At 42.0% G+C, this 144,179-nt stretch overlaps 3 protein-coding genes and 1 long non-coding RNA gene across 5 annotated transcripts; 2 read left to right on the top strand and 2 right to left on the bottom strand.

Moving 5' to 3' along the window:
* Positions 1–37,816: 37,816 nt before the first annotated feature.
* On the bottom strand, positions 37,817–43,927 carry LOC135524525 (DET1 homolog). Its single transcript, XM_064952126.1, has 6 exons — positions 43,744–43,927; positions 40,246–41,036; positions 39,787–40,140; positions 39,245–39,435; positions 38,838–39,029; positions 37,817–38,303 (listed from the first exon to the last, which is right to left on the bottom strand). Exons 2-6 carry the CDS (start codon positions 40,972–40,974, stop codon positions 38,114–38,116), a joined length of 1,656 nt encoding a protein of 551 aa, XP_064808198.1. The 5' UTR covers positions 40,975–41,036; positions 43,744–43,927; the 3' UTR covers positions 37,817–38,113.
* An 11,563-nt stretch (positions 43,928–55,490) lies between these two features.
* Positions 55,491–59,449, top strand: LOC135525298 (uncharacterized). Its single transcript, XR_010453117.1, has 3 exons — positions 55,491–55,574; positions 55,988–56,056; positions 58,444–59,449. It is a non-coding gene; the product is annotated as an uncharacterized LOC135525298 (long non-coding RNA).
* A 13,243-nt stretch (positions 59,450–72,692) lies between these two features.
* Positions 72,693–90,282, top strand: LOC135524524 (microtubule-associated proteins 1A/1B light chain 3B). Its single transcript, XM_064952125.1, has 4 exons — positions 72,693–72,945; positions 82,913–82,968; positions 88,283–88,389; positions 88,537–90,282. Exons 1-4 carry the CDS (start codon positions 72,906–72,908, stop codon positions 88,709–88,711), a joined length of 378 nt encoding a protein of 125 aa, XP_064808197.1. The 5' UTR covers positions 72,693–72,905; the 3' UTR covers positions 88,712–90,282.
* LOC135524523 (zinc finger CCHC domain-containing protein 14-like) lies at positions 90,116–137,150 on the bottom strand. Of its 2 annotated transcripts, none has more exons than XM_064952123.1 (13): positions 135,759–137,150; positions 127,464–127,590; positions 111,659–111,729; positions 111,392–111,463; positions 110,574–110,659; positions 109,301–109,407; positions 108,513–108,549; positions 107,990–108,269; positions 107,512–107,600; positions 101,184–101,299; positions 97,741–97,884; positions 96,480–97,637; positions 90,116–93,181 (listed from the first exon to the last, which is right to left on the bottom strand). In XM_064952123.1, the coding sequence occupies exons 1-13, from the start codon at positions 136,398–136,400 to the stop codon at positions 93,126–93,128; spliced, it is 2,985 nt and encodes a 994-aa protein (XP_064808195.1). In that variant the 5' UTR covers positions 136,401–137,150; the 3' UTR covers positions 90,116–93,125. The 2 variants fall into 2 exon arrangements, with proteins under 2 accessions (XP_064808195.1, XP_064808196.1); XM_064952124.1 differs by having other exon boundaries at positions 101,184–101,296.
* Between the last annotated feature and the right edge of the window lie 7,029 nt (positions 137,151–144,179).

The following is a 144,179-nucleotide window of genomic DNA, read 5'->3' as shown; positions in this document are numbered from 1 at the left end:
ATGCTTTTGGTCCTAGAAAATATATTCCGCCTGCACTTAAGAAGCACTCCATAGCTTCAGGCTGGTGCATTAGGGTTCATAATAATGCAAAGAAAATATGGATTCCTATAGATGGATTAGCTAACAACGTCATGAAAATGATGTGTGCGCTTCCATGGGGCAGAAGTCAGTGTTGTTATGATTCTGCATGGCCAGATTGCTAGCAAGAATGACAGGAAAGTACTATGTGGGGAATCGTAAGTGGCTCGTTTCAGCTCATTTAATCTTGTTCTTGATACCATGTCTTGTTTTGAGGTGTTTTGACTGATTTCATGTCAATGCTAATATGGCTCAAATTCACCAGCTAGCTTGATACAGGTTTACAATTTCAAGGAGAAAGAGACCATGCTATTGTAAGAATATTGAGAATATATTACATACATAAAGAGGATTAAAAATAAAATGTGGTCAGATTGTTCTGGATTCAAAACTAGAGTTACATATAAGTCATCACATGTGTTACTGTAACGGTTTTCATGCGGTGAAAGAGAGTCGGACCAAAATGCAGCGTGTAGATTGCGATCCATGTTTAATGAACAAAACGTAACACGAATCTAAATACAAACACTACAAAACAAAGAATGTAACGAAAACTGAAACAGCCTATACTAGTGTAAACTAACACAGATACAGGAACAAGGACACTAAGGACAATCACCCACGAAACACACAAAGAATATGGCTGCCTAAATATGGTTCCCAATCAGAGACAACGATAATCACCTGACTCTGATTGAGAACCGCCTCAGGCAGCCATAGACTAATGCTAGACATCCCACAAAACCCCAAGACAAAAACACACCACAATAACCCATGTCACACCCTGGCCTGACCGGATAAATGAAGAATAAACATAATATATTTAGACCAGGGCGTGACAGAACCCCCCCTAAGGTGCGGACTCCCGGACGCACATCAAAACAATAGGGAGGGTCCGGGTGGCGTCTGTCCATGGTGGCGGCTCCGGCTCCGGCGCGGGACGTGGAGCCCACTCTATAAATGTCTTTGTCCCCCCTCCTCGCGTCCTAGGATAGTCCACCTTCGCCGCCGACCATGGCCTAGTTGTCCTCACCCAGAATCCCACTGGACTGAGGGGCAGCTCGGAACTGAGGGGCAGCTCGGGACTGAGGGGCAGCTCGGGACAGAGGGGCAGCTCGGGACAGAGGGGCAGCTCGGGGCAGAGGGGAAGCTCAGCACTGAGAGGGAGCTCGGCACTGAGAGGAAGCCCAGCACTGAGAGGAAGCCCAGCACTGAGAGGAAGCCGAGCACTGAGAGGAAGCTCAGCCAGGTATTTGGATCCGGCAGATCATGGCTGGTTGACAGTTCTGGCAGATCCTGGCTGACTGGCAGATCTGGAAGAGTCTGGTTGACTGGCAGATCTGGAAGAATCTGGTTGACTGGCAGATCTGGAAGAGTCTGGCTGACTGGCAGATCTGGAAGAGTCTGGCTGACTGGCAAATCTGGAAGTGCCTGGCTGACTGACGGATCTGGCTGCTCCATGCTGACTGGCGGCTCTGGCTGCTCCATGTAGACTGACAGCTCTGGCGGCTTCTTGCAGACTGACAGCTCTGGCTGCTCCATGCAGACTGACAGCTCCTTGCAGACTGACAGCTCCTTGAAGACTGACAGCTCCGTGCAGACTGGCAGCTCCTTGCAGACTGGCAGCTCCTTGCAGACTGGCAGCTCCTTGCAGACTGACAGCTCCATGCAGACTGGTAGCTCCGGCTGCTACATGCACACTGACAGCTCTGGCTGCTCCATGTAGACTGACAGCTCTTGCTGCTCCATGTAGACTGACAGCTCTGGCTGCTCCATGTAGACTGACAGCTCTGGCTGCTCCATGCAGACTGACAGCTCTGGCTGCTCCATGCAGACTGACAGCTCTGGCTGCTCCATGCAGACTGACAGCTCGGGCTGCGCTAAACAGGCGGGAGACTCCAGCAGCGCTAGAGGAGGAAGGCTCTGGCTGCGCTATATAGGCGGGAGACTCCAGCAGCGCAGGAGAGGAGAAAGGCTCCGGTAGCGCTGAACAGGTGGGAGGCTCCGGCAGCGCAGGAGAGGAGGAAGGCTCTGGCTGTGCTAAACGGACGGGAGACTCCAGCAGGGCAGGAGAGGCGAGGCGCACAGTATGTCTGATGCGTGGTGCTGGCACTGGTGGTACTGGGCCGAGGACACGCACAGGAAGCCTGGTGCGGGGAGCTGCCACCGGAGGGCTGGGGTGTGGAGGTGGTACTGGGTAGACCGGACCGTGCAGGCGCACTGGAGCTCTTGAGCACCGAGCCTGCCCAACTTTACCTGGCTCGATGCCCACTCTAGCCCGGCCAATACGAGGAGCTGGTATATACTGCACCGGGTAATGCACCCGCACTGGATACACCGTGCGCTCCACAGCATAACACGGTGCCTGCCCGGTCTCTTTAGCCCCCCGGTAAGCACAGGAAGTTTGCGCAGGTCTCCTACCTGGCGTAGCCATACTCCCTGTGAGCCCCCCCAAGAAATTTTTGGGGCTGACTCTCGGGCTTCCTTCCGCGCCGCCGTGCTTGCTTCGCCATCTCCATTCTCCTATAACCTTCTTCGCACTGCTCCAGTGAATCCCAGGCGGGCTCAGGCACTCTCCCTGGGTCGACCGCCCACCTGTCTATTTCCTCCCAAGTAGTGTAGTCCCGATATTGTTGCTCCTGCTGCTGCTGTTGCTTCTCCTCATACCAAAGCCTCTCAGCTCTCGCCGCCTCCAGTTCTTCTTTGGGGCAGCGATATTCTCCAGGCTGATCCCAGGGTCCTTCTCCAAACAATTCGTCCTCCCATGTCGATACCTCCTTTTGTTGCTCCTTCGGGCGGCTACACTCCCCTGGTTTAGCCCAGGGTCCTCTCCCGTCGAGGATTTCCTCCCAAGTCCAAAAGTCCTTTTTACACTGCTCCTGCTGCTGCCTTTGCTGTTTCTCCTGTGGCTCCTGCCTGTTGACTCGCTGCTTGGTCCGTTTGTGGTGGGTGATTCTGTAACGGTTTTCATGCGGTGAAAGAGAGTCGGACCAAAATGCAGCGTGTAGATTGCGATCCATGTTTAATGAACAAAACGTAACACGAATCTAAATACAAACACTACAAAACAAAGAACGTAACGAAAACCGAAACAGCCTATACTAGTGTAAACTAACACAGATACAGGAACAAGGACACTAAGGACAATCACCCACGAAACACACAAAGAATATGGCTGCCTAAATATCGTTCCCAATCAGAGACAATGATAATCACCTGACTCTGATTGAGAACCGCCTCAGGCAGCCAGAGAGTAACGCTAAGACATCCCACAAAACCCCAAGACAAAAACACACCACAATAACCCATGTCACACCCTGGCCTGACCGAATAAATGAAGCATAAACATAATATATTTCGACCAGGGCGTAACACTTACATAGTCATTTAGAATAAAATATGCCATGTATACAACATATCAACTGTACATGCAAAACAACAAATTGCATGAAGACTCTTAAAGAGATTATCTGGCATTCCTTTTATAATTTTCAGCCATTAGTTCTGAAAGTAGTACTCACAAGCCAAAAGTGGTCCCCAAAAATGTTGTACTTCATCACATATGTGCAGATATGAGCATCATGTCATTGCTCTCTCTCTCTCTCTCTTTCGCTCTGCTGTGTGTGCATCTTTCCAGCTGTCATTCAAATGGAAAGGGGCTAAAGCTCATTGGCTGAAACTCTAATTGCTAGGGGGCTGGCCCACATTGGGAAAATGGCAGCAAACAGCTTCCAGAGAATGGTTTCTTTCAAATTTTGTGGCTAATTGAGTTGACGGCAATTCTGCTAATAGATTATGCATGTATGAACTAAAGAATCAAACAAAAGTTTGGACACACCTACTCATTCAAGGGTTTTTCTTTATTTTTTACTATTTTCTACATTGTAGAATAATTATTTAGACATCAACACATTGAAATAACACATATGTAATCATGTAGTAACCAAAAAAGTGTTAAACAAATCAAAATATATTATAGCCACACTTTGACGTGATGACAGCTTTGCACACTGTTGGCATTTTCAGAAAATAGCCCTATTTGGTAAAAGACCAAATCCATAATACGGCAAGAACAGCTCAATTATGCAAAGAGTAATGACAGTCCATCATTACCTTAAGACATGAAGGTCAGTCAATACGGAACATTTCAAGAACCTTGAAAGTTTCTCCAAGTGCAGTCGAAAAAACCATCAAGCCCTATGATGAAACTGGCTCTCATGAGGACCGGCAAAGGAAAGGAAGTCCCAGAGTTACCTCTGCTGCAGAGGATAAGTTCATCAGAAATTGCAGTCCAAATAAATGCTTCACAGAGTTCAAGTAACAGACACATCTCAACATCAACTGTTCAAAGGAGACTGTGTGAATCAGGCATTCATGGTTGAATACTGCAAAGAAACCACTACTAAATGATATCAATAAGAAGAAGAGACATACTTGGGCCAAGAAACACAAGCAATGGACATTAGACCGGTTGAAATCTGTCCTTTGGTCTGATGAGTCAAAATTTGTCATTTTTGTTTCTAACAGCCGTGTCTTTGTGAGACACAGAGTAGGTGAACGGATGATCTCTGCATGTGTGGTTCCTACCGTGAAGCATGGAGGATGAGGTGTGATGGTGTGGGATGCTTTGCTCTTGACGCTGTCTGTGATTTATTTAGAATCCGAGGCACACTTAAGAAAAGGCTAAGCTTGAGAGCAGGCGCATTATTTTCATTTTATTTGCGATTTGTCAGGACCCGGTTTCGAACCTGGGTCTCCGGAGTGAGAAACAGTCACTTAACCAACTGAGCCACGAATAGTCAGCAGAACCCAGAAGATGAGGCAGACACAGCAGTACTTAAGACGGTGTATTTAATAAAGAAAAAATCCTTAAATACAAAAAATGGCAAATCCAAAAGGTGGTAGGAAAAGCACAAAAAGGCCTCAAAAGAAACTCACAAAAAATAAACAAAAACAAAAAACAGAATACCACAAGAGCGTCACCCGGAATCGACAAGAGTACACAGAACACTAGGGCAGGGTGCTAACATACAAACACAGAGCACAGAACTGAGGGAAACTAAGGGTTTAAATACAAATAGAGGAAACGAGGCACAGGTGCAAATAATTAATGGGGATCAAGGGAAAAACATAAGGACAAAAAGCACAATGGGGGCATCTACTGGCCAAAACCCGGAACAACCCTGGCCAAATCCTGACACGATTTTCAGAAATCGTTAACGTTACGTTATGCTAATGAGCTTGAGGCTATAACTGGATACAGGTTTTTTGCATAGCCAAACGTGAACAAAACGGAGCGATTTGTCCTACACAAATAATATTTTTTGAAAAACTGAACATTTGCTATCTAACTGAGAGTCTCCTCATTGAAAACATCTGAAGTTCTTCAAAGGTGAATGATTTTATTTATTTGAATGATTTTCTTGTTTTTGTGAAAATGTTGCTGGCTGAATTCTAGGCTTATAGCTATGTTAGCAATCAATACTCTTACACAAATGCTTGTTTAGCTATGGTTGAAAAGCATATTTTGAAAATCTGAGATGACACTGTTGTTAACAAAAGTCTAAGCTTGAGAGCAAATATATTTATTTTATTTCATTTGCGATTTTCATGAATAGTTAACGTTGCGTTATGCTAATGAGCTTGAGGCTATAAATAAAATCCCGGATCCGGGATTGCGCGACGCAACAGGTTAACCAACATGGCACCTCAACCCAGTTGAGATGGTTTGGAATGAGTTGGACCACAGAGTGAAGGAAAAGCAGCCAACAAGTGCTCAGCATATGTGGGAACTCCTTCAAGACTGTTGGGAAATCATTCCAGGTGAATCTGGTTGAGAGAATGCCAAGAGTGTTCAAGGCTGTCATCAAGGCAAAGGGTGGCTATAAAATATTTTTTGATTTGATTAACACTTTTTTTGGTTACTACATGATTCCGTATGTGTTATTTCATAGTTTTGATATTTTCACTAATATTCTACAAAAAAAAAACCTTGAATGAGTAGGTGTGTCGAAACCTTTGACTGGTACCGTACACATTGACACATCCAGCCCAAAGTGGGAGGTTTACTTTAAGTGGCACGGTTTGCTGGCCCTCGACTTCATCTCAAGCATAAAAACACCCGTGTCAATATATCCTCGAAACACCTGCTTCTCGGGCATTATCACGTTTATACAACAGGTTAACAACATATTCAAATAACGATTGACATATTTTCATTAAAAACGTTTTTGGGGTGAATTTATTCATACTATTTCATCCTTCCACAAGATATAGTCCCGACACAAATCTACAAATCTAGAGTTGCTACCAAAGCCGGCTGGTTATTCATTCTAGCAGTTCGATTGCTAGAGACGCGACCCAGTCATTCAGTCTTTTTGTTCTGTTTCTATGGACCCAAACCAGTCCTTCTAAATGTTCCATTGCCATACTGTCTGGAAACGTTCTTATCCCTTGCTTGCTAGCTTGCCAACGACAGCTAACTTACAGTCATGTCAAAAAGTGCAACCAGAATAACAGCAAAGTAGCCGTATTTGCATTTGTTTAAGCTGTTTTCTAGTGACATTTATTTGGATACATCCATAACAATGAGCTAATGAGGCACGATTTTGCCTGGCATCGAAAATGCGCTCACTTGTCAGGACACTGTTGTTCAGAGGAGCTAGCAAACAGCACTGCTAACACAATCACTTCAAACTGAAGCTGGAAAGACTGCAAACTAGCTGCACTTCATTTCGTTTGACCTTTTTTCAATTTACATTTCTTTGTATGTATCTATAAAAATTATGTGAGCTAATTCATGACTTTGACTGGTTGAGAAACGCTCAAAAACGCCTGAAAACGCAGGCACCTGTCTGTTTCGTCCCGATTCCTGACACGTTTATTACTGTGGGACAACTGGAGATCAAATCTGAATATTGAAACAATATTGCAAATGTCGAAGAGACAGACAGCAACGTTTATACAAGTCTCCGCTGTTGAAACTAAATATTAGTCTAAAAGAAATGTGAGAGAATGTCTAGATACTTTTTATAGTGGAGATCAAGTTTAGAAAGTGCCTGGCCTCATGGTGAAATCCTTGAGAAGTTTCCTTCCTCTCCGGCAAATGAGTTAGGAAGGATGCCTGTGTATCTTTGTAGTGACTGGGTGTATTGATAAACCTTGCAAATCAAATCGAATTTTATTTGTCACATATACATTGTTAGCAGATGTTAATGCGAGTGTAGCGAAATGCTTGTGCTTCTAGTTCCGACAATGCAGTAATAACCAACAAGTAATCTAACTAACAATTCCAAAACTACTGTCTTATACACACAAGTGTAAGGGGATAAAGAATATGTACATAAAGATATATGAATGAGTGATGGTACAGAGCAGCATAGGCAAGATACAGTAGATGGTCTCGAGTACAGTGTATATATATATAAACAGAGTGGCATAGTTAAAGTGGCTAGTGATACATGTATTACATAAAGATGCGATAGATGATATAGAGTACAGTATATACGTATACATATGAGATGAATAATGTAGGGTATGTAAACATTATATTAGGTAGCATTGTTTAAAGTGGCTAGTGATGTATTTTACATCATTTCCCATCAATTCCCATTATTAAAGTGGCTGGAGTTGAGTCAGTGTGTTGGCAGCAGCCACTCAATGTTAGTGTGATGGCCTTGAGATAGAAGCTGTTTTTCAGTCTCTCTGTCCCAGCTTTGATGTACCTGTACTGACCTCGCCTTCTGGATGATAGCGGGGTGAACAGGCAGTGGCTCGTGTGGTTGTTGTCCTTGATGATCTTTATGGCCTTCCTGTAACATCGGGTGGTGTAGGTGTCCTGGAGGGCAGGTAGTTTGCCCCCGGTGATGCGTTGTGCAGACCTCACTACCCTCTGGAGAGCCTTATGTTTGTGGGCGGAGCAGTTGCCGTACCAGGATGCTCTCGATTGTGCATCTGTAGAAGTTTGCGAGTGCTTTTGGTGACAAGCCGAATTTCTCCAGCCTCCTGAGGTTGAAGAGGCACTGCTGCGCCTTCTTCACGATGCTGTCTGTGTGGGTGGACCAATTCAGTTTGTCTGTGATGTGTTTGCCGAGGAACTTAAAACTTACTACCCTCTCCATTACTGTTCCATCGATGTGGATAGGGAGGTGTTCCCTCTGCTGTTTCCTGAAGTCCACAATCATCTCCTTAGTTTTGTTGAAGTTGAGTGTGAGGTTATTTTCCTGACACCACACTCCGAGGGCCCTCACCGCCTCCCTGTAGGCCGTCCGTCGTTGTTGGTAATCAAGCCTACCACTGTTGTGTCGTCCGCAAACTTGATGATTGAGTTGGAGGCGTGTGTGGCCACGCAGTCGTGGGTGAACAGGGAGTACAGGAGAGGGCTCAGAACGCACCCTTGTGGGGCCCCAGTGTTGAGGATCAGCGGGGTGGAGATGTTGTTGCCTACCCTCACCACCTGGGGGCGGCCCCTCAGGAAGTCCAGTACCCAGTTGCACAGGGCGGGGTCGAGACCCAGGGTCTCGAGCTTGATGACGAGCTTGAAGGGTACTATGGTGTTAAATGCCGAGCTGTAGTCGATGAACAACATTCTCACATAGGTATTCCTCTTGTCCAGACGGGTTAGGGCAGTGCGCAGTGTGGTTGAGATTGCATCGTCTGTGGACCTATTTGGGCGGTAAGCAAATTGGAGTGGGTCTAGGGTGTCAGGTAGGGTGGAGGTGATATGGTCCTTGACTAGTCTCTCAAAGCACTTCATGATGACGGAAGTGAGTGCTACAGGGCGGTAGTCGTTTAGCTCAGTTACCTTAGCTTTCTTGGGAACAGGAACAATCCAAAGTGTAATTAATAACTTCACAATACTCAAAGGGATATTCAGTATATATATTTTTTACCCGTCTATGAATAGGTGCCCTTCTTTGCGAAGCATTGGAAAATCTCCCTGGTCTTTGTGGTTGAATCTGTGTTTGAAATTCACTGCTCGATTGACAAACCATACAGAGAGGCAGTCCTTAAAAAATCATGTTAACTTCATGCGACGAGCAATCCCGTATCCGGGATCCTATTTATAGCCTCAAGCTCATTAGCATAACGCAACGTTAACTATTCATGAAAATCGCAAATGAAATGAAATAAATATTTTGCTCTCAAGTTTAGACATTTGTTAACAACACTGTCATCTCAGATTTTCAAAATATGCTATTGAACTATAGCTAAACAAGCATTTGTGTAAGAGTATTGATAGCTAGCATAGCTATAAGCCTAGAATTCAGCCAGCAACATTTTCACAAAAACAAGAAAAGCATTCAAATAAAATCATTTACCTTTGAAGAACTTCATATGTTTTCAATGAGGAGACACTCAGTTCGATAGCAAATGTTCAGTTTTTCAAAAAATATTATTTGTGTAGGACAAATCGCTCCATTTTGTTCATGTTTGGCTACAAAAAAACCTGTATCCAGTTATAGCCTCAAGCTCATTAGCATAACGCAATGTTAACTATTCATAAAAATCGCAAATGAAATGAGATAAATATGCTAGCTCTCAAGCTTAGCCTTTTCTTAACAACACTGTCATCTCAGATTTTCAAAATATGCTTTTCAACCATAGCAAAACAAGCATTTGTGTAAGAGTATTGATAGCTAGCGTAGCATTTAGCATAGCATTTAGCAGGCAACATTTTCACAAAAACCAGAAAAGCATTCAAATAAAATCATTTACCTTTGAAGAACTTTGGATGTTTTCAATGAGGAGACTCTCAGTTAGATAGCAAATGTTCAGTTTTTCCTGAAAGATTCTTTGTGTAGGAGAAATCGCTCCGTTTTGTACATCACGTTTTGCTACCAAAAAAACCCGAAAATTCAGTCACCAAAACGCCGAACCTTTTTCCAAATGAACTCCATAATATCGACTGAAACATGGCAAACGTTGTTTAGAATCAATCCTCAAGGTGTTTTTCACATATCTCTTCATTGATATATCATTCGTGGAAGTCTGCTTTCTCCTCTCAATCACATGGAAAAATACGCACCAATTTCGACGCAGGACACCGGGCGGACACCTGATAAATGTGGTCTCTTATGGTAAATCTTCCAATGATATGCCTACAAATACGTCACAATGCTGCAGACACCTTGGAGAAACGGCAGATATTGTAGGCTCGTTCAGGGCTTCAAACATTTTGCTAATTTCCTGTTTGAAGTTTCATCTTGGTTTCGCCTGTAGCATCAGTTCTGTGGCACTCACAGATAATATCTTTGCAGTTTTGGAAACATCAGAGTGTATTCTTTCCAAAGCTGTCAATTATATGCATAGTCGAGCATCTTTTTGTGACAAAATATCTTGTTTAAAACGGGAACGTTTTTTATCCAAAAATGAAATACTGCCCCTAGAGTTCCAAGAGGTTAAACAGTATTATTGTACACAGAGTCCATGCAACTTATTATGAGACTTGTTAAGCAAATGTTTTACTCCTGAATCTGTTTGGGCTTGCCATAACAAAGAGTTTTAATACTTATTGACTCAAGACATTTCAGGTTTTCTATTTTAGTTCATTTGGAAAAATTTCAAAAACACAACAAAATGCGGAAAAAGTCAAGGGGTGTGAATACTTTCTGAAGACACTGTTTTTAACCCACTATTTTTGTTGGCACAAAACCTCCATACTTCCATTCATTTGTATGGTTACCTTCAGACAAGCCCCATGGTACTTGTTGGGGTCTTAGATCAAAACACTTGTGAGAGTCTCATCTTTCCATTGAGTGGTCATATTATTCGGACACTACAGATGATGTTGTGAGAAGACCACTTTTCGGGATGTCTCATCGTCTGCAAACATCTCCGTAGCTCAGCCACCTTCTGATGTCTCTTTCTTAAACTGATGTATTTTGCTTGGGATTTTTGTTACATTTTACTTAGATTGACGCACTCTTATTAAACACCTTTTAATAGAGTAATAGCATTATTCTAGGGCAAAATCCTCTAATGAGTGAGTTCGTTCTGTGCCATTAATATCAAGCAAAGCTACCAAAGTCGAGAATAAAATGCTTAGTATTTCAAGCAAAAAAAATGTTGTTTGAAGTTAAACATCAACCCAAAAAAAAGAATATTGCAAGGAAATCATTTTTAATTGCTAGAGTAAATGAATTGAATGTTTACAGTAAAAAGATCAAAATAAACAGTACACAACCCTCTTTCTTGTAAACTCCCAGGCCTTGCTTTTGCTGCCTTTATTTCAGTTACAAGTTTTGGCACATTCATTGGAAAGCAGATGTAGCTGGATGTGGTGACAAATAAACGTGTGGAGAGAAAAATCACATATGAAAAAATATAATAACCACATGAAAATGTTGTTCACATGTTTGTTTTTTTGTAAGGGTTGGCCTTGCCCAGCTGCCTTCCTCCCTCCAACCCCTGTGTCCTGCTCACGTGACATGTCCCACGGAGTGTGCCACTGTGTGAGAGCACACTGACACCTCTGCTGCAGAGTTTGAAGATGTCACCCAGACAGCAAGACATCTGTCAACACAGTGGCTGTACAACAGGGGACATTCTGCCCTGAGATCTATCCTAACAATGGCAGTATGCTGTAGGTTTGTCAGTCACAAGAGTGACCTAGTTGACTAGTTGCTATGGTTATTAGTAGTTGCTATGGTTATTAGTAGTGGCCTTGTTGCTATGGTTATTAGCAGTTTGTTTGAATTACATTGTATTTTTATCATACTATACCTATCCTTATGTGATTAGTATGACATAAGCCTGTGCTCTCAAACTGTTGTGATCTACATATCCTGTTGGCTACATTCACATTCAGGAGACACCCTTAAATTAATATGTTTATGATCCATGAAAAACCTCATGTTTAAATATCATATAAAATATCATGCCCATATAAAAGCTAAATAAAAAAACACTTCTCACAGACAAGGTTATGGACAGTCTCAGATTTAAAACGATTTACAGGCACTTGAGGGAAAGATACATTCAACAGCTTTGAATTATAGCTACATTAAGTAAATTATAGATTTTAACTGCTCCTGCTATTGTGATGACATACTGTAACAGACTGTGTCAGGTCTCTAATCACACATTCTTACAATCAAAGACATCAATTGTTATAGTTCAGGAATAATAAACAAGACGTATGGGTATTGTTTAATGGACATGTGGAAAAGGTCAAGGGGTCTGAATACTTTCCAAAGGCACTGTATAACATATTTCACTAGTCTCTGGTGCACCTGAAAACCGATCACAGGAACAATGACCTATGTACTGATCATATTAATAAACCATGTTGCAAGTGTCTCTTCATTAGTTTTATTTCAGGGTGTTTAGAAGTGTGTAAACCTCGGTTGGTTGACTGCAAACCAGACTTTCTAATCGAACCTGAATATTCAGCTAAATAACCAAAAATCTGATATTACAGTATACTGATATAATATAAGTGAAAATTTCAAAGGACAGTCTTATGTCAGACAATGGAGATGTGTAATTAATGGCATTCCAAATGGACTGATCCTCAACAGAAAGTAATAGCCAAATGTCATAGCACAAACACAGCCTCCATTTATAACAGCTATTTCCACAGATATGATATATGATACATGCACAATTGCTGAGACCTCTCACAGAAACAGAGACATACATGCTGGGGATATCTAATTCCACACCAATCATAAGGATAAACTGCATCTCAAAACTAATACCACCAAGCGTCAGAAATACTGTCGAACCTCTGCAGCAGCATTTTCATTTTCCTGTAATCAAAAACCACAACTATCACTCCGATGTATCCCAAGGTTTTCCACAAGGCTCAGTGTTAGGTCCATTACTGATTAGTATTAACATGCAAGACATGCTACCCCTCAAGACATGCTACCCCTTGATCAGATCCTCCATCAATATGGACTCCGATTTAACTGTTATGCAGATGACACACAAATCTAATTCCACACAAAACCCAACTGCCCCTGCCACCCCACTTTGTCGACTGTCTCTGTGAAGTGGAAACTTGGATGAGCAATAACTTTTTAAGCCTAAATGATGACAAAACAGAGATCATGCTCATGGGCCCCAACTCTCTTATAAAAAAAGCTGGGTCATCTCAACATGACAATTGGCAGCTGCACCATCCACTCCAACTCGACAGTCAGGAAACTTGGTGTTACATTAGACCCCACTCTCTCCTTTGAACGCAACATCCAGAACATCACCAAGTCAGCCTTCTTCCACTTCAAAAACATCTCATGACTTAAACCCTCTCTCACTGACCCCACTGCTGAAACCCTAATTCACACCTTTGTTTTATCACGACTACTGCAACGGCATTATTTACCTTACTCAAGCAAAAACACTGGACAGGCTTCAACATATTCAAAGTTCAGCTGCACAAGTTCTCACACACACCAGACCTTGGGACAACATCACCCCAAACACTCATCAAACTTCACTGGCTCCCAGTTCATTACAGGATCATCTTCAAATTGCCCATGCCCAACTACAAAGCACTCAATGGACTGGAGCCCACGTAACTTACAAACTTCTGCCCCCCTAAACTCCCACCTGTTCACTGCACTCCTCTGACACTGGCCTCCTCACCATCCCTCGCACCAGCCTCCACTCCATGGTAGACCGGGCTTTTAGCAGTGAAACCCTCCCAACTTTGGAATTCCCTCTCCATGTCAGAATCTCACAATCCATAAACATATTCAAGTCCAAACTAAAGACACACCTCTTCACACAGGCTTACCCAGATTCTCTGTTGTCTTAACTTTTGTCCTCTGTTTAGTTCACTTCCCTGGTTCGTCTCTCATCATGTTTAGTGTTCTCCGTGATTAGTCTGTCATCATGTTTAGCGTTCTCCATGGTTAGTCTGTCATCATGTTTAGTGTTCTCCATGGTTAGTCTGTCATCATGTTTAGTGTTCTCCATGGTTAGTCTGTCATCATGTTTAGTGTTCTCCATGGTTAGTCTGTCATTATGTTCTCCGTGGCTAGTCTGTCCTTATGTTTAGTGTTCTCCGCGATTAGTCTGTCCTTATGTTTAGTCTTCTCCATGGTTAGTCTGTCATCATGTTCTCCGTGTCTAGTCTGTCCTTATGTTTAGCGATCTCCATGGTTAGTCTGTCATCATGTTTAGTGTTCTCCATATCATCATGTTTAGTGTTCTCCATGGTTAGTCTGTCATCAGTCTGTTATGTTTAGTGTTCCATGGTTAGTATGTCATCACGTTTAGTGTTCTCCATGGTTAGTCTGTCATCATGTTTAGTGTTCTCCATGGTTAGTCTGTCATCATGTTTAGTGTTCTCCATGGTTAGTCTGTCATCATGTTCTCCGTGGCTAGTCTGTCATTATGTTTAGTGTTCTCCATGGTTAGTCTGTCATCATGTTTAGTGTTCTCCATGGTTAGTCTGTCCTTATGTTTAGCGTTCTCCATGGTTAGTCTGTCATCACGTTTAGTGTTCTCCATGGTTAGTCTGTCATCATGTTTAGTGTTCTCCATGGTTAGTCTGTCATCATGTTTAGTGTTCTCCATTTTTAGTCTGTCATCATGTTCTCTGTGGCTAGTCTGTCATCATGTTTAGTGTTCTCCATGATTAGTCTGTCATCATGTTTAGTGTTCTCCATGGTTAGTCTGTCATCATGTTCTCCGTGGCTAGTCTGTCCTCTGATCTCCATTGTTAGTCTGTCATCATGTTTAGTGTTCTCCATTTTTAGTCTGTCATCATGTTCTCTGTGGCTAGTCTGTCATCATGTTTAGTGTTCTCCGTAGTCTATATCATCATGTTTAGTGTTCTCCATGGTTAGTCTGTCATCATGTTTAGTGTTCTCCATGGTTAGTCTGTCATCATGTTTAGTGTTCTCCATGGTTAGTCTGTCATCATGTTTAGTGTTCTCCATGGTTAGTCTGTCATCATGTTTAGTGTTCTCCATTTTTAGTCTGTCATCATGGTTAGTCTGTCATCATGTTTAGTGTTCTCCATGATTAGTCTGTCATCATGTTTAGTGTTCTCCATGGTTAGTCTGTCATCATGTTCTCCTGTGGCTAGTCTGTCCTTATGTTTAGCGTCTCCATGGTTAGTCTGTCATCATGTTTAGTGTTCTCCATGATTAGTCTGTCATCATGTTTAGTGTTCTCCATGGTTAGTCTGTCATCATGTTCTCCGTGGCTAGTCTGTCATTATGTTTGTGTTCTCCATGGTTAGTCTATCATCATGTTTAGTGTTCTCCATGGTTAGTCATGGTTCTCCATGGTTAGTCTGTCATCATGTTTAGTGTTCTCCATGGTTAGTCTGTCATCATGTTTAGTGTTCTCCATTTTAGTCTGTCATCATGTTTAGTGTTCTCCATTTTTAGTCTGTCATCATGTTCTCTGTGGCTAGTCTGTCATCATGTTTAGTGTTCTCCATGATTAGTCTGTCATCATGTTTAGTGTTCTCCATGGTTAGTCTGTCATCATGTTCTCCGTGGCTAGTCTGTCATTATGTTTAGTGTTCTCCATGGTTAGTCTGTCCTTATGTTTAGCGTTCTCCGTGGCTAGTCTGTCATCATGTTTAGTGTTCTCCATGGTTAGTCTGTCATCATGTTTAGTGTTCTCCATGGTTAGTCTGTCATGTTTAGTGTTCTCCATTTTTAGTCTGTCATCATGTTTAGTGTTCTCCATGGTTAGTCTGTCATCATGTTTAGTGTTCTCCATGGTTAGTCTGTCATCATGTTCTCCTTGGCTAGTCTGTCCTTATGTTTAGCGTTCTCCATGGTTAGTCTGTCATCATGTTTAGTGTTCTCCATGGTTAGTCTGTCATCATGTTTAGTGTTCTCCATGGATAGTCTGGCATCATGTTTAGTGTTCTCCATGGTTAGTCTGTCATCATGTTCTCCGTGGCTAGTCTGTCCTTATGTTTAGCGATCTCCATGGTTAGTCTGTCATCATGTTTAGTGTTCTCCATGGATAGTCTGTCATCATGTTTAGTGTTCTCCATGGTTAGTCTGTCATCATGTTCTCCGTGGCTAGTCTGTCATTATGTTTAGTGTGTTAGTCTGTCATCATGTTTAGCATTCTCCATGGTTAGTCTATCATCATATTTAGTGTTCTCCATGGTTAGTCTGTCATCATGTTTAGTGTTCTCCATGGTTAGTCTGTCATCATGTTTGGTTCTCCATGGATAGTCTGTCATCATGTTCTCCATTTAGTGGCTTTATGTTTAGCGATCTCCATGGTTAGTCTGTCATCATGTTTAGTGTTCTCCATGGATAGTCTGTCATCATGTTTAGTGTTCTCCATGGTTAGTCTGTCATCATGTTCTCCGTGGCTAGTCTGTCCTTATGTTTAGTGTTCTCCGTGATTAGTCTGTCCTTATGTTTAGTGTTCCCCATGGTTAGTCTGTCATCATGTTTAGCATTCTCCATGGTTAGTCTGTCATCATGTTTAGTGTTCTCCATGGTTAGTCTGTCATCATGTTTAGTGTTCTCCATGGTTAGTCTGTCATCATGTTTAGTGTTCTCCATGGCTCCAGGTCAGCTACAAGTCCATGCTAGGTAAAGCTCCGCTTTATCTCAGTTCACTGGTCACGATGGCAACACCCATCCGTAGCACGCGCTCCAGCAGGTGTATCTCACTGATCATCCCTAAAGCCAACACCTCATTTGGCCGCCTTTCGTTCCAGTACTCTGCTTCCTGTGACTGGAACGAATTGCAAAAATCCCTGAAGTTGGAGACTTTTATCTCCCTCACCAACTTCAAACATGTGCTATCTGAGCAGCTAACCGATCGCTGCAGCTGTACATAGTCTATTGGTAAATAACACACCCATTTTCACCTACCTCATCCCCACACTGTTTTTATTTATTTACTTTTCTGCTCTTTTGCACACCAGTATCTCTACCTGTACATGACCATCTGATCATTTATCACTCCAGTGCTAATCTGCAAGGTTGTAATTATTCGCCTACCTCCTCATGCCTTTTGCACACAATGTATATAGACTCGCCTGTTTTGTACTGTGTTATTGACTTGTTAATTGTTTACTCCATGTGTAACTCTGTGTTGTCTGCTCACACTGCTAAGCTTTATCTTGGCCAGGTCGCAGTTGCAAATGAGAACTTGTTCTCAACTAGCCTACCTGGTTAAATAAAGGTGAAATAATTTTTTTTTTTTTAAATGGTTAGTCTGTCATCATGTTTCGTGTTCTCCATGGATAGTCTGTCATCATGTTTAGTGTTCTCCATGGATAGTCTGTCATCATGTTTAGTGTTCTCCATGCTCAGTCTGTCATCATGTTTAGCGTTCTCCATGGCTAGTCTGTCATCATGTTTAGCGTTCTCCATGGCTAGTCTGTCATCATGTTTGGTGTACTTTTGTATACTTATTTTAATGTGATTTTATTGCTGTTTAGCCTACTGATTTTGTTGTGTATTTAAAGTCACTTTGGGTGTCTTTAAATGTGCTTAAAAATATATTATTATTATTAAATGTATTTGTTCCGTTATCACATATCTGATATAGCCTACTCTCATTCTGACGTACTCTCATATTCCACTTTCTTTTATAGCAGGAAATCCCAGGAAACACTTAACAGCGGTTACAGTGTGCTATATTCTTCTTTATCAAATCTACTGTTGACCCCTATCATATAGAGGGCCCAGGCTATCAAATAAACACATTGCAATTGTCTGTTACAGTATCACGTTGGCAGTGGGAGTTGCAACAAAGAAAAAAGTAGTTGGTTCATGATTGTTGCCGAGTTATCCTGATGGTTCAGTAAACCAAAAAATTATGGTTCAGTAAATGTTTTGTTTTTATTTTTTACAGTAGCATTCACCATTATATTCCCTCTGGGGTAAAAAAAAAACACAACAAAGCAACACTTACTGTATATTATACAGACAAATGTTTCCAGTGGGATTGCAGATTGCTTTGACCAAAATGCAAGTTGAAGATTCCACCAACCCTTCTGCATTAGAGAAGACCAGCATGTAATCTCCCATGGGCAGATTCTGTGTGTAGACCGAGATAATCTGTCAGGACGGAATGGGATGTGTGAGATCCGAGCAGCATTACTTCTGGTTTAGGGCTTTTCGTCACTGGTTATTTGGACGTATCAGGATTGGGCCAACGTGGTACTTAAACTGAGTCGCTTCAAGTGCTTTTAGCGTGTGCCCACATGGATCGGAAGGGGGGGCGGGGGGCATTGGCTGAGAGTTTTGTTTTGTAAAGGTGGAGACTTAGTTTTTGCAGAAGTTAATCACGCAGCTGACCAAATGATGAAATATTTTACTTAACAGAGATTAACCTGCATGTAATAACACCTCAGTCAAGAGAGGGAGATACAATGGTCAACCTGTGACGCAGCTATTTTGGGCAGCGCACGCTCAAGGTCAATGAGGCGGAGAAAAATTGTGTGGGAGGTGAAAGAGCATTGGTGTTCCTCCGTGAAGAGGGGAGGAGGGGTGTGATCTGACAGGTGGATGAGAGTAAGGGCTGCTGCTGATGGGAGAGGAACACTAAAAGCCAGAGAAGAAGGGAGTGTGGAGGTTTTCCCTGGTAAAATCTTGTCTGCCATCCTCACAAAGAGAAAGGAGTTACACAAGCAGAGCTTGTACAGGGGGAAAGCAGGGTAAATCTGAGAATTGTCATTTCCTAATGGGGCAATTATTGTCATAGATATGTCATGAATATCATAAATTAATCTGGGTGGTAGAATTATGGTATAATATTTACAGAGTTGAGATCATCATGCTGCCGTACTTGTCTTATAATAGTGTATTGACACAGTTTAACGGCTAATGTCAATAGGTGCCACAATGGCGTACCATAAAATGTAATTATGACAAACATCATAAGCACCACTTTGTACATGACTACATTGTTTTCAGATTATCCAATTGTATTTTATAAGTAATTTGGTGTTGTCAAACCTCTAACTGCCAAGCCTCCTCTCTTCCAATGTCAAGATAAAGCGTTTGCCATGGGAGGACCATGACATTGACTGTTTAAATAGAACATCAGATGGAGAAGACAATTACCTTGACACTTCTCAGTCAATTCTGCTGATCCGTTCATCTCCAGGCCCATGCCTGACTGTGCAGTCCTCCGTCCTAACCTCCGCAGCTGGGAGAGTGTGTGGTGGTCCATCACTCTTAAGAGAGCTGACTGCCAAACCAAGAAAAGAAGCTAAAAATAACCATGGCAATGAGACGGAGTGGGCCGAGACCTCTGACAGGAATAGTAGTCAACAGCAGTCTGTCAAAGGCAATGGAATTGTCAGCTCACAAAGAGCATCCAACAGGGAGGCGGATAAGGAGGAGAAAAGGTGCTCAATATTGTCATACAGTGCAGCGCTAGACTGAACAAACACAAACAGTGGGCGGCAGTCAAGGATGATCATCTTCTTCAGGCAGACCCTGACACTCTCACCTGTCTGTCTGACTCTAATCTTAGAAGATCTGAGGATTCACCCATGGCCCAAACTCACCAGAAGCAAGTGGATGGAGTGAGTGGACCATTAATTATGTAACAGGTTGTAGAACTTTTTCCAGGGTGTACATTTAGCCTGTTTTTCATAGTAGCGTATAGTAATCATGTTACTATTAGAGAGAAAATGCGGTTTGTTATTGTGGCAGTCCATACTCAAAATCCTGGAACAATTGTACATCCATGCCAAATATAATCTAAGAGGCTTATTTAAGAATGTAAATACCTCCCACACATACTATACAACTAACACAAACAAAGCTTAGAATATATTAGACAAATGCTGGTATCAGCATGGAGCACTGTACATAGATTCTAGGAGGGGGGGTGTTAAACATAACAGTTCTTCGAATCGTACCCACATGCATTTCTTTTGACTATAGTTGCTTACTTGATTCTTAATGTTGCTTACTCTCAGCCTCTGGTCTTCGTGCTGGCAAATATAGAGTGCAGTTACATACAGTTTGTCTTCAGATCAGTGTCTACCTTCTGCCATCCAGTGGCACAGTTTATCATTATCGCTTCTCTGCATTGCAGACTGCAGACTGCATGGAGAATTGTGAAATGGCACTGGAAAACAGGAAAACTAGTGATGTGTTATAAATGATCTGACTCATGCATTTTCCTCGATCTGCGTACTCGGACTCGGCTTTACAAATACTATACAGACTCCAAAATAATGTCTACACAATGTTCTCAACTTAGAAAAACTTGATGAAGACAATTTCAGGCAGGTCACAAGTCAGTATTCGAGGTCCATCCATGTCTGAGGACATTGAGAGATGACGTGGAAACCGGTCACAAGGGGCAACAGTGACAATAGTGAGTGCCGTTACCTTCAAGCAGGATTTGGTTTTGCTAATGCAATGGGATCGTAGATGGAGATGGATGGAAGCATCTGCTTCTGGTTCCAAAGGTTGCATGTTTGAATCCAGTGATAGAAAGTTGTTTTTAATCATTTTTGTTGTAAGCATATCACAAACCTTAACCCTTACCTTGACCATTGGGGGTGCATGCCTAACCTTAACCATTGGGACTTAATACCTAACCTTAAGAATTAGGAGTTAATGACTAATATACATGGAATGGAGTTAAACATGTGGTTTCCATATGTTTGATGTGTTTGATACCTTTCCAGTGATTCCATTCCAGCCATTACAATGAGCCTATCTTCCTATAGATCCTCCCACCAGCCTCCACTGGGATGTATATATACCATTCCAGCTCCCTCAGACACCAAAACAAATGCATGTTTTTAGACAAATAATACATTTTCACAAATATAGTGTAGCATTCACAACTGTATATTATATATCAGGTTTTCAGATTAATATTATCTGTGGGAGCTGGTATCACACAGCCTAGTTTCAGAAAGAGACAATTGCATGTTTTTATGACAATAGCATGTGAGCCCATTGGAATTCATTTGTTGGACAGATTATCATACAGTAAACACAATACACACATGGTGAACAGTGTCTGTACTGTAAACCATGTTCGACAAGACTGTGTGCCAGGACGATATTAGGATTAGTAGAAAACGTCATGGGACACACTTACCATATGCTTACTTGTTGTTTGTTTATGTATGGCGCTGCTGTCTGGGTTTCAGGATTACGAAGGATTTCAGGTGGCTATCCATGAGCAGCTACTGTGTGTGTCATGTTTGTTTGTAGTATGGAACGTATGATTATGTGAACAATTACAAGGTGTCATCTAATAATGACAATCACTCAAGACAAGTTGAGGGACACAGTTAGTGCCCTGTATCAAATATATTCATACATCATGTAGGAGGAATGTGAACAACTAGGCTGTGCTCTAGCATGCTCACCTTTTCACTGTCGTGTTCACAGTTATGTTCACTGCTGTCTTGATTGACTTGTTGGGTCTGGAATCTGCAGAAATAACTTTAATGAAACCTATCTTTATAAATAAAGGTTAAATAAATAAAAAATATTCTTGCAGAGAAACAGGAAATGGACTAATGTCATTGGCACCAAAAACAGCATGTACAACTTCAATCTGTTGGTATCAAGGAATACAGAGTTGAGATACCAGACCACAGGATAAAGCATCTGCTCTGGCTGTAGTAGGATTTTACTATGTCTGCTTGTTTGGAAGCTGCCTTCAAACTGGTGTGAATGCTTTTTATGTATGATTGGCTGGATTATGTAATGAAAAATATATATATTGATAATTCCTTGTAAGAACCTACAGTATGTGAAAAGAATACATACAGTGGGGCAAAAAAGTATTTAGTCAGCCACCAATTGTGCAAGTTCTCCCACTTAAAAAGATGAGAGAGGCCTGTAATTTTCATCATAGGTACACTTCAACTATGACAGACAAAATGAGGGGAAAAAAATCCAGAAAATCACATTGTAGGATTTTTTATGAATTTATTTGCAAATTATGGTGGAAAATAAGTATTTGGTCACCTACAAACAAGCAAGATTTATGGCTCTCACAGACCTGTAACTTCTTCTTTAAGAGGCCCCTCTGTCCTCCACTCGTTACTTGTATTAATGGCACCTGTTTGAACTTGTTATCAGTATAAAATACACCTGTCCACAACCTCAAACAGTCACACTCCAAACTCCACTATGGCCAAGACCAAAGAGCTGTCAAAGGACACCAGAAACAAAATTGTAGACCTGCACCAGGCTGGGAAGACTGAATCTGCAATAGGTAAGCAGCTTGGTTTGAAGAAATCAACTGTGGGAGCAATTATTAGGAAATGGAAGACATACAAGACCACTGATAATCTCCCTCGATCTGGGGCTCCACGCATGATCTCAACCCGTGGGGTCAAAATGATCACAAGAACGGTGAGCAAAAATCCCAGAACCACACGGGGGGACCTAGTGAATGACCTGCAGAGAGCTGGGACCAAAGTAACAAAGCCTACCATCAGTAACACACTACAGCGCCAGGGACTCAAATCCTGCAGTGCCATACGTGTCCCCCTGCTTAAGCCAGTACATGTCCAGGCCCGTCTGAAGTTTGCTAGAGAGCATTTGGATGATCCAGAAGAAGATTGGGAGAATGTCATATGGTCAGATGAAACCAAAATAGAACTTTTTGGTAAAAACTCAACTCGTCGTGTTTGGAGGACAAAGAATGCTGAGTTGCATCCAAAGAACACCATTCCTCCTGTGAAGCATGGGGGTGGAAACATCATGCTTTTGGGCTGTTTTTCTGCAAAGGGACCAGGATGACTGATCCGTGTAAAGGAAAGAATGAATGGGGCCATGTATCGTGAGATTTTGAGTGAAAACCTCCTTCCATCAGTAAGGGCATTGAAGATGAAACGTGGCTGGGTCTTTCAGCATGACAATGATCCCAAAACACACCACCCGGGCAACAAAGGAGTGGCTTCGTAAGAAGCATTTCAAGGTCCTGGAGTGGTCTAGCGAGTCTCCAGATCTCAACCCCATAGAAAATCTTTGGAGGGAGTTGAAAGTCCGTGTTGCCCAGCAACAGCCCCAAAACATCCCTGCTCGAGAGGAGATCTGCATGGAGGAATGGGCCAAAATACCAGCAACAGTGTGTGAAAACCTACAGAAAACATTTGACCTCTGTCATTGCCAACAAAGGGTATATAACAAAGTATTGAGATAAACTTTTGTTATTGACCAAATACTTATTTTCCACCATAATTTGCAAATAAATTCATTAAATTCCTACAATGTGATTTTCTGGATTTTTTTTTCTCATTTTGTCTGTCATAGTTGAAGTGTACCTATGTTTGAAATTACAGGCCTCTCTCATCTTTTTAAGTAGGAGAACTTGCACAATTGGTGGCTGACTAAATACTTTTTTGCCCCACTCTACTTGATGCTCAACAGTTAAAATATTAGAGTGCCAAGAGGGATGTCTTGAGCATATAGAAAAATGTATAAAATTGTCCATATATTCTGTCACTGAATTCCTTCAACAGTTGTGCTTTAGGCTAGGTTTAGAAAAACTCTCATCTGGCTGTAGATGTGTTTGTCATTCATTGCCATGCTGCCATGCTGCCATGCTGCGATACATATTTGACATGATAACAAACACTCCAGAGGAGTCAGCTAAAGCACAAACAGATCTGCAACCATAGAATATGTGTGTTGAAAACAAAACCTTAGACCTTGATGTTTCTGGCTCATTGAGGGGCTGTTATATGTAATTCATTATTTATTCATATTGAACTTTGAATTTACTATGCATGACTTCAACCACATTACTGCACATTTTCATTCCCTTTCTTTCTCCATTTACAATCAGTGTTTTTTTGTTATATTTCCACAAGGTGGCAACATCGTCACAGCACTGACAGTCTTTATACAATTCAATGTCTGTGTTCAACCAAGGCTAGTTCTGAACTTCTGGTAGAGAGGGGTAATACCCACCCTCATGGCCTAAATGCTTATTGATACAGACAACGAAACATGTTCGTTCACCCATAATATCTTGACCACATCCTGTGGAGCAAAGCGATACCCCCGTCCAGAGCTGTCAATATCAATCTCTCTGTGCTGATTATTCTTCTGTGTGCTCCCTTAGGAACTGTATGTTTTTGCTCCCAGTTTGAAGAGCTTTACTGAAGACCTCTCATCTTGACTCTCTCCACACTGGAGTTATGTTTTGCATCCCAAATAGCACCCTATTCCCTTTATGGTGCACTACTTTTGACCAGTGCCTTAGGGTTCTGTTCAAAAGTAGTGTTCTATGAAATGAATAGGATGCCTTTTGGGGCGCCATTGAGCTCCATTCATTAGAGAGGACTCATGGCTGACGACAGGGTGCTGAATTCTTCTCACTGGTTGTATTAAAAAAACAACATAATTTTGCTTTACTCCTTTTTACGTCTTATATCACAACCATTTTCCCTCCATCCCTATCTCTTACTCTGTAACTCAAATATGCATCATTTAGACAAAGATCACTGTAAATTGATTTGTTGTGCAAATTGTTTCTTTGGATTTCACAAACACGTCACCTACTGTTCTTATCTAGAAATCACAATGACTGTTGCCATATTTTCTGTAACAAAGCGATTTTCATTTTAGCCGATATAAATTTCATGGTATGGAAAATGCTTTACATCTTTGAGTTTGTTAAACACCTACCGTGATCCTTAATGTGCCTTTCCTCATTGTTCCTCTGTACAGCAGAGATGGGGCCAGTGGAGGGGGAACAGCGGGCATGTGTGTGTCTGTAAAAGGTCTGAACCCAGGTCGCCCAGCAAGCCCTCTCTAACAACTCTACAGCCATGTCAGGCCTGCATCCGCTCCCTCGCCTGGTAACTCATTAGCTGACACTGGCGTCTGTGGAGCAGTGCCCACGTCTGAGTGGTGACTCACATCATAGCACACAGGCCACGGTGTCCCAACCAGGCAGGGCATAACACATAACGCTCCCCCTCTCACTCTCACACTCTCTCCCCCTCTCTCGATCTCTAACACTCTCTCTCGCTCTCTCACTATCTCACTCTCTCACTATCTCTCGCTCTCTCTCTCTTTCCCTCTCTCTCGATCTCTAACACTCTCTCTCCCACTCTCTCTCTCCCTCTCAGCCAGCCTTGTCCTATACACCCAATTGTCCCTTTAATATCAATCTAATAGCCTCAATTTAATGTGGGAATGGTGATGATGGCTGGTTATATCCCTCCCCATCTCCCCAGTTCACTAACCTAGAGAAACACGTACACGTACGCTACGGTCACAAGATGCAGGCCTCCTAATTGTCCCTAGAATATCTAAGCAAACAGCTGGAGGCAGGGCTTTCTCCTATAGAGCTCCATTTTTATGGAACGGTCTGCCTACCCATGTCAGAGACGCAAACTCGGTCTCAACCTTTAAGTCTTTACTGAAAACTCATCTCTTCAGTGGGTCATATGATTGAGTGTAGTCTGGCCCAGGAGTGGGAAGGTGAACGGAAAGGCTCTGGAGCAACGAACCACCCTTGCTGTCTCTGCCTGGCTGGTTCCCCTCTTTCCACTGGGATTCTTTGCCTCTAACCCTATTACAGGGGCTGAGTCACTGGCTTACTGGGGCTCTCTCATGCCATCCCTGGAAGGGGTGCGTCACCTGAGTGGGTTGATTCACTGATGTGGTCATCCTGTCTGGGTTGGCGCCCCCCCCCTTGGGTTGTGCCATGGCGGAGATCTTTGCGGGCTATACTCAACTTTGTCTCAGGATGGTAAGTTGGTGGTTGAAGATATCCCTCTAGTGGTGTGGGGGCTGTGCTTTGGCAAAGTGGGTGGGGTTATATCCTTCCTGTTTGGCCCTGTCCGGGGGTGTCCTCAGATGGGGCCACAGTGTCTCCTGACCCCTCCTGTCTCAGCCTCCAGTATTTATGCTGCAGTAGTTTATGTGTCGGGGGCTGGGGTCAGTTTGTTATATCTGGAGTACTTCTCCTGTCCAATTCGGTGTCCTGCGTGAATCTAAGTGTGCGTTCTCTAATTCTCTCCTTCTCTCTCTCGGTGGACCTGAGCCCTAGGACCATGCCCCAGGACTACCTGACATGATGACTCCTTGCTGTCCCCAGTCCACCTGGCCGTGCTGCTGCTCCAGTTTCAACTGTTCTGCCTTATTATTAATCGACCATGCTGGTCATTTATGAACATTTGAACATCTTGGCCATGTTCTGTTATAATCTCCACCCGGCACAGCCGGAAGAGGACTGGCCACCCCACATATGCTCTCTCTAATTCTCTTTCTTTCTCTCTCTCGGAGGACCTGAGCCCTAGGACCATGCCCCAGGACTACCTGACATGATGACTCCTTGCTGTCCCCAGTCCACCTGGCCGTGCTGCTGCTCCAGTTTCAACTGTTCTGCTTTATTATTAATCGACCATGCTGGTCATTTATGAACATTTTAACATCTTGGCCATGTTCTGTTATCATCTCTACCCAGCACAGCCAGAAGAGGACTGGCCACCCCACATAGCCTGGTTCCTCTCTAGGTTTCTTCCTAGGTTTTGGCCTTTCTAGGGAGTTTTTCCTAACCACCGTGCTTCTACACCTGCATTGCTTGCTGTTTGGGGTTTTAGGCTGGGTTTCTGTACAGCACTTTGAGATATCAGCTGATGTACGAAGGGCTATATAAATAAATTTGATTTGATTTGATTTGAAACAGGCCAGAATATGAATACATCTGGGCAACCAGACAAGAACAGAAATATGAGCATTTGGTTTGATTTATTTATGAGTAGGCTGAGGTACATATGTCTGTAGACAGAACCGACAATTGAATTAGTCAATACAAATAATTTGTTTCAGTTGAATCATTCTTTTTTCCATTGGGGATCATATTCAGTGTATGGTATACGTATCACAAATTTTAGTATTGCCTACATGTGAATGTTTCAACTCACATGTTTTAGTACATGAACATGTTGCCATGTAGAAGATGTCATTTAGGTAGCTTATGCATTTCCTTCTTGTTATATATAAAGTCTCGCAGCGCTACTAAGTTTTGCTCCACCAGAAGCCTCCCGCTGATGCCAAATCAGGTGTGTGCCTGAGACGGAACTGAAGTCAGTGCTGGATGCACAATGAGCCGTGTAAGTCTGCCTCACTGTGGGGGGGGTCTGAAGACCTGTGGGGGGGGGGTGGGGTTGGCCTCACATGTACAGTGCAGGTGAACCAACGACAGTTATAAAGACCATGTCAACCCACCATGTTATAATCTATTCCTCTGGTATGGATGATGTAAAATGAGTAAGGTCTCTTGTCCATGGGGATGTGTGAAACATACTCCTTAGCCTGAAATGTCCCCACTTGTGCCACCGGCTGGCTATCTTTTCGCTTGGTGCCGACTGGTAGGCTGTTTCAGGAGAGCAGTCATGTGTGCTAGCAAGGCAGAGGTTCTGGGTTTGAGCCACAGTGTGAGCTGAATCAGGAGGAAGTGGTACTCGCTATGCAAGCAGCGTGATGTCCTTTACATATGTCTGGCATGGGTCAGGTTGTCTTAATCATCATAGTACTCCTCATGCATGTCTTCCTAATGAGCTCACAGATGGATGCTATTCCTTTGGCTGAGAGGCCCAGCTACTCTGACTAACTGACACACGCACAGACTGACACAATGACTTATTGGAGTAGTTAACTCTCTGGTTACTGGTCTACACATGTAAATAACTGGCTGGTTATCAGAGCTTCTGCATTCTGTCATGGGGCATAGAGAAGTTGTGAAGTTTTAAAGCAAGTTTTCTGCAATTCTACATATTTTGCCATGGGGCAGAGAGAATATTTAGCAATTTTATAACTTTATTCATTCAATTCTACTAAATTTGACATGGTGTGGAGAGAAAATGTGCAATTATAAAGCAAATTTCCTGCAATTTTACACATTTTGCCATGACTTATTCTAGGGATGGCAGGTAGCCTACTGGTTAGAGCGTTAGGCCAGAAACTGAAAGGTTGCTAGATCGAATCCCTGAGCTGACAAGGTAAAAATCTGTTGTCCTGAACAAGGCTGTTAACCCACTGTTCCTTGCCTGTCAATGTAAATAATAATTTGATCTTAACTGACTTGCCAGGTAAAATTAATGATATTTGAGTGACTAACAAAATCAATGGGGGCCTCTGGCTATGTGCCCTTCATACCTGGTTGGTAAATCAGCCATGATTACTACAAGTTTAGATAGCTGGCTAGACTAATTTAGCTATCTAAAAATGTTTAGTGAGTGTCATAAAAATTGTATTTATTTATTTAACCAGGTAAGTCAGTTAAGAACAAATTATTATTTACAATGATGGCCTACCCCGGCCAAACCCTAACCCGGATGACACTGGGCCAATTGTGGGCTTCCCAATCACAGCCAGTTGTGATACAGCCTGGAATTGAACCAGGGTCTATAGTGACACCTCTTGCACTGAGATGCAGTGCTTTAGACCGCTGCACCACTCAGGAGCCAAAAAGGAAAAGGAAAACTGCTGATACACAATTTTTGAAACTGCACCTTGTGTGTTTCACTACTCTGTCTCAACAGTGCCTGCACTGAGTTCTGAAAAATGTCAACGGCATAAGAGACCGCCGCGTATGTCGCTTGTGCCTGGAGCCAAACCTGGCTGATTGTGATATGCTGATATCCAGAAATCAACATTTCTGCACTCTCTATACTGTACAAGACTCTGGGACAGTCTATATTGCCATTGATTGACATAAAGCCATTAACTGAATAAAGCCTGTGTGTCTATGTATGCTGATGACTCAACATTACACACGTCAGCTATCACAGCAAATTATAAAAAATAGTTGCAGTCAGTTTTAGATTGGGTGGCAAGTAATAAGCTATTACTAAGCTATTACTATTACTAAATATTTCACAAACTAAAAGCATTGTATTTTGGACAAACCATTCACTGAACCTCAACTAAATCTTGTTATGAATGACGTGGAAATTGAGCAAGTTGAGGAGACTAAACTGCTTGGTGTAACCCTTGAGTGTAAAGTGTCATGATCAAAATATATATTGATGCAACGATAGCTAAGATGTGGAGAGGTCTGTCCGTAATAAAGCGCTACTCCGCTTTCTTGACATTGCTATCAACAAAACAAGTCCTACAGGTCCTAGTTTTGTCGCAGCTGGACTACGATCATATGGTCAAGTGCATCTCTCCCGGCTCAAAGTAGAGGAGAGATTGATTGCATCACTACTTGTCTTTGTGAGAGGTGTTGACTCATTGAAAGCACTAAGCTGTCTGTTCAAACGACTAGTACACAGCTCAGACACATACATACACCACAAGACATGCTTCCAGGGGTCTGTTCACAATCTCTAAGTCCAGAACAGACTCCGGAAAACACACAGTATTACACAGAGCCATGACTACATGGAACTCTATTCCACGTCAAGTAACTGATGCAAGCAGTAAAATCCTTTTTTTTTTAACTGATAAAACTTATGGAACAACTCAGACTGTGAAGAGACACAAACACACACAGGCGCAAACACACACACGCATACTCATACACACTAACACGCACACTACACACACATACATTTTAATAATGTTCTATGGTGATAGTATACATTTTATGTTGTAGATATGTAGTGGTGTAGTAATGTTATATGATGTACTGTTTTGTGTGTGTGTGTGTGTGACGTGCCTTGGTGTGTTTGGACCCCAGGAAGAGTAGCTGCTGCCTTGGCAGGAACTAATGGGGATCCATAATAAATACAACTACAAATAGCCTAGTTATAACAAACCAAACATTTAGACAATTATGTGACATTCTGTACTAGTACATTGACTGTATCAGCGCAGTTCATTTAGGTAAGTAATGACATGACTTTCTCCTCCCTCAGTCACTCCATCCAGCCTCTGTGTCTGCACCTGTGTCTTGCCAGACCTTATGGCTGTAATGAGGTATTGTCTTTGTAATGACAGAGCAGCAGGCAGTCTCAACACATTCCATCCTTCGCCTACTCAGGTCTCACCTCAGACAGACAGTATCTAAATCAAATCAAAGTTTATTTGTCTCGTACACAGATTAGCAGACTTTAAAGCAGGTGTAGTGAAATGCTTGTGTTTCTCGTTCCAGCAGTGCAGTAAACGTCTAACAGTACAATACTAATAATGAAGTGATAATGGGTGTTGTTAGGCTCAAGACAAAGTTGAGGGCCGGCAAACCGTGCCAATATATCCTCCAAACACTGTCTTCAAGGGCATTATTACTTTTATACAACAGGTTACCAACATATTCAAATAATGATGGCCATATTTTCATTAAAAATTTTATTTTTTATTAATTTATTCATACTGTTTCATCCTTCCACAAGATATAGTCCCAACACAAATCTAGGGTTGCTACCCAAGCCAGCTGGTTGTTCGTTCCTTCAGTTCGGTTGCCAGTGACGTGACCCAGTCGTTCAGTCTTTTTTTTCTGTATCTATGTTCCATTGCAATACTGGCTGGTAACGTTCTTATCCCTTGCTTGCTAACTAGCCAACCACGTCTAATTTACAGTCATGTCAAACATTGCAGCCAGAATAACAACAGTAGCTGTATTTGCATTAGTTTAAGCTGTTTTCTAGTGACATTTATTTGGATGCAACCATAACAATGAGCTAATGAAGCGCTATTTCGCATTGCATTGAAAATGTGCTCTCTCGTCAGGACACTGTTGTTCAGAGGAGCTAGCCAACAACACAGCTAACACAATCACTTCAAACTGAAGCTGGAAAGACTGCAAACTAGCTGCACTTCATTTTGTTTTGCCTTTGTATACATCCCAAAGAATTATGCCACTTGATTCATGGTTTTGACTGGCTGAGAAAAGCTGCCTGCCTGTCTGTCTCGTCTCCCGACTCCCGACTCGTTCATTACAATGGGACAACTTGAGATCGAATTTGAATATTGAAACAATGTTGCAAATGCCAAAGGGACAGATGGCAAGGTTTATATACTGTTGAAATCTGCTCTGCTGAAAATGATATGTTAGTCTAAAAGAGATAATGAGATAATGTCTAGATGTTTACTATATTGGAGATCAAGTTTATAAATTGCCTGGCTGGGCTGATAAAACCGTGGATTGTGCAGTCAGATGGAACAGAGTAAATAGGCATCTTAACAACATACATTTTGCCAGTGGTAATTTGTGGAATAACACCGTCTGGAATGTGATTTTAACCAATCAGCATTCAGGATTAGACCCAGCCGTTGTATAATCCTCAAATAATCCCAATAATAATCAAATCAAAAATAAGAAGAAACAGGAAATTAAGAAGTATCAGAACGAGCAATACCAAATCGAACAATGTCAGAGTCCGGAATATAAAAATGTTGTGTGTATAGACAGTATGTACAATATACAATGCCTTCGGAAAGTATTCACCTGTATTCGTGGAGTTCCTCCCATTCTTCAGTGCAGATCCTCTCGAGCTGTGTCAGGTTAGATGAGGAGCGTTGCTGCACATCTATTTTCAGGTCTCTCCAGAAATCGGGTTCAAGTCTGGGCTCTGGCTGTGGAACTCAAGGACATTCAGAGACTTGTCCCGAAGCCACTCCTGCGTTGTCTTGGCTGTGTGCTATGGGTGGTTGTCCTGTTGGATAGTGAACCTTCAACCCATTCTGAGGTCCTGAGCGCTCTGGAGCAGGTTTTCATTATGGATCTCTCTGTACTTTGCTCCGTTCATCTTTCCCTCGATCCTAACTAGTCTCCCAGTCACTGCTGCTGAAAAACATTGCACAGCATGATGCTGCCACCACCAAGCTTCACCGTAGGGATGGTAACAGATTTCTTCCAGACGTGACGCTTGGAATTCAGGCCAAAGAGTTCAATCTTGGTTTCATCAGACCAGAGAATCTTGTTTGGGACTGGAGAAATGTAACCACTCTCAAATTCATAAGCAGAACTATGGATGCAAGGGCTGACCATCCATGAAATCCAAATCATAGTTTTAACCATGTTTGAGGCTACATGGTGTTTGCTTACATTTACTTTGTTTACAAACATGGGAGTAAAACAAGCTTATATTTGGGGATCTGATGGGGTGCGACAATTGAACTAAGCTCATGAGGCATTTATAAATTATATTATTCAAGAATCAATGGGTACAATGGATGTAGCAACTGCTAATTTAAATGACAATTCAACAGAATAATGTTGCAGCAATGGTAATCATATTTGTTTCTAACTACAGTATAGATTTCAGAACAATAGACATTATGCAAACATTTTGACCAGTGTTCAATGACTCAGGCTCCCGAGTGGAGCAGCGGTCTAAGGCACTGCATCTCAGTGTTGGACGCGTAACTACAGACACCCTGGTTAGAATCCAGGCTGTATCACAACCGGCCATGATTGGGAGTCCCATAGGTCGGCACACAATTGGCCCAGTGTCATCCGGGTTTGGCTCGCTGTAGGCCGTCATTGAATTTGTTCTTAACTGACTTGTCTAGTTAAATGAAGGTTACACATATGTGCATTGGGCAGCAGTCTCTAAGGTGCAGGGCAGGGTACTGGGTGGAGGCCAGCTAGCAATGACTGCTTAACAGTCTGATGGCCTTGAGATGGAAGCTGTTTTTCAGTCTCTCGGTCCCAACTTTGATGCACCTGTACTAGATGGTAGTGGGGTTAACAGGCCGTGGCTCAGGTGGCTGAGGTCTTGGCCTTCCTGTGACACCGGGTGCTTTAGATGTCCTGAGTGGCAGGCAGTGTGCCCCCAGTTATGTGTTGGCCTGACCACACCACCCTCCGGAGAGCCCTGTGGTTGCGGGTGGCAGTGTATGTACGGCAGTGCAGTTGTCGTACCAGGCGGTGATGCAGCCCAACAGAATGCTCTCTATGGTGCATCTGTATACATTTGTGAGGGTCTTAGGACTGACCATCCATGAACCTCTTGAGGTTGAAGAGGCATTGTTGCACCTTGTTCACCACAGTGTCGATGTGGAGGGACCATTTCAGGTCCTCAGTGATGTGCATGTGGAGGAACTTGAAGCTCTCCACTGTGGCCATATTGATGTGGATGGGGGTGTGTTCTCTCTGCTGTCTCCTATAGTCCAAGATCAGATCCTTTGTTTTATTGGCGTTGAGAAAGAAGTTTCTTTCCTGACACCACTCTGCCAGGGCTCTCATCTCCACCCTGTAGTCGGGCTCGTCGTTGTTGGTAATCACGCAAACTTGATGATTGAGTTGGAGACGTGTGTAGGCACACAGTCATGGGTGAACAGGGATAGGGCAGTGTAAAGTTGTCCATTAATTTCTTGGGGTAGTATGCAAATTGTAGTGGGTCTAGGGTGTTGGGTAAGGTAGACGTGATATGGTCCTTAAATAGCACTTCATGATGACAGATGTGAGTGCTGCGGGGCTAAAGTCATTTAGTTCAACTAAAACAACATGACTTCATTAATCAGTTTGAGAGACGGACCACATTGTTCCACACCACTTCAGATTATTATATTTTGGTTTTAATTCAAGTATAATTCAATATCCACCCAATAAATTATGGCCTTTACACTTTCTTGAAGGGTTGTACATTTGAGAAGATAATAATGAAGAAATTGAACCAAGGTTGTTGATTAGAAACGGATAATCTCAAGTCACTTTCTCTCCAGCTCTTTAAATTATGCTTAACTGAGCTATGTGTCACTGGAGAAAATCAGTGCAGCATGCTTCCACTGTATTAAATTACAGTACGAAAATGACCCTGCTAAAACAGGCCCTTTCCGGTTCTTATTTGAAGTCTATTGAACAAGTGGCAGTGGCAGGCACAGATAGCTTATGTAGTACTGGGTCTAAACTGGGAGGATCTAATATCAATGGTCTGATGTTCTAGTCATAAACCTAAGAATGGCATCATCCTGCATGTCTCATAGACATGACAAGGAAGCAGCAGATACATTTATACATTTATGATTGTTGCCCTTTCCTAGGATTACATTGGTTGCTGCGTTGCCAAGACAACAGCAATTAGCAGGGACTGGGTTACCAGGCAGACAGTGGCTATAACACTCTATGCACCTCGTAGCCATAGCAACCAAGGTCAGGCCAACAGCGGAGCGCTCATCTGCTGGCTCCTTAGCTGTGCTACAGAAGACACATATTCCACATGAGGCCTTTGCCCGATCATACATTGTGACTAAACATACATCAAATTAACATGAGGCGTCTGACAGTGACCAAGAAAAAATATTTTTATGGACATTAATGTTCATGCATTTGTACAAGACCACCTTTATTTCATGTGTGCCAGTAACACCAAAAATACCTACAATACATTAGAAGTAGAACATAATGCATGTGTTTGTCACTGAGATCATCTCCTCCTATTGTTCATACATAACTGTGATCCTCTCGTGCAAATGAGTAAATCCATTTCCAATAAGGTGAACAAACTTCATTTATGAGGATCATTGACCAAATTTTCATTGAACGATACAGTACATCAGAATCAGTGAAGTGAACTACAAGTCAAAAAGGGTGGGTATACTTTCAATAATGCAAAGAAGTGTAAAGACAAGCGACCGTATGCTCCGTCACTCACTCACATGCTAGATTTCACATTTCTCTGATACATAATGAGATCTACAAGAGATTTAATTCATCCTACATCAGAAAATATTACAAATGAATCAACTAACTGCTGGAACCCCTACCTAACCTCTCATCACCACCACCACCCCCTCCTATTCCCCATTCCCATCACAGCAGCAGAATCCTCCCATAGCTGTCAAGCTGGTGTTTGAATGTGTTCAATTAGCCTGTAACCAGAGGCAGGGTGAACACTTAATCCCACAGCACCTGCTGTCTGTTCACAAGTTAACCCCAGAGAGCTGGGCCTCTGATGGGGGCCGGCAGGATATCACTACGCTTGGCCCTTTGTCCAGCTGCCCTGGACTTACTCCCACTATCTGATTGGAGATTACTGCAGAGCAGGGTGACAGGCAACTAGCTGGGCAGCAGTTATTACTCATACATTTATTCTAACATTTGGTTAATACAGTAAGATACGTTTCAGGATTGATTTCTTACTGAGGAATGGACACAGATACAAAGAAAAAATGCATATCAGCACCATGCTATACATTTCCCAACTTTAGTTTCCCAAGTGTTCAAAGCCTACTGTAGAACTCACCTAACTGTTATCTGTTATTCAGATGGGACACATATGCCTAAGTATTTCAGCCCTGAATCAAGCTGAAATGGATTTTCAAGTCTTTGCAGTAATAGATTGTTTAGCTGGTATGACACGCCTTTGTCTTTTGTGATAAAGCCTGTTACCACACTTTGCTTTATTCCATTGAGTCTACAGATGGGCACAGAACACAGAGGCATTTAACCTTGAGAGGTGCTTAAAAGAGGATAGTACATTAAACATCTTATGAATGTTGGTTGACATGAACGTCATCTATTTCCCTTCACTTATAAATCTGTTGTAGAAGAGTAACCTTCTGATTTACAGTTGGTCCATAATTATTGGCACCTTTGATAAAGATGACAGAAATGTGCAAAAAAAAATAAAAAATACAAATACTGAGCTAAACTGAACAAAAATATAAATGCAACATGCAACAATTTCAACGATTTTACTGAATTACAGTTCATATAAAGGAAATCAGTTAATTAAAATAAATCAATTAGGCCCTAATCTATGGATTTCACATGACTAGGCATGGCCGCAGTCATGGGTGGGCCTGGAAAGGAATAGGCCCATTCACTGGGGAGCCAGGCCCAGCTAATTAGATTTTGTTTTTCCCCTCAAAAGGGCGTTATTACAAACAGAAACACTCCTCAATTTCATCAGCTGTCTGGTTTGCTGGTCTCAGATGATCCAGCAAGTGAAGAAGCTGGATGTGGATGGACTGAGCTGGCGTGGTTGTGAGGCCGGTTGAACGTACTGCCACATTTTCTAAAACAACGTTGGAGGCGGCTTAATTGAATTAACATTCAATTTTATGGAAACAACTCTGGTGGACATTCCTGCAGTTAACATGCCAAGTGCACGCTCCCTCAAAAATTGAGACATCTGTGGCATTGTGTTGACAATTACTGCACTAAATTGTCATTTTGTTGTCCACAGCCCAAGGTGCCCCTGTGTAATGATCATGCTGATTATCTTGGCTCAGGAGAAATTCTCACTAACAGGCATGTAAACAAATATGTGCAAAGCATTTGAGAGAAATAAGCTTTTTGTCTGTATGGAACATTTCTGGGATCATTTATTTCAGCTTATGAAATATGGGACCAACACTTTACATGTTGCGTTTATATTTTTGTTCAGTATATATTGCATGCTAAAAATGTTTTGACAATTAGATATTTTCTACTAAGAAAATTGAGAAATAGATTTTGTTTAACAAGTAATAAATATAAAATCCACTAAGAAATGCTTAATTGGCCACAAGCTCAACATTTTGCAAAGCTCATCTCAGTCTCTGGAATTGAACCCCATTGAAAACCTGGGGTTTGAATTGAAAAGGGTAGTCTATGAGAGCAGGCGAAAGATATCAAGGTTCTGGAAAGTTTCTGTGTGGAGGAATGGTCTAAGATCCCTCCCAACGTGTTCTCCAATCTTATAAAACATTTTAGAAAAAGTCTCAACGGGAGGGTGCTTGAAAACATGGGTCAAAATTATTAACACACCTATCTTTTAGAGATGTTTTTGTATTACTTGTTACACCTTTTACACCTACATCTTTCTCTGGGCAATTGTAATAGTATAAAATATAATTTCCTAATTGTTTGGAGCATACCATACCAAATAAAATTTGATTTGACCATATAGTTCAGTATTTGTAATTATTTTATAGTATTTTTTGCTCATCTTTATCAAGGGTGCTAATAATTATGAACCTGAATGTAGATAAATGAGCTAGATAAAGTCATCATAAAATTAGGGAAATGCCCTGCAAATTTGACTTCCTATTTTTTCAAAGCTGAGCTGATTGCACTGTGAAAACATGATGGCCATAGCATTTTTTTCTTAATTCCTTTGTCTTTTTGGTCCCATTTTGCTGCAGTATCATTATGTCTGAGTTAAATGAGAAAGGTGATGTACAGACATCTTCCCACTCACACACCCACAGAAAGCTCCAGTTGGATCACACTTCTCGTTCCACTCCTCAGCTGAGACTTTTCACTCCACATTTCCTGCAGGCAGAGGCTCATGCAGTGGATAATCCCAAGAATGCATCCACCTCAGATTATTTATTTTTTTATCAGTAATGCAAGCAAGATATCTTAGGTCAAATTCATAAGTTGGGAGTAATTACTAGCATGGATGTACACTCCAAATGGTGCTGACAGCAACCTGAAATAAAGCAGCACAAAAACTGTACCTACAATTTGAATTTGTTCTTGATAATAACATCTGCTCAACTGTAAATAACATTAAACAATCATGTATTCCAATATATGGCTACAGCTATGAGTACATTACAGTAGTACAGTCCTCATGAAATTCTTCATACTTGACTTGTCAAAACAAAGTATTGATAATTAAGATAATTCCACAGACAGCGGTGCTCAGATATTCTTTAGTGTTTTCGGTGATCGGTTCAAAAAGGAATCGGTATTTTCAAATAACATTAATGGTCATTTCCTTTATAACTTACCCACATAATGTATTTAATTTCTAACACAGTATGAGCTAGGTTAGCAACATATAGTAGATAATTTGTTAAATTGGAAAAGAGGAAAATAAATTACATTGTCCCCTTTTTGCTCATGTTAAAGACGCTTTAGACCAATCAAGTTTTAATAACTAAATCCACTAAGCAAAGCATATTACAGATAGTCATTATTCTGGTAAAATATTCATAATAAAGAATCACAATCAATATTTAAATAATTTTATTGAAATATAAAACAAATGTAAAAAGGCTAAATAAAAATACATAGAATAAAATGTGACCAAAAAAGTACATTTTGAGAGCCAGCCAAAAACATCTTTGGTCCCTGCAAGGAATCCATCCCCCATCCCCAAGCTCCCAATTTCAACTTCAAGTGGTTCCGCCCACAGTCCAGTCTTATTTTGTTCCTCACACAAGGGAGAGAAAAAAGGCAGAGTGACTGCTTTTTGCTCGACACAGTACAATGCCAAGTTCTCCAGGTCTAGTCCACTGCTTTCCTCTCATATACAGACATGACGCATGTGGAAATTCACCACATACTCAGCGTTGGTCCTCTGTACTGAGATGGCGAACGGCTCAAAGGGGTGGAATGTGAAGGCCACCAGCCGCCGGACGGCATGGTTAATGGGCCGGCCCAGGAGGCCTGCCTGGATCTTGAACTTCAGCAAGCCAGAGTCCCGAGCGTAAAATCTGCAGTTAACAAGAAAAACAGTCAGTCTTTTCAAATGCAAGTTTGAAATGAAAGAGGGTATCTAGGAACACACAGTAACAACCAAATGGTTGTCCTATGACGTTATTAGTTATTGTAGTTTCATTTCCTAACAATAAATGTAATTGTTTCAAAAACAAGAGAGCTTACAGTTACCATAAAATGTTGATTAAACAGTCTCCAACAAGTCGCTGCCTTTTATAATGGCCAGGCATCATTTACACATTTTAGCTAATAAATGGCGGTCTCTATAATAAACACCTGGTCAAGTTGAATTATGCATTCATGCTCCGGTGGAATCTAACAGAATCTCTATCTCACTCTGAATGATTGATGTCTCTAACAGACTTCGGGGCAGCTCCACAGTTGAAGCAAATAACACCCCTTTATTAATTGAAGTTTTATGGTATGAATGACTGATTATTAATTACATGTCATTTTTACTTAAAGCAAAAATGTTTGTTGTGCCCTACAGATAAAAACATTAGAAATCAGCATTATCTAGTCAATGTTACCTGATGGGGTGGTCTCCACATGTTTTGGGCCGTTCCATCACAGACACCCACTTGTCGTCGTAGCTGAAGAGAGAAAGATCGAGGTAGGGGCTGCTGCTGTAGGACTGAGCACTAATGGGCAGCTGTCCCAGCAGCCTCCTCACAGCCTCAGTGTGACCGCCATACTTTGCATTCACTATGGTGTCTTTGAACCTGACGAGGAAGGAGCATAAGCAGAAGGATTTCTGAATCACTTAACTGAAAAATTCTAAGGAATACTGTGAAATTCTCAGAACTCTACTAAACACTGTTTTAAGAGTCTAATTTCTGTAAATTGGTTCAATTTATTAGCCTTTGGACTGGGACACACTGTAGGGATTTATTTTCATGGTAGCCCTGTGGTGGGCCTTCCCCCCAGTCTCCAATACCTTCTCTGGACCTGCCGTGCAAAGTTGTTGCTGGAGGCAGAGCAGGGGAACTGAACAGCTTCACTGTGGAGCGTGGCGTTCCGGAACAGGTCACAGAAGTTCTCAAACAGCTCCAGCAGTTTGTCAGAGGTGTTCTCAAAGACTGCCATCACCTCTGTGCTCACCATGTTGTACACTACAAAGAACGAGGGCTGAGAGAAGAGCAGACATATATGAAGTTAGAAATAAAGACGATATGCACTAATGCCACAGCAGCAAAGAATCATATGAAATAGGCCTATAGTTAATGTTTGAGACAAAATCAATTTTAATTTTTCATAACAGAAGTTTTCTGAGCAATAAGCTGAAATGAGCCTGAATCTACAGTATTAATTCCCCAGTCCCTTTATGTATAGTACAGAAAAACAAAATCAAATAACAGGATCTAATCAACTGCAGATTGGATTTACAGATAGCACTTTCAGAAGTGCATACTTGTATGATTACCACACCAACAAGGCCTTATTACAGAAACTTAATTAGGGAAGAGGGGGTAAGTGTACCTGAGAGGGGTCAGTGACTCGCAGGGTGACCACGTCCTCACTGGTATATTTGATGAAGAGGTGGTGCTCATCTAGTAGCTGCATCTTCCACATCCTCAGCTGTCTCAGCTGGTCAAAGAACTGGAAGAAGCGTCGCTTGGCGGTGGCGCTGCCGTCCTGCTCAGCCCGTCTCCACAGGTACACCAGTAGTCTGTGCTTCAGGGAGTTGATGGTCTTCTCCTTGTAGAGGCGGGAGAAGCCTGGCTGGCCCTCGGCCCGGGCCTCAGTATACACCGCAGACAGAGTGAGGAGGTCGTCTTCGTAGCAGAACCGACCAATGGTTCGCACGTCCAGGAACGTCCCCTCTGATGTCACCTACCGGATGAAAGCAAAATGTTTGTAAAAACGTTAATTACATTCGATAATCTTACTTCCAGGTAGGCATAGGGTTCAGAGGGTGATGCAGGATGAGATATATACCTGAAAGACATGGATTGTCTGCTGCTGAACAGAAAGAACAGCCAGTATGTTACGGTAGAGGTAGAGTCCCTGGTTATGCGAGAGGATGATCTTGTCACACTTGAAGGACCTGGTGTCACAAAGCCGGCCAGTGTGCAGGTCAATGATGTGCAGTGAGTAGTCCTCCAGCGGAGAGCGGGGGTTGGGAGTCACAGACTCATTGTTGCGGTACACCTCAAAGAAGTGTGGAGAGGGCTCCTCGGGCACATAGACCGCTGAGCCCACGATCACATAGCGACAGTCATCAGTGAATAGGCTGCACTCTCGGTTCAGGTGCTCTCCATTGGAGGCCACATTAGTGACGTGCAGTAATGAAAAAAAGCGTTCAAAGAGGCGGCCGCGGATGTTGAGGGAGCGTTGGTCATTGCCATTGGCCAGGGTCTCCCCATCCTGCCCCAGCAGCAGATCCTCAGCCGCCTGGCAGCCCTGGTACTCATAGATCTCCAGGGAGGTCTGGTCAGAGGAGAAGGCTATGAAGCAGCGTCCATCTGGGGAGAACTTGCGGAGGAAGCAGGGAGGCTTCTCTACGTTGACCACAGTGAAGTTGGGGAAAAGGTTCTGGTGGAAGCAGCGCACGCGGTACCAGTGGGCTCCAGCCCGTCCAGAGAAGATCCGCCGCCGCTCCAGTCGATGGACTACATTCTGGTTCTGGATGCGCCTGGGTTTCAGGGTTGGGGAATCATCTTCCATGGTTCGATTGTTGCCAGCTCCCACTTACTGGTTGCTACATCACAAATCTCTCTGTATAGCAACTGGTAAAAGAGGTAATACAAACAATGATTATATCAGTTTACAATTAAGTTGAAAATGCAACAAGCTTATCAGAAGATTAATATATCATACAGGTAATTTCTAACTAAAATGAGTTTAGCCTAGATCAGGGGTGTATTCACTGAGACCAAGCAATGTGAAACGTACACAAATAGAAGCAAATGGAACTAAAAGGGGGAGGGACCTACATGAATTTGTCCAATACTCTACGTGGAGTAAACCGTTTCTGCCGCAAAACATTTTGCAATGGTGTGAAATGTTTTGCAACAGTGTCCGACTAATGAATACACTCCAGGGCTGTGTTCAGTTCGTTTCAACATTTGCTACATTACATGATGGGGTAGGTACTGGCCAATGCATTCAAAACAGTGAAATGTTCAATAGCCAGTCCATCCAGGAAAAAAAGAAAGAAAAGAGGGCTTGAAATTTCAACCAATTACTGCACATTTCCTGCATAATATGGTTCAATCAAGCCACACATCAACAAACATGCATATTTTCCACAACAAATTGGACACCATTGCAATTGCCATGCAAAATGCCAGCACTGCCACAGTAAAATCATGAATATTTGCCCAAAAATATCACACAAAATTTCCCTGCAAAATCCATTCACTCCCGTTTGGTGGGTGTGGCCTGATCAAAATGGGTGTGTTCATTTGAAATCGCAAAACTCGTACATCACACACTATACACGATCTCCCTTTGGGCCACCATAATCACGCCGTTCTTCAACTGGTTGTTCAATACAGTACTGTTTCCATTGAATTAAACTTTGAACACTGTTCTTTAGTAGAGAGCGCACCTTGTTCACAGACACTTCTGCACAGTGTTTGAAAACATGCACAATAGAGCTCGCCAGCTTCTATTCCTAAAATACAGAAATAAGTTACCTCTGGTTCATCAGCCATTCCTATGTGGAAAATAAATCAGGAAATAATGGGGTTTTGGGATAAACGCTTAAAATAAGGCCTGAGGTTAACACAGGCTTAGGAAATCTTATATGTTTTGTTCTATGAGATAATATTCAGTTAACATGACCTTTATGAATTATGATGTCTTTGTGCTTGTATTTAATTTGATTACATTTCGGGGGCTCTCGAGAGGTGCATCACAACTGGCCATGATTGGGAGTCCCATAGAGCGGCGTAAAATTGGCTGAGCGTTGCCCGAGTCTGATGGCCTAACCCGGCCAATGTAAATAAGATTTTGTTCTTAACTGACTTGCCTAGTTAAATAAAGGTTCATATATATATATATATATATATATATATATATATATATATAAATTCTTCAACATTCACAAAAAGTGACATTTTTATTGAATTTTTTTATTTCACCTTTATTTAAACTGAAGATTATCTCAAAGAACAAAAGGTCTAAGATCTCCTAAGCCTTTTTTAAATATTAACAACATATCAATACACGAAGTACATGTGAGAACACAAGTATATATATAAATAATATACAATGGACAATTGGTCTAGGGGTACAATATCGCATTACACAAGGACCTCAAGGGACATACATAGAATTATAATTCTAACAGCTTTTGTTAGTAGAGTATTTAATTGTCTTAAAATACAGTTCAATTTATTTCTGTGGTGTTTTGTTTGTAAATTTACATTTGTGAATATGAAATTTGGCCAAAAGAATAATGAAATTAATTACATAAAAATGTTTCAGCGTATTTCTATCGTAGGTTAAGAATCCAAGCAGTACATCTCTTCACAATAGTGTAAGATCTTCATAAATGTGTTCAATTATAAATCTACTGATGTCTTGCCAGTTTCCTTACATGAATACAATGCCAAAAAAAGATGCAACACTGTTTCTGGGTGGTCATTACAAAAGGAACAATTTGAGGTGATGTTTGCCTTAAACTTGTTCATATAGTGGTTAGCAGGATAATAATTATGAATACTTTTAAAGGAAACTTCCTTAATTTTGTTAACAAGTAGGTATGGGTGAGGCAACATCCAAACTTTTGTCCAACAGATCTTATTGGAATGGATTTATTGATAATATCTCCTAAACCTGTGTTTACAACATGCCTTATTACCGACGTTTATCCCCCAAAAACATGGCGGAGTTAGTGCCTACAAAAAAAATCCATTACTATTGTTCTCTATGGGCTATGCGCAATTAGCCTGTGTAGTGAGTCGATAGAGTACAGCTAAGAGCGGAAGTAACTTTTCGTAGCAGGTTAAGAGAGCAATTTAGCTAACCCTAACTCTTTTCTTAGCCTCAGTCTGCTGTTAATTTACCTAACCTGCTAAGTAAATTATCCTAGCCTGATACGTTCGTAGCTGTATTCCACCTAGTCAGAACCAATAACTTGGCGACGGGTTAGTAGGTCATTATTTCATTTTACAGATTAACCGCAGGAAAAAAAGTGTGGCTCCCATTTTCCATTCATACTAACATGCTAACTACCAAGCTAGCCCTGAAAAATAGCAGCTAGCTAGCGTTCCATCTAAAGTCACAAGCTTCCCGAAACGAAGCTGAATATTATTTCGTTTTGGGCCAGACAGAAACAGATGCAGCAAAATACACCACCAACAGAAATACATTGTCAAGCCGGTATGCTAACGTTAGCTTGCTACTAGTACTAGCCCAGACAGAAGGCTTATAAATTTATTTGGTACTAGTGCTGAATGACAAGTGCGGGAATAACGTTTAACTTACAGGCTTGAGGCTAGCGTCTTGAGGGCAGGCAATAAAAAAACGAATGTATGACAAGCTTGGAACATTTGTTCTGCACATACGACATAAGTGAGTCGTGATTTCTCAACACTGTTCAATGTTGTTGGTATTAGTTAGCTAGCTAATAGAGCCGTCAGCGAAGACGCATCCTCTTCCGTGGAACCATTCCTCACAGCGCCTCCGTAAATTCAGGTTGAAAAGAGTATTGCATCACGTTGACTCCACATTTGACCAAATACAGACTGGTCGTAAGCCTTCACTGCAATGACACAGAAATTGCCTGGGGCACAGACCCTGTGATTTCCTGGGGCCCTAATAGTGTTTTTTCGACTTGAAATTAATTTGAATATAATTACTTTAAATATGTGGTCAGAATGAAACCCTAATAGAGAAACATGAAGTGATTAAATGAGAAAACCTCCACTCGCATATAGCTGACAAATTCAGTTCAGAAGTTTTCCTGGCCATGTGACCTGATCAGAGTTTTTCTTGGTCATAGTACACTACTGGCCCTGCTAATAGGTCTAATCAACTGAAACCATCACAAAGTAGGGGATGGAGAGATATGGGTCTTAATGATTCAATGTTCTATACAATCTCAAAATGGATCTTCTTCTTAAGACTCAAAAATTGCACAGAAAAAGCAGAAGGAAGACCAACAGAAGAAAGCCTTCATGCTTGGCCTTGAGAGCATGATAATGGCTCTATGTGCAATTATCCCTGACGAACCTGTCTCGCAGATTACAAGTCATAATTCCCAGTAATAGCATGCTGTGAACAAGGAAAGGTAGTGCTAAAAACATTGGCAATAACATAAAATGGTCTACTTTTCCATGTACTGTAGATTTTACCATGTAATGCAATGCAAGCCTTCTGTGGTATTTTTTAAAATACCCAATAATAATACCTGGTGCTTTGTTACTCAGAGGGGATGTGTGTAGCACATAAATAACTTATTCAGGAACATTATCCTCTCCCACACTTTTTCTTTTGGGTTTTGTATATCAGCTCATTAATTTATTGTACTGTACGTCTCATACTCTTTTCACCTCAGCTTTAAGCAGCTGTTTGCAAAGTATGATTTGGATTGAGAAAAGGCTATGGCAGAAGGGGTATTCAAACACTTTTGGGCCATTCTTTCTGGGGGAATAGAGGGATAGAGCCTAGATCAATTGACTTCCTCCATATGCTCCACAGACACAGAGGCTGTAATTATGAGCGGACTGGGATAAGGACGAGAGACCTCAAGGGACTATTTCAAAGACGTATGTTTAACAGCTAATGGAAAATAAACACACAGTGCCTTCAGAAAGTATTCATACCCCTGGACTTATTCCACTTTTTTTACAGCCTGAATTCAAAATGGATTAAATAGATGTTTTGTTTCACCCATCTACACACAATACCCCATAATGATAAAGTGAAAAAAATGTTTTTAGAAATGTTTGCACATTTATTGAAATTTAAATACATAAATATCTAATTTACATTAGTATTTAGACCCCTGAGTCAATGTATGTTAGAATCACCTTTGGCAGCGATTATATCTGTGAGTCTTTCTGGGTAAGTCTTTAAGAGCTTTGCATACCTGGACAGTGGTGGGAAAAAAAACAATTGTATTACTTGAGTAAAAGTAAAGTACATTAATAGTAAAGGTAAAAGTTAAAGTCACCCAGTAAAATACCACTTGAGTAAAAGTCTAAATGTATTTGGTTTTAAATATACTTTATTATCAAAAGTAAATGTAATTGCTAAAATGTCAAAAGAAACAGAATAAATCATTTAAAATTCCTTATATTAAGCAAACCAGACGGCACCATTTTTATTTTTTTATTATTTTATTTTTTTACGGATAGCCAGGGGCACACTCCAGCAATCAGACAAAATGTACATGTGTGTTTAGTGAGTCCGACAGATCAGAGGCAGTCAGGATGACCAGGGATAAGTGCTTGAATTGGATGATTTTTCTGTCCTGCTAAAAGCATTCAAAATGTAACCACTACTTTTGGGTGTCACAGAAAATGTATGGAGTAAAAGTACATTATTTTCTTAAGGAATGAGGTGTAAAAGTAGTCAAAAATATAAATAGTACAGTAAAATACAGATAAAGTCAAGTACTTACACAACTGCACCTGGATTGTACAATATTTGCACATTCTTTAAAAAAAGTTCTGTCAAGTTGGTTGTTGATCATTGCTAGGAAGCAGTTTTCAGGTCTTGCCATAGATTTTCAATCAAAACTGTAACTAGACCACTCAGGAACATTCAATGCCATCTTGGTAAGAAACTCCAGTGTATATTTGGCCTTGTGTTTTAAGTTATTGTCCTGCTGAAATGCAAATGTCTCTCCCAGTGTCAGACTGAACCAGGTTTTCCTCTAGGATTTTGCCTGTGCTTAGCTCTATTCTATTTATTTTTATCCTAAAAAACTCCCTAGTCCTTGCCAATGACAAGCATACCCATAACATGATGCAGCCACCACTATGCTTGAAAATATGAATAGTGGTACTCAGTGATGTGTTGTGTTGGATTTGTCCTAAACATAACACTTTCAGGACATGACGTTAATTTCTTTACCACAATTTTTTGCGGTTTTACATTAGTATCTTATTGCAAACATGATGTTTTGGACTATTTTAATTCCCTACAGGCTTCCTGTATTTTCACTCTGACATTTAGGTTAGTATTGTGGAGTAACTACGATGTTGTTGATCAATCCTCAGTTTTCTCCTTTCACAGTCATTCAACTCTGTAACTGTTTTAAAGTCCCCATTGGCCTCAAGGTGAAATCCCTGAGCAGTTTTCTTCCCCTCCTGCAACTGAGTTAGGAAAGACACATGTATCTTTGTGGTGATTGGGTATATTAATACAACATCCAAAGTGTAATTAATAACTTCATCATGCTCAAAGGAATATACAATGACCAACCATCTACCAATAAGTGCCCTTCTTTGTGGTTGAATCTGTGTTTGAAATTCACTGCTCGACTGAGGGACCTCAGTCGGAAGTTTACATACACTTCAGCCAAATACATTTACTCTGTTTTTCACAATTCCTGACATTTAATCCTAGTAAAAATTCCCTGTCATAGGTCAGTTAGGATCACCACTTAATTTTAAGAATGTGAAATGTGGAACAATTGTCGTAGGTGGAAGAAGATGAGGACCAATGCGCAGCGTGGTAAGTGTCCATGTTAAAAAAAAAAAAAAAATGAACAAAAATATGACAAACGAACAGTCCTGTACTGTCAATGGAAAAACATTGAACAGAAAATAATCACCCACAAAACACAGGTGGGAAAAGGCTACCTAAGTATGATTCTCAATCAGAGACAACGAACGACACCTGCCTCTGATTGAGAACCATACCATGCCAAATACATAAACTCAACATAGAAAAATGAACATAGACTACCCACCCCAACTCAAGCCCTGACCAAACTAAATCAAAGACATAACAAAGGAACTAAGGTCAGAACGTGACAAAATGTCAGAATAATAGTAGAGAGAATGATTTATTTCAGCTTTTATTTCTTTCATCACATTCCCAGTGGGTCAGAAGTTTACATACACATAGTTTACATACATAGTGTTAGGTAGTATTGCCTTCAAATTGCTTAACTTGGGTCAAACGTTTCGGGTAGCCTTCCACAAGCTTCCCACAATAAGTTGGGAGAATGTTGGCCAATTCTTCCTAACAGAGCTGGTGTAACTGAGTCAGGTTTGTAGGCCTCCTTGCTTGTACACAGTTTTACAGTTCTGCCCACAAATTCTTTACAGGATTGAGGTCAGGGCTTTGTGATGGCCACTCCAATACCTTGACTTTGTTGTCCTTAAGCCATTTTGCCACAACTTTGGAAGTATGCTTGAGGTCATTGTCCATTTGGAAGACCCATTTTATACCAAGTTTTAACTTCCTGACTGAGGTCTTGAGATGTTCAAGGTTCCGTTTTAGGGCCACTATTGTTTTCACTATATATTTTACCTCTTGGGGATGTCATTCGAAAACATAATGTTAACTTTCACTGCTATGCGGATGACACACAGCTGTACATTTCAATGAAACATGGTGAAGCCCCAAAATTGCCCTCTCTAGAAGCCTGTGTTTCAGACATATGAAAGTGGATGGCTGCAAACGTTCTACTTTTAAACTCGGACAAAACAGAGATGCTTGTTCTAGGTCCTAAGAAACAAAGAGATCTTCTGTTGAATCTGACAATTAATCTAAATGGTTGTACAGTCGTCTCAAATAAAACTGTGAAGGACCACGGCGTTACTCTGGACCCTGATCTCTCTTTTGACCAACATATCAAGACTGTTTCAAGGACAGCTTTTTTCCAACTACGTAACATTGCAAAAATCTGAAACTTTCTGTTCAAAAATTATGCAGAAAAATGAATCCATGATTTTCTTACTTCTAGGTTAGACTACTGCAATGCTCTACTTTCCAGCTACCCGGATAAAGCACTAAATAAACTTCAGTTAGTGCTAAAAACGGCTGCCAGAATCCTGACGAGAACCAAAACATGTGATCATATTACTCCAGTGTTAGCCTCCCTAGACTGACTTCCTGTTAAGGTAAGGGCTGATTTCAAGGTTTTACTGCTAACCTACAAAGCATTACATGGGCTTTCTCCTACCTATCTTTCCGATTTGGTCCTGCCGTACACACCTACACATACGCTACGGTCACAAGACGCAGGCCTCCTAATTGTCCCTCCTAATTTCTAAGCAAACAGCTGAAGGCAGGGCTTTCTCCTATAAAGCTCCATTTTTATGGAATGGTCTGCCTACCTATGTGAGAGATGCAGACTCGGTCTCAACCTCGGTTTCAACCTTTAAGTCTTTACTGAAGAATCATCTCTTCAGTGGGTCTTTAGTAAAGACTTAAAGGTGGCTTAGTGGCTCTAACCCTATTACAGGGGCTGATTCACTGGCTTATTGGTGCTCTTCCATGACGTCCCTAGGAGGGGTGCGACACTTGAGTGGGTTGAGTCACTGACGTGATCTTCCTGTCTGGGTTGGCGCCCCCCCTTGGGTCGTGCCGTGGCGGAGATCTTTGTGGGCTATACTCGGCCTTGTCTCAGGATGGTAAGTTGGTGGTTGAAGATATCCCTCTAGTGGTGTGGAGGCTGTGCTTTGGCAAAGTGGGTGGGGTTATATCCTGCATGTTTGGCCCTGTCCGGGGGTATCATCGGATGGGGCCACAGCGTCTCCTAACCCCTCCTGTCTCAGCCTCCAGTATCTACGCTGCAGTAGTTTATGTGTCGGGGGGCTAGGGTCAGTCTGTTATATCTGGAGTACTTCTCCTGTCTTATCCGGTGTCCTGTGTGAATTTAAGTATGCTCTCTCTAATTCTCTCTTTCTTTCTCTCTCTCGGGGGACCTGAGCCCTAGGACCATGCCTCAGGATTACCTGGCATGTTGCCTCCTTGCTGTCCCCAGTCCACCTGGGCATGCTGCTGCTCCAGTTTCAACTGTTCTGCCTGTGGCTATGGAACCCTGACCTGTTCACCGGACGTGCTACCTGCCCCAGACCTGCTGTTTTGAACTCTCTGGAGACAGCAGGAGGGGTAGAGATACTCTTAAATATCGGCTATGAAAAGCCAACTGACATTTATTCCTGAGGTGCTGACTTGCTGTTCTGTTATAATCTCCACCCGGCACAGCCAGAAGAGGGCTGGCCACCCCTCATAGCCTGGTTCCTCTCTAGGTTTCTTCCTAGGTTTTGGCCTTTCTAGGGAGTTTTTCCTAGCCACCGTGCTTCTACACCTGCATTGCTTGCTGTTTGGGTTTAGGCTGGGTTTCTTTACAGCACTTTGAGATATTAGCTGATGTAAGAAGGCTATATAAATACATTTGATTTGATGTTTCTTCAATATATCCACATAATTTTCCTCCCTTATGATGCCATATATTTTGTGAAGTGCACCAGTCCCTTCTGCAGCAAAGCACCCCACAGAATGATTCTGCACCCCCGTGCTTCACGGTTGGGATGGTGTTCTTTGGCTTGCAAGCCTCCCCCTTTTTCCTCCAAACATAACGATGGTCATTATGGCCAAACAGTTCTATTTTTGTGTCGTCAGACCAGAGGACATTTCTCCAAAAAGGATGATATTTGTCCCTATGTGTAGTTGCAAACCGTAGTCTGGCTTTTTTTGGAGCAGTGGCTTCTTCCTTGCTGAGTGGCCTTTCAGGTTATGTTGATATAGGACTCGTTTTACTGTTGATATAGATACTTTTGTACCTGTTTCCTCCAGCATCTCCACAAGGTCCTTTGCTGTTGTTCTGGGATTGATTTGCACTTTTCACACCAATGTACGTTCATCTCTAGAAGACAGAACGCGTCTCCTTCTTCAGCGGTATGACGGCTGCGTGGTCCCATGGTGGTTATCTGTTTATACAGATGAACACAGTACCTTCAGGCGTTTGGAAATTGCTCCCAAGGATGAACCAGACTTGTGGAGGTGTCACGCCCTGACCGTAGATTGCTTTGTATGTTTCTATTTTTTGTTTGGTCAGGGTGTGATGTGGGTGGGCATTCTATGTTTGTATGTCTAGGTTTTGTATTTCTATGTTTTGGCCAGGTATGGTTCTGAATCAGGGACAGCTGTCTTTCGTTGTCTCTGATTGAGAACCATACTTAGGTAGCCTGTTTTCCCACTGTTAGTTGTGGGTGGTTATTTTCTGTTTAGTGTTGGTTGCACCTTGCAGAAATGTTTCTTTTGTTATTTTGTATTCAGTGTTCAGTCAGTTAAGCTAATAAAGATGAACACGTACCCCGCTGCATTTTGGTCCGATGACTCCTCTTCTTCTTCTGACGAAAGCCGTGACAGGAGGTCTACAATTTTTTTATTGGGTCTTTTGGCTGATTTCTTTTGATTTTCCCATGATGTCAAGCAAAGTTTGAGTTTGAAGGCAGGCATTGAAATATATCCAGTCTGTAAACAATTGTTGGAAAAATTACTTGTGTCATCCACAAAGTAGATGTCCTAACCGACTTGCCAAAATTATAGTTTGTTAACAAGAAATTTGGGGAGTGGTTGAAAAACGAGTTTTAATAACTCCAACCTCATTGTATTTAAACATCTGACTTCAACTGTATCTGTATGTGTGGGGTACAGAGATGAGGTACACATTAAAAAATCATGTTGAACACTATTATTGCACACAGAATGAGTCCATGCAACTTATTATGTGACTTGATAAGCACATTTCTACTCCTGAACTTATTTGGGCTTGCCATAACAAAGGGGTTGAATACTCAAGACATTTCAGCTTTGCATTTTGTATGAATTTGTAAACATTTCAAAAAACATTATGGGGTATTCTGTGTAGGCCAGTGACATAAAATCTCAATTGAATCTAATTTAAAAATCAGGCTGTAACACAACAAAATGTGGAAAAAGTCAAGGGTATGAATACTTTCTGAAGGCACTGTATTTAAAATAAGTGTAGACCTGTAGAAAGATAGTAGGCTAGTTGGAAAATGACATGGATAGTTAATAATTATACATTTATTGTGTACATTTTTCCCTCATAATATTTTTGTACATTTCCTCTTGATGCTGAAATAGCAGTTTGAAAAGGTTGCTCTTAGTACAAAGAGTAGGCAGAAATACATTGTTTCACCATTTTTGTATGTCTATTTTCCTAAAGGGTTGTATTTGACATTTTGGAAAAGCTTTTAACTTTGCAAGACGCACTAAATACGCATGCAACTCTATCCGGCTATCTCTACCTATCTGAGCCTTTCAAGTCTTTGTGAGTGAAGTAAATTCACGGTTTTCTGAGAAGTAACGGCATCCTCACAAGTCCATTTCAATGCATCAACTTTTAAGAGATTTACATTCAAAGAACTGAAGTTAAAAGGATGTTACAAACTATGGTACATCAGTTACTTGGCATGAACACAGCCAATCAGTTCGAATAGTGCAACTCTCATCTAAATCAATCAACAAAGACAAAGACTATCTTTCTCTTCATTTCCTAAGAGATCACTACTTGATTTTCAGAGGAAGACAATTGGATGTTTATCACTATTAAAAGATCATCAATCATTTAGAATGTAATAGAAAGCCTGCATAATTTGCTTAATGTAACAGTTTTGTGTCTGGATAGTTGATAGTATTCATTGTTTCATGATATAATGTACAGTATTTTATTATTTTGGATACAGTTATAAAATACTTATAACGAAATGGAACTCCAAATGTAATTTGAATGTGATCACATTTCCATGACATTTTAATATTCCTGAATTTAATTTCCTTCTTACAATAACCTACTTACAAAAATACTTTCAGAACCTGTGGCTTCTATTTTACATTTTGTGTTTGATTCTTGCATGAAACTGCATCACAGGACGTATTTCTATATCTGAATGTTTTTCAGAACTCCATTTCCAGGCTGAAAATAGTGTTTAGCCCACCAAGATTTGTCCCTTTTCTTGTATAATGGGGAACCTTACTGCTCAACATTCCACATTTTAAATTTTCTTCAAGTATGGGATGATTTTAAGTGCAGTTTAACACAGATATCTCTCAATGCTGAATTAATGACAAAGTAAAGATGGTGAGAAGGAACACAGCAGTCAAGGATGTAGTCATGCCACTTACTTGTTGGCGCATTTACATGTGTGTTCATGAGTAGTGCCATGTGTTTGCTCGTATGATTCATGCTATTATATCAAACATGAAACTCTTCAGAGTGCTATTATATACAGTTAGAAGACTTTACTGTTTTTCCTTATAGTACTGATTATTTCTTCCTATTTTTACGCTTTTACGAAGCACATATGGACTGTGCAGTGAAGATAACAACAGAACAATGACAACGCTTTTCTAGGGGCACCTTCTTCTAGCAAGGTCAGTGGAGATGGATGAGAAGTTGGGGAAAGAAATTATTAGCCATTTTTCAAAAACCCTTAAAAGGAGGCAGTGAGGTCAAACACTAGCGCCTGGACTCTGGCTGAATCACCCTTTTTACCTCTCCAGGAGAAAGCTAAGGGGGCCTCAGTGGGGGACATAACCGTTGCGCATGTCTGTGCCGCAACTTCTCTGTCGATGTAGAGGGTGGCAATTTCTGCCATTCTGAATACGGTTTGAGAGAAGAGTGATGGGCACTTTTCTATTATTACTGCTCTGCTGAGTGTATAAGACGCATTAGTGCAAAAGAAACTTGTCCATCTATTGCAGAACACTCTAACTCTGACCCCAGCAGTGGTTTGATGTGACTATCCTGTTTGTTTGCACTCTTTCCTTTTCTGATGTTTATGTCATGGTTTAAAATTCCCTCTGTCTAAAAGTATAGAACTAGGCCCTGGGTAGAAACCCTGCTTTGTCAGAAAAAGGATCCCTTGTTTGTAAGTATTAACCCAGGGAGAGGTCATTATCTGATGAGCACAGTTACCTAGAAAAGAGATGCCTTGTGCCAGGTGTTCAGGGATTCTTGGTGGGTCAGGGGTATGGATAAACAGATGCTCCATCTCAATGAACACAATTAATTACTTATAGGCTGCTTAGGCAAACAAGGAATTGTTCTGTGCATGTTTGCATAACACTGATATGGACATGTGTTAGTGCAACTTTTGAACTTGGCTGCTCTTTGGCGATATGTAACCAAACTCTTATCAGTTGTGCTGTAGCCCTGTACAGCTGATAAAAACCCTCTGAATAAAGACAACACCCCAGCAACACTTACTTGACGCCTAGGGCTTTCTAAGTCTCCAAATGTGATGGGAGACTGGTTATCCATGCTGTGTGAAGACATTTCAATGTATATTAAAACCATACTGTTGTTAAATTGTGTTGTATCCTCATTTCATTGTGCTCATACCAGTCATCCTGCAACCACACAGTGATATACACTGAGTATACCAAACATTCGGAACACTTTCCTAATATTGAGTGGCACCAGTTCTTGAGACAAACTGGTGCACCTGGCACCGACTACCATACCCTGTTCAAAGGCACTTAAATCTTTTGACTTGTCCATTCGTCCTTTAAATGGCACACATATTCATGTCTCAATTGTCTCAAGGCTTATAAATCCTTCTTAAACCTGTCTTCAACCCTTTCATTTACACTAATTGAAGTGGATTTAACAAGTGACATCAATAAGGGATCATAGCTTTCACCTGAATTCACCTGGTCTGTCTATGTCATGGAAAGTGTTCTTAATGTCCTGTATATTCACTGTATATCTAGAACATAGGTTGTTATATTACATTATGTAAGAGGCATACACATTCAACTCAGAATGATATGACATTGTAGCTACAGTATAAGAGAACCACAAACACTAGTGTCTAATGGTCTATTGAATAAAGAGAAAACACTACAGATAGTCACAGATGAAGAGGTATTTCTCCACTATCCCTATATAACTGCTCAGAGACTTGAAGATGTCATTGTCAGTACAGAGCCATTGTGAGCTTTCAGTGGTGCCTCAAACACACATCAGAGTAAAAAAACTATCTTTACTTTCATCTCTAAAGAAACATTTGTCAAGATGCAGAAGAACACACATATAGGCAAAACACACCCCCATGGATAAATACATCACACACAGACACTTGCGCACACACAGACACACACATGGAGATACAAATATAATGAATCAAACATTTAAAAGAATCATGTTTAGTCTGGGAGGAGAACACTAAAGTTCTCAGCACAATGGGGTAGCACATTTGTGTCTGAAAATACACTCTTGTGCAGCTTTTTCTTCAAAATCATGGAAATGTACAATTGCAGACTGTGCTTTTTGCAGCTGTCATCTGCTAAGTGCGTAAAAACCATTTTAAAGTAAAATCTAACATAATTTTCCAATTTATTTGTTGAGCATTGACAGCAATTTAGTTCCTCTTATTATTGCAGTGAAGGAAGTGGTGCTGACTGGGAGAGGCTCTTTTTATGAAGGATTCGGACTCAAAAAGAGACATTGATTGAGGGAATGGGGGATCATGCTTGGTGGTCTAAACAAAATGCATTCAAAGAAGCAAATTGCCTGCTAAATAACTAGATGAGCATTGTTCAAAAATGTTTAGTTGTTATTTTTCTCTTGCAGCTTTTGTATTTAAAGTACAGACAGTATCAATGTTGTATTTTCTGGTAATTTAATCACTGTCGCTGGAGACATGAAAATTAGAATAGTCACGAGTATTGAGATGCATGGAGGAAACCTCAAATACAATAGATAATGCATACAAACGGTCGGTGTATCCTATTTCCCTCTGTTGCTAAAATAATAGGAGCTAGATTTACTCTGTTCTTTCCGTGTGTTTATATAAGGCTACATGTATAAACAATTTCCGAACTGAATGTGACATTTGCCCATATGCTTGCACATATAGTTGACATGTATTAATAACACCACTGAGGTTGTAAACGTTAGGTCTATGGGTCATTGTGATCATGGTGTCATTAAAATTTGACCATTCTCTCCAATAAGAATCTCATGCAAATGAACAGAACAATGTTATAGAAAAAACTATTCTAAGATACATGTATAGCCTAGTGTAGGTCTAGCATGCTGATTTTTACAACTAAAGCTACTGGCTACCATTTATTATCTCATTCTAAAATACATCCTCTATAGGACTTTTGTTGTGAAAGATGGGTTTTTATGTCTCTCCTTCGTAAGGTGACGTCACGCTCATGAAATTGACAGGCCACCTGTGGGGACGAATCGGGATTTAAATGGATATGGCCATCATAAAAAACTGTAGGTTGTGATACGGCACATGGCAGAAAGATACACAGTCAATACTTTCGATTCCAGTTCCAGAGGCGGCGCAGACAGCATCTGCAAGGTAAATCTCTGATTTCTGTTCGACTCTTGTTGTTTTATGTTTGCTGAAAGATAGAATGATACAATAATGAATGAGGTATGGATGTAAAGAAACACAGGTACATAAGGAGGGTAGTCTGTTTTCTCTTGACTATAAATCGTGTTTTGCAAAACCGCCTGAAACAAGCCACATCTGATTGACAAAGAACTAAGCATTGCTACAATTATACGCCTGATTCTCTAGAAGGCAAGTTGGCAAAATGAGACTTGAGAGGTGGAGCTGAAATGCAAAGAAAGGATATTAAATGCATGCCAATATGTGGGTCACATCGTGGGCGTATGTATGTGACTCTATTGAGTTGAACATTTGATTATTTCACAAATGTGACTTTTCATTTTGATTCATTTTTTCATACTCTTGTACCACACTTTCAGATGTATACGTGGGACGAGTGGTCAAACCGCAATAGTTCATGTCGGGAGGGATGCTGATCATATCAACAGGTAGAACGCAGCGAGCACAACTTGTTGGAATTATTTCTGAGGGTGTCTATAGCATAAACTGTTCCTGTAGATTCGTAATGTTCCTGTGATAGCCTATATAATCAGTGAAATCTATGCTTTATATTTTCGCATAATGTGAACAATAACCTATTGTACGATTTTTAGTAGGATATGATAGCCTACATATGCCCTTTAACCTCCCCATTACAAATGTTTTATTCGACTATAAAAACAGAAGGTCAGAGAAAATCTGCACTTTGTTACTGTGTAATAGCCCCTAAGCAAAGTTCAAAGTGACATTTTCTGGTTTCTCTCCGGCAGTTAGAAGGAGAAGACCGAAGGCTTGCGAAAAGGTTATATTGATTATAGGAAAGACCCCCGCAAAGAAAGATAATGTCCCTGTGGTTGTGTTTACATAATGGCTATAATTAAATTTGAAGAGCTCTTTATTACAGTTATCCCTGACAAATCCATATCAGCCAGTTGGCTATGTCCTCGTATTTACTGTTATGGTAGCCTACAATACTTTTGTTTAAGGGTGACTGGCGAATTGGATGGTTGAAATAAGACAACGTTTATCGTTCTATTTTAGGCCTACTTTAGACTCATATGGGAACGCATGCTCCCGTGTAGCTTCGACCATAAGAAATTGTCACTTCAGTTTGATGGTTTAAATAATGACTAATTCTCAATGTTTGAATTGAATAATTATTTTACTATAATGTCATACAACACGTAGTTGTGAACTCGTTTTGCAGCCTTGTAATAGCAATGACCATAGCCAAGTAGTAAGTTATGCTGGTGATGACCTCTGGAAGCATATAGAAATACGATGTTTTTAAAATACCATAATAAGTTAATTAATTTATACTGGTTAACCTTGGAAATCAAGCAAATATAAAAGCTTACTCACATTTCTGGAACAAATATAACACAAAAGTAACGTGCTTTACTATTCAGCGTGAGGTGACTTGTTAAAAACCTGTTCACTAATCATTTCAGCACCACCGGGGTGACCAGCTCCAAAGTCGAGTAATAGGCTGTGCGGGACACGTTCTCGCTCAAGTCTAATAATTTTCAGCACCGCTGTTTAGTCCAAATAATCGGGGGCATTTTAGTCGAATGGAATATTTAATTTCAACAACAAGTGTTACCTAAGCATAATCAAATGTCACCATTCACCTGTTAGGCCTACATGTTTTATGATACTAACTAGGCTACAGTGTACGTCCTAATTGTAACTGATAGTCTTAGAATGTTTTATAAAAATACTTCATATTTAAAGACGCTCCTTATATCTTATACCTACAATTTGTGCAAAGTAGCCTTATTACAACTCTCACATACTTCTGCGCTGTGTCTATGCTGAACAGGCTGGCTGGCAGGTTGTCTGAAACATCATGATTACACATTTACATGGAGAAACTCTCCCCATTATGGTGCCACAAATAGTGTGCTACATATTCAGTCTGTTCCCAGGCAATACAATTATTTACAGCAGGTGTTCAAACAAGACCGTTTGTGCATTGATCCAATTAATGTAATTAGATGCAGCTTGGTTATGACTTAACAATGTCCAACTCGTGCATGCAGGGATAAAGGAGTAGTATGCCCTGAGAAGAGTGTTGACTCATTAGCAGTAGCTATCTCTAGGGGAAAACACCTGTCTGAATTCACTGATATGTGAACCCAACACATGCCTTAAATAAAATAAAATCTCCTCACCTATAAACACATCCAGGCATTACCATTTTCTGTTTCAATGGATTGTTTGAGACTGTAGGCTTTTGTCTTTACAGCAAACAGATGTATTTCATATCAAATTAAGCCCGTTGGATTGTACAATAGCAACCATCTTCTATTTGATATAGGTACCCAGCAGGGTAAGTGCGTATTTACCAAATCCCCTTCTGTTGGCACCCTCAGATAGCTAGCTGCTTTCTGTGTAACACATTTTACCTCTAATTTGGATTTACAATGTTTATAAAGTGGGACCATTGTTGGCTTCGCTTTGTGGAATGATTGGCCATCATGTCCATTGTACTTTAATGGTATAAGAAATAATATTCTTAAATAATCTTTGTGTAACCAGTAATATTGACATCTTCAGACAGGAGCTCACCATGCAGTGGTGTTTTATCCCTCTTGGCAGCTAACCTCAGAAAGAGGGCACTCTGATGTTTTAAGGAGTACCTCCACATGAAACCTCCCCTTTTTGGGGCTTTTAAAGAAAAAGAAAGAATGAATAGCACCGTAGGGACATTTTATTGACATCAAAACATTGCAGAATCTGTGTAAAGTGGGAGCCATTTGTCGCTGTATTTGAAGTGCAATCACAATCAGCACGCATTGGCAGTGACAATGCTATTCCTCCCTGCCCCCTCCAGCGATCCCCCATGGAGCAGCAGGGAGACTGAGACCACTGTTTGATCTGGCCTTGTTACTGGCATCTGAAGGATGAACGCTCTGCTCCGCACAACACAAAATGATCCAGGGTGAGAGAGAGAGCTTGCAAAATCTTCTCTCCTCCCAATGGCAAAAGGTGTATAATTGCAGCAACTTGTTTAAAACTGCAACATTTTCTCTACGCCCCATGGCAAAAATTTGTACAATTACAGGAAATGAACTCAAAAACGTTTGTTTTCCCTCCTCCGTCAAAATTTTGCTTAGGTCCCTCAAAAGGCTGTAAACGTGTTTGTCTAAGGTGTTTTGCATATAAATTATTTAACCTAACACAAAGTGACATTTAAAGTGCCATGCTTATGCCGGTAAATGTGTGTCTTGGATTGACATTGCTTTTGTTTCTTTCTGAAGACAATTCTGAGACAGATCTTAAGGGTGCTGGCTGACATGGCTTGTTTTTCTCCAACAGAGTGATTATTTATGAAATTGTCAAATTGAAATTAATTGCACTTGTATGTCACTCTGGATAAGATTACTAAAATTACTCAAATGTAAATCAGCCTGGAAGTGAGTTAGAGAAACATTGTCTTTGCAGAAATACACATATTGTAATATTTACATGTGATATGTATGTGCAATATGTGCATCATACGTGTGGATACAGCTTTTTCTCAGAAATAGGTTGCAAAGGGACGGTATATTACTGGAAACGTTTTAAGTGTACTAGTAAATTACCAGAATTTTGGTATCTTTCAAGGATTTTATCAAGGATTTTATCCAGTGGCCCTTTTGGGTACTTCAGATTATCACAGGTGTCTGTAATTATCTCTGCCCCTCTGTGTGGCCTTATCACATGTAAAATATCTGAAATAATTAAATAATATTATTTAAAAATAGAATGACAAAGCTGTAAAAGGTTATCCTAAATATAAACCATCAACTTAGTGAATACCATTGGTGTTTCAGCATTAAATATATATATTTTTTTTTTACACTTTCATTTATTTTACGATGTCAATATGTATTTGTTATCGATGTTTTGGTGTCAAACTGGTGGCAGTTGTGAAGAAAGGTGAATAGTTGGAAGAGTTGCAGAGTTAATTGTAAATAATTTAATTGTTAAATAGATGCTTTTTTCATTAGTTAGGCTCTTTTCTCTTGAACAATAATGGTAAATCTACTAGAACCTCATGGACAATATGGACAATTATACTTCATATAAATATTTTTTTTTGTAAAGTTATTCAAGCGTAAATAACCAAAGTTATAGATTGCCATATATTTTCTGTTAGTTACCAAAATTACTGAAGATTCTTGTAACTTTGGTAAATTATAGGTAGCTTTGCAACCCTAATCAGAAATAAGTTATACCCTTGAGGCTCCAAAAATGTTAATGTGATATATTGTTAGAACAATATAATTACAAACAAGAATTTCAGTTCTGGGTCTATCACTAAATTGCATTACGTGTCTACATGTCAAAACATTTCTAATATTTTCTAAATGTGAATCGATTGAACAATTCAATTCCCACTTATCTTTCACGGTCTCGGTTGTGTGTGTGAAGTAACATGCCAAGCATTGCATTTTCTGCCACTGGTGCATTGTAAGGAAATTCATCAACATATCTGTATGTGGCAATGTCGTTTTTCTGACACCTCTATTTGTCAGAGAGTTTCTGTGGATGATTAGTGTGCCTCTGCTTGAAGCGTTTAAACCTAGCCCATCCACTGGATCTGTATTCAACCTCCATTTTGCTTTGGTTGCTTTGGTTACCCCACCTTCCAGGAATGTTCCTAAAGATCTAACAGGTGTTATCCTACACATGCTTCCTCTCAATGGTTGCCATGAACCTTTGTTCAGAGTGGTATACAGGTGCACAACCCGGTTGGAGAAGCTGGCTGGAATATAAAAAGCCTTACAGTGTCCTGGTGTATTGACTTGAACTGCACATCAATCAAAAAGGTATCGGTAGTGCAGTCAGGGGGAGGTTGAGGCGATTGGGGAGATTGGGGGATGGGGGCTGAGCTGGGGCATGATGGAGGATGTGCAATCTCAGAACGAAGGCAGGGACTCAACATCAGAGGTGGGCCCAGCGAGGGGCCTTAAGTCACAAAGCCTGCCAGGCACACCTCTCCTCCAGACAGAGCTCTTCCACCACTCCAGCATGCATCCACAGGAAAGCCCCATAGCATGGGTTCACTGAACTCTCCCAATGCAATCCTTTTACCCATGAGTGGAGATCACAGCCATGATCACATGCTGCTGACCCATTGGTTCTGACGGAACACAATAGTGTTCAGTGTTCTGTCACTTTATCCATTCTAGCCCTACGCTTCCTTTGTCATTTTTAGTAGCAATCGTTTTGTGAAACTTCCACAAAAATAGGCTACAATTGTGTTGATGATATCAGTAAGTCTAGAAGGGAGAAACACACAGCTGTTGTAACCTGCTATTCCCAGTTTGCCCAATGAGCTTGATGTAATTTTAAAACCATGATTGACATTAAACATATCCAGTTGACATTTGAACATACTGCTTTTATATTGTATTCAGTTGTACCCATTGTGGGAACAATGATTCGATTTCATAGTGGCCAGGAGGACTTGTGATCTATATGTGGAATTTTACAGTGCATAGAACTTTGGATGAGTTGATTTGGCACCACTGGGGACAGACATCAGTTCAAAGTCTAGTTTTGATTATTGCAATTTGTTTGAGGTGTCAACTAATGTGAATTTAACGTAAAATCAACAAAAAAATCACCATGTTATTGGATTTACATTGATGACTCCAATCAGTTTTCCATGTTCATTCAAAGTCAAAACATTAAAAACAATTGAAATGACATGGAAACAAAATTGTTTTGATGCAGTTTTTGTCCAGTGGGATGCTTCTCAGGTTTTGCCTGGGTGCCTGTATTTTTCTACTTTAGCCATTTGTTGCTGCCTTGGTTAAAAACAATATTGTGAATGGATATTGACTTGAAACCACCTCTGACCTTAAAAGACAGAGTACATATTTGGAGTAAACACACAGTGCAGTTATCTTTTATCTGTGATTGATTGAATTGGGATCATACCTTTTTACATTTCTCATGAGGAAGCCATCCTGAAAGCAGGTAGAGTGCATCTATCTGTACAGAATCTAAAACGCAAATGGCCTGTCAGAGTATGAAATATGGTGCACTAGGCTTCAGTAAAGACACATGCTTACTGTATTTGAGAGATATTTTTTGTCACTTTGACAGACGCAGAGGAGAGCAAAACACATTTCCCACCCCCACATCCTTCCAATTTCAGCAATGAAAAAATGAAAGCCCATTTCCCACAGGGCTCCTAGGAAAGAGCATGCTCAGGTAATTGAGTGGAGTACGCTCAGCCTCTTGTCAAGGCAATTAGAACAAATCATATACTCTTACTAGCTCTAATTACAGTAGATGTCTGTCCGCCTCTCCTGGCTGCCTCACTCTCCCCATAGCATGTTGACAACAATAGCAATTATGCCATGTACCATTACATGTAACTTCTATCGTCAAAATAGATGTTGCTTGTTGGGGCTTTACTGCAAATTTGTCTTACAAGAGAAGGGGGAAATACATTGATTCATTTCAAATCAATAATTATTTTAAATCAAGATGTAACCAAAAGGATTTGGAATTGTCTGTGTCAAAATCAGTTGCACTGTGACAGTATTTCTTTCTTTAATACTACATTTTGCCCTGGTTGATTCCATTTGTATGATGATGCACACAATTCAAGTGTTTCACTGGAGCTAATTAATGTCAATTGCAGGCCATGGACAATGTCCATCCTAAGCCCCTGTCTGCAGTACAGTGCATGGCAGTTGATATGATAGTCTTAACCCATAACGGATGGCCCAGATGTCCATGCCGTGCAGTAACCCCATCCGGCCCTGCTTACATCCCCCAGTAACCATCCTAGTTAGCCCTGCTAACACAGCATCAATGAGGCAGGGCTGGAAAGAATAGGAGGAAGTCACCCCTGTGCCTCTAAGTAGCACACTTAACTCTGTTCAGTCAGTGCCTTGGGAGAGATGTCAGACTCAACTAATACATTTAAGGGGTGAATAAACAGCCATTTAAGGTGCATGGGCCATCCTCTCTGAAAGGACAGGGTCATTTGATGAGAAAATAATTGAATTAGACATTGAAGGCATGGACGTGTGAGCCACCTTAAGGTTTATGGATGGGCTCTCAGGGGATTTATTGAGTTACATGGATCATCATTTGTTCACACGGTGTAGAACAGGAATATTCGGTTTTTGTGTGTTTCTTTTTACAGTTCCCCATAACCCCTTTGTAACCATGGTGCTTACTGAAATGTACTGTAAGGATCCGTGTATAACATTCGACCTGCATGTTAGTCTTACAATCTCTATTACATAACACTAGCAAGGTTTCCATTCAATTGGCGACAGATTTTCATTAGAATATCCTAAAATCCGCATGTTTTCACCAAACTGAATTGTCGCGGATAAAATCAGTATGTGATGACAGTGCACACAACATTTATTTTTTCTCTTAAGTTTTCATGTACCAAATACAAATATTATGTTCAATCTGTTTCCATTGTGTTTTCAACTCTACGGATAGTTTTGCCAAAAAACTGTTGCGTTAAATAGCAAATGGGACTAATCTGGGTCTTGGCCTGTGCACTCTAGCCAAAAGCTTGCAGATGCGAGTAGGCTCTGCGGGTAAATTAGTCTACAATACATGATGAGATTCATACTGTGCACTTTCACTACCATGTGAAGTTCATCATAACTTATTTAATCTGTAGCCTAATAAACTGCATGGTTTCCCAAGTCATAGTGGGAGAACCACACACCATGTCATCGCGTGACACCAAGTTTAATACGACATGATGGTTAATTATCGATTATCAATACATTTTATCAACACAAAAAGATCCCACCATGTCGAAAAAACAAATCTTCTGTCTGCAGTTATACAATTGTACTGAAACTTCCTGTTTCCATCACAGCTGTAGTGATTTTTTTGTTATATACGGTATGACTTTACTCGCATGAAAAATGTGGATGGAAACGTGGTTATTGTATTCCTTTTTCCCCCTTATTTTTTTGGTCTTTTTTTCTTAACTCAGGATTTGCACCAAATGTTTCCATGTTTATCCTCAGTTGTATTACACCTGTAGCAGGCTTTTCAAACCAGTAGGGGTTTTAAGGCCAAAGGCACATCTTTGTTTGGTTTTGAGTCTTGTCCTCAGGCTCTATCTATTTGTTTGCCACTTGACCTCCAGAGAAAAGCCCTTTACATCCATTGCTTTTCCCTCTGCTCAGACAGATGAACATGATAACAGATTAGCCGATTGAGAAGCCAATTAAACAAATTATCTGTGTACTGCTGCCCAGCATGGTCTGCTACTACATGTCTGTGCTCACAGTTATAGAGACTGAAAAATGTATTTGCTCAACGTAGTAAGCAAAATCTACATTTAACTGTAGCTGTAGAATCCCCAATCAGATCTTTATCAAATTAAAATGATGTCAAGCCAATGATTGAATTATTCGATAATACATGTACGGTATTATAATATCTTAAACATTTGGGCATTAGTCCTATATTGGGATGTGTAGTCTGTAAAAGTTTTTTTTCACGGAATTATATTTAGCAGACTGGCAGGGACACCATAATTGAACGTTAGTCCTAATTCAACAGGCACAGGAGCAGAATGTAATTCTGCTCCACTCCAGTTGGCTGGCCATAGAGCTCCTTTCTGCACGCTGTGTCTCATCATTCTAATTGTAAAGAATGAAAGGCGTCCATCCTCAACTGGAGAGCATAATTTAACTTGCTTTAATAATACATTACTATTCAATACAGAGCCTATTATTCTCAGCCAGGACTCCTGAGTGGAGACATAAAAGAACTGCATTTTCACCTCCCCTTTTTCCCGGGAACCTTGAGTAAATGTATAAGTGCATGCAGAGACAGGTTCTGCCACTTAGAGAAAGAGTCGCTAGTAACGTTGTTCATGCGAAACAGCGATGGCCATTATATCCAAGATAGTTTTTAATGGGGAAAACCATAGTTAATGCGAGCTAATTTCCCTCGTTCAGTGTCTTAAAGAAATGCATAACCTCTCTGTTCTGTTCTGTAACTCAGTAGCAGTGAGCATCTAAAGCCACTATTAAAGCTCTCCTTCTGAGCCGAGCATTGGCCTGTCACTCTCTCTTCAATGCCATACCCAGTTCAATGCTGCCCAATTGTTGCCTTCTTTTTGTGCGTGTTAAGCCAAGCAGTGCCTTATATAAAATTTATGGGCAATGTAACTTTAACTGTGAAGGTTCCACCACCTCAAAGAGCCTGTCAATCTTGTCATTGTCATTGTTACAGCAGGCAGGTGGTTTTTAAAGGGTTATTGTAAGTGAGAAATAAAACATAGTTTGTTATAAAAGTCTTCTATATTGTTCTTAAAAAGAGTCTTTATCAATTTCAAAAACATTGAAATGTTTTTTAGTTTTAAGAAGGAAACAAGGCATTGGCTTTACCATCTTTAGTTTTAAAGACTCAGTGGTGCCCATAAAGGTTATTGGAGACTGAGAAGAAAGTGAGAAGTTGTAGGCATGTGCAGAATGAATATGGACAGACAGAGGTTCTCCATAACAAACTAGCATGACATTGAACCTGTTTGGTTTTGTTAAGATTTGGTTCTGGACCCCATGCATCTAGAACAGAACTGAATGTCCCAAAGCCTTCCAGTGTGAATGAGATGCATTAAGGTCCATGACGCCTCTCCAGTAAGAAAAGAAAAGCAAAGCACTCCGAGATCCACTGGGTTATTTCATCCTCTTCAAATTTCAACAGCCTTCGTTGAGCTCACTAAATGGTCTCGGAGTGTGTGTGTGCCCATGTGTCCATGTGTGACCATGTGTGTGTGTGTGTGTGTGGGGGGGCTGGGTGGGGGGGTTAGTGCGTGCGTGCGTGCGTGCAAAGGGCTGTGGCGGTCATGGAATTTTGGACGACAATTATTGATCAAATGACCACGTTCACCATTTTAATCGTTTGAATAGCAAACATAAATATCTAAATAAAAGACGCACCTTTTCTCCTCTCCTTCGCCCCTGACTGCACATGCTTCCACTGCTGTAGGGAGGGGGTATTGCCTAGGCAACCAAAGACTCGTTTGCTACAACACTTCAATACGGAAAAACATAACGCAATGTTCAATTAAATGGAAACAGTGCTATTCTGAACGACCAGTTGAAACACGGGGAGGGGTTGGATTGTGGGTTCAAAATGCACCACTGCCCTTTCAATACACCACTCATTGTTTCAAGCCACAACCAGCCACACCCACCAAACAGAGCAAACGTACCTCAAAGTATTTTCAAGAATGTTGACGAGTGTGTAGTTCAGTTCAAGCTGTTACGCAGTGTAGCAACCATTTAATCGAACTGAACACACCTCTTGCTTGTTTTAGCAAGGAGCAATAAAGTTTCATCACGTTGTAAAGACTCCATGTTACCCCGGAAACGGACTCAACCATGTGAATGTCCGGATGTCCCGTCTTCCGTCAGCTGTGTGTTCCACACACACAGACAGGCAAACTGGTTATGACAGTTATTTTATTTTAGTGACGGTCTTCATCCATTATACGTAATTGTACCTGCCCTATGGGAACGTACCTACCCGTACCCAGGACACAGTACCACTCTCCTTCTGTGCTCGTAATGAATCATACTCAGACCCTGTGTTGCTGCTATTCCAGTCTAGTCCACCATGTACATATGAGGATAAGTAGAGGAGCCAGCCAGGGACAGACAGACAGTGATCAACAGCTTGCTGAGGTCTCTGTTCTGCTATCTCCATAATCACTCATTTCCATGTACTCACCAATTCATTAGCTGCCTGATGGAAGGCCAGGCCTGTGCTCCTCTTTTATGACACCTTCTGTCACATTGTTAGACATTACACCACTTAGATGTGACTGAATAACTGGCTTTAAAACAAGAATGTGAGAATCAACAGTGTTAAGTATCCTACAAGTACAATTGTGGGAAATGAGGCATTTCTTTCCTTTTTCTTTTCCATCAGCCACAAGGAGAAGTGAGACATTGTCTGAACGCCTTGTGCTGTGGGTACACACACACCACCAAAATATATTAACACATTCATAAGATTATGCTAACGCAGAACACACTAATATAAAAATGATTCAAGAGTGTGAATGGTAAGACATAAGCTGCTATTTCCTTACATTTTAACAGGAGCTTTGTGATTCATAAGATATCACAACCACCCAGAATGTATCATATTCATCTTTGGCTTGAATGACAAATACCTCATAAATACAGACCTCTCTAATATTGTCCTTTATTCACAATTACGTTCTCTTTTCTCTCCCTCATCTGAGTCTAAATATACTTCCCTTTATTGGCTGAGCTTTCGGAAACCAATAGATACAATGTTACTTTTACAAACGTTCTACTTTAATTAAAACTGAGAGCTTGTCCTTTAGCTCAACTTTGTCTTTCATTTTAGTGAACTCAGAGGCTGGGGATATGGGTGATGATATGGGGCCAGGTGATAGCCTTTAGAAAGGAAAGGGGGTGGATTTGTGTGTGATATGTGATCTCTGTGGAAAGGGCAGGTAGGCTTCAGGTATTACCACATTATTAACGGCTTCAGAGGGGGATTCGTATGTACACAACAGCTATTTGCATTTACTGTTTTTCTTTGTTTCTTTGTTTTATACATTTGTCAACATGTTTATGTACAAATACATATCTCTTTATAACTTCAATATATTTTTATATATATATCTTTATCTTGGCCAGGTCGCAGTTGTAAATGAGAACTTGTTCTCAACTAGCCTACCTGGTTAAATAAAGGTGAAATAAATAAATAAAATAAAAATAAATATAAAATTCAATAATTCTGGTTAGCTTTAGCATGTATATGGTCATGCATGGGATCTCAATTATTTGATTCATTGTAAAATAGAAATGCAATATTGATGAGAAATATGTAGTTGAGTAGCCTGGCTTTATGATTGTCAATGAAAAAAACTCATGTTCAGGTGAATAATGATACATGTATAACTTGTCATTATCCTTTTCTATGCTTGCAGGAGGATGTGCACTTTGGTCCTGGACGCTGTGGAAGACTAGTGATTTTGTTGTTGTACATTTAGCTCACTGACAACAAGTCACAGTCTACCTCAGTGACCAGGTCTCTCACACCATTATTTCAACAGCTTTTAGTTTAGTCACTCCACGAAATGGCATTTTAGTCCACCCACAACATTTCCAGTTTCCTATTCATCAGAAAGCAGTCCTACGAACCTTCAGTTCAGAATATAGAGTGCACTCATAGTTTGTTGTTTGCAGGCAGCAACAAACCTTTGAATCATTGTTTATTGTCTGTAATTTCAGTTTTGTTTGTGTTGCAGCAAAACAAAATGTGAACAAAATATAAAAAAATAAATGCTAACAAGAGCTATTGTGTTTCATGTCATAACGTGTTCATCTAACTCTGAAGATGTCACTGCATTTTACAATCCAGTCAGTGAGATCTTAACACTGTCAAAACCGGTAAGTCCAGCCAGTGTGAACAATTCTACACATCTCTATCACTCATGAAAGTGTACATAAAAGTACACGAACACATTTCCTTATTTAACTGAGCACCAACTACCCTGGAAAGACATATGAGGTATACAAGTGTACAGTACATAGTTATACTTTATTCCATGTGCATGTTTGCAATTAAAGTATTACTCAATACGGTATGATTTGTATGCTTTTACTTTGTATCGTCTGTATTGATTTGACCTCAATTTCAGCACAATATAAATCAACATCACTATCAAGACCTCAACACTATTCTCTTGCAATCTGTAAATAATGTATGCTGAAATAAAGCACCTTCGATATGCCATGCACAGATTCTGATAATATAAATGAATTCCACAATATTGTACATCTCATTCTGCTTCAACTGTGGTAATCAATTCAATCAAGCAGGGTTATGAATTTATTAACATTTGTTGAAAGGATGGAGAGTGCATTTGTGAACTATTGCTATAGTAATTGCTCCATGTAGTAAAAGGGTAGATGGATGAATGAATATATAGATTGGTGTACTAATACAAACATTTCATAATAGCTTGTCTGAGGGTATAAATATGCATTACAGAGATTGGACAATGAGAGTGGGTGTTAACTTCAACTCTCAGTGAAGTGTATGATGTTTCCATGGATACTGCCACAGCAACCCATACTGAATGACTAGCCTTGGCCTGAAGCTTCCCAGCAGCACAGAATGGGCTGGATGATTTTAGAGGCCTCGAGGGTCATTGTTGAAGACACTTGGCATCCCTTTTATCATTCAAACACTAGATCCCTAAAGATTGTTTAAAAACTCATTACCTCAACGAGCAGTGTGTTTATTAGATATTGAATGGATGGCCATTTAGGGATCTATTCAATCCGTATCACAGAAGTTCATGGTTACAGCGTGATTGAAATTTAAAGGCAATGTTCCCACGTTAGCGTAAACTGCATTCATAGTAAACACTGCATATGTCGGCCCCATCTAAAATTATCTTTACATTTCTATCATGCGATCTGTAACGCTTCAGTGATACAGATTGAATAGAGCCCTTAGATTAGCATAATTTATGTTCTTACTGTGACCTAGAGGGAGATAGTGGCAGGCAAGCTGATCCTCATTCATATCCAGCAACAAGCTTCAGGCTGCTGCATATAGAAAGAGCAACATCTGGTGAGCAAGAACAGAGAAAGGCTTATAATGATGGATTTAATTAAAGGTAGGCCTATTTTGTTTTGAAATGGGGTTTGCTGTTTGCAAATATATACTAACATAGTATCATTGTGTGATAGCAGGCACAGCACCAACGCGCTAAGAACCTTTTCCTTTCTTGAACATCAATGTCTATTAGTCTATACAAAAATTCTAATCACATTATTTCAATCTTGAGAAGCAACATGATTAGTAGGTGTCATGTTATTATTTTAAGAATTTACTATTTTATATAAATAATTTATTGATACTTATTTTGATTTTAATCTCAGATCAGGCTGCGGTCTGCAGTGATCAAAAGTAGGTACTAGGCCTAGTACAACCTAGGCTACTTTTGAGAAAAATACTGTCACTCCCCTTGAATACTCCCCAGGTCATAATTATAAATGTTTTCTCAATCAACTTTACAGAGTAAAAAAGGTCAAATGAAAAGATTCTGCTCCTAGTAATCAACAGTAGGTAGGCCTAGTCATTACCTCTGTCTCACCCCTTCCCTGCAATATTCCCCATCATTGTTTCCCAAACTCGGTCCTGGGGCCTCCCAGGGTGCACGTTTTGGTTTTTACCCTAGCACTGCACAGCTGATTCAAATAATCAACTCATCGTCAAGCTTTGATTATTTGAATCAGCTATGTAGTGCTAGGGCAAAAACCAAAACGTGCACCCCTGGGAGGCCCCAGGACCGAGTTTGGGAAACCCTTAATGGTGAATATTGAAGGGGAGTGACAGTATCTTTCTCAACATTAGCATAGCCAATCAACCTCATCTGGTGAATTAAAGGTAAAATGTAGAAATGTTTTTTTTTTCCGGTGAATATCTTAGACACTGTAGTCTTTTAAAATGTCTGAATCTGTCACAAACTACACAAAATGTCTAAATCTGCAGGATGATTGGCAGAGGTTATCAGAGAGCGCCACCTGCTGTTCAAAAACGGGAGCTGCCACTTCTGACCATGTTTGTGCAAAAGCTGATGGACAGAAGATGGACGAAAGAAGAGAAAGGGTTTTTAGGTTCCATCATCTGCTACACAATGTTTGTTAAACTGCTACGGCTAAAGAAGAGGGCAAGAGCGTGGAGGAGAGCTGAGCCTGTGGATATGAGCTACACTGCTTCCTGACTAACTTTATTGATGCTGAGCGTTGCTAAGAGACTGAACCAAAAGTGTTGCTCTAGTGTATAGGCTACACTCTTGTGTTATACTAGGTTAATTGTGTTTCCATAGCTAGGGCTGATAGTGAAGACTTGTAAAGAGCAGAATCAACAACCTCTGCATAATCAAAACAGTTGCTTTGTGACTTTTCACAGTGTTTGTATTTCTATTTATTAAGCATCCCCATTAGCTGCAGCTACTCCTCTAGGGGTCCAAACAAGATTATGGCAATTACCGTTAACCCATGTTCACAGTTAGCCGCTGATATGTAAATCCAGCCAGAATAGTCCCAGCGGCCTTGCCTTGGCCACAAGTCAGGGCATGTTCACTGAGGCCATGGCCCGATGAGTCCTAGGAGCAGGGTGTGAAGGTGGAAACACAAAAGTCTGAGGCTTTTTGGTAAAACACTGGAGTAAATCCTCAGTGGAAATGCACCTCAAGTCTCTTGAATTTCAGGGTGCAGCGCATGTTCTTTTTTGGCACATTGTAACCACAGCTGATCGCTTCAAAATGAGTGAAGACGGTGGAATGTGGTGCAAGACAAATATGCTCAAATTGAATTAAAGGTTTGAAGATGAAGGCTGGAAAGAGAGATCCCTGTTTTTTCTGACAACAAATAACTTCATGTCACTAATGCCATTCAGGCTGTGGTTTGGTCTTCAACCATTCAACCCGATGTGTCACGGCTCATTCACTCCCCCTCCTGGATTTAAAAGTAATAGACTACAGTAAGAAAATGGCAGAAGTGCTTATCCTACACAAATCCATGAGGGGAAATTAGTTTGATTATGTCCAGAAATAATCCCTACCTCCTAGGGACTTCCTAGGGCCCCTGGGAAGTTTGAAAATATTGTTTAGAACTATCCAGTTCCCTCAGGTGTGTACGGGCTAGTAGGGTTGTCTCTCTGTGGGACCCGTAGTCTCTGTCTCAAACTTAGTTTGGCTTGTCTAAATGACTAGCTTGCTTTAACGTCATATGGTATTTGTCCAATATACAACGGCTCAGGGCTATTTTACACACAACGCAATGCGGAGTGTCTGTTCACAGCCCTTAGCCATGGTATATTGGCCATATGTAACAAACCCCCAAGGTGCCTTATTGCTATTATAAACTGGTTACCAACGTAATTAGAGCAGTAAAAATATATGTTTTATCATGCCCGTGGTATATTGTCTGATATACCACGGCTGTCAGCCAATCAGCATTCAGGGCTCAAACCACCCAGTTTATAATTCACATTGCTTCCTATTCTATGGGCATAGCAATAATGTATACGTAAATATACATCAATGTGTTTGCAAACATTATCATCATCAACATAGTGTCATGTCTTTCCTCCTCTTTTCTATTTGCAAGGTGCAGAATGTCAGTCACCTATTATTTTATAGCCCATGAGCACGGCACAATAATGCACATTCCCTATGCTTGCTGATTAAGCTATGGGCAAACTTTTTGCAATTAGCTTCAAACAGCTGTCAAAACTATATTTTTTGTTATTGAAAATATATTTCACAGTGATTTAGATGGTACAATGATTCCCTTACCTAGTCAGTGCTTGTTTTCACACATAAACTTAAATTGAGCAAAAAGCGATTTCTACATTGGTCACTTAACCCGATTTCCACTAGATAAAACAGCCACAAAGTAAAAACAGCCTTCCCATTTTGACAACAGATGCTGTGCTCCCATGGGAGAAATCAATAGGTGAATATCACAGGGCAATCAGAACACTGGCTGGTAAGTAATACTGTGAAACATTCCACAATTACTGCAGATATATTATGGACACTTTTTTAAATTACAATGCTACAATTATTTTTTAAATCCCGTGTAACACATTTAAGCTTTCACTCTATTGAAACAACAAATAATAATTATGTTGTGTGAAATTGAGACAACAGGTTTGTCTATTTTGGACAATGGGTTTGTCTATCTGTGAGCAAACAAATATTGTAGTGACTCACTCACTGCTGAAGCTTATTTACTTATTTACTACTTTCATAACAGCCCTGTCTAAATAACAACTATTTTCTGTCTTTTGAAAAATGTGCATGAACATGTTTAACATATTACAGACCTTTTACATATTTCAATAAGACATTATAAGGGCTCCAACATGTTCCTAACAACTAATAACGCATTAGTTTAGTAAACCTTATCTACTTGTATCTGTAGGCCAAATTTGAGTCGAATTGTTCGTTAGCCAGGTTTTCAGATTATTCACTCCAGGCCTGAACCAGGGTAATCTCTCTCTCTCTCTCAATGACGTCAAGTATCAGCTGACTGGTTTGTTTTGCTGTAGACTCCGCAGCAGATAGCAAGGAAGGAGTCGAACGACATCAAAGGAGTAAAATAATTTGTTATTCTTACAAAAAATTGGTCTTGGATCGCCCAACAGTTTAAATCGCCTACGGTTGAAAATATATTTACCATTCTCACAGGCATCTTTTGCCTCATTTACGAAACAGTTTGACCTGCGTGAAATATGCCTTCAGAGAAGACATTCAAACAAAGGAGGACATTTGGTATGTACTAACACCACACATTTTAACATTGGAATCTGATTTTATAGATTGTCGTTATTTCAATTAGTAACTGTTCACATTTGATGGATCCTTATTTCGCAATGTCATCTTTTATGTGGAAAACAGATGGTTTCCCAATTGCCCCTAGTGTCTGAATAGTTCATCAGTTCAACTTCGACCAGACGCCAAAGGCAATAAACAGTATAGGTACAAATTTGGAAGATAATTAATTTGATATAATATAGGCCTACACTTGGCTTTTCAAAGCGACAAATTCGTGATAATTAAGTGTGGTGGTTGTATCTAGGCTAATAAAAAAGGTTATATCCTCAGTGGGTTATGTTATGCAATCCGAATAGACTGAGCAAATATTGGTGTTGTGTTTAGTTGGAAGGCTTTAGCCTACAATGTCTGTCTCTATAAAATGTATGTCAATGACAGCGAAACGATAATCGGATTCTGTTGAGCTCAATTTGTTTGGGAAAGGGATGTTTAAAAAAACAAACAAGTAGGCCACATAGGCCTATTGCTCTTCTCGAAATGCAGGGAAGTGCGCTGCAAAATTGGGGGATGGGATGGGACGGATTGTGGAGGTGAAAAGGGGGCCTTGTGGGAAGGGGCCAAAAACATGTCTATAGGCTAAGGCATTATATCATGTAGACCTAGATAACAAACCAAATATGGATTGTCGTGTTAATTTCGCTTTCTGTCAATAGGCCTTTATGTTCAATACAGTGTTGCGTCTGAGATGAGGTTCCTTGTTTAGGGTTGTGATGTGACTAGATGGAGTACAGCTACGACCGGACGTTAGTTTTCGTAGCAGGTTAGGAGAGCTTTTCAGCGAACCCTAACCCCTTTCTTAATCTTAACCTCCTCTACCTGTAATTTCATTTCTAGAGCAAATTAGTTGAAATTAAATACACCTAGAACTGAACTATTGCAATGTTACTTTTGATTATGTTTTGCATTCAGTATGATATGTTGTGATTTGTATTATGACTTGTGGGCAGAAAGACAGATTTTTACTTTTCAGTTACTGGCCCAATGCTCTCAAGTAGTCCAGTGGTCTAAGACACTGCCTCTCAATGCAAGAGGTCACTGCCTCTTTCGGTTCGAATCCATGTTGCATCACATCTGGCCGTGATTGGAATAGGGCGGTTCATAATTAGCTCAGGGTCGTAAGAATTTGTTCTTCACTGGCTTGCCTAGTTAACCGTTATAGCTAACCCTAACCCTTTAACTTAACTCCTTAACACTAACCCGGCCGACGCTAGCCAACGTCAGCAGGTAGCCTAATGGGGCGTCAAGTAACCAAAAGGTTGCTTGATCAAATCCCCGAGCTGACAAGGTAAAAATATGTTGTTCTGCCCCTGAACAATGCAGTTAACAAACTGTTCCTAGGTCGTCAGTTGAATAAGAATTTCTTCTTAACTGACTTGCCTAAAGGTTAAAACATTTTTTGTATTGTTTTCTTTTAATTAACTCCACCTAGCCAACGTTAGCCACCTAGCTAGAATTCGTAACTTATTACTGATTCATTTATTTATTTTTCCTTTATTTAAAGTTAGGGGTTGAGATCTTTTGGACCTGGGGCTTTCTTACCCAGACCTGATATGCATAAATACATTTTCTAAATATAGAAACCTGTTCCAAACGGACCCCAGGACAACTAGACTCATTCCGTATGGACCTGATTTGATCCAGACCCGGTCCAATCTGAGTGAGGAAAGCAACAGAAAAGTGCCTTTTTAAAGCTACTTTATTAAGTGGAGCTGATAATGCGCGAGACAAGGCAGAAAGGTGCCGCTCTAGCAAGTGGGGCCTACTCACAGCTATAGTAGACTAATAGCTGCCATAGCTAGGTTATTTATAAAAAATGATTAAGTAGTTCCTGTCTTGACTGCATCAAACCGGGAGAAGCTAGTTAAGCTAGCTAGCGTTATCTAGCTCGGCTAATTGAGGCTGCATGCGCTTTCACATCCTACAGTTAAAAATAACTCCATTCAGAATATTACCTAAATCGCAGCCTAACCATACCAAATATATCATACTAATTTGTGTGTCCCGGATTCACAGTAACTATGTTATGTCTAATCTGAGAACAGACTGGGTAAGAAGTGCACAATATCTGTTTTAGCTGTACTATCAGCCATAATTTCATGTTTTTGTAACTGGAACCTTAAACAACTATACAGAGCTCTACAACAGAAAAACACTTCTGGGTCAGTTTTTTTTTACTTACATCGCTCAAAACCACATTTTAGGGAGGTTATCCTCCACACTAGGAATGTGCTGACTTCACAGCATCACTCTCGTTCATGTGTTATCTGATAACATGGGCGGTACCCCATGTGGTGAAAAAAGTGATGTAAACAACGGCCAATGTTTACTTTATTAATTGTGGCTATGGCAGTCTATTACAAATCAGTCTGACAGTACTTTTGACAGTATTTTAATCAAATTGTATTTGTCACATGCGCCGAATACGGCAGGTGTAGGTAGACCTTACCATGAAATTATTACTTACAAGCCCTTATCCAACAATGCAGTTCAAGAAATGGATTTAAGAAAGTATTTTATAAATAAACTTAAGTTAAAAAAAATATAAATATATAAAATAAATAAAATAACACAAGAAAATTACATAACAATAGCGAGACCGGTACCCGAGTCAATGTGCGGGGATACAGGTTAGTCGAGGTAATTTGTAAAGTAACTATGCATAGAAAATAAACGGTGAGTAGCAGCAGTGTAAAAACAAAGGGAGGGGGGTGTCAATGTATATAGTCCGAGTGGCCATTTGATTAATTATTCAGCAGTCTTATGGCTTGAGGGTAGAAACTATTAAGCAGCCTTTTGTTCCAAGACATGGCTCCCCGGTGCAGCTTGCAGTGCGGTAGCAGAGAGAACAGTCTATGACTTGGGTGACTGGAGTCTGACAATTTTTTGGGGCCTTCCTGGATCCTGTGTCCTGGATATCAGGAAGCTTGGCCCCAGTGATGTACTGGGTCATACGCACTACCCTCTGTAGCGCCTTACGGTCAGACACCGAGCAGTTGCCATACCAGGCAGTGAGGCAACTGGTCAGGATGCTCTCGGTTGTGTAGCTGTAGAACTTTCTGAGGATCTGGGGACCCATGTAAAATCTTCTCATTTTCCTGAGGGGGAAAGGTGTTGTTGTGCCCTCTTCACAACTGTCTTGGTGAGTTTGGACCAGGATAGTTCTTTGGCGATGTGGACACCAAGGAACTTAACTCTCAACCCGCTCCACTTCAGCCCATCAATATTAATGGGGGCCTGTTCGGCCCTCCTTTTCCCATAGTCCACGATCAGCTCCTTTGTCATGCTCACCTTGAGGGAGAGGTTGTTGTCTTGGCACTACACTGCCAGTTCTCTGACCACCTCCCTATAGGCTGTCTTATCGGTGATCAGGCCTACCACCGTTGTGTCGTCAGCAAACTTAATGATGGTGTTGGAGTCGTGCTTGGCCAAGCAGTCTTGGGAATACAGGAGGGGACTAAGCATACACTCCTGAGTGGCCCCAGTGTTGTGAATCAGCGTGGCAGATGTATTGTTGCCTCCCTTACCACCTGGGGGCAGCACGTCAGTTAGTCCAGGATCCAGTTGCAGAGGGAGGTGTTTAGTCCGAGGGTCCTTAGCTTAGTGATGAGCTTTGTGGGCACTGGTGTTGAATGCTGAGCTGTAGTCAGGGAACAGCATTCTCACATAGGTGTTTCTTTTATCCAGGTGGGAAAGGGCAGTGTGGAGTTCGATTTGAGATTGTGTCATCTGTGGATCTGTTGGGGCGGTATGCGAATTGTGGTGGGTCTCGGGTTTCCGGCATGATGGTGTTGATGTGAGCCATGACCACCCTTTCAAAGCACTTCATGGCTACTGACGTGAGTGATACGGGGCTGTAATAATTTAGGCAGGTTAACTTTGCTTTCTTGGTCACAGGGACTATGGTGGTCTGTTTGAAACATGAAGGTATTACAGACTCAATCAGGGAGAGGTTGAAAATGTCAGTGAAGATACTTGCTAGGTTCGCGCATGCTTTGAATACACGTCGTGGTATCCGTCTGGCCCCGCGGCTTTGAATGTTGACCTGTTTAAAGGTCTTGCTCACATTGGCTACGGAGAGCGTGATCACACAGTCGTCCAGAACAGCTGGTGCTCTCATGCATGCTTCAGTGTTGCTTGCCTCGAAGTGAGCATAAAAGGCATTTAACTCATCTGGTAGGCTCGTGTCACTGGGCAGCTCGCTGCTGGGTTTCCCTTTTTGTAGTCAGTTTTTTCAAGCCCTGCCAGATCCAGTGTGGTAGGATTCAAAATTAGTCCTGTATTGACACTTTGCCTGTTTGGTTTGTCTGAGGACATGGCGGGATTTCTTACAAGCATCCGGATTAGTGTCCCCCTCGTTGAAAGCGGCAGCTCTAGCCTTTAGCTCTGTGCGGATGTTGCCTGTATTCCATGGCTTCTGGTTGGGATATGTATGTACGTTCACTGTGTGTGGTGTCAAGGTGGTCTAGAGTTTTTTTTCTCCCTCTGGTTGCACATGTGACATGCTGGTAGAAATGAGGTTAAAACGGATTTAAGTTTGTTGAGTGCGGTCTTAGTGCCAGCATCAGTTTGTGGTGGTAAATAGACTGCTATGTGTAATATAGATAGTGTGTTCTACAGTATATCATGTGATATTCTACCTCAGGCGAGCAATACCTCGAGACTTCTTTAATATTAGACATTGCACACCAGCAGTTATTGACAAATAGACACACACTCCCGCCCCTCGTCTTAGTAGACATACAGTGGGGAGAACAAGTATTTGATACACTGCAGATTCTGCAGGTTTTCCTACTTACAAAGCATGTATGTAATTTATCATAGGTACACTTCAACTGTGAGAGACGGAATCTAAAACAAAAATCCAGAAAATCACATTGTATGATTTTTAAGTAATTCATTTTAATTTTATTGCATAACATAAGTATTTGATCACCTACCAACCAGTAAGAATTCCGGCTCTCACAGACCTGTTAGTTTTTCTTTAAGAATCCCTCCTGTTCTCCACTCATTACCTGTATTAACTGCACCTGTTTGAACTCGTTACCTGTATAAGACACCTGTCCACACACTCAATCAAACAGACTCCAACCTCTCCACAATGGCCAAGACCAGAGAGCTGTGTAAGGACATCAGGGATAAAATTGTAGACCTGTACAAGCCTGGGATGGGCTACAGGACAATAGGCAAGCAGCTTGGTGAGAAGGCAACAACTGTTGGCGCAATTATTAGAAAATGGAAGAAGTTCAAGATGACGGTCAATCACCCTCGGTCTGGGGCTCCATGCAAGATCTCACCTCATTGGGCATCAATGATCATGAGGAAGGCGAGGGGTCAGCCCAGAACTACACGGCAGGACCTGGTCAATGACCTGAAGAGAGCTGGGACCACAGTCTCAAAGAAAACCATTAGTAACACACTACGCCGTCATGGATTAAAATCCTGCAGTGCACGCAAGGTCCCCCTGCTCAAGCCAGCGCATGTCCAGGCCCATCTGAAGTTTGCAAATGACCATCTGGATGATCCAGAGGAGGAATGGGAGAAGGTCATGTGGTCTGATTAGACAAAAATAGAGCTTTCTGGTCTAAACTCCACTCGCCGTGTTTGGAGGAAGAAGAAGGATGAGTACAACCCCAAGAACACCATCCCAACCGTGAAGCATGGAGGTGGAAACATCATTCTTTGGGGATGCTTTTCTGCAAAGGGGGCAGGATGACTGCACCATATTGAGGGGAGGATGGATGGGGCCATGTATCGCGAGATCTTGGCCAACAACCTCCTTCCCTCAGTAAGAGCATTGAAGATGGGTCATGGCTGGGTCTTCCAGCATGACAACGACCCGAAACACACAGCCAGGACAACTAAGGAGTGGCTCCGTAAGAAGCATCTCAAGGTCCTGGAGTGGCCTAGTCAGTCTCCAGACCTGAACCCAATAGAACATCTTTGGAGGGAGCTGAAAGTCCGTATTGCCCAGCGACAGCCCTGAAACCTGAAGGATCTGGAGAAGGTCTGTATGGAGGAGTGGGCCAAAATCCCTGCTGCAGTGTGTGCAAACCTGGTCAAGAACTACAGGAAACGTATGATCTCTGTAATTGCAAACAAAGCTTTCTGTACCAAAAATTAAGTTCTGCTTTTCTGATGTATCAAATACTTATGTCATGCAATAAAATGCTAAATTAATTACTTAAAAATCATACAATGTGATTTTATGGATTTTTGTTTTACATTCTGTCTCTCACAGTTGAAGTGTACCTATGATAAAACAATTACACACCTCTACATGCTTTGTAAGTAGGAAAACCTGCAAAATCGGCAGTGTGTCAAGTACCTGTTCTCCCCACTGTCGCTGATCTGTCCTGCCGATGAATGAAGAAGCCAGCCAGCTCTATATTATCTTTGTCGTCGTTTAACCATGTCATGGATAAACATAAAATATTACAGTTTTTTAAATCCCGTTGGTAGGATAGTCTTAATCGTAGATTTGCCAGTTTTTTTTAAAGTGGTTGCACGTTGGCCAATAATACGGAGGGTGGTGGTGGTTTACCTACTCGTCGGCAAATTTTAACAAAGCACCCCACCCTTCTCCCACTTTTTCTCCGTCTTTTCTACATGCGGATGACAGGAATTTGGGCCTTGTCTCGACAAAGCAGTATATCCTTCGCGTCTGACTCATTAAAGAAAAATCTTTGTACATTTTGAGGTGGGTAATCACTGTTCTGATGTCCAGAAGCTCTTTTTGGTCATAAGAGATGGAAGCAGCAACATTATGTACAAAATGAGTTTCAAACAATGCGGGAAAAAAATATATATGTAGGTTTGATCCCCAGTCTTTGATACCTAAAACCACTTAGATGTGCATGGTACTGGTTCCAACCGACATTTCCGCTTATGATTCGATCTGTCGTACAAAATGGCTCGCATTGAGCGAAAGCCATGGTTCCCACAGACACCGTAGCATTTCTTCTGTGCCTGTGTGAAGTGGAATGTGAAATTTGAAACCACTTGAATCTGGGATGTCCCTTCATAATATCTCATTTGCTCTTACGACTGTCCATCAACTCTTACCTCACAACTACTGACAATGCACATGCCTGCAATCGTTACATTGTAGCGCAGCTGTAGGGAGTGGTTTTTTTACCATGGTAGCTGGGCGATATGGCCAAAATATATCAGATGGTATTTTTCTATTTTTTTACGGAATGACTATTTGACAATATTTTATGTTTTTGATTAATAAAAATTATACATTTGCTTTGAGTAGTGCGTGACCCTAGGGTGGCAATACATATATATTCTAAATTATTTTTCCATTCTGATTGTTTTATACTGTTCAATTCAACTTCAACCTATTTCTGAATTTCCTGCACTCATTTGAGGAAATTTCCAAACTGCCACGATATGGCAAAAATACAAGGCCTTATTTTTAACCAAATGTTGCAATTGCGATTTAGATCAAAACACCTGGGTGAACTTTTGGAATCATGGAAATAGAATGTTTATTATAATTCTATAGTTTGAATATAAATAATAGTAGGCACTTTGAATACAGTGTTTGACATGACAACGAATGAATGCCATGGACGAGTTATTGGGCGACAGGGTAGGAAACAAATTGATGTTCAGTGTTTCCTTGGGGACCCTATAATCTTTGGTTACATGACATCTTTATTCATATAGCCAACATATTCATGCTTCTCCTATTCCTCTTTGATTTAGAAGACACTGTTGTACAAACAACATGCGGATTTAAGCCTCCACCAGTACTGGTATCAGGCTGCATTAGCTAGCTACGTTTGCTCTGACTCCGTACTTTTATTAGCTAGCCAGCTGACTAGCGATTAGCATTAGTGGCTAACACGGTTTAGCTTAACTTGCTAAGAAAATAAACTAGCTGTTTGCAGATGGAAGAAACACAAACTAATATTGTAGGTATAGAACGCTTGTGGATTTACATTAAGATCAAAGTGTATACAACATCGTTGTCATCAACATTGTTGCATGTGCTGCATTGACCATGCAGACTGAACGAAAGTATCTCGTGGTCAAGCAACAACAAATGCACCCCTTGAGTGACGGGGTGGGACTAGGTCTGTGGAAAGCGGCATGGAGAGAGGGATGATTTAAGTAGCTGAGTAAACTATAAAAATGGATATTACATACGGCATATCACATTTAACAAACCAAACATTTAAAATACCGTTACAGAAGGTAAAGTAAAAACCCAAACCGGTCCGTGCATAAATTCCGGTATATAGTAAAATACGGTATACCGCCCAGCCCTACAGTAACACGTTCAATTATCGATTTATAGCCATTGATCTAAAATATTTCATATATATATATATATATATATATATATATATAAAAAAAAATACATTGTTTGTCCTAGACACATAAGATTAATATGAGGCGAGTTCCTAACGAGTTCAGGAAGACAAGCAAGAACTGAGACGTTCACAGCCATGCTGGCAGACGTTTTGATCAAGAGAGACCTCTAGAAAATATGTACATTTTCTCTAACACTAAACATATAAATATGTATTTAACAGTGGAAATGACTTATATACTTTCTAAATATAGCATAATCAAATTATGAAACGACTAACTATAAGATTTCACCTTCCTTATAAGCCTTATTCATACAGTTTTGTTGAATATGGAATACATCATAAAATATTTAATTTCCAAATGTTAAAAAAAGTGTACTTGAGCTTGTGTCCTCAAAAGTGACTACATCTCAACAATTTATAACAATTTTTGCCAGAAAGGTGAGATTTTAACCTTTCTTTGAGTATGCAGCATTATGGCCCTCTCATGATAAATAATTACTTTTGGGGATTACGTAGATGACATTTCATTACATTTAACTGGTAAAATTCACTTCAATCAGTGTAGATGAAAGGGAGGAGATGGGTTAAAGAAAGAGTTTTAAGCCTTGAGTGAATGGGCAAGACAAAATATTTCAGTGCCTTTGAACAGGGTATGGTGGTAGGTGCCAGGCGAACCGGTTTGAGTGTGTCAAGAACTGCAACACTGCTGGGGTTTTCACTCTCAACAGTGTGTATCAAGAATTGTCCACCACCCAAAGGACATCCAGCTAACTTGACACAACTGTGGGAAGCATTGGAGTCAACAATGGACAAGCATCCATGTGGAGCATTTTGAACACCTTGTAGAGTCCATGCCCTGAAGAATTGAGGCTGTTCTGAGGGCAATAGGGGGTCCAACTCAATATTATGAAGGTGTTCCTATTGTTTGTACACTCAGTGTAGGTCTAGATATAGTAAAGGCTGTTTTTAAGCCTTCGGCCTTTATATAATCATATGAATGAATTTATATACAACATTCAACTATAAAATACTCCTTTGAGAAAACAATTTGTCTGAACTGTCTCTAAGTCTATTGTATTTACTTAAGAGCAAAGTTAATTATTATTCCTGTAAAAATCTCTCTTGTGTATTTCTGGATAGAATTGCCTAAATATGAACATTTTAGTGGAGCAATTGGGATCAAGAGGTTCATCCACTTGTGGTGTTGTTTCTTCTGTCCATCAGTCAAAACTGACCCAGGGTTTGTGTGTAAACAAAGGGGCCCAAGGCGTTATCTGGTGCCATGGAAACCGTTGTTTTGGCCTTGTTGCAAATGGCCACCGAGTTGCAAAGTTCAGCAGGATGGGATTAGTTTAGAAAATATTATGTTCACTTGCTGTTTCATTTATAGTCTGAGTTGATTCATTACCTGGTTTGCTGCGCTAATTGGTTTGTCTATAACCATAGGGGGTTTGAGATAAATGGGCAACATGTATTTTTCCTTTGAGTTACCTGTGTGAAAGGCACATGGGATATAGAACAGATAGTCTGATAGTTGTTTTGTCATCTCACCTGTTCTCTCTTCCTTGTGTCCACAGAGCAGAGAGTAGATGATGTACGACTTATCCGAGAGCAGCACCCCAACAAGATTCCGGTTAGTATCAGATCTATTACCACCACAACTATGCAAAGATATAATATACTTAAGCGATAAGGCATGAGGGGGTGTGGTGTATGGCCAATATACCACGGCTAAGGGCTGTTCTTATGTACGACGCAACGCGGAGTGCCCAGATACAGCTATTACCACAAACCCCAGAGGTTCCTTATTGCTATTATAAACTGGTTACCAACTTAATTAGAGCAGTAAAAATACATGTTTTGTCGTGGTATATGGTCTGATATACCACGGTTGACAGCCAATCAGGATTCAGGGCTCGAACCACCCAGTTTATAAATTGTGATAGAGAGTATTCCTAAATACAGACCCATCCAATGCTTTCCTCAACGGAGGTTATCCTTCCTAACAGATATTCTCAATACCTACCACCGTAGCATACTCCTGGGCTACAATTACCCGGACCCACGACCGGTCTATCGATGTCACCGCATGAAGAGGAATAAACAGACTCACCCCATCGCGACGTCCCCCAAAGGCTAACTCTCTAGCCCTTGCTATCCCCTGGCTTGCTATTTCGGCCTGCTAACTGCTACCTTGTTTAGCCCCGGCCTACTAACTGTTAGCTTGTTAGCACAGGCCTGCTAACCCGTCTGAATCGCCTCGTCCCAAACACTCACTGGACCCATATTTACTCTTTATCTCTTTCCGATTTTTTATTTGTTTATACCTTCCGGTAACCTGCCTCACCCAATGTGATACGGAATCGCTATTATTGTTAATTTTTAGAACACACTCAAGAACCTCCAGAAGCTAACTAGCTACAAGCTATTTAGTCATTGTTAGTTTTTTTTTAACCTGGATAACACTCACTAATCCAGCTTCCCTGCCCCCTGGACACTGATCACCTGGCTACATAGCTGATGCACGCTGGACTGTCCATTAATCACGGTACCTCATTCTGCTTGTTTATGTTTTATCTGTCGGCCCCGTTGCCTAGTCAACGCCATTTTACCTGCTGTTGTTGTGCTAGCTGATTAGCTGTTGTTGTCTCACCTACTGTTTAAGCTAGCTTTCCTAATTCAACACCTGTGATTACTGTATGCCTCGCTGTATGTCTCTCTCAAATGTCAATATGCCTTGTATACTGTTGTTCAGGTTAGTTATCATTGTTTTAGTTCACAATGGAGCCCCTAGTTCCACTCTTCATACCCCTGATACCTCCTTTGTCCCACCTCCCACACATGCGGTGACCTCACCCATTACAACTAGCATGTCCAGAGATACAACCTCTCTTATCATCACCCAGTGCCTGGGCTTACCTCCGCTGTACCCGCACCCCACCATACCCCTGTCTGCGCATTATGCCCTGAATATATTCTACCATGCCCAGAAACCTGCTCCTCTTATTCTCTGTCCCCAATGCTCTAGGCGACCAGTTTTGATAGCCTTTAGCCGCACCCTCATACTACTCCTTCTCTGTTCCGCGGGTGATGTGGAGGTAAACCCAGGCCCTGCATGTCCACAGGCACCCTCATTTGTTGACTTCTGTGATCGAAAAAGCCTTGGTTTCATGCATGTCAACATCAGAAGCCTCCTCCCTAAGTTTGTTTTACTCACCGCTTTAGCACACTCTGCTAACCCTGATGTCCTTGCCGTGTCTGAGTCCTGGCTCAGGAAGGCCACCAAAAATTCTGAGATTTCCATACCCAACTATAACATCTTCCGTCAAGATAGAACTGCCAAAGGGGGAGGAGTTGCAGTCTACTGCAGAGATAGCCTGCAAAGTAATGTCATACTTTCCAGGTCCATACCCAAACAGTTCGAACTACTAATTCTGAAAATTACTCTCTCCAGAAATAAGTCGCTCACTGTTGCCGCCTGCTACCGACCCCCCTCAGCTCCCAGCTGTGCCCTGGACACCATTTGTGAATTGATTGCCCCCCATCTAGCTTCAGAGTTTGTTCTGTTAGGTGACCTAAACTGGGATATGCTTAACGCCCCGGCAGTCCTACAATCTAAGCTAGATGCCCTCAATCTCACACAAATCATCAAGGAACCCACCAGGTACAACCCTAACTCTGTAAGCAAGGGCACCCTCATAGACGTCATCCTGACCTACTGGCCCTCCAAATACACCTCCGCTGTCTTCAATCAGGATCTCAGCGACCACTGCCTCATTGCCTGTATCCGCTACGGAGCCGCAGTCAAACGACCACCCCTCATCACTGTCAAACGCTCCCTAAAACACTTCTGTGAGCAGGCCTTTCTAATTGAACTGGCCCGGGTACCCTGGAAGGACATTGTCCTCATCCCGTCAGTTGAGGATGCCTGGTCATTCTTTAAGAGTAACTTCCTCACCATTTTAGATAAGCATGCTCCGTTCAAAAAATGCAGAACTAAGAACAGATATAGCCCTTGGTTCACTCCAGACCTGACTGCCCTCGACCAGCACAAAAACATCCTGTGGCGGACTGCAATAGCATCGAACAGTCCCCGCGATATGCAACTGTTCAGGGAAGTCCGGAACCAATACACGCAGTCAGTCAGGAAAGCTAAGGCCAGCTTCTTCAGGCAGAAGTTTGCATCCTGTAGCTCCAACTCCAAAAAGTTCTGGGACACTGTGAAGTCCATGGAGAACAAGAGCACCTCCTCCCAGCTGCCCACTGCACTGAGGCTAGGGAACACGGTCACCACCGAGAAATCCATGATTATTGAAAACTTCAACAAGCATTTCTCAACGGCTGGCCATGCCTTCCGCCTGGCTACTCCAACCTCGACCAACAGCTCCGGCCCCCCGCAGCTCCTCGCCCAAGCCTCTCCAGGTTCTCCTTTACCCAAATCCAGATAGCAGATGTTCTGAAAGAGCTGCAAAACCTGGACCCGTATAAATCAGCTGGGCTTGACAATCTGGACCCTCTATTTCTGAAACTATCCGCCGCCATTGTCACAACCCCTATTACCAGCCTGTTCAACCTCTCTTTCATATCGTCTGAGATCCCCAAGGATTGGAAAGCTGCCGCAGTCATCCCCCTCTTCAAAGGGGAGACACCCTGGACCCAAACTGTTACAGACCTATATCCATTCTGCCTTGCCTATCTAAGGTCTTCGAAAGCCAAGTCAACAAACAGGTCACTGACCATCTCGAATCCCACCGTACCTTCTCCGCTATGCAATCTGGTTTCCGAGCCGGTCACGGGTGCACCTCAGCCACACTCAAGGTACTAAACGACATCATAACCGCCATCGATAAAAGACAGTACTGTGCAGCCGTCTTCATCGACCTTGCCAAGGCTTTCGACTCTGTCAATCACCATATTCTTATCGGCAGACTCAGTAGCCTCGGTTTTTCGGATGACTGCATTGCCTGGTTCACCAATTACTTTGCAGACAGAGTTCAGTGTGTCAAATCGGAGGGCATGCTGTCCGGTCCTCTGGCAGTCTCTATGGGGGTGCCACAGGGTTCAATTCTCGGGCCGACTCTTTTCTCTGTATATATCAATGATGTTGCTCTTGCTGCGGGCGATTCCCTGATCCACCTCTACGCAGACGACACCATTCTATATACTTTCGGCCCGTCATTGGACACTGTGCTATCTAACCTCCAAACGAGCTTCAATGCCATACAACACTCCTTCCGTGGCCTCCAACTGCTCTTAAACGCTAGTAAAACCAAATGCATGCTTTTCAACCGATCGCTGCCTGCACCCGCTTGCCCGACTAGCATCACCACACTGGATGGTTCCGACCTTGAATATGTGGACACCTATAAGTACCTAGGTGTCTGGCTAGACTGCAAACTCTCCTTCCAGACCCATATCAAACATCTCCAATCGAAAATCAAATCAAGAGTCGGCTTTCTATTCCGTAACAAAGCCTCCTTCACTCACGCTGCCAAGCTTACCCTAGTAAAACTGACTATCCTACCGATCCTCGACTTCGGCGATGTCATCTACAAAATTGCTTCCAACACTCTTCTCAGCAAACTGGATGCAGTTTATCACAGTGCCATCCGTTTTGTCACTAAAGCACCTTATACTACCCACCACTGCGACTTGTATGCTCTAGTTGGCTGGCCCTCGCTACATATTCGTCGCAAGACCCACTGGCTCCAGGTCGTCTACAAGGCCATGCTAGGTAAAGCTCCGCCTTTTCTCAGTTCACTGGTCACGATGGCAACACCCATCCGTAGCACGCGCTCCAGCAGGTGTATCTCACTGATCATCCCTAAAGCCAACACCTCATTCGGCCGCCTTTCGTTCCAATACTCTGCTGCCTGTGACTGGAACGAATTGCAAAAATCGCTGAAGTTGGAGACCTTTATCTCCCTCACCAACTTCAAACATCAGCTATCTGAGCAGCTAACCGATCGCTGCAGCTGTACATAATCTATTGGTAAATAGCCCACCCATTTTCACCTACCTCATCCCCACAGTTTTTATTTATTTACTTTTCTGCTCTTTTGCACACCAATATCTCTACCTGTACATGATCATTTATCAATCCAGTGTTAATCTGCAATATTGTAATTATTCGCCTACCTCCTCATGCCTTTTGCACACATTGTATATAGACTCCCCTTTTTTTCTACTGTGTTATTGACTTGTTAATTGTTTACTCCATGTGTAACTCTGTGTTGTCTGTTCACACTGCTATGCTTTATCTTGGCCAGGTCGCAGTTGTAAATGAGAACTTGTTCTCAACTAGCCTACCTGGTTAAATAAAGGTGAAATAAAAAATTTAAAAAAAAAAGAAGGGTATGGAACCGTCTCGGTGTCAGGACCCAAACAGATCACATATCAGATTGAATATCTCTCTAACCTTCCATCTGCTGCCTCTCTCCTCCACACACACACTCTGACTGACTGAAAGGGCCTCAGTTACAGTACATGACCACTTCCGGATCCTTACCATTGTCTGTCCAGGTTACTCAATCCTGAGTAATGCCCCTCCCCCTCTGACACTAGCTGCGTCTTGGTATTATCCCCCCCCCCCCCCTCTGACTGACACTAGCTGTGTCTTGGTCATAGAAATATAATAAATGGAACGGGCGTCCCCATTCAAGTCAATGATGGCTGTCATTGCGATGAGCAAAGCTGGAAATGAAAGCAGGAAGTGTACCCATCAATATGTGCTGTGATTTGTTGACTCAACTGACATTACAAAAAATACATTACAATACTAGGCAGCCATTGCGGGTGTACACCTGAGTTTACCAGTCAAATCGCCAGGGTTAGAGGTTCTGGAGACCATTCTATTTCTATGGTCTTGGTAATGTGACTCCTTCTAGCATGGTGTGCTGTGGGGACAGTGAGCTCTATAACAAGATGTTTCCTCTGCTTCCTTTAAGGTCATCATTGAGAGATACAAGGGAGAGAAGCAGCTGCCCATCCTGGATAAAACCAAGTTCCTGGTTCCTGACCATGTCAACATGAGTGAACTGATCAAAATCATCAGGTGCTCTTTCATGATGTGACGTTAGCTTCGACCTTCTCTGTATTTACTTACATCAATTTATCAGGCACTCACTACAGCAAATGTACTTCTACCAATGTGTGGATCTGATGTGCTGAACTATTTGTCCATGTATCTTTGTCCCACCAGGAGGCGCCTCCAGCTGAACTCCAACCAGGCCTTCTTCCTGCTGGTGAACGGCCACAGCATGGTGTCCGTGTCGGCAGCCATCGCTGAGGTATACGAGCGCGAGAAGGACGATGATGGCTTCCTCTACATGGTGTACGCCTCGCAGGAGACCTTCGGAACCATTGCCCCCCAGTAACAGCCTCCCACCACCACGCCAGCACTCGGACATTGATACTATCTACCACCCCCCCTACCTGATCCTTCGTTCCTAAATACAGACCTATCCCCCTGCCTTCCCTCCAACCCATGCTTGCTTTACAACCTTAGACAAAACCATAGGAACCAGCCGACCTCTTCTCCCATGCGCTAAAGGGCCCCTTATAGTTATTAAAAGCCCTATCCTGCACCTTCTCATACTCTGCCCCTTACCCATACATTCAGCCATGTGTTTAGGGAAAGGGATTAAATCGTTTTTTTTGTATAGGATGGATTAGTATAGCAGAGATGATTGCCAGTTCAGCTTGAGTTCGCTCGCACAAGTTTCAAACATTTTCCATGTTAAATCCCTGCTTGAGTCCATCACGGTTGAGTTCAGATACAGCAAACCCCATCTTTTCTTTTCCACTGGTTGGGTTTGCTGAACTTGAATGAGCTCAGTCTTTTGGATGAAGCTTCAATCACAACAGCTGCTGAGGAATTTTGTAACAGTTTAGTTGAATCCAGTTTGACTGACATGGGACATTACTGCCACAACATGTGTCATCATGTGGTAAAGTCTCCTGTGATGGGTGACTTAGGCCAATAGTCTTAACCGCTGTGACAAAATTACTGTTTCTATTTCCTTTTTAGTCTTTACTTTGGCCAATTCTAGGCAAACTCTTGTTTTTAAGGCTTACATGTTAATGTGTGTTCAGTTTAGCATTCACCTCCCCGTCTTTATAATGGTTATGGGTTCAGCGATAAGTACAATTTTCTCCTTAATGAAAACGTAGGTCCTTTTTCCCTGCCTTTGTAGTCAATGTCTCCACATAGAAGAGATGTGAGGGACTCTTGTTTAAAAAAAATATATAATAATTTAGATGCTATGCTACCGAAAACCTGCTTTGATGATTGTAATAAGAGATTTGCCTCTGTGTATACAGATATTGGACAAATGAAAGGAATAATAAACTGACCTTGGACTCTATGATAGGACATGATGATGGAATTGCACGTGTGTTGAAAGGGTCAGGGTTGGTGGCCAGTTAGGACTGGGCGGGCATCATAGGCTGAGTCTGTCCATCTCTTCCCCCCCCCCCCCCAGACCTGCCCTAGGGCTCCGGAAAGAGCTCATCTCTGGGTGGCATCACACTTTTAGAATATTCAATTTGTTTAATAGAGGGTTATTTACGCCTTTATAATGTGTGCTGACTTGTGTCCTCTTCCCTTTTGCTGTCCTCTTCCCTCTCGCTGTCCTCAACTGTTTAAAATGTTAGATGCCTTTTTATGTTAGCATTTTTGGCAGTTCATCTTTATTATGTTTTCATTCAATGTGATTTTGCTTCGTTGTACAAATGTCCATATGCTATACTTGTGCATAATGAATAGAATGATTCTATGATCAGTTTGATTGATGGTTTAATAACAGAGGAATGGTACAGTTATCAACCCAATGTTCCTCTGCATTCTCCTGTGTTTGCCACTCATTCTTCATATTTACAGCAGTATTACAACCTTTTCTTGTATTTATGTTGGTATTTTATGAATAAAAAAAACAAATGTAAACGATGTAAAAGTTTCTGTGGTGTGTTCCCCATCTAGAACACCTATGCTGGTATTAGACACTGTGTTGCCAATGAAATCAGAAAACAAAATGCTTTTTACAATGTTTTTCATGCAGTATATAAAACAGGTAAATCTTGAAACACAATACACCATACGATACAAAAATCTGACATTAAAAAAAATAAAACAGAATCTGCCCTTCGTTCAAATCTGCTTCACAATGATACCAAATGTTTTAAAACACCTTTTAAATCAAACAACATGCATAGCTATTGACTAAAAAAATTGCTACGTTACAGTCAAATAATACCAGCTAATTAGATGTCATTATATGTTTGACAAGAATCTCATTGGAACCAAGTAAGCTGAAACCGTTCCAGAAGCAAAAATGCAGTATCATTTTATTATGGCCATACATTTTCTTTAGTAAATGATTGTACCATTCAGGGTTGCTAAGGCATCTAGGATGCACAGCTTTGTGCAGAAACGTGATTTCCCATGGTCAATAATTTCACTATTTCATTTTAATGATATAAAGACATGATTATAAATCTAATTGGTTTGCACAATGTTTGCAGCATGAACCTGGGTGTATTAACTAAACACAATGTTACAGAACAGTGTAAAAACAAATGAACCACCAGAGAATCATGTTTGCTCTGCAGCCATAATGTGCCTACTGTAAACTCTCTTACTCCCATGAGACCTAGACCATAAACAGCATGGATGTGGTCAAAACATTTTTGACAACAGTCCCTGACATGCAATACTGTACAGATAGTCAAGATACAGTCCTGGATTGTCCTATAATTCCTTGATCTTCAGTGACCACTTCCTGATCCTTCCCTACAAATATCACATCCACCAGAATGGAACTCCAAGTGGATCCTGATTTTGTCGAAGTCTTGACTATCTATTAGAAGCAATAGGTGCAAGTGTTTATTGGTACATATGATCATTATCAAAGAAATGTCCCTTATGACTGAATTGTGTCCTCCATACCTGGCTAGGGACACTCCAGTGCAACACAACAAACCTATAATAACTTGTCCATCCTTGAGGACCACTGTCCACATGTTACACTCACATCCAATGGCCTGGGACCAGCCAGTCTCATAAAAGTGCTTCACATGCCACACCGTGGTGGCAACTTAAGGAGACATTCACTGACACATTCAATATCTAATCTTTCTCAAAAAGGATCCTCTTACATTTTACCACCACCCATTTTGGGTGGTGATTATAACAATTAGACTGCTCCAACTTCTAAACTTCTAAATGATTAAACAAGTTTGGAATCATTTCCAGGCAGTTCGGCACAAAACAAAATCAATGGCACATCTTAGTATTGCTGGCACCATCTGTTTCTTTTCATCATTAATACCTGCACTGTACAGGGCTAAGTACCCACAGTGAATGATTTGTTGAATAAAGCACTTGTTTGTTTCACTTCCTCTTCCCCTGTGCTGTCTGGCAACACAAAGGGAAATGACAGAAGTACTTCCTTGTTTCCTCAGAGACATGCTTTGTTCCAGAGGAGGAAGATTTGGCAGACAGTCAGTCAATGTGCATTATTTGGCAGTCATCTTATGTCTTTACATTCACACTTCATCATCCTCTCAGAAATACATCCAACTTTCTTCTCCAGAGCAATTTAAAAGGCCATCTTGTCTTAGAACAGTACATGACTTGTTTTGAAAGGGTTGGGTCTGGCTACAGAACTGAGTGACACTGAGGTGTGACCTGAGTAGCGTGAGGAGTTTTGTCATATTTTTATTTTTTCCTTTGACCAAAATCATCTGTTATAGATGGACTGGAACTAATACAAATCTGTTGTTCTGCCCCTGAACAAGGCAGTTAACCCACTATTCCTAGGCCGTCATTGAAAACAAGAATTGGTTCATAACTGACTTGCCTAGTTAAATAAAGGTAAAAAATATGTATTTAAAAAAATCAAAAATAGCACCCTCCAAATTGACTCTATAATTTCACTTTCTTCATGGTCTCAAGCAAGAATCGAAGTTGAGTTGAGTGGCCACCATTCACCAGCCGACTATCAAAACTGTGACTGGTGTTCAAAGAGTCACGTCAATACATTTACATTTACATTTAAGTCATTTAGCAGACGCTCTTATCCAGAGCGACTTACAAATTGGTGAATTCACCTTCTGACATCCAGTGGAACAGCCACTTTACAATAGTGCATCTAAATCATTTAAGGGGGGGTGAGAAGGATTACTTTATCCTATCCTAGGTATTCCTTGAAGAGGTGGGGTTTCAGGTGTCTCCGGAAGGTGGTGATTGACTCCGCTGTCCTGGCGTCGTGAGGGAGTTTGTTCCACCATTGGGGGGCCAGAGCAGCGAACAGTTTTGACTGGGCTGAGCGGGAACTGTACTTCCTCAGTGGTAGGGAGGCGAGCAGGCCAGAGGTGGATGAACGCAGTGCCCTTGTTTGGGTGTAGGGCCTGATCAGAGCCTGGAGGTACTGCGGTGCCGTTCCCCTCACAGCTCCGTAGGCAAGCACCATGGTCTTGTAGCGGATGCGAGCTTCAACTGGAAGCCAGTGGAGAGAGCGGAGGAGCGGGGTGACGTGAGAGAACTTGGGAAGGTTGAACACCAGACGGGCTGCGGCGTTCTGGATGAGTTGTAGGGGTTTAATGGCACAGGCAGGGAGCCCAGCCAACAGCGAGTTGCAGTAATCCAGACGGGAGATGACAAGTGCCTGGATTAGGACCTGCGCCGCTTCCTGTGTGAGGCAGGGTCGTACTCTGCAATGAAAGGAGCTCCTCCAATCTGAGGAACATAAGGTGCTGATGTGCGCAGGTGTGAGATCACAGGAGTTTTTCTTAGTCCCCTGAGTCCTGGCTGTCTGATTTAGGAGCATACTTCAGCCGAAATGTGCCTGAAAAACAAAATACCAATTACGGTCAATATGTCAAGTTCCCTAAGAGGTTTCTGTAGATATAAAAAATATACAGTACCAGTAAAACGTTCGGACACACCTACTCATTCAAGGGTTTTTCACTATTTTCTACATTGTAGAATAATAGTGAAGACATCAAAACAATTAAATAACACATACGGAATCATGTAGTAACCAAAAACGTGTTAAACATATATAAAAATATATTTTATATTTGAGATTCTTCGAAGTACCACCCTTTGCCTTGATGACAGCTCTGGCATTCTCTCAACCAGCTTTATGAGATAGTCACCTGGAATTCATTTCAATTAACAGGTGTGCCTTGTTAAAAGTTTAATTTGTGGAATTTCTTTCCTTCTTAATGTGTTTGACCCAATCAGTTGTGTGGTGAAAAGGTAGGGGTGGTATACAGAAGACAGCCCTGTTTGGTAAAAGAGCAAGTCCATATTACGGCAAGAACAGCTCAAATAAGCAAAGAGAAGCGACAGTCCATCATTACTTTAAGAAATGAAGGTCAGTCAATCTGGAAATTTCAAGAACTTTGAAAGTTTCTTCAAGTGCAGTCGCAAAAAACATCAAGCGCTATGATGAAACTGGCTCTCATGAGGACCACCACAGGAAAGGAAGACCGAGAATTACCTCTGCTGCAGAGGATACGTTCATTCGAGTTACCAGCCTCAGATTGCAGTCCAAATAAATGTTTCACAGAGTTCAAGTAACAGACACATCTCAACATCAACTGTTCAGAGGAGACTGTGTGAATCAAGTTATTCATGGTCGAATTGCTGCAAAGAAACCACTACTAAATGACAGCAATAAGAAGAAGAAACTTGCTTGGGCCAAGAAACACAAGCAATGGACATTAGACCGGTGGAAATATGTTCTTTTGTCCGATGAGTCCAAATTTGAGATTTTTGGTTCTAACCACCGTGTCTTTGTTAGACGCAGAGTAGGTGAACGGATGATCTCTGCATGTGTGGTTCCCACCGTGAAGCATGGAGGAGGTGTGATGGTGTGGGGGTGCTTTGCTGGTGACATTGTCTGTGATTTATTTAGAATTCAAGGCGCACTTAACCAGCACGGCTACCACAGCATTCTGCAGCAATACACCATCCCAACTGGTGACCCAAAACACACCTCAAGGCTGTGTAAGGGCTATTTGACCAAGAAGGAGAGTGATGGAGTGCTGCATCAGATGACCTGGCCTCCACAATCAACCGACCTAAACCCTATTGAGATGGTTTGGGATGAGTTGGACCGCAGAGCGAAGGACAAGCAGCCAACAAGTGCCCGGCATACAGTGCCTTGCGAAAGTATTCGGCCCCCTTGAACTTTGCGACCTTTTGCCACATTTCAGGCTTCAAACATAAAGATATAAAACTGTATTTTTTTTGTGAAGAATCAACAACAAGTGGGACACAATCATGAAGTGGAACGACATTTATTGGATATTTCAAACTTTTTTAACAAATCAAAAACTGAAAAATTGGGCGTGCAAAATTATTCAGCCCCTTTACTTTCAGTGCAGCAAACTCTCTCCAGAAGTTCAGTGAGGATCTCTGAATGATCCAATGTTGACCTAAATGACTAATGATGATAAATACAATCCACCTGTGTGTAATCAAGTCTCCGTATAAATGCACCTGCACTGTGATAGTCTCAGAGGTCCGTTAAAAGCGCAGAGAGCATCATGAAGAACAAGGAACACACCAGGCAGGTCCGAGATACTGTTGTGAAGAATTTTAAAGCCGGATTTGGATTCAAAAAGATTTCCCAAGCTTTAAACATCCCAAGGAGCACTGTGCAAGCGATAATATTGAAATGGAAGGAGTATCAGACCACTGAAAATCTACCAAGACCTGGCCATCCCTCTAAACTTTCAGCTCATACAAGGAGAAGACTGATCAGAGATGCAGCCAAGAGGCCCATGATCACTCTGGATGAACTGCAGAGATCTACAGCTGAGGTGGGAGACTCTGTCCATAGGACAACAATCAGTCGTATATTGCACAAATCTGTCCTTTATGGAAGAGTGGCAAGAAGAAAGCCATTTCTTAAAGATATCCATAAAAAGTGTTGTTTAAAGTTTGCCACGAGCCACCTGGGAGACACACCAAACATGTGGAAGAAGGTGCTCTGGTCAGATGAAACCAAAATTGAACTTTTTGGCAACAATGCAAAACGTTATGTTTGGCGTAAAAGCAACACAGCTCATCACCCTGAACACACCATTCCTACTGTCAAACATGGTGGTGGCAGCATCATGGTTTGGGCCTGCTTTTCTTCAGCAGGGACAGGGAAGATGGTTAAAATTGATGGGAAGATGGATGGAGCCAAATACAGGACCATTCTGGAAGAAAACCGGATGGAGTCTGCAAAAGACCTGAGACTGGGATGGAGATTTGTCTTCCAACAAGACAATGATCCAAAACATAAAGCAAAATCTACAATGGAATGGTTCTAAAAATAAACATATCCAGGTATTAGAATGGCCAAGTCAAAGTCCAGACCTGAATCCAATCGAGAATCTGTGGAAAGAACTGAAAATTGCTGTTCACAAATGCTCTCCATCCAACCTCACTGAGCTCGAGCTGTTTTGCAAGGAGGAATGGGAAAAAATGTCAGTCTCTCGATGTGCAAAACTGATAGAGACATACCCCAAGCGATTTACAGCTGTAATCGTAGCAAAAGGTGGCACTACAAAGTATTAACTTAAGGGGGCTGAATAATTTTGCACGCCCAATTTTTCAGTTTTTGATTTGTTAAAAAAGTTTGAAATATCCAATAAATGTTGTTCCACTTCATGATTGTGTCCCACTTGTTGTTGATTCTTCACAAAAAAATACAGTTTTATATCTTTATGTTTGAAGCCTGAAATGTGGCAAAAGGACGCAAAGTTCAAGGGGGCCGAATACTTTCGCAAGGCACTGTATGTGGAACTCCATCAAGACTGTCGGAAAAGCATTCCACATGAAGCTGGTTGAGAGAAGGCCAAGAGTGTGCAAAGCTGCCATCAAGGTAAAGGGTTGCTTCTTTGAAGAATCTCAAATATATCTTCTTCTTTTTTTTTTTACACTTTCTTGGCTACTACACGATTCCATATGTGTTATTTGATAGTTTTGATGTCTTCACTATTATTCTACAATGTAGAAAATAGTAAAAGTTAAGAAAAAGGCTTGAATGAGTAGGTGTGCAAGCTTTTGACTGGTACTGTACATATTTTTAATCATAGAATTACAATATTTCTTGCAGTAGCTGTACGGTTTCTACTTTATACCTTGCTGAGCTGCGTCCATGGGTGGCTGCTTGCATTCCTGTGCCCGATGGCCGATGACCCCACAGTTGTAGCAGGACAGGCTCTCTGGCTTCTTGTGCCCTCCGTTCCCCACCACTCCATGAGGCTGGTACATGTTGGCCCCGGCCCCCAGAAATCCCTGCATGGGGGGCAGGACCAGCCCCTGCTGCCCCTGTGTGTCATGGCTGTGAGACATGCTGCTGTTGTAGAGGGGCGGTGCCACCAGGGGGTAGGGGAAGGCAGTACTGCTCCCAGCCAGCAGGGGACTGAGGTGAAGCAGGGGACCCAGGGTGAACACTGACGTCCCTGAGAAGGGGTGCTGGAAGTACCCTGCGTAGTTGGCCGGGAGGGCCCCGTAGGAACCACAGTTCCCACTGCAACCACAGGAGCTGCACACGCACACAGATGGGCTTGGGGTGGAGCCAGAGGCGATGGTGTAGCCACTGTTCTCTGTGGAAGTGGGACTGGAGCTTGGCAGGACAGCAGCGCTACTGTTGACACAATAGGTGTTGCCTGGCACCGCTGCTATGGGAACGCTGCTCGCGGTTCCCATGGAAATGCCACTCACAGATGGGAAGGCTGACTTAAAGGAGGGAGATAATGAGGAAGAGGAGGTGGAGGAAGACGGGTAAGGGTAGTGTCCAGCACGGGGTAAGGAGGAGGACACCTGTAGGTGTAGAGGGGGGTGTGAGACGTGATGCAGGGTGTTAGAGGTGGTGGTGAGGGCGGTGCTGGTCTCCACCATCGGCCCTTCAAGGGAGCGCAGCATGGTGACCCCAGAGGGCCCCCGGGGCCCAGCAGAATCCTGGTGGAGGGGAGGGAACCCCACACTGTCCACACTCAGGCCAGGGAACAGGCTCTCAAGCCGCACCCCAACAGCTACGCCTGAACCCAGGGGTTTGGCCCGCTCATTAGGGCAAAGGGGAGGGGGCCGGGACTTACGGGGGGAGGCCAGCATGCGTCTTGGTGACAGTAGGGGCAAGGAGGGTGGAGGAAGGCCAATGTGGGAGGGGCAGGGTATAGGATCATTCTGCACAGGAAGAACCTGAGCAGTGGGCCGACTAGGACCTGTTGTAACGGTGGGGTTCAGGGGAACACATGTCCTGTCCTTCTCTCCGAGGTCTAGTCCTGACTCCATGCCTGGATGGGAGATAGAACAAACTGTTATCAGAGATAAACTATTATTAATTATATACCCTGCTTTTAAATTAGCATGACTGCTGAAAGAGGGATGGGGACTCACGTCTGTGCGGCTCCTTGGCCCTGTCGAAGGCCCCTTCCCGAGACAGAGGGGTAATGGGGCTGGAGGAAGAGCTGGAATAACCCGAGGAGGAGCTGCTGTCCCGGGGGAGAGGGTGCATGCCCGTCTCTACCTCCACACGTAGCTCTGAACAGAGAAACACATGTAGGCTAAATGAAGCTGAAGTGTAGAGCAGGGATCATCAACCAGATTCACATGTGGGCTGATTTCTTCATGAGTGGATGGTCAGGGGACAGGAACATAATTACAAATACATTTTAGACTGAAAATTGACCACGAGCAGATATAATATTTGACTAAACCATAATAATTTCAAACCATGCTTATATTTCTATACGATCACATACAGTGCATACGGAAAGTATTCAGACCCCTTGATTTTCTACATTTTGTTATGTTACAGCCATATTCTAAAATTGATAAAATAACATTTTTTCCCTCATCAATCTACATACAATACTCCATAATGATGAAGAGAAAACAGGTTTGTATATACAGTTCCTTGCGAAAGTATTCGGCCCCCTTGAACTTTGCGACCTCCTGCCACATTTCAGGCTTCAAACATAAAGATATAAAACTGTATTTTTTTGTGAAGAATCAACAACAAGTCATTTCTTAAAGATATCCATAAAAAGTGTTGTTTAAAGTTTGCCACAAGCCACCTGGGAGACACACCAAACATGTGGAAGAAGGTGCTCTGGTCAGATGAAACCAAAATTGAACTTTTTGGCAACAATGCAAAACGTTATGTTTGGCGTAAAAGCAACACAGCTCATCACCCTGAACACACCATTCCTACTGTCAAACATGGTGGTGGCAGCATCATGGTTTGGGCCTGCTTTTCTTCAGCAGGGACAGGGAAGATGGTTAAAATTGATGGGAAGATGGATGGAGCCAAATACAGGACCATTCTGGAAGAAAACCGGATGGAGTCTGCAAAAGACCCGAGACTGGGACGGAGATTTGTCTTCCAACAAGACAATGATCCAAAACATAAAGCAAAATCTACAATGGAATGGTTCAAAAATAAACATATCCAGGTGTTAGAATGGCCAAGTCAAAGTCCAGACCTGAATCCAATCGAGAATCTGTGGAAAGAACTGAAAACTGCTGTTCACAAATGCTCTCCATCCAACCTCACTGAGCACGAGCTGTTTTGCAAGGAGGAATGGGAAAAAATGTCAGTCTCTCGATGTGCAAAACTGATAAGAGTCATACCCCAAGCGACTTACAGCTGTAATCGCAGCAAAAGGTGGCGTTACAAAGTATTAACTTAAGGGGGCTTAATAATTTTGCACGCCCAATTTTTCAGTTTTTGATTTGTTAAAAAAGTTTGAAATATCCAATAAATGTTGTTCCACTTCATGATTGTGTCCCACTTGTTGTTGATTCTTCACAAAAAAATACAGTTTTATATCTTTATGTTTGAAGCCTGAAATGTGGCAAAAGTTCGCAAAGTTCAAGGGGGCCGAATACTTTCGCAAGGCACTGTAAATTGTCCGTAGAGGTCCGATCTGGGGAAGGGTAACAAAACATCTCTGCAGCATTGAAGGTCCCCAAGAACACAGTGGCCTCCATCATTCTTAAATGGAACAAGTTTGGAACCATCAAGACTCTTTCCAGAGCTGGCTGCCTGCCCAAGCTGAGTAATCGGGGGAGAAGAGCCTTGGTCAGGGAGGTGACCAAGAACCCGATGGTCGCTCTGACAGAGCTCCAGAGTTCCTCTGTGGAGATGGGAGAACTTTCCAGAAGGACAACAATCTCCGCAGCACTCCACCAATCAGGCCTTTATGGTAGAGTGGACGGACAGAAGCCACTCCTCAGTAAAAGGCACCTGACAGCCCGCTTGGATTTTGCCAAAAGGCACCTAAAGGACTCTCAGACCATGAGAAAAAATATGATTTGGTCTGATGAAACCAAAATTGAACTATTTGGCCTGAATGCCAAGCGTCATGTCTTGAGGAAACCTGGCACCATCCCTACGGTGAAGCATGGTGGTGGCAGCATCATGCTGTGGGGATCTTTTTCAGTAGCAGGGACTATGAATATCCTTGAGTGGTCCAGCCAGAGCCTGGATTGAACCCGATCAAACATCTCTGGAGAGACCTGAAAATAGCTGTGCAGCGACGCTCCCCATCCAACCTGACAGAGCTTGAGAGGATCTGCAGAGAAGCATGGGATAAACTCCCCAAATACAGGTATGCCAAGCTTGTAGCGTCATACCCAAGAAGACTCGAGGCTGTAATCGTTGCCAAAGGTGCCTCAACAAAGCACTGAGTAAAGGGTCTGAATAATTATTTAAATGTGATATTTCAGTTTTTTTTAAGTTGTTTTTGCTTTGCCATTATGGGGCATTGTGTTTGGATTGATGAGGGAAGGTAACAAAATATGGAAAAAGTCAAGGGGTCTGAATACTTTCCGAATGCACAGTATATATCGCTATTATGCGTGGGAATACTTTGGAAAAGATTTCCCAAATTAAAATCACTTGGAGCTGTCCAACAATAAAAAAACAAAATTACATTTCTCTTCTTTTTTTGTGGGGGGGCAAATAAAATCAGTTGGGGAACCCTGGCGTACAGGTTACCTGCAGTATCACGTTCTATAGATAACGTTGACCTGTATCAAGTGTCTAGTTTACTTGTATTGAAAGTGTACAATGCCAGAGGAGTTACATACAAACCATATCAGCCACGTTGCAAAATACATTTACACATTAATGCTATTCAATCATTTCACCCACACCGCTCACACCGCCCACACCGCTCACACTGCCCACACCGCCCACACCGCTCACACCGCCCACACCGCCCACACCGCTCACACCGCCCACACCGCTCACACCGCCCACACCGCTCACACCGCCCACACCGCCCACACCGCCCACACCGCTCACACCGCCCACACCGCTCACACCGCCCACACCGCTCACACCGTCTGCCGTCTGCGTAGACAAGCGCTAAAATATACCTTGGCTCTATTGGAGAGGCAACACGCGCTGCAAGTCCACTTCTTATTGGATATCAGGAAGATACAATCCCACATGGATGCTTGAAAGGCCAACGAGGAGATATTCATTCAAGATAACTAACTAAAAACTAACTAGGTTTCCCGTTTTATCTGTGGATTTATCATCGGAGTAAAGAAACACACAATTTTGTATGACTCCGGGTCAAAATTCTACAATGAACCAGCTAAAAAGAGGACCACATCCATGTCAAGTAAAATAACCCAATGTTAATCTCCCAGGACAAATATCCATGAATGTTTCATACGTGCATTGACCTGCCCCAAAATTAATATAATTGATTCAAAGCTGATTTTGCCATTTTAACCTAACCTTCGTGTCATGATCGCGTCTGGTGGGGACAGACAAAATCAACATGCGCACGATGCTGGTGTAGTCAGCATGTTAGAAGAGTTACCTGTGTTGTTGCTGGAGTGGACTTGTGCCACTGGACCAATGTGGCTAGATGGAGTAACCCTGGCGATGCCACTACAGGACACAGGGAACTGGGACATCATATACCTCTTCTCCCTACTGACAACACAAACACACACAGTCAGTCATCACACAGACACAAAACAGCATACCTGAGGGGAATATCATCACAGCCAATCAAAATAATTATAAAATACACAAGCAGGCGCCAAACTCTCTTCCGGCGCCGACAGAGATGGCCGCCTCGCTTCGCGTTCCTAGGAAACTGCAGTTTTTTGTTTTTTTACGTGTTATTTCTTACATTAGTACCACAGGTCATCTTAGGTTTCATTACATACAGTCGAGAAGAACTACTGAATATAAGATCAGCGTCAACTCACCATCAGTACGACCAAGAATATGACTTTTGCGAAGCGGATCCTGTGTTCTGCCTTCCACCCAGGACAACGGAATGGATCCCAGCCGGCGACCCAAAAAACGACTTCGTAAAAGAGGGAAACGAGGCGGTCTTCTGGTCAGACTACGGAGACGGGCACATCGTGCCCCACTTCCTAGCATTCTTCTCACCAATGGCCAGTCTCTTGACAACAAGGTTGATGAAATCCGAGCAAGGATAGAATTCCAGAGGGACATCAGAGACTGTAACGTTCTTTGATTCACGGAAACATGGCTCACTGTAGAGACGCTCTCGGATGCGGTGCAGCCAGCGGGTTTCTCCACACATCGCGCCGACAGAAACAAACATCTTTCTGGTAAGAAGAGTGGTGGGGGCGTATGCCTTATGGCTAACGAGACGTGGTGTGATCACAGAAACATACAGTAACTCAAATCCTTCTGTTCACCTGATTTAGAATTCCTCACAATCAAATGTAGACCGCATTATCTACCAAGAGAATTCTCTTCGATTATAATCAGCCGTATATATTCCCCCCCAAGCAGACACATCGATGGCTCTGAACGAACATTATTTGACTCTTTGCAAACTGGAATCCATACATCCTGAGGCTGCATTCATTGTTGCTGGGGATTTTAACAAGGCTAATCTGAAAACAAGACTCCCTAAAATGTATCAGCATATCGATTGCGCCACCAGGGCTGGCAAAACCTTGGATCACTGTTATTCTAACTTCCGCAACGCATAAGGCCCTGCCCCGCCCCCCTTTCGGAAAAGCTGACCACGACTCCATTTTGCTGATCCCTGCCTACAGACAGAAACTAAAACAAGAAGCTCCCACGCTGAGGTCTGTCCAACGCCGGTCCGACCAAGCTGATTCCACACTCCAAGACTGCTTCCATCACGTGGACTGGGACATGTTTCGTATTGCGTCAGGCAACAACATTGACGAATACGCTGATTCGGTGTGCGAGTTCATTAGAACGTGCGTTGAAGATGTCATTCCCATAGCAACGATTAAAACATTCCCTAACCAGAAACCGTGGATTGATGGCAGCATTCGCGTGAAACTGAATGCGCGAACCACTGCTTTTAATCAGAGCAAGGTGACTGGTAACATGACCGAATACAAACAGTGCAGCTATTCCCTCCGTAAGGCTATCAAACAAGCTAAGCGTCAGTATAGAGACAAAGTAGAATCTCAATTCAACGGCTCAGACACAAGAGGTATGTGGCAGGGTCTACAGTCAATCACGGACTACAAGATGAAATCCAGCTCAATCACGGACCAGGATGTCTTGCTCCCAGGCAGACTAAATAACTTTTTTGCCCGCTTTGAGGACAATACAGTGCCACTGACACGGCCTGCAACGGAAACATGAGGTCTCTCTTTCACTGCAGCCGAGGTGAGTAAAACATTTAAACGTGTTAACCCTCGCAAGGCTGCAGGCCCAGACGGCATCCCCAGCCGCGCCCTCAGAGCATGCGCAGACCAGCTGGCTGGTGTGTTTACGGACATATTCAATCAATCCCTATACCAGTCTGCTGTTCCCACATGCTTCAAGAGGGCCACCATTGTTCCTGTTCCCAAGAAAGCTAAGGTAACTGAGCTAAACGACTACCGCCCCGTAGCACTCACTTCCGTCATCATGAAGTGCTTTGAGAGACTAGTCAAGGACCATATCACCTCCACCCTACCTGACACCCTAGACCCACTCCAATTTGCTTACCGCCCAAATAGGTCCACAGACGACGCAATCTCAACCACACTGCACACTGCCCTAACCCATCTGGACAAGAGGAATACCTATGTGAGAATGCTGTTCATCGACTACAGCTCGGCATTTAACACCATAGTACCCTCCAAGCTCGTCATCAAGCTCGAGACCCTGGGTCTAGACCCCGCCCTGTGCAACTGGGTACTGGACTTCCTGACGGGCCGCCCCCAGGTGGTGAGGGTAGGCAACAACATCTCCACCCCGCTGATCCTCAACACTGGGGCCCCACAAGGGTGCGTTCTGAGCCCGTTCTGAGCCCTTCACCCACGACTGTGCGGCAACGCACGCCTCCAACTCAATCATCAAGTTTGCGGACGACACAACAGTGGTAGGCTTGATTACCAACAACGACGAGACGGCCTACAGGGAGGAGGTGAGGGCCCTCGGAGTGTGGTGTCAGGACAATAACCTCACACTCAACGTCAACAAAACTAAGGAGATGATTGTGGACTTCAGGAAACAGCAGAGGGAACACCCCCCTATCCACATCGATGGAACAGTAGTGGAGAGGGTAGTAAGTTTTAAGTTCCTCGGCATACACATCACAGACAAACTAAATTGGTCCACTCACACAGACAGCATCGTGAAGAAGGCGCAGCAGCGCCCCTTCAACCTCAGGAGGCTGAAGAAATTCGGCTTGTCACCAAAAACACTCACAAACTTCTACAGATGCACAATCGAGAGCATCCTGGCGGGCTGTATCACCGCCTGGTACGGCAACTGCTTCGCCCACAACCGTAAGGCTCTCCAGAGGGTAGTGAGGTCTGCACAAAGTATCACAGGGGCAAACTACCTGCCCTCCAGGACACCTACACCACCCGATGTTACAGGAAGGCCATAAAGATCATCAAGGACAACACCCACCCGAGCCACTGCCTGTTCACCCCGCTATCATCCAGAAGGCGAGGTCAGTACAGGTGCATCAAAGCTGGGACCGAGAGACTGAAAAACAGCTTCTATCTCAAGGCCATCAGACTGTTAAACAGCAACCACTAACATTGAGTGGCTGCTGCCAACACACTGACTCAACTCCAGCCACTTCAATAATGGGAATTGATGGGAAGGATGTAAAATATATCACTAGCCACTTTAAACAATGCTACCTAATATAATGTTTACATACCCTACATTATTCATCTCATATGTATACGTATATACTGCACTCTATCATCTACTGCATCCTTATGTAATACATGTATCACTAGCCACTTTAACTATGCCACTTTGTTTACATACTCATCTCATATGTATATACTGTACTCAATACCATCTACTGTATCTTGCCTATGCTGCTCCGCACCATCACTCATTCATATCTTTATGTACATATTCTTTATCCCCTTACACTGTGTATAAGATATTCGTTTTGGAATTGTTAGTTAGATTACTTGTTGGTTATTACTGCATTGTCGGAACTGGAAGCACAAGCATTTCGCTACACTCGCATTAACATCTGCTAACCATGTGTATGTGACAAATAAAATTTGATTTGATTTGATACTCTATAAGGTGAAGAAATAAACTGGAGAGGTCTTTGAGATGGTCTTTCACTAGCACTCCTGAAACCCTAGAGGGTTCTCTAGTCTAGTCAACATTTCACAAGCACACCAGGGTCTGACATGCAGTAATATGTGTCTACCCCAGTCTTCACGTCAAACTAATTTAACTATAAAGTACATACAGTGCATTCAGACCCCTTCCCCTTTTCCACATTTGGTACTTACAACCTTATTCTAAAATGGATTAAATAATAAATGTTCCTCATAAATCTACACACAATACCCCATAATGACAGAGTGAAAACAGTTTTGTAGAAATTTCTGCACATTGATATAAAAAAACAAACAGAAATACCTTATTTACATAAGTATTCAGACCCTTTGATATGAGACTCGAAATTGAGCTCAGGTGCATCCTGTTTCCATTGATCAACCTTGAGATTTTGTACAACTTGATTGGAATCCACCTGTCATAAATTCAATTGACTAGACATGACTTGGAAAGGCACACACCTGTCTATATAGGGTCACCCGGCCAAACTGAGAAATCAGGAGAGAAACGCCTTGGTCAGGGAGGTGACCAAGAACCTGATGGTCACTCTGACAGAGCTCCAGAGTTCCTCTGTGGAGATGGGAGAACTTTCCAGAAGGACAACCATCTCCGCAGCACTCCACCAATCAGGCCATTATGGTAGAGTGGCCAGACGGAAGCCACTCCTCAGTAAAAGGCACATGACAGCACGCTTGGAGTTTGCCAAAAGGTTCTTTGATCTGATAGAACCAAGATTTAACTCTTTGGCCTGAATGCCAGGTGTCACGTCTGGCAGAAACCTGGCACCATCCCTACGGTGAAGCCTGGTAGTGGAAGCATCATACTGTAGGGATGTTGTTCAGCGGCAGGGACTATGAGACTAGTCAGGATCAAGGGAAAGATGAACTGAGGAAAGTACAGAGAGATCCTTGATGAAAACCTGCTCCAGAACACTCAGGACCTCAGACTGGGGCGAAGGGTCACCTTCCAACTAAGCACACAGTCAAGACAACGCAGGAGTGTTTTCGGGACAAGTCTCTGAATGTTCTTGAGTGGCCCAGCCAGAGTCCAGACTTGAACCCGATCGAACATCTGTGGATAGACCTGAAAATAGCTGTGCAGCGTCGCTCCCTATCCAACCGGACAGAGCATCTCCAGAGAAAAATGGGAAAAACTCCCTAAATACAGGTGTGCTAAGCTTGGAGCGTCATACCCAAGAAGACTCGAGGCTGTAATCTTTGTCATAGGTGCTTCAACAAAGTACTGAGTAAAAGGTCTGAATACTTATGTAAATATGTTTTTTTTTATTTGTAATACATTTGCAAAAAATTCCAGCAACCTGTTTTTGCTATGTAATTACGGGGTATTGTGTGTAGATTGATGAAGGAAAAAAAAGTATTTAATCTATTTTAGAATAAGGCTGTAACGTAACAAAATGTGGAAAAAGACAAGGGGTCTGAAACCTTCCCGAATGCACTGTATACCATATCAACCTTGGGACATATTTCATATTTGGTTATATACATGGTATGATGATCAGGGAGAGAGATGGAGATATATGTGTGATAAATAGTTATCTGAGATTCATATATATAGAAAAGCACTTTTGTTAGCAGTCCGTGTGTCTTCCAGTTATGGTACACACGGAGGAAGACATGACATATGAGTGTTTTTTGGACAACCACATAGGCCTACAGAGGGAAAATAGTGTTAATTTAGCTACATCACCAGGTGAAGGAAAATCAGACTTGACAGTAGAAATAGTGATCCTGCATAAGCTCCCATTTAGCTCTCTGTCAGACACACCTATGGAAAAGCACCTGAGGAACTTTCCGCTTCATGTAATCAACGCACATGGTCGTACCTGGCTAAACCTGGCTAGTGGAAACGTGTTGATATTAGCAGTGGAAACAGGCTTAGTGATAATGTTTTCTCTCAGTACCACTCCTTTGCTACAAAAGGTGACTGTTTTCTCCCCTTTAGGTAAACTTATCTGGGCTAACCAATCTGCCCCACTGGCATGCTAGTTAACCATTGATAACCAAATGGCCATTATTCCTCTATATTCCCTCACACAAAAACATAATTGATCAATCTCCTTTGTTAATGTTTAATAAAAAATACCATCAACAGATTAACATTTTACACATGCTACAGAAATTATAAAGTATGACTATTTAAATAAATAAAAATATTAAACATGAGTTGTAAATGGACATAGTAGGTAATGTTGGCCTAATTCTGTGTATTTTGCACCGTTGTATAACAATGACCTGATCTGATCTATCTATCTATCTACACTCTTAGAAAATAAGGTTCCAGGTTTAACAATTTTTGGTTCCAGGTAGAACTATTTTGGGTTCCATGTAGAACCCTCTGTGTAAATGATCTACCTGGAACCAAAAAGAGTCCTTCAAAGAGTTCTCCTATTGGGACAGCCAAATAACCCTTTTAGGTTCTAGAGAGCACCTTTTTGTGTATCTATCTATGTCATTACCCTCTGAACTACCTGTTTCTAAACAGACGTATGTTGGGATTGTCACTGTTTTTATTGAACTGGGGGACAGAGAGCTTGATGTGGGGGTTTAGAGTTCAAGGTTCAGACTCACTTCTGCAGTTCCAGCTGCGTCTTCAGCTTTTTCTTGGCTCCCTGGGTGAGGTCATACCTGTTCAGATCCTCCTCTGTGAGTCCAAGGAACTGTGGGAAAGGAGAGCAGGTTGAAGAGAGGGAGAATGAGTCTGATAGGGAAAAACAGCAGATGTTGTTTGATCAACTCTAATGTCTTACTGTTGGGGCTTTCTAATATTAGACGTAGCCTTTGACATGTAGCCTTACTATGAAATTGTATCATTGATATTGCACTTGTCCTACCTACTTGCTTCTAAATATCGTTTTCTGGTTTGATGTTGCTGTTTGTTAATATGTGATTTAATCTGTATTGTGATTGCTGCAAAATTAATTGCCTCTTTGAGAAGCCAAAACAAACACACTTTTCCTTATGCCCTAATGTCTACAGCTCCATAGGTGTCTTAAATGCCACTCATCCGCTGTAACCTAAACTCCCCCCTTCCCCAGATCCCACCCACCTCCTCCATGGTCAGCTGTTTGAAGACTGGGTAGTACTTGTGCAGGCGGAGTTTCCTCAGCCAGTCCAGGATGCCATTCTGTTCTGGGCTACTCATCTGTGGCGGGCCAGGGTTCTGGAGGTGCCCGGGAGAGGGCGCGTTGTCCCCCCCTGATACCCCCACCCTGCCGGGGGGAAGGGTGGGCACTGTGCCCTGGGGGAGCAGCTGGTTTGGAGAGCAAGGCGGAATGGAGTTGTGAATGCTCATAACTGGCTGGATACTGGCCACACCACACACAGCCCTGAGACAAATTAGGGAGAAAGGGTGGAGGGATGAAAGGCGAGTGGAAACATGGAAGGAAAATAAAGAAAAGTTAATGACAGAAAATGGACAGTGAAGAGACAAATATTGTACAAAAATTACAAAAATTGTAATTCCAATATTTAGATCATTATACATCATCATTTGCAGATTTGGATAGGCAGCAACAGTCTATTTGAGACATAGTGAAAGAGTATGTTGCGTATTAGAGAGGAGAGACCACCTGTTGGCTCCTCTGTATTGAAGCAGGCACCCAAGATCTGTAGCACAAGAAAGAAACATAGATCCACAGTCATTCACATATTGGACAACTTCTAAATTAGCATACTATAAATAGCTAGATACTGTTTACAAAATGTATGTAATAATCTCTTGTCACTTGACTTCTTGACCTCTTTGCAAGTTGCAACAAGCTAAATATCAGTTGAGTGTCGCCAGCTTGTCCAGGTTAATTTGAGAGCAGTGTGACATTGCAGCAGTGTCTGTACAGCCACGGGGGCCGGTGGTACCACATTACAGCAGTATAAGAGCCATTTTTATTTGACTGCATCCCAAGGGTCTCTTAATATCTGCCAAGGGGGGAATAGCTGGCTGCTCCAGACACACATCCAGGTCTCCCACGTCCCTGCCCGCCTGGGGGACGGAACTATAAATACACTCTAGGATGAGGTCACCAAATCGAATCATATCAAATTTTATTTGTCACATTTGCCGAATACCACAGGTGTAGACTTTACTGGGAAATGCTTACTTACGAGCCCTTTTCCAACGAAAAATAAAATAACACAAGGAATACAAATATTCAAGAATGAAGCTACATGTATATACAGGGAGTAGCAGTCGCCATGCCTACCAACACAAACATGCCAGGCCAAATTCACACACAACACTAAAATAGAAATTCCAACACCCCTCAAACCCCAAAGATGAAGTGTCCCTACTTTAATCCAATCAGAGAGGGGGACACATACGTCCCATGAACTCTGATTAGGGTTAGGACAGGAGTCTTACTTGCAGTGGGGAGAAAGGAGGGGACGGTGGCGGTGGGGGCAGTAGTGCTGAAGAAGAGTCTGGCCCGGTAGTGTTTGAGAATGTGAACTGGAAGCGCTGTTAGGCACCTGCACAGGGAGAGGGTTAAAGTGTGAACATATGAGATAAAATTAAATTCAATGCTTGGCATGATTCATTCCCTCCTTATCTGTTGTCTTTGACTCAGAGCCAGTAACACCAAGAACTAGGTCAACAACAACATCACAACAGCATGGCATGTTTTCTAATTTACAGTAACTCCTTGGTTGTTACTCCTTATCATACATATACAGTATGAACATATTATATATCACAACACATACAGTATGAACTATGTACCACTGTTATCAAGTGAACATATTATATATCACAACACATACAGTATGAACTATGTACCACTGTTATCAAGTGAACATATTATATATCACAACACATACAGTATGAACTATGTACCACTGTTATCAAGTGAACATATTATATATCACAACACATACAGTATGAACTATGTACCACTGTTATCAAGTGAACATATTATATATCACAACACATACAGTATGAACTATGTACCACTGTTATCAAGTGAACATATTATATATCACAACACATACAGTATGAACTATGTACCACTGTTATCAAGTGAACATATTATATATCACAACACATACAGTATGTTATCAAGTGAACATATTATATATCACAACACATACAGTATTAACTATGTACCACTGTTATCAAGTGAACATATTATATATCACAACACATACAGTATTAACTATGTACCACTGTTATCAAGTGAACAGTATATTGTATTATCAAGTGAACATATTATAATCACATACAGTATGAACTATGTACCACTGTTATCAAGTGAACATATTATATATCACAACACATACAGTATTAACTATTACCACTATTATCAATGAACATATTATATATCACAACACATACAGTTTTAACTATGCACCACTGTGAACATATTATATATCACAACACATACAGTATTAACTATGTACCACTGTTATCAAGTGAACATATTATATATCACAACACATACAGTATTAACTATGTACCACTGTTATCAAGTGAACATATTATATATCACAACACATACAGTATTAACTATGTACCACTATTATCAAGTGAACATATTAAATATCACAACACATACAGTATTAACTATGCACCACTGTTATCAAGTGAGGATATTTACATGGGCTACCTTGGTCAGTGACACAATGCTGATTGACCTTACCTGGGGTCCAGCTCAGAGGTCTGATCAAGGCCAGGGGACTGAGGCAGGAACTTCTCTAAACCTTCATCAGAGAAAAGCTGGGAGACCTGGGAGAAACACAAGATAGATAGTGACCTTCACATCAATGATCCAAGACCAGCTCAGTTAATCCCTAACGTTGTGACAATGAGTCGTCATAATGCTGCATCAAATGTACATGATCCTAGGGGCGTTGGCAAACACAATGTAAGTCACTTAATTTATGTGTCCCTAATTGCACCGAATACTTCTGTTTATCATACAGCTATTGTATGCGGTAATCATGGGCCTATAAACCAGAGTTACACTGTTAGCACTGAGGTGGAGTGCCCTAGTAGGAAGACCATTTTGTGCAGCTCACTGTGCACTAACAGCTCCAATATAAATAACATGTCCAAGTGTACTTCTGATAAGCTTCCCAGTAACAATCAAGCAACCCAGAAAAGTGCTAAAAATAGCCCATATTAACATATGCAGCCTGAGAAACAAGGTCCATGTGGTCAATAACTTGCTTGTAACTGATGACATTCATATTCTGACTATCTCTGAAACTCACTTAGATAATACCTTTGATGATACAGTGGTAGCAATACATGGTTATAACATCTACCGAAAAGACAGAAATGCCAACGGAGGCATTGTTGCTGTCTATATTCAGAACCACATTCCTATAAAGCTTAGAGACGATCTAATGTTAAATACTGTTGAAGTAATATGTCTACAGGTTCATCTGCCTCACCTAAAGTAAATAAGAGACACGTGCGTTCAGTCCCCTCTCTCTGCTTCGGCCACTCTCTTACCTGGGAGAGAAAGTCCAGCACCTCCTGGTGAGTCCTGCTTACAGTGGACACAGAGGAGTCTGACCATTTGACCTGCGGGATGAGGAGAGAGAGAGATGGCAACAGGACATGACAACTAACATACAGTACATACGTAACTATGTGTGTGTGTGTGTGTGTGTGTGTGTGTGTGTGTGTGTGTGTGTGTGTGTGTGTGTGTGTGTGTGTGTGTGTGTGTGTGTGCGTGCGTGCGTGCGTGTGTGCATGCATGAATGTGTGTGTACTCACCTCTAGCATATATTCACTTGGTTTCCCCCCCTTGTTGGTTACTCCCCTCAGCTCTATCCTCTCTATGTTCACTGAAATACAAACAAATGATCATTCTCATTATTTGATAACATTGTCTAATATACTAAGAGCATCATGTGCTTTAGAGTCCTACATTATACCGTGCTAGAGTATGGTAGCACATGCTAGACGAAATTGAGTGATTAGTGGTACTATTAGCTCTGCTGTAGGTTGTGCCTTCAAGGCTGATTCAGCCACAGACACATGTTGTTTTGGCACCAAATATATGTAATTAAATCAAATGTCTGAGTTCAGAGAGGGAAAATCACAGGGAACGATATCACCTGGTGTTCATTTAAACACATTAAACACTTGAAACTGGCAATCTCATAGAACCACAGGAAAATTGGAAAGAGTTCAGAGGAAGACAGAGAGAAAGAACAAAAAAAGACTAGAGGGAGCATACAGATAGAGAAACTAGATAGAAAGAGAGAGCAATGGAGAGAAACAGTGACAGGAGGATAATCTAGATTTATGGTTGGATTAATGGCACATTTCAGGGATCCTGCCAGTGACATTTTGGAGAGAGATTCAGAGAACATACACACCCTCTGAAATCACATACACAACACTCATAAACACACACACTGTAGATTACACACACACACACAGGTCTGTGTGTTAAATATACCCTGCAGACTCAGCACTTCCTCTGTTGTGTATTAGCATTGGGAGAGGTGCTAGCTAGCTGAATGAAGCTCTGTGCTGAAAGCCTCCTATCTGAGGGGATCAGAAATGACTAAATATTGTGAAAAACCTCCCCCGTCACTACTTCCCCAGAGGGTTGGGTCTCAGTCAGGCCAGGAAAGGGCCTCTCCCCTGGCGGGCAAGTGTGAACTTATCTGGAATGTTTTGAGGAGCAGAGCAGAAAGTCTATAGGCCTCCTCATTGTAAGACTGCTTGCCTGCCTGCTCCTACCTAACCACCCACTCAAACCTTCATTACTCTCGAGAACTTCCATCAAGATCAATACAGAAGCAGCAGGGTCGAACCCATTGTGTGTGTGTGTGTGTGTACGTGTGTAGAAAAGAAAAGTGAGTGAGTGAAAGAGAGAGTAGGGACAGTGTGTAGAAAAGAAAGGTGAGTAAGTGAAAGAGAGAGTAGGGACAGTGTGTAGAAAAGTGAGTGAGTGAAAGAGAGAGTAGGGACAGTGTGTAGAAAAGAAAGGTGAGTCATTGAAAGAGAGAGTAGAGACAGTATGTAGAAAAGTGAGTGAGTGAAAGAGAGAGTAGGGACAGTGTGTAGAAAAGAAAGGTGAGTAATTGAAAGAGAGAGTAGGGACAGTGTTTAGAAAAGAAAGGTGAGTAATTGAAAGAGAGAGTAGGGACCGTGTGTAGAAAAGAAAGGTGAGTAATTGAAAGAGAGGGTAGGGACCGTGTGTAGAAAAGAAAGGTGAGTAATTGAAAGAGAGAGTAGGGACCGTGTGTAGAAAAGAAAGGTGAGTAATTGAAAGAGAGAGTAGGGGCAGTGTGTAGAAAAGAAAGGTGAGTAATTGAAAGAGAGAGTAGGGACAATGTGTAGAAAAGAAAGGTGAGTAATTGAAAGAGAGAGTAGGGACAGTGTGTAGAAAAGAAAGGTGAGTAGGTGAAAGAGAGAGTAGGGACAGTGTGTAGAAAAGTGAGTGAGTGAAAGAGAGAGTAGGGACAGTGTGTAGAAAAGTGAGTGAGTGAAAGAGAGAGTAGGGACAGTGTGTAGAAAAGAAAGGTGAGTATGTGAAAGAGAGAGTAGGGACAGTGTGTAGAAAAGTGAGTGAGTGAGTAAGTGGGGAAAGTGAACTTGACGTGTGTGCTTCTGGAGTGTGGACAGAGGAGGAACGACAGTACTGTATGTCATGCTGTCTGTGCTGAACCCTCTCTCCTGTGTGGGCTCCTTACCCTGCCCATATTCAGACCATACAGAAACCAACAGTAGCCAGAGACAATAGCACTGACCTAATATCACTCTCAATCACAGCAGAGTTTACACAGACACAATCCCATCCTTAGTTTAGTTTAGCATATCACCCATGTTACCGTAAGGCAACTGAAAATTCATCTACTCCCTGAAAACAAATGGTTAGTTGACTTAATTGAAATGAGTTGGTATAGTCTGATCATACATAGCCAAAGCCTGCCTGTGGAGCATTGACCATGCACATTCACCTGTTATCTGTTATGCCTATATTCTCACAGACAAACTGAGTGCTGCTATCTTAGTATCTTTCCAGATTCAGAGCATTGCACTACAGGTGACCTACTGGCAAGAATTGCTCTTCTTTCACTGTTTAAATCGCTTAGTTACATGGACTTATTTGAGGTTTCTAAAATATGCTAGTCATTTTTCCCATGACTGTCTGGTGTAGACAGGAGGGCAGTGTGTATTTTTATCTGTGTTAAAGCATCACTCTCCGAAAACAGAGTGAAGGCGAAGTGATGAGAAAGAAAAAGACATTGACTGCTATTCATATCTCATAGCTAAAATAACCTAATAACCCCCTGAGGACAAGTATGTGAGTTAACTCCGAAACCAACAACAACCACTTCAGCCAAGAGATCCTCTCAGGTCCAAACTGATGCGTAGGACCAACTTCATCCAAAAACTTCTTCCAGTACTGATAATGGGCCAGATTTCCTATTTGAATTGAACTGTGATACAATGTTTCTAGGGATTTCCTAATGCTGTAGTCTAAAAACCCACTAAAGTGAAATTAAACATATTACGAGCACTGAGGAAAATAAGGACGGCCAACTGACATCAGTCCAGGAACAGATCTGGGGACAGCTTGTAAGATTTAAAAATCTATGCACCTTTCTGCCCTTTCTCACAGTGCTAGTCTTTCAAAATACACCATCTTAAGCCAAAAATCATACCTCTTAATGTGCAAACTCAGTTTATCTACCACACACTAACTCCTCCCTCCACCCACCACTCAGCCAAAGCTGAGCCCACAGATCTCCAACCTCCTCCAACACACACATCCTCAACCTAAGGGACAGAGTACATCTCCTCTCAACCACATCCTGTACTACACAGTAGTAACCCAAGCCATGTACTCACATGTAACCGAGTCATGTCCCGGTCCTTCTCACCCACCCAGGCAGTCTATCTCCCTCAGCACCCTGTCGCATACCAAGCCACCCTGCACCAGGTCATCCCTCTCCCTCAGTCCCCTGCTCTGCCACCCTGCCCCCTGTCAGGTTGTCCCTCTCCCTCAGTCCCCTGCTCTGCCACCCTGCCCCGTCAGGTTGTCCCTCTACCTCAGTCCCCTGCTCTGCCACCCTGCCCCATCAGGTGGCCCCACTCCCTCAGCACCGTGCCCCTCCATCAGCCCCCTACCCTGCCAATCAGGTGACCTGTACCCTCTGCCATGCCACCCAGCCTCTCCCTCAGCACCCTGCCTGTTCTCAGTAGGTAGTAGGTGCAAGAGTCTCCATATGCCTGGTGCCAGACTCATTAATTCAGGGCATACTACCATTCTAACAGATCTGGTTACATACTATACCTATACCCTGTGCAATACACTGGCGCACAGAGACACACAAAGTGACTAATCAACAGTGACAATGTTTGTATTTTTTACATTATCAGCACATTTCATGTGGTGTGTGTAGTATGAAAATGACACCAAAACCAAGATGGCATTACAAAGTAAGTAATTCACTATCTACATGTTTGAATAACAAGTGCACCCTCACTGCTGTGTGTGTGAGTGTGTGGAGGTATGTTCGTCCTGCTTTGTGCTGTGTGATGACAGGCATGCAGCCCTAGCCATGAGGAAGTGTAGCTAGCCCAGCATTGGGTTACCAGAGAGGGGAGAGGCCAATCCTACTGAGTAACGGAGAGACCTGCTCCTTTCAAAGCAATATCAGCCCTCATCTTAATCTGTTCCTCTAACAATCAACTCCTTAATCCTCTAACACCCTTAACTATCAACCCATACTTAAACTCCCCTCAGATAGAAGACATTCCAACACACTGACTCATTATACCATTATACAGTTTGTGTAACCTGAGTTCAAAATATTACATGTAAGGTAGTATCTAAATTATTAATGGGGTACCAGTCCTTTCTTGGACAAAATTGGTAATCTAAGTAGGCCTGACTTGTGAGTTATTTACAATAACTCTATAAGACTAAAATTTGAATAATAGTAATACATGAATAAATTGATGAATATGAAGGTATGAATTCTTTGAGAATCAATTGGGAGTTCTTTCCCAAAATAACTAGACAAATACAAGTTCTTTATACAGTCGTGCCCAAAAGTTTTGAGAATGACACAAATATTCCTTTTCACAGTCTCCTTCCTCAGTTTGTATTATGGCAATTTGCATATACTCCAGAATGTTAAGATGAGTGATCAGATGAATTGCAATTTATTGCAAAGTCCCTCTTTGCTATGCAAATGAACTGAATCCCCCAAAAACATTTCCACTGCATTTCAGCCCTACCACAAAAGGACCAGCTGACATCATGTCAGTGATTATCTCGTTACCAAAGTTGTGAGTGTTAATGAGGACAAGGCTGGAGATCACTCTGTCAAGCTGATTGAGTTCAAATAACAGACTGGAAGCTTCAGGAGGGTGGTGCTTGGAATCATTGCTCTTCCTCTGTCAACCATGGTTACCTGCAAGGAAACACGTGCCATCTTCATTGCTTTGCACAAAAAGGGCTTCCCAGGCAAGGATATTGCTGCCCTGATATGCAATGTCTCCAAACCCCCTCTGATTTTAAATCAAGATCTGGTTTTGGTATTTTTCATTTAAATGTACGCAGCCTGTTGTCAAAAATTGATGGGGTTAGGATTTGGGCTAAATCAACTGATGCTGATGTGTTTTCTGAAACCAGGCTCAACAAGTCTGTTTTTGATAAGGATATTTGTATAAGTGGTTACAATGTTTATCGCACTGATCGGGTTAAGAAAGGTGGGGGTGTGGCTATATATGAAAAATCTAAATTCCATGTAAGTGTGGCAAAGTCTGAAACTATTTGTAAACAGTTGGAATTTCTTGCTTTGAATGTTGAGGTTTCAAATGGCCTCTCTATAACTGTGATTGGCTGTTATAGACCCCCCTCTGCTCTCGGTGATGCATTTTCTTCTTTGACGCACCTTATGTCTAAACTTCTTTACAGTGAAATGATCTTGATAGGTAATCTCAACTGGTGTTGGTTAAAGCCGGTGTCTGATGATTTAAAAATATTTTGTAATTCTATGAATCTTACCCAGTTGATTAACTTACTCACTCGCCCAAATCTTAAATGCCCAGATAAATCTACCCTGATTGATTTGATATTGACAAATGTTCCACATAAATATTCTGCGGTTGGTGTTTTTTGTAATGATTTAAGTGACCATTGTGCTGTTGTTGCTGTAAGAAATACTAAGGTTCCAAAGACAAACCCACGTTTTATTCATAAGAGAAATTTGAAGTGTTTTAATGAGCAGGCTTTCTTTCATGATTTGTTTTATTTTGACTGGAGCAAGATTGAGTTTATCCCTGATGTGGAAACTGCCTGGAAATTCTTTCATGTTGGTTTTTCCCAAATAGTAAACAAACATGCCCCATTCCGCAGGTTCAAGGTTAAAGGGCGGGATAATCCATGGTTTTCTTCTGAGCTGTCTTGTATTATTCACGACTGTAATCTAGCCTGGTTAGTTAGCCTGGTTAGTTACGAAACAAGTGTTCTTTTCTTCTCAGGAAGGCCAAGTCTGAATATGTTATGTCTGTTACCACTGACAACCTGAAGTTTTGGAAGGCTATTAAGTCTATGTCTGGTAACAATAATGTTAATGAATTACAGTCATGTGTTTTGAAGGACTCTGTTGCTATATATGACAAAACTGAAATGCTGAATTGTTTCAATGAGCACTGTCCTCTGTCTCTGTACAACCCTGTGTGTATGAACCACTGAGAGCTGGTCAAACTTTTAGCTTTTTGCCATTCTCAGTGCAGGTGGTACATGGTCCTGATCTTTTGGATCCCTGCTTTTTAAATCTGGCAGCTGATTTCATAGCTGAACCACTTACATCTCTGTTCAATCTAACCCTGGAATGTAATGAAATTCCAAAGATGTGGAAATCAGCATTTGTCCTACCACTTTCAAAGGGGGGAGATCCAAATCTTTTAAATAATTATAGGCCAATCTCAAAGCTGTCACCCATGGTGAAAATACTTGTAACCCTTGTTAGTGAACAGCTAAAAGAGTTTTTATTTACTAACTCTATTTTATCAATATACCAATCGGGCTTCAGGAAGAAGCATAGCACAATTACAGCAGCCATGAAGGTTTTAAATGATATCACTGAAGCCATTGACAAACAACAGCACTGTGTCTCACTTTTTATTGATCTCTCTAAGGCTTTTGATACAGTTGATCATGCTATACTAAGGCAGAGATTGTCGAGTGTAGGTCTTTCGGAGCATGCAGTTGCATGGTTTGCTAACTATCTGTCTGATAAAACTCAGTGCACTCAATTTGATGGGCTTATGTTTGTTAAATTGTCTGTCTTGAATGGTGTGCCCCAAGGCTCTGTACTTGGTCCTCTCTTATTCACTATTTATATAAATGATTTAGACAAAAATGTCCAAAATGCACAACTTCATTTTTATGCTGATGATACTGTTATTTACTGTTGTGCCTCGTCTCTTACAAAAGCTTTCCAGAACATGCAAACTGATTTTTATACTGTTCAACATACCCTGTGTCAATTGAAGCTTACTCTCAATACTGACAAAACTAAACTAATGGGGTTCTCTAATGCAAGAAATAGACCTCTGAACCTTTCACCTATTACTACCTGTCACAGCAAAGAGATTGAGGTTGTAACCTCATACAAATATATTGGAATTTTAATTGATGACGGTCTCTCTTTTAAATTGCATATTCAACAACTTACAAAAAAATTGAAGCTGAAATTGGGATTTTATTTTAGGAATAAGGCCTGTTTTTCTTTTGAAGCCAGAAAGAGGCTAGTATCAGCTATATTTATGCCTTTACTAGTGTAACGGCTTTCTTCCAACGCCTCCTCTGACGAAGAGGTGGAACAAGGATCGGACCAAAATGCAACGTGGTTCGTTCGATACATCTTTAATAATGAAGAACACGAACAATACAAAATAACAAACGTCGAAAACCGAAACAGCCCTGACTGGTGCAACAAACACAGAGACAGGAACAATCACCCACAAACACACAGTGAAACCCAGGCTACCTAAATATGGTTCCCAATCAGAGACAACGATAATCACCTGACTCTGATTGAGAACCGCCTCAGGCAGCCACAGACCAATCTATACACCCCACACAACCCCAAGATGAAACACACTACAAATAAACACATGTCACACCCTGGCCTGACCCAATAAATGAAAATAACATAATAAATATAGACCAGGGCGTGACAGAACCCCCCCCCCCCCTAAGGTGCGGACTCCCGGACGCACAACAAAAACAATAGGGAGGGTCCGGGTGGGCGTCTGTCCATGGTGGCGGCTCCGGCTCGGGACGTGGAACCCACTCTATTAATGTCTTAGTCCCCCCTCCTCGCGTCCTAGGATTGTCCACCCTCGCCGCCGACCATGGCCTAGTAGTCCTCACCCAGAACCCTACTGGACTGAGGGGCAGCTCGGGACAGAGGAAGCCCAGCACTGAGAGGAAGCCCAGCCAGGCAGTTGAATCCGGCAGATCCTGGCTGGCTGGCAGTTCTGGCAGATCCTGGCTGACTGGCGGATCTGGAAGAGTCTGGTTGACTAGCGGATCTGGAAGAGTCTGGTTGACTGGCAGATCTGGAAGAGTCTGGTGACTGGCAGATCTGGAAGACTGGCAGATCTGGAAGAGTCTGGCTGACTGGCAGATCTGGAAGAGTCTGGCTGACTGGCAGATCTGGAAGAGTCTGGCTGACTGGCAGATCTGGAAGAGTCTGGTTGACTGGCAGATCTGGAAGAGTCTGGCTGACTGGTAGATCTGGAAGAGTCTGGCTGACTGGCAGATCTGGAAGAGTCTGGCTGACTGGCGGATCCTGGCAGACTGTAGGCTCTGGCTGCTCCACGCTGACTGGCAGCTCTGGCTGCTTTATGCTGACTGACGGCACTGACTGCTCCATGCTGACTGGCGGCTTTGGCTGCTCTATGCAGATTGACAGCTCTGGCGGCTTCTTGCAGACTGGCAGCTCCATGCAGACTGGCAGCTCTGGCTGCTCCATGCAGACTGGCAGCTCTGGCTGCTCCATGCAGACTGGCAGCTCTGGCTGCTCCATGCAGACTGGCAGCTCTGGCTGCTCCATGCAGACTGGCAGCTCTGGCTGCGCTAAACGGGCAGGAGACTCCGGCAACGCTGTAGAGGCGGAAGGCTCTGGCAGCGCTAAACAGGCGGGAGGCTCCAGCAGCACAGGAGAGGAGGAAGGCTCCGGCAGCGCTGGAGAGGCGAGGCGCACAGTAGGTCTGATGCGTGGTGCTGGCACTGGGCCGAGGACACGCACAGGAAGCCTGGGGCGGGGAGCTGCCACCGGAGGGCTGGGGTGTGGAGGTGGTACTGGGTAGACCGGACCGTGCAGGCGCACTGGAGCTCTTGAGCACCAAGCCTGCCCAACCTTACCTGGTTGAATACTCCCGGTCGCTCTGCCAGTGCGGCATGGTGGAATAGCCCGCACTGGGTTATGCAGGCGAAACAGAGATACCGAGCGTAAGGCTGGTGCCATGTAAGCTGGCCCAAGGAGACGCACTGGAGACCAGATGCGTAGAGCCGGCTTCATGGCATTTGGCTCGACGCTCAATCTCACCCGGCCGATACGCGGAGCTGGAATAGAACGCACCGGGCTATGCACCCACACTGGAGACACCGTGCGCATCACAGCATAACACGGTGCCTGCCCGGTCTCTCTAGCCCCCCGGTAAGCACAGGGAGTTTGCGCAGGTCTCCTACCTGGCGTAGCCATACTCCCTGTTAGCCCCCCCAATAAATTTTTGGGGCTGACTCCCGGGCTTCCTATCGCACCGCCGTGCTTGCTTCAACAACTCCATTCTTCTATACCCCTCTTCGCACTGCTCCAGTGAATCCCAGGCGGGCTCGGGCACTCCTCCTGGGTCGGCCGCCCACCTGTCTATTTCTTCCCACGTAGTGTAGTCCAGAAACTCTTCCCATGTCCTTTCCTCATTGCTCCGCTGTTGCTGCCTTTGTTGCTTCTCCTGTGGCTCCTGCCCGTTGACACGTTGCTTGGTCCGTTTGTGGTGGGTGATTCTGTAACGGCTTTCTTCCAACTCCTCCTCTGACGAAAAGGTGGAACAAGGATCGGACCAAAATGCAACGTGGTTCATTCGATACATCTTTAATAATGAAGAACACGAACAATACAAAATAACAAACGTCGAAAACCGAAACAGCCCTGACTGGTGCAACAAACACAGAGACAGGAACAATCACCCACAAACACACAGTGAAACCCAGGCTACCTTAATATGGTTCCCAATCAGAGACAACAATAATTTATTGTTCAGAAATATGGTGGGTACTCTCTTCGTTCGCTGGACATTATCCTGCTAACTGTTCCAAATGTTCAAACTGAATTTGGTAAAAGGGCTTTTATGTACTCTGCGCCACCGTCTTGGAACACCTTACAAAATACTTTTAAACTGGAAGAACTTGTCCTGATTGGTGTTTTTAAATCACTGATGAAGGATTTCGAGGCTGATTCCCTGACCTGTCAATGTTGTTAATTTACTGTTTTATACTCTTGTGAATTCAATGGTTATTACTAAATTACCTAGTTTTTCATGTTGTCTGTCTGTAATTTCTTTGTAATGACTTGGTGCTGCCTATCTTGGCCAGGGCGCTCTTGAAAAATAAAGAAGGGTACCAACACATCCTCCGAGAGCAACTTCTCCCAACCATCCAGGAACAGTTTGATGAGGAACAATGCCTTTTCCAGCATGATGGAGCACCTTGACATAAGGCAAAAGTGATAACTAAGTGGCTTGGGGAACAAAACATCGATATTTTGGGTCCATGGCCAGGAAACTCCCCAGACCTTAATCCCATTGAAAACTTGTGGTCAATCCTCAAGAGGCGGGTGGACAAACAAAAACCCACAAATTCTGACAAACTCCAAGCATTGATCATGCAAGAATGGACTGCCATCAGTCAGTATGTGGTCCAGAAGTTAATTGACAGTATGCCAGGGCGGATTGCAGAGATCTTGAAAAAGAAGGGTCAACACTCTTTGCATCAACTAAGACCGCACTAAGTCAGCTGTCTTAGGAAATAAGAAAACAGGAAACCACTCACTTAGAGGCGGCGCTCCTAATGGCCGGAGACTTTAATGCAGGGAAACTTAAATCAGTTCTACCAAATCTCTGTCAACATGTTAAATGTGCAACCAGAGGGGAGAAAAATCTAAATCACCTGTACTCCACACACAGAGACGCGTACAAAGCTCTCCCTCGCCCTCCATTTGGTAAATCCGACCACAACTCTATCCTCCTGATTCCTGCTTACAAGCAAAAATTAAAGCAGGAAGCAAACTATTACAGACTACAAAGGGAAGCACAGCCACGAGCTGCCCAGTGACACGAGCCTACCAGACGAGCTAAATCACTTCTATGCTCAATTCGAGGCAAGCAACACTGAGGCATGCATGAGAGCATCAGCTGTTCCGGACGGCTGTGTGATCAAGCTTTCCGTAGCCGACGTGAGTAAAACCTTTAAACAGGTCAACATACACAAGGCTGCGGGGCCAGACGGATTACCAGGACATTTACTCTGGGCATGTGCTGAACGACTGGCAGGTGTTTTCACTGACATTTTCAACATGTCCCTGATTGAGTCTGTAATACCAACATGCTTCAAGCAGACCACCATAGTCCCTGTGCCCAAGAATACAAAGGCAACCTGCCTAAATGACTACAGACCCATAGCACTCACGTTCGTAGCCATGAAGTGCTTTGAAAAGCTGGTAATGGCTCACATCAACACCATTATCCCAGAAACCCTAGACCCACTCCAATTTGCATATCGCTCAAACAGATCCACAGATGATGCTATCTCTATTGCACTCCACACTGCCCTTTCCCACCTGGACAAAAGGAACACCTATGTGAGAATGCTGTTCATTGACTACAGCTCAGCGTTCAACACCATAGTACCCACAAAGCTCATCACCAAGCTAAGGATCCTGGGACTAAACACCTCCCTCTGCAACTGGATCCTGGACTTCCTGACAGGCCGCCCCCAGGTGGTGAGGGTAGGTAGCAACACATCTGCCACGCTGATCCTCAACACTGGAGCTCCCCAGCGGTGCGTGCTCGGTCCTCTCCTGTAATCCCTGTTCACCCACGGCTGCATGGCCAGGCATGACTCCAACACCATCATTAAGTTTGCTGCCTGATCACCGACCACGACGAGACAGCCTACGAGGTCAGAGACCTGGCCGGGTGGTGCCAGAATAAAAACCTATCCCTCAATGTAACCAAGACTAAGGAAATGATTGTGGACTTCAGGAAAAGGAGCACCGAGCACGTCCCCAGTCTCTTCTTTTTTTTTACCCCGTTTTCTCCCCAATTTCGTGATATCCAATTGTTAGTAGCTACAATTCCCGTACGGGCTCAGGAGAGACAAAGGTTGAAAGTCATACACAACCCAACCAAGCCGCAATGCTTCCTAACACAGCGCGCATCCAACCCGGAAGCCAGCTGCTCCAATGTGTCGGAGGAAACATCATGCACCTGGCAACCTTGATTAGCGTGCACTGCGCCCAGCCCACCACAGGAGTCGCTGGTGCGTGATGAGAAAAGGATATCCCTACCGGCCGAACCCTCCCTAACCCGGACGACACTAGGTCAATTGTGCGTCGCCCCACGGACCTCCCGGTCGCGGCCTGTTACAACAGGGCCTGGGTTCGAACCCAGGGTCTCTGATGGCACAGCTGGCGCTGCAGTACAGCGCCCTTAACCACTGCGCCACCCAGGAGTCCACGTCCCCATTCTCATCGACAGCTGTAGTGGAGCAGGTTGAGAGCTTCAAATCCCTTGGTGTCCACATCAACAACACACTAGATTGGTCCACACACACCAAGACAGTCGTGAAGAGGGCACGACAAAGCCTATTCCCCCTCAGGAAACTAAAAAGATTTGGCATGGGTCCTGAGATCCTCAAAAGGTTCTACAGCTGCAACATCGAGAGCCTCCTGACCGGTTGCATCACTGCCTGGACGGAAATCGCTCGGCGTCCGACCGCAAGGCACTTCAGAGGGTAGTGCGTACGGCCCAGTACATTACTGGGGCAAAGCTGCCTGCCATCCAGGACCTCTACACCAAGCGGTGTCAGAGGAAGGCCCTAAAAATTGTCAAAGACCCCAGCCACCCCAGTCATAGACTGTTCTCTCTACTACCGCATGGCAAGCGGTACCGGAGTGCCAAGTCTAGGACAAAAAGGCTTCTCAACAGTTTTTACCCCCAAGCCATAAAACTCCTGAACAGGTAACCCGGACTATTTGCATTGTGCCACCCCCCACCCCTCTTTTACGCTGCTGCTACTCTCTGTTTATCTTATATGCATAGTCACATTACCTATACATTCATGTACATACTACCTAAATGGCCCGACCAACAAGTGCTCCCGCACATTGGCTTACCGGGCTATCTGCATTGTGTCCCTGTCATGTCCTGACCTTAGTTCCTTTTTCTTGTCTCTATTTTAGTTTGGTCAGGGCATGAGTTGCAGTGGGCATTTTATGTTTGTTCTGTGTGTTATAGTTCTATGTGTTTGGCCTGGTATGGTTCCCAATCAGAGGCAGGTGTCAATCGTTGTCTCTGATTGAGAACCATACTTAGGTAGCCTGTTCCCACCTGGTGTTTGTGGGTAGTTGTTTCCTGTTTTGTGTTGTTCCCCTTGGTTATTTTGTAGTTCGTGTTCAGTGATATTAAATTAACATGGACACTTGCATTTTGGTCTGATCTTTCCTGTTCCTCAGATGAAGGAGATCGTTACACCACCTGCCAACCCCTAATTTTACACCTCTGCTACTCTCTGTTCATCATATATTTTTTATTTATTTTCATTTTACCTTTATTTACCTGACTAACAGGTGTCTGTATATAGCCTTGCTAAGCTTTTTTTCAAATGTCTTTTTACTGTTGCTTTATTTCTTTACTTACCTACACACACACACACACACCTATTTTTGCACCATTGGTTAGAGCCTGTAAGTAAGCATTTCACTGTAAGGTCTACTACACCTGTTGTATTCGGTGCACGTGACAAATAAACTTTGATTTGAACTTCATGTAATTGTCAATAAAAGCCTTTGATACTTATGAAATGCTTGTAATTATACTTCAGTATTCCATAGTAACATCTGACAAAAATATCTAGACACTGAAGCAGCAAACTTTGTGGAAATTAATATTTGTGTCATTCTCAAAACTTTTGGCCACGACTGTACAATCAACTGCCAATAACGCTAATCAACATATTTACAAACATAATGAGAGGGATCATGAAAAGGTAGGAAATAGAACGCAAGACAAGAAAGAGACCTCAAGATATCTGAATATTAAAGATGTGATACTCAGTCTGTGAACAAAGTCTGTTGTCCTTGGCTCTGGTTAGGCCACAGGAAAGTGAACAAAGGAAAGATGGCGGTATTTTTACATCCTTAGTCCTGAGTTGAGGGGTTCCTTGGTGGTGGTTTCTCGCTCCTTTCCTCTGAGTTTGGAAGGTCCCTCGTGGGCTGCTCCTCTGGGTTGTGTCCCTGTTGGCTCTGTCTGCTGGCTCTTCCTTTGAGTTGCAGAGGCTGAGCTCTAAATCATTTTCTCCCTCTTTCCTTGAAGAAGGTTAGCTTAAATGTACTGTTCAGGCTACACTAGCTCTTTAAAGACCGTCTCCTTCTAAGACTGTTTAGTGCATGGGCTCTTCCGCACCAATGTCTGTACTGGATTAAAGGTACTATCTGTACTTTCATTAAGCTAAATTCACCAGTTCTTGTCATTAGAGGCTAAGGTCCAGGCCCTGTGGTCAGCCTACTGAAGATGGAGGTTCATCTCCCTCCTCGAGAGAGGTCCAACTTGAGTCCAGCAGGATAAAAGAGTGAGGTGGGGGACAGCAGAGTCCTTTTGCTGTCCTATGACGTAACAATGTATCATACCTAGGTGTGAAGGGTCACTTTTATGACCATTTGTCTTAGAGAGCGAGAGAGCTTGGAAGAACTTTTAGACAGACAGTAAAAGGATGTTCAACATTGTTTTCTTATAGGACATTAAAACAACACGTCGCTACAAATGTTACTGTACAATTCATTGACCAGTCAAGTGGTGCCTATAGTATAGAAAGAAGGACCTCAATATAAGACACAGTGTATCAAAGAAGGAGAATCTAAAACAGATTTAGATCTCTTCTACTGTAGTAACATCTACTTCCTACTATTGTCAGGATTTCAGAGAAAAATGACATTGCTGAGGTCATTATTGTCCACCAAGCCACTCCTACCTCCAGGTAAAGCTTTCCAAAACTGGAGGAGAAAATTTGGCTTGTGAATTACACAACACGTAACCACACTTGGAGTGAACATCTGGGTTTTGGTCTCGTCAACAAGAAAAAATAGACCAAAAAAGAGACACAAAAAAAACATGCAGACAACTAAGAAACATACAATATTTATAGCTGTAGTGTATGTGGCCTGAAAACAATCCCAAGCAACAGTATCATTCAAATCCAAGCATGGCCTTTTGTGAGTTTGTTTCTTTCTGGCTGTACATGCATACAAGTTGTCTATTCAGGCCTATGGCAGCAAATATTTACAAATAATGTACTAAGGAGAAGAAGAACAATCTGCTACACCCCCTCATAACAAATACCTCATTACCTAAGTGACACTCGAGTAGAGTAAAAGTTTTAAACATCATTCCACATAGCAGTGGAACTGTTCAGTAGTATGTACAGTGTGAAGGAGTGAATGGGAGAATGAGAAGTATGAAACAGAGGATGATGGGAGATTCCTGCAGCAGCTGCTCCCTCCAGACTGGAGCAGCGTAGCAGTGTGTAAAACATAACACTGATGCCCTTCATGGCACACGGCCAGCACTCCCTCAGGTTGAGAACTAGATTAATGAGCAACCTTCTCTCTCTCCTTCTGATTGGGGGAGGGCCATATGGCAATCATGCCTCCACATTCCTCAAGGAGCCTGATTGGTCGATATCGGTATTTCAGCATGTGGTTTCTTGTTCTGGGTGCATGTGTGAGTGGCTGACACAACTACAAAGCATGATCTGTCTGACAACTACCAATGTAAAATCTTAATTTCAGCCAGTTTGCTTCAAAAGGAAAATAATCCTTCAGCAAAAGGAAATTATTATGTGGATTATAGTTAATGGATATTTTTTGCAGGTGTTGATACATTTTTCATTAGGGCAAAGCAAGTCTGGCATTTTAAAGTGGACCCTACAAACTTTAGAATACTTTTTAAACCTTGAATACACTACAAGTTTGCATTTCCAGCTATGCAGGAAAATTCTAAGCAACAAATGAGTGATCAAATTAATATCCTACATCTGTAACTGAACTGCTTCCTCCAAAGACATGTACTGTATGAGCAACAACACCTGTGATCTCAAGAATCCCATAGTACTTCAGATTCCCATGTGTGACGTTGTTGGAGTGAGCCTTGACCCTTACTGTTTCTGTAATGTCCTGTCCTTGTCTCATTCGTATATAGAGTAAATTAGTGTGAGAGAGTTCTGTGGATAAGCGTGACAGAGAAAAGTTATGTTTCTCACCTTTGCTGTGTTTCCCAACGTGCACCTTGACTGGCAGCTCCTTGCATGAGAGAGATGGCATGTGAGGCATGGATTCTGGGACAATTCCCTCGTTCCCTCGCCCTGCCCCGACCTCTCGGTGCAGTGTCTGTGAAACATGGGTCAAAGGTCATGTCAAGTTGGTTAATATCATGGTCAGAGGGTGAGGGATTACTAAACCTTCAGCACCTTGACTGTCATTCAGACTGCCCTACTCACTCACTGTCATATAATCATCTCCCTCATGTATTATGCCTTACAGAGGTAAGATACAGGATCACACTCACAGACTTTTGGAAATCACTGACTTTATTTGAAAATGACCTTTGATGACATCCTATGGGGGATTTTCTTAGGACACGATATTTTTCAAAACAAAACAAAATCATTGTTATCACATACAATGCCTTCTGAAAGTATTTATACCCTTTGACTTTTTCCACATTTGTTGTGTTACAGCCTGAATTAAAAATGTATTAAATTTAGATTTTTCTTTGTCACTGGCTTACACACTATACCCCGTACTGTCAAAGTGGAATTATGTTTGTTTTTTAGGTTTTCAAATGAATTTAAAAAAGAAAGGCTGAAATGTCTTGAGTCAATAAGTATTCAACATTTGTTATGGCAAGTAAAAATGTGCTAAACAAGTCACATAATAAGTTGCAGGGACTCACTCGGTGTGCAATATAGTGTTTAACATGATTATTAAACGACTACTTTATCTCTGCACCCCAGAAATACAATTATCTGTAATTCCAAGGAACAGTGTGTAGATCTCAGAGATATAATTGTTATGAGGAATACAGTGCCTTCACAAAAGTATTCACACCCCTTTACAATTTCCACATCCTTTTGTTGTGTTACAGTCTGAATTTAAAATGTATTAAATTGAGATTGTGTGTCACTATCTACACACAATACCCCATAATATCAAAGTGGAATTTTGTTTGTAGAACATTTTAGAAAGAAAGAAATATATTAAAAGAGAATGTCTTGAGTCAGTAAGTATTCAAACCCTTTGCTATGGCAAGCCTAGTTCAGGAGTAAAAATGTGCTTAACAAATCACATAATACAGTGCATTCAGAAAGTATTCAGACCCCTTGACTTTTTCCACATTTCGTTACGTTATAGCCTTCTTCAAAAATGTATTAAATCGTTTTTTCCCCTCATCAATGTACACACAATACCCCATAATGACAAAGCAAAAACAGGTTTTCAGAAATGTTTGCAAATGTATTAAAATTCTATTTACATAAAGATTTAGACCCTTTACGTCGGTACTTTCTTGGAGCACCTTTGGCAGCGATTACAGCCTCGAGTCTTCTTGGGTATGACGCTACATGCTTGGCACAACTGTATTTAGGGAGTTTCTCCCATTATTCTCTGCAGATCCTCTCAAGCTATGTCAGGTTGGATGGGGAGAGTCCCTGCACAGTTATTTTCAGGTCTCTCCGGAGATGTTCGATCGGGTTCAAGTCCGGGCGCTGGCTGGGCCACTCAAGGAAATTCAGAGACTTGTCCCAAAGCCACTCCTGCATTGTCTTGACTGTGTGCTTAGTGTCGATGTCCTGTTGGAAGGTAAACCTTTGCCCTAGTCTGATGTCCTGAGTGCTCTGGAGCAGGTTTTCATCAAGGATCTCTCTGTACTTTGCTCCGTTCATCTTCCCTCGATCCTGACTAGTCTCCCAGTCCCTGCCGCTGAAAAACATATCCACAGTATGATGCTGCCATCACCATACTTCAATGTAAGGATGGTGCCAGGCTTCTTCCAGACGTGACGTTTGGCATTCAGGCCAAAGAGTTTAAGGATGATCAATTGAAACAGGATGCACCTGCGCTCAATTTCATGTCTCATAGCAAAGGGTCTGAATACTTATGTAAATAAGGCATTTCTGTTTTTTATTTTTTATACATTTGCTAAATTTTATAAAAAAACTTTTTTGCTTTGTAATTATGGGGTATTGTTTGTAGATAGATGCAGATACATACATACATGTTATATACATAACAAAATGTGGAACAAGCGAATACTTTCCGAATGCACTTTACAGGTACATCCTTGATGAGAACATGCTTCAGAGTACAAACGACCTTAAACTGGGAGGGTGAAGATTTACGTTCCAACAGGACAATGACCCCAGCATACAGCCAACACAACACTGGAATGGCTTCAGAACAAGAATGTGAATGTCCTTGAGTGGCCCAGCCAAAGCCCATACTTGAATCCTGTTGAAAATCAGTGGAAAGACTTGAAGATTGCTGTTCACCGCCACTCCCCATCTAACTTAACAGAGCTTGAGAAAATCTGCAAGGAATAATTGAAGAAAATCCCCAAATCCAGATGTGTAAAACTTATAGACACACCCAAGACTCAAAGCTGTAATCACCACCAAAGGTGCTTCTACAAAGTATTGACTCAGGGGTGTGAATACTTACAGTACCAGTAAAACGTTTGGACACACCTACTCATTCAAGGGTTTTTCTTTACTTTTACTATTTTCTACATTGTAGAATAATAGTAAAGACATCAAAACTATGAAATAACACATATGGAATAATGTAGTAACCAAAAAAGTGATAAACAAATCTAAATATAATTTAGATTATAGATTCTTCAAACTAGCCACCCTTTGTCTTGATGACAGCTTTGCAGACACTTGGAATTCTCTCAACCAGCTGAGGAATAAGGAATAACTTTATACATGAGGAATAGTCTTGAAGGAGTTCCCACATATGCTGAGTGCTTGATGGCTGCTTTTCCTTCACTGTGCAGTCCAACTCATCCCTAACAATCTCAATTGGGTTGAGGTTGGATGATTGTGGAGGTCAGGTCATCTGATGCAGCACTCCATCACTCTTCTTCTATGGTCAAATAGTCCCTACACAGCCTGGAGGTGTGTTTTGGGTCATTGTCCTATTGAAAAACAAATGATTGTCCCACTAAGCGCAAACCAGATAGGATGGCGTATCACTGCTGAATGCTGTGGTAGCCATGTTGGTTAAGTGTGCCTTAAATTCTATATAAATCACAGACAATGTGACCAGCAAAGCACCCACACATCATCACAACTCGACAGAAAATGTCTGTATTGACTGACCTTCATTTCTTGAAGTAATGATGGACTGTTGTTTCTCTTTGCTTATTTGAGCTGTTCTTGCCATAATACGGACTTGGTATTTTACCAAACAGGGTTCAGTTTTGACTTAAATCTGCTTGAAAATCTACAGTTGAAGTCGGAAGTTTACATACACCTTAGCCAAATACATTTAAACTCAGTTTTCCACAATTCCTGACATTTAATCCTAGTAAAAATTCTGTACCCCTACCATGTCACAACACAATTGATTGGCTCAAACGCATTAAGAAGAAAAGACATTCCACAAATACATTTTTAACAAGGAACACCTGTTCATTGAAATGCATTCCAGGTGACTACCTCATTTTTTACCTTAATTTAACTTAGGCAAGTCAGTTAAGAACAAATTCTTATTTTCAATGACGGCCTAGGAACAGTGGGTTAACTGCCTTGTTCAGGGGCAGAACGACAGATTTTTACCTTGTCAGATTTTTACCTTGTGTCATATTGCACAACTTGGATTCATAACATATCATACAAATTGCAAAATTCGAAACATATCACATGAAATAGATGACGTAGTACCAGGGCTCTAAATAAATTCATTGGTAGGTAGGAGCACCAGAAAATGTTTTACTTTACTTTGTACTGCAAATGACTGTCCTATCGTTCTTAAATTGTCATCCGTTGTTACTTTGATGATGTAGAACGCATCACTAGAGAGTGGGCAAGACATTCGAATAAAAACATATTTAAATTATTGTATTCAAAAGTGCAACTGCAAACATATTTACATAGGTGATTAGTTTTGGACAAACAAATGTAATATACAAAACAGAACATTGATTGTATGCAAAAGTGAAACAAACATATTTATACAGGTGATTAAAACATAACCTTTATTGTATTTAAAAGTCCAACCACAAACTGTTATGATATACTGCATTCAGCTAACAGATAGAAAAATTATACAAACTATGTAGCTAATAATAGTAATGTAACATGCTGACTATGAACTGATACGTGGATACTGAAATAAATGTTCAGTCTCCAGTCACATGAACAAATCAATTTCTTTGATCTAGAATCTACCTTATAAAACAACTTTATTTTAGGGTTAGATTTTAGGAGCGTCCCAAGGATGGTGCCAATAAACCTTGTTCCATATGTCGGGTTGATTTGAAATCCACTATTTTTCTGGGTGAGTAACATCAGTCTGAATTTGGTGAAGGCCATCTCCTCTTTGGCAATGCGGTAAACGGTGATACATTTCATCTCTAGGTTAGTTAGCTCTGCCTGTTGACCGGCTTGGCTGTCAAATACGGCTGGTAGACATAGGTATGTTGCTCCAGCCCGTGCCCCGATGTACTTGTCCCGGCACTTGATGTGCTTTTGGCTGAAAGTTATATTTTAGCAAAAACTTGTGTTTTAGATTGTGGCAATTAAGTCCTCCCTGCTGCTATTACTCCACACGTCCGACAGTACTCACAGAACATTGTGCTCACAGAACATTGTGCAGCAACCCCTCTAGAAACATGTAGATATTTTTATTTTTCTGAGGAGTTGGTCCAGTAGCAGCATCTGCTACATTGTCCTCATCATCATCATCTTCTTCTGGTTGTGGTTGATCATTTCATAATTTGTTAAAGAAAGCTTCAATTGTTCTTAACTGACTCGCCTAGTTAAATAAAGGTAAAATTCCACGCGTTGTTCTTGCTAGCTAGCTTGCTAGCTAATGTCATTAATTAGCTGACAGAAAAGGGTGGCACAGTTCTAGGGGAAGAATTCTGCGAAAAGGGTTGTGACTGGTGTTTGATTGGTTTAATTAGCTGCATTTAAATATTTGTAGCATTATGATTGGTTATGATTTGTAAACAATGTTTCAGTCTGTCTTATTTGAGCAGTGAAGAGAAGAGTGTTGCAATGAAATATTCTTAGGCATTGCTTTTTTATTGGATATTTTTTTTGCTCCCAAAATTAAAGTCCTGTTCGCACAGCAACATTTTGGACACACTTTTGAGCCCTGTGTAGTACACAAGTGGATGACTTAGTACAAAAAAACTGAGGCCATTTTGAAATTATACAAAAGTTTGAGAGTGCATCTTTAAGTGAAGAAAAGCTGTCATTAGTAAAAGGTTACCACAAATACGGCAGCTGATTCGCAGAATATTATAGCTATTTTGCAGTATCATATAGTCTATATTGATTTATACGTTATGGCCATAGACGGTGTATTGTTGTGACACACTGAGCAGGTGTCTGTGCTGCTTGCTCTGTGATTAGGTATCATGAAAGGCTGTCAAGACAGCTAGGGGAGAGTAATAGCCACTGCACTCTGAACTAGGGTCCTGTATTTTGGTTAATCATGTCACATGACCTGGATTTTTATTAAAGTTTTTTCAACAAACTGTCTTATTTTCTTTTTCTTTCAGACGGTCAAGCACCATCCTCAGATAATTGCTTTCATTTTTGGTTCAATTCTAATTTCTGTCAAATTATCAAATCTATGTCATGTTACATGATAAACCAAAACACAGGGCTTTACCTATAACTAACTAGTTTCCTGGAAAGGAGAGACGTTTTAAAAGATCTGTTGAAAGAGACTGTCGTCCTGCTTGTGTTTACATTCATATGCCCAGTAATCTTATTGCTTCTGTAATTATTTACATGTACCGGCAAAATGTCTTAGCTAAGGTTGTGCAGTCCAAATATCTTCATTCCATTTTGTATGTATTTTGCATCTTTCCTCTTTGAAGCCCTGTAAGTGGTGAGGCTGATGTGTATAAGAGCAGAGGTAAAACAGCACACGTGCTCAACCAAGCAGCAACAGCAACACACAGACGAGCTCTGAAACCAATTAAGCGTTCTTTACAGTGTGCTACTGCCACATCCGCATCCATTCCTGCCAAATCTGCTCTTTTTCTCAGGGGAAAGGGAAGGTCCTGCTGCTAGGAGAGATGCTAGCTGCCTGGGCTAGATTTAGAACTGAAATGGACATGGCAGTAGCACAGGTCATGGCAGATGAAACACCACTAAGGAGTGTGTGTGGTTTAGCTATGTTTCATGTCTGATCAGGTTAGGGTTACCGTAAAGGCTTCTCCGAACAGTCAGAGAGAGCAGCAGTTAGACTAGAGCTTCCTGGTGATTCACTGGAGGGTTGAGTCTCTCTCACACAGGATTGATTTCAGCATTGAGAAATGTGCTGACCTGCACTTAATGGAGGCCAAGACCAACAAAACACTAAATACAACCAAGTGCTTTCCTTTGAGCTGCCAGGGTACTTTCCCCTCAAACACATGTTTGAACAGCCCTGTGTGTTTGCTGGGTGTCTCTGATTCAACACATTGACAAACAGGCACTTGTAATGATCCTGCCTTTGTTTAAAAATAGAAAAAAGTTAACCTGTCTCTGTGTGCCAATGTATTCAAATCCAATTGAAGTAGTAAGGTTAACTTTTCTTTTGAAGCATTACATTTAGCCATTTATGTGTTCTTCATTCTTTCTCTCTCAAACAAACACACATACATATACACACACACACACAAAACACACACTGTAATATTGTAAATAGAAGGGTAATGACATTTCCAGATGTTTCTTGAGGTGTTTATTTTATCAACAATAATATTCCTGATGTATGACAAAAGACCCTTAAAATGGCATAATATAATTTTTAACTTTTTGCAATAAATGTCACTAAAAGCAAAGAAAGCTGTATATTTTGTTAACAAGGTTTCATAATCCCACATTGCTGTGTTAACATCTGGTTGTCCAAAGAGGTAAAAAGTCATGCTGAATCTACAGACAGAGTGTATGAGTGAATGTTCAGGACACCAATGGTTGAGGACAACAGACAGATATGCCCCTGGGGGGACCAGCAAAAAGCATGTTTGTTTAGTTCAATTAATTCCTTTTAGGTCACATTTGTTAGTAGTGGGAAATTCCATGATAACAGAATGACGCTCAGACTCAGATAGTTCACGTCGAAATGTATGTCATACCAAAACCAATAATTGCAAAGTTAAACAAACCATACAACTATTATGCACCAGGACCACTTCAAAAAATGTCCATGAAGACTTAACAAAAACACACTTGAAGAACAGCGCAGATGCAAATTTTGATAACAGAATGTCGTTTTGTGCTGTTTGTGCAGTCATTGTGTTACCAAACTTTGCATCTGCACTGTTCTGCAGGTAGCCTTGTGGTTAAGAGTGTTGGGCCAGTAACTGAAAGGTAGCTGGTTCGATTCACTGAGCTGACGAGGTGAACAAATTGCTCATGTAAGTTGCTCTGGATAAGAGTGTCTGCTAAATGACAAAAAAATAGTAAATGTGTTTTTGTCAAATTTACTGTGGAAATGATTAAGTCGTCCTTGTGCATCAAGTTATATGGTTTGTTTAACTTTGCAATCGGTGGTTTTTGTTTGACATACATTTTAAAGTCAACTATCTGAGTCTCGGCATCATTTCTGTTATCGTAGAATTGCCCTAGTATGTCTCAACATGACCTAGAAATGGGGGAAGGGCTAGAATGTTATCATTCTCTTCCTACTTTTGGAAAAACCCACACAAGTAAAAGGTGTAGGTGCATTAGCGTAATTACAGTGTAACAACAATCTATAGCGTAATTACAGTGTAACAACAATCTATAGCGTAATTACAGTGTAACAACAATCTATAGCGTAATTACAGTGTAACAACAATCTATAGCGTAATTACAGTGTAACAACAATCTATAGCGTAATTACAGTGTAACAACAATCTATTCTCAATCAGTTATAAATAATGTAGGCCAACAGTGTATGTACAAAAAAAATGTCCCCTGGTATGATAATTTCATCCAAAAGAGGGTACAATAGCTGCCTGTCCCACAAGATGCATCACTCCCAGAACCAGAACAGTGTAGGGAGCTGTTGAATGATTCTGGTTAGCCTCCTAGCACTGACACTCACTTACTTTTTGGCTTGTTAGGTACACTCTTAGAAAAAAGGGTTCCAAAAGGGTTCTTCGGCTGTCCCCATGGGGGAAGGGTTCTCATATGGGAACCCTTTTAAGTTCTAGATAGCACCTATTTTCTACAAGTGTAGGCTATCCTAGAACTTTGTGTTTTGGATGGTTGCTCAAACTTGTAAGTGGCACAATACCATTCATATATCTGGCCATCAAGTGACAACAGGCAGGACAATATATTACCTACCTTATGAGAACATGGACACCCGACCTGACAGGAGTCGAGGGTGGGCGCAGTGATGTAGGTTGGGATGTTAGTGGCGGGAGACAGGGTGGCAAGCGCTCCAGTCCCGTCGCAGCCACCAGTCCCGGGCTGCTGCTCTCCACAGGTGACCTGCAGGATCTCCTGGATCTGGGTCAGCTCCTGTCTTAGCACCTGCTTCTGATGAAAGCTGAAAGCCGGGTGATTGGATGCCATTGTGAAGAGGAGAAGGAACTGCTCATCCGTTTGTCCATCGTTGAGCTGCAGGCCGTAGTTGTTTATGATGATGTCGATGTGCGTGAGCGTTCGGAAGAGAACACCCGCGGCCTCTCGATTGTCGGAGTTGAGAAGTGCAAGGGAGATAAGCAGCTTGCTCCTCACGACCTCGTCCGTGATGTTGGTAAGGTTCGAGAGGTCAGCGGGGTTGTTGGCTTTGATCTCGGCATCCCTGAGGGAGTGATAGTCCTTGCGGGCTAAATCTTCCAAGCACGACCCGAGGAAGCGTAGTTCGATGGGAACACAGAGGTCCAAAAGCCCACAAATGAACTCAGCTCTCTGGGCCGAGTTCAATATCGAAAACCAGCGGTAGACCCCTTCCCTTTGAACGGAGCATCGATTTTCAACCATTTTAAAATCGACTCACACGTTTAAACATGGATTATTTTGTTGATTGCGATTAGGCCTAACAATAATAAAATGGCAATACAAAAATTAGTCAAGACCAACCTCCATTTACGGTACAAGTAGCCTAACCTTTAAACAGAGAGCGTGCAGGAACCTGCCTGAACAGTTAGTAAACGTCCACCTGGGTCAATGACGCTGGTTATTTGGTTGACAATAATCGTATTCAATGTAGACTATCCACGACCATGAGTTTTCGGGAAAATAAATTACAGCACGTCGTCTTTCTTTGTTTACATGCCAGTTGCGACATTGTTGAAATATGTAACCAAAGCGATAATCACTATAAAGTCTATAAACAAAAGCATGAGTAGGGTTACTGTACTGCGAGGCTCAGCGTAGTATCCAGTCATCCAGGCTTTCTCGACCAGCCCTCCAAGGTCCCCACGTCAGTCGATTATGGAACAAGTACTACATGAAGTAGATTTAAATAACAAAAACACCATATGAGTATTACACACATAGATAATTTACTTCCAGTGTCAAAGGCACTACTTTCCGTTTATTCCCTGTAAGAAAATCATTTTCGATTGGAATCCGCACGGTATTCGTTGACATTCTGAGTGTCTGCCAATAAAGAAGACCATAAACTGCATGTAGCCTATAAACTATAGCCAGTAACCTAGGGGTTAAAGTTTAAACGCAAACGATTCAGTTAAATCCTATTGGTCGTAAACTCAACCAGGGACGCGTTCAGATTTGTTCCAGGCGAATAACAACAATTGGTGCTTTCAAAACAACTGGGAACTCGGAAAAAACGAGGTCAAATCATGACGTCAGATATCTTCAGGTCGGAAAACCGGAGCTCTAGAAATATGCCAGAGTTTCCGACAGCGAATTCGGAGTTGGATGACCGTTCAAAACTTTTTTCCCAGTTGGAGATTTCCCAGTTCTCTTGAACGCACTGAAGTCGGAGATTTTCGAGTTCTGAGTTCCCAGTGGTTTTGAACAAAACACATGTTTAGACCTATCCTTTTTATAAAGACCCCGTAGCTGTTTTGAAATGCAATTCAAGTAATACCCCCCCCCCCTTACATCCTGTCATATCCCTGAAATCGAAAAAAAAACAGCTGTGTAGTAACTTTGGTGCTTTAAAGACAAGTGTGAATTTAGGGGAAAACGAGGTCAAATCATGACGTAAGTCATCTTCAGGTAGTACAGTATGAGATCTAACAAGATGCCAGAGTTTCCGGCTTGCAATTCCGAGTTGGATGACCGTTCAAAATATTTTCCCAGTCGAAGCTCGTTTTTTTTCGATTTCCCAGTTGTTTTGAACGTGACATTAATTCCAAACTGCCAGCTAAACCCATCAGCTAAAAACATACACTTCGATTGGGTGTACTACAGCTTGTCAGTAACCCCAGCTGCTGGTGTGATTGGTCAGAAAAGTATCTGCACAAGCCTACACATCTTTTTCACATGCACTCATAATATTTACGTCTCCGATTTGGTAAACGAGAATGTACTTTGTAAAGCGCAAGTCAACCTCTAAAGTGTATGAGTTGAAGAAGTTGATTGTTTTTAAAACAGACACATATGTCATAATTTGTCTTCAAATGTCTTTGCAAACTGATATTAGTGTAAGAGGAGCAGCAGAAGAGTGAAGTTTGTGAATTTCTGGAATTGCCATTTTCATTGAGTCACTCTGTCTGTGTACGTTTGGTCCATGAACATGGCCTTTGTATATAGTTGAGTTGTACAGTAGCTTGTTCGGACTATGGCCTAAAAAAGTAGGCTACCCTTCTACGTCTTTAGAAATATATTATGCACACATATTTCGAATCTCTGCATTCATATGGATAAATATGCACTTGTTTGATGTTTGAGTATTATCTAATGGCATTTCCTTCCTTGACCTCATACAACTGGTAATCATAAACATTAAGGGCTATTTGCATATGGTAATCTTGAATTTCACCTAATGAGATTTTCAAGTTTTCTGAGCTTTTTGTGGGGCCTTTTCCCTGCTAAAATATGGCCTTGCACTTTCCATAAAAAAACAGTAGATGTCACCATTAGTTAAAGCTTTTTTGCACTACAGTACCAAAAACCTGATGGGTCAGCACACACACTAATAAAAATATATTCTCAAATATAGCATTTTCAAAATGCTGAGCACAGTGCACAAAGATATTCCAACTCAATTATATGCCAAATTCCAAATGTTATCATATGAAAGCACTGCATATTAAAGTTAATGAACTGGGAAGGGAAAGGAGATACTGAGTCAGATGCTCAACTGAATGCATTCAACCGAAATGTGTCTTCCGGATTTAACCCAACCCCTCTGGATCAGACTGAATATCACATTGAATAAAACTATGGATGAAGTACAAAGAAGGCATACAAACGTATGAGGTTTGCCTAACTGATGATATAACTGTGATGACATGTGGGAAGTGTAAATTGTGACTGTGTTAACATTAGCAGAGGTCACATGTCAGTGCACTCGGTTCAGCAGAGAGCAGCATAGCCAATCTCCCCTGATCGATCATGCTGATTCTGTTCTGCTGCCATCCCTGTTAGTATCCAAATCCCAACACACATATTCACTTAGGTCAGAAACATTCACAGATCTAGATTTATTTGTTTGCCTCCTTGCCCGTCCAACATTTCCTCATCTCCCACCCTTCTAATGCGACTAGCCCCGATGCTCCTCCCTCTTTTTCACCTGCCACACTATAAAGTTTCTCCCTGCAGGCGGTCACTGAGTCCGAGGTGCTAAAAGAGCTCCTTAAACTTGACCCCAAAAAAACATCTGGTTCAGATGTTTTAGACCCTTTGGTCTTTAAGGTTGCTGCCCCTATAATCGCCAAGCCCATCTCTGACCTTTTAAACCTGTCTCTTCTCTCTGGGGAGGTTCCCATTGCTTGGAATGCAGCCACGGTTCGTCCTTTATTTAAAGGGGGAGATAAAGCTGATCCTAACCGTTATAGCCCCATTTCTATTTTGCCCTGTTTATCAAAAGTGTTGGAAACACTTGTCAATAACCAACTGACTGGCTTTCTTGATGTTTATAGTATCCTCTCTGGTATGCAATCTGGTTTCCACTCAGGTTATGGATGTGTCACTGAAACCTTAAAGGTCCTCAATGATGTCACCATTGCCCTTGATTCTAAGCAATGTTGTACTGCTATTTTTATTGACTTGGCCAAAGCTTTTTATATGGTAGACCATTCTATTCTTGTGGACCGGTTAAGGAGTATTGGTGTCTCTGAGGGGTCTTTGGCCTGGTTTGCTAACTACCTCTCTCAAAGAGTGTAATGTATAAAATCAGAACATCTGCTTTGTCAACCAATGCATGTCACCAAGGGTGTACCCCAAGTCTCGATTCTAGGCCCTATACTCTTCTCAATTTACATCAACAACATAGCTCAGGCAGTAGGAAGTTCTCTCTCTCTCACTCTATACTCCTCTGTAAACTGGTCATCTCTGTATACACGTCGCAAGACCCACTGGTTGATGCTTATTTATAAAACCCTTTTAGCCCTCACTCCTACCTATCTGAGATATCTACTGCAGCCCTCATCTGCCACACAACACCCGTTCTGCCAGTCACATTGTTAAAGGTCCCCAAAGCACACACATCCCTGGGTCGCTCATCTTTTCAGTCCACTGCAGCTAGCAACTGGAACGAGCTGTAACCAACACTGAAACTGGACAGTTTTATCTCAATCTCTTCATTCAAAGACTCAATCATGGACACTCTTACTGACAGTTGTAGCTGCTTTGTGTGATGTATTGTAAGATGGCACTGACAGAGAAGTTCACCTCGCTTCAGATCCTTAGAAAACTATGCAGTTATGTTTTTTATGTATTATTTCTTACATTAGGGCACAAATTAAGGCACAAGTTGCCTTCCAGAGAGACAGAGATTGTAACAATCCCTGTTTCACGGAAACATGGCTCACTCGGGATATGTTGTCAGAGTTGGTACAGCCACCCGGTTTCGTCATGCATCGCGCCGACAGAAACAAATCTCTGGTAAGAAGAAGGGCGGGGGTGATTAACCTTATGATTAATGACTCATGGTGTAATCACAACAACATACAGGAACTCAAGTCCTTTTGTTCACCTGGCCTAGAATTCCTTACAATCAAATGCCGACCACATTATCTTCCAAGAGAATTCTCTTCAATTATAGTCACAGCTGTGTATACCCCCCAAGCAGATACCTCGTCGGCCCTGAAAGAACTTCACTGGACTCTATGTAAACTGGAAACCATACATCCTGAGGCTGCATTTATTGTAGCTGGGGATTTTAACAAAGCTAACCTGAGAACAAGACTTCCTAAATTCTATCAGCATATCGAATGCGCGACACGAGCTGGTAGCATTCTGGATCATTGCTACTCTGACTTCCGCAATGCTTACAAAGCCCTCCCCCACCCTGCATTCAACAAATCTGAACATGACTCCATTTTGTTGCTCCCAGCCTATAGACAGAAACAAACAGGAAACAGATGTGCTCAGGTATATAAAACTCTGGTCTGACCAATCGGAGTCGAGGCTTCAAGATTGTTTCAAACACGTGGACTGGGATACATTCCGGATAGCCTCAGACAATAACATTGATGTACAGTGGGGCAAAAAAGTATTTTCTCAGCCACCACTATGAAGAGGGAACGCAACACCCTGCAACAACTAAACTCTCTGTGAAGTGAAAAAGGTATGGACTGTAGGTGCAAGAAAGAATGACAACAGGCAGAATGTGGTACCGTTTACCAGGACTTTATTCCTTCACACGGTAATATGGGGAAAAGGGGCTGGACGGAACCAAAGGAAAGAAAGTAAATCTCAAAGCCCCCCCTCTCCTATCTTACCTGCCTACCCACTACTTACCTAATTTAGCACCACCTGGTGCCCTAACCAAAATACAAGGGGGTGGTCCACCCAGGTCTTACCTAGTGTGCCTAGACAGTGAATATGGCCTCTTGCCTAAGCACTCCCTAGGTGCCTTCCCCTTCCCCCATGGGAACAAATGAAACAGAATAAACAATTTCACAAACAAACTAAGAAACAAAGGACATCAAATAAGCTCTATCGGAGCAACAAACTCACAAAACATACCAACTCTCAGCCCAGCAAAATCTCTAGCAAAATCTCTGCAATGACCTCCCAGCAATGACCTCCCAGCAATGACCTCCCAGCAAATCTTTCTCTCCTGAACAGAACACTGGCATTTATATAGCTTCAGAATGAATAGGTAATTGGAGACAGCTGCGTCTTGACGAGGGGGCGGGGTCAGCTCTCCAATTAGCCATGGAGTCGACCAATCAGCTGCTTGAGGGATTTCAGGAAGCCATTTCCTGAAATAAACACATGCAAATACACAAACTACAACACATAAACTGGGGAACGTAACAAAAGGTGTCACTCGTCACTTTAAATAACGCCACTTTAATAATGTTTACATGTCCTACATTACTCATCTCATATGTATATACTGTGTTCTATACCATCTACTGCAGTTTGCCAATGCCACACGGCCGTCGCTCATCAATATATTTATATGTACATATTCTTATTCATCCCTTTACATTTGTGTGTATAAGATAGTTGTAACAGTTGTTGGAGGTGGAAGAAGGTGAGGACCAAAGTGCATCGTGGTAAGTGTTCATGATTATTTAATAGAACAGAACACTGAATGACAAAAACAACAAGAGAACGAAATAAAACCAAAGCAGTTCTGTCTGGTGCACACACAAAACAGAAAACAACTACCCACACCCATAATGGGAAAACAGGCTGCCTAAGTATGGTTCTCAATCAGAGACAACGATAACCAGCTGCCTCTGATTGGGAACCATACCAGGCCTAAACATAGAAACACAACACCTAGACATAAAACATAGAATACCCACCCACATCACACCCTGACCAAACTGAAATTAGAAACATACAAAGCAATCTACGGTCAGGGCGTGACAGTAGTTGTTGTGAATTTTTTAGATTACTTGTTAGATATTATTCCATTGTCGGAACTAGAAGCACAAGCATTTAGCTACACCAGATTAACATTTGCTAACCATGTGTATGTGACCAATACAATTGTATTTTATTTGTCTCTCCCTTCTTGCCCTTTGTGCTGTTGTCTGTGTCCAATAATGGTTTTACCCTGTTTTGTGCTGCTGCTATGTTGTGTTGCTACCATGTTGTTGTCATATTGTGTTGCTACCATATTGTTGTCATGTTGTGTTGCTACCATGCTGTGTTGTTGTCATAGGTCTCTCTACGTAATGTTGTGGTCTCTCTTGTTGTGTTTTGTCCTATATTTGTATTTTTAATCACAGCCCCCGTCCCCACAGGAGGCCTTTTGCCTTTTGGAAGGCCGTCATTGTAAATAAGAATTAGTTCTGAACTGGCTTGCCTAGTTAAATAAAGGATAGATAAAATAAACAACTAAGATGTGCACTTGATAATCGTTTTAAACAGATGGCAGGTCAAGAGAGTAGGTTTCTGTTCAATTCTGGTCTACATCTCCTTGCTGTTATTTCACTTGACAACAACATAGGGAACCCTTTCTTTGCTGTTGACTGTTTTTGTAAAGGTCCACGGATATGTTTCAGAGAGAATGTTCGGTGATGGTGATGAGGATGAGTATGAATCAGCATGGTATGTTTTCCCTATGGAGGATGGTGACTGTCATTTGGTCATTGAGAGTAGCTATCAGCTGTGTGGCTTCAGTCGAACCACAGGCGCTCCATGCCTTTGACCAATTTCTCAAATTCCCTCACAGCCCCACAGCAGGCCCACACACACACATTTTGCTAATGGCATCTGTTAACCTATTGGATATTGTGTCTGATTTGGCGTACTGGAGGTGTGACAATAACTTTGGCTGCTGGGTTGTAACTTGAGTATGTGTGTGTTTTGGAGCTCTAAGGACAAAGGTGTCGGGACATAATTGCTCATATGGGCCCTGGAAGCCATTGTGAGATAATATCTGCTGGGACTCACCCAATGATGGCGAGAACCTGAGATAGGTGAGCTAGAGGGCACACAATTGATTTGATAAGAGGCCTACTGTACAAAAACTATTTTTCCGGTGAGGGACCAGTAATGAGTCCCATACCGCCTACACTGCCTATCTGGGTCCAGAGTAAAGACTAGATCATTGGTTCGGAAACAGGGGTAGGTGTACCCCTCAGGATACTTGAGCTATCCTCGGGGTACTTGGGCTATCCTCGGGGTACTTGGGCTATCCTCGGGGTACTTGGGCTATCCTCAGGATACTTGGGCTATCCTCGGGGTACTTGGGCTATCTTCGGGGTACTTGGGCTATCCTCGGGGTACTTGGGCTATCCTCGGGGTACTTGGGCTATCCTCGGGGTACTTGGGCTATCCTCGGGGTACTTGAAAAAACTCATACAACCGTAGGTCTACTGGTAGAAAGAATGAGAGGGTACTTCTGGATTACTCCAGGCAGAGCAAAATGTGATTGGTACAGTAACCAAAAAAGGTTGAGAACCACTGGACTAGAGGAACCGCACAACCCACAACACTGAGAGAGGTGAGGTTAGCGTGTCAGTCCTCTCATTCTATTTATACCCAGCTCAGCTCAGTGTGATCTCATCCCAGGTAATTGACAGGATAAACACATCGACAACATGCCAGCTGAGCGTGTGATAGGGAGAGCACCTGAAGAGTGACTAGAATCAAATCGAATTTGTATTTGTCATATGCTTCGTAAATAACAGGTGTAGACTAACAGTGAAATGCTTA

Source organism: Oncorhynchus masou, chromosome 31 (genome assembly GCF_036934945.1).
Source record: "Oncorhynchus masou masou isolate Uvic2021 chromosome 31, UVic_Omas_1.1, whole genome shotgun sequence".
Taxonomy (NCBI): domain Eukaryota; kingdom Metazoa; phylum Chordata; class Actinopteri; order Salmoniformes; family Salmonidae; genus Oncorhynchus; species Oncorhynchus masou.
This window is presented reverse-complemented; position numbering and strand designations above follow the sequence as displayed.

Bases quoted from the DNA above. Each gene is read 5' to 3' on its own strand.
- LOC135524525 (XM_064952126.1), bottom strand. From the start codon at position 40,974: ATGGAAGATGATTCCCCAACCCTGAAACCCAGGCGCATCCAGAACCAG. The intron at 40,141-40,245 runs GTATATATCTCA...TTCATCCGGTAG, and splicing joins AGACAATCCATGTCTTTCAG to GTGACATCAGAGGGGACGTT. The intron at 39,436-39,786 runs GTACACTTACCC...CTCTTCTCTCAG, and splicing joins GAGTCACTGACCCCTCTCAG to CCCTCGTTCTTTGTAGTGTA.
- LOC135524524 (XM_064952125.1), top strand. From the start codon at position 72,906: ATGCCTTCAGAGAAGACATTCAAACAAAGGAGGACATTTG. The intron at 72,946-82,912 runs GTATGTACTAAC...TTGTGTCCACAG, and splicing joins CAAACAAAGGAGGACATTTG to AGCAGAGAGTAGATGATGTA. The intron at 88,390-88,536 runs GTGCTCTTTCAT...TTGTCCCACCAG, and splicing joins GAACTGATCAAAATCATCAG to GAGGCGCCTCCAGCTGAACT.
- LOC135524523 (XM_064952123.1), bottom strand. From the start codon at position 136,400: ATGGTTGAAAATCGATGCTCCGTTCAAAGGGAAGGGGTCTACCGCTGG. The intron at 127,591-135,758 runs GTAGGTAATATA...CATGTTTCACAG, and splicing joins GGTGTCCATGTTCTCATAAG to ACACTGCACCGAGAGGTCGG. The intron at 111,730-127,463 runs GTGAGAAACATA...TTTGTATTTCAG, and splicing joins CGTTGGGAAACACAGCAAAG to TGAACATAGAGAGGATAGAG.